The sequence below is a fragment of the Bombina bombina genome, chromosome 1 (assembly GCF_027579735.1).
Source record: "Bombina bombina isolate aBomBom1 chromosome 1, aBomBom1.pri, whole genome shotgun sequence".
Taxonomy (NCBI): domain Eukaryota; kingdom Metazoa; phylum Chordata; class Amphibia; order Anura; family Bombinatoridae; genus Bombina; species Bombina bombina.
In genome coordinates, this window is record NC_069499.1 from 1,119,841,129 (window position 1) to 1,119,984,652 (window position 143,524).

General features: G+C 39.0%; 3 protein-coding genes across 5 annotated transcripts; 2 read left to right on the forward strand and 1 right to left on the reverse strand.

The window, feature by feature from the left end:
- Nucleotides 1-19,596: 19,596 nt before the first annotated feature.
- Nucleotides 19,597-22,155, forward strand: TCAP (titin-cap). The gene is made up of 2 exons (XM_053698042.1): nucleotides 19,597-19,829; nucleotides 20,591-22,155. Exons 1-2 carry the CDS (start codon nucleotides 19,687-19,689, stop codon nucleotides 21,006-21,008), a joined length of 561 nt encoding a protein of 186 aa, XP_053554017.1. The 5' UTR covers nucleotides 19,597-19,686; the 3' UTR covers nucleotides 21,009-22,155.
- Nucleotides 22,156-34,059: 11,904 nt separating this feature from the next.
- PNMT (phenylethanolamine N-methyltransferase) lies at nucleotides 34,060-75,527 on the forward strand. Of its 2 annotated transcripts, XM_053693963.1 has the most exons (5): nucleotides 34,060-34,226; nucleotides 35,447-35,671; nucleotides 64,629-64,827; nucleotides 66,283-66,490; nucleotides 74,902-75,527. In XM_053693963.1, exons 3-5 carry the CDS (start codon nucleotides 64,674-64,676, stop codon nucleotides 75,332-75,334), a joined length of 795 nt encoding a protein of 264 aa, XP_053549938.1. In that variant the 5' UTR covers nucleotides 34,060-34,226; nucleotides 35,447-35,671; nucleotides 64,629-64,673; the 3' UTR covers nucleotides 75,335-75,527. The 2 variants fall into 2 exon arrangements, with proteins under 2 accessions (XP_053549938.1, XP_053549947.1); XM_053693972.1 differs by lacking the exon at nucleotides 34,060-34,226 and having other exon boundaries at nucleotides 35,435-35,671.
- A 2,903-nt stretch (nucleotides 75,528-78,430) lies between these two features.
- Nucleotides 78,431-112,101, reverse strand: PGAP3 (post-GPI attachment to proteins phospholipase 3). Of its 2 annotated transcripts, XM_053698054.1 has the most exons (9): nucleotides 111,840-112,101; nucleotides 110,484-110,581; nucleotides 109,763-109,915; nucleotides 109,611-109,673; nucleotides 109,434-109,495; nucleotides 109,287-109,313; nucleotides 100,828-100,964; nucleotides 100,542-100,746; nucleotides 78,431-79,527 (listed from the first exon to the last, which is right to left on the reverse strand). In XM_053698054.1, the coding sequence occupies exons 1-9, from the start codon at nucleotides 112,003-112,005 to the stop codon at nucleotides 79,464-79,466; spliced, it is 975 nt and encodes a 324-aa protein (XP_053554029.1). In that variant the 5' UTR covers nucleotides 112,006-112,101; the 3' UTR covers nucleotides 78,431-79,463. The 2 variants fall into 2 exon arrangements, with proteins under 2 accessions (XP_053554029.1, XP_053554038.1); XM_053698063.1 differs by lacking the exon at nucleotides 109,287-109,313 and having other exon boundaries at nucleotides 111,840-112,078.
- Between the last annotated feature and the right edge of the window lie 31,423 nt (nucleotides 112,102-143,524).

Below are 143,524 nucleotides of genomic sequence, written 5' to 3' on the forward strand. Positions count from 1 at the left end.
GTTGGTGGCGGATAAGTCACGCAAGTCATCCGGCATTTGAAGATAAAATACAGCAGCGTGTGGACCATTTTTAGCCCAAGGCAGCTCATGTCATCAGGCCTTTTTTACTCAAATGTATCGCCCAATGTCAGTCCCTTCGGGATCCATCCCTCATTCATCTTAATAAAGGTGAGGTAATCTAGACTTTTTTGACCTAGGCGACTTCTCTTCTGAGTGACAATACCTCCTGCTGCACTGAAGGTCCTTTCTGACAGGACACTTGAAGCAGGGCAGGCCAGAAGTTCTATTGCAAATTGGGATAGCTCAGGCCACAGGTCAAGCCTGCACACTCAGTAGTCAAGGGGTTCATCGCTCCTCAGAGTGTCGAGATCTGCAGTTAAGGCGAGGTAGTCTGCTACCTGTCGGTCGAGTCGTTCTCTGAGGGTGGACCCCGAAGGGCTGTGGCGATGCATAGGAGTTAAAAAGCTCCGCATGTCCTCCATCAACAACACGTTTGTAAAGCGTCCTGTCCTTGCCGGCGTGGTCGTGGGAGTCGGAGGATTACTTTCAGCTCTTCCCCTGTTAGATTTATGTTGTGCTGTGACATCACCCTTATACGCTGTGTAAAGCATACTTTTTAATTTATTTTGGAAATGCTGCATCCTTTCCAATTTGTTGTAATTCGGTAACATTTCTGGCACTTTCTGCTTATACCGGGGGACTAGTAGCATGGACACCCAGTACAGGTCGTTCTCCTTCAGCTTTTTTATACGAGGGTCCCTCAACAGGCACTACAGCATGAAAGACCCCATTTGCACAAGGTTGGATGCCGAGCTAGTCATGTCCCGTTCCTCATCCTCAGTGATGTCACTGAAGGTATCTTCTTCCCTCCAGCCACGTACAACACCACGGGTACCAGATAGGTGACAACGAGCACCCTGGGATGCCTGTTGTGGTTGGTCTTCCTCCTCAAAGCCACATTCCTCCTCTGACTCCTCTTCCTCACAATCCTCTTCCAGCGTTGCCGCAGGTCCAGCAAGTGATGCTGATAAGGCTGTTTCTGGTGGTGATGGTGACCACAACTCTTCCTCTTCACGCTCATCTACGGCTTGATCCAGCACTCTTCGCAGGGCACGCTCCAGGAAGAAAACAAATGGTATGATGTCATTGATGGTGCCTTCGGTGCGACTGACTAGGTTTGTCACCTCCTCAAAAGGACGCATGAGCCTACAGGCATTGCGCATGAGCTCCCAGTAACGTGGCAAAAAAAATCCCAGCTCCGCAGAGGCTGTCCTAGCACCCCGGTCATACAAATACTCATTAACGGCTTTTTCTTGTTGGAGCAGGCGGTCGAACATTAGGAGTGTTGAATTCCAACGTGTCAGGCTGTCGCAAATCAAGCGCCTCACTGGCATGTTGTTTCGCTGCTGGATATCGGAAAAGTGCGCCGTGGCCGTGTAGGAACGCCTCAAATGGCCACACACCTTCCTGGCCTGCTTCAGGACATCCTGTAAGCCTGGGTACTTATGCACAAAGCGTTGTACGATCAGATTACACACATGTGCCATGCACGGCACATGTGTCAACTTGCCCAATTTCAATGCCGCCACCAAATTACTTCCATTGTCAGAAACCACTTTGCCGATCTCCAGTTGGTGCGGAGTGAGCCACTGATCCACCTGTGCATTCAGGGCGGACAGGAGTGCTGGTCCGGTGTGACTCTCTGCTTTCAGGCAAGTCAACCCCAAGATGGCGTGACACTGCCGTATCCAGGATGTGGAATAGTACCTGCGGAGCTGGGGGGGTGCCGTTGATGTGGAGCAAGACGCAGCAGCAGAAGAGGACTCAGCCGAGGAGGTTATGGAAGCGGATGGAGTAGGAGGCCTGCCTACAAGTCGTGGCGGTGTCACCAACTCCTCCTCTGCAGAGCCACGCATTCCATGCTTGGCAGCCGTCAACAGGTTTAACCAATGCGCAGTGTAGGTGATATACTTGCCCTGACCATGCTTTGCAGACCAGCTATCAGTGGTTATATGGACCATTGCCCCAACACTGTGTGCCAGACATGCCATTACTTCCTTTCGCACAATCGAGTACAGGTTGGGGATTGCCTTTTGTGAAAAGAAATTTCGGCCGGGTACCTTCCACTGCGGTGTCCCAATAGATACAAATTTTTTGAACGCCTCAGACTCCACCAGCTTGTATGGTAAAAGTTGGCGGGCTAACAGTTCAAACAAGCCAGCTGTCAGACGCCGGGCAAGGGGGTGACTTTGTGACATTGGCTTCTTACGCTCAAACATGTCATTGACAGACACCTGACTGTGGGCAGATGAGCAGGAACTGCTCCGGAAGAGAGACGGAGTGGCGGATGGTTGAGAGGGGGCAAGGAGGACAGCAGTGGTTGACGTGGCTGAAGATGCTGGACCAGGAGGAGGATGGCGGCTTTGAGTTTGTGTGCTGCTTCTACTCATGTGTTGATCCCATAGGCGTTTGTGATGTGCGATCATGTGCCTTCGCAAAGCAGTTGTACCTAGGTGGGTGTTGCACTTCCCACGACTCAGTTTCTTTTGGCACAGGTTGCAAATGGCATCGCTGTTGTCAGAGGCAGACACATAAAAAAATGCCACACTGCTGAGCTCTGCGATGACGGCATTCTGGTGGTGGCAACAGCAAGCCTTGATTGGCGTGCTGTCTGGCTGACCCCGGGTGCCGATGCATGCTGTCTGACTGTGCCCCTACCTCCTTGCGACGACCCCTGCTTCCAACTCGTCTCCTCCTCCTCCTCTCTGTCTCCCCATCTGAACTTTCCCCCTGTTCTTCTTCTCTTCTAGTGGGCACCCACGTGACATCCACGGACGCATCGTCATCATCAACCTCTTCACTTGTATCTGACAAATCAACAAAGGAAGCAGCAGCGGGTACAACATCATCATCATCACACCGTACGTCCATGTCTGTAATGCTGCCTGACTGAGACATATCACTGTTATCTACATCAGTGTTTCTCAACAGCCGGGCCGTGGCCCACTACTGGGCTGCCACAGCCCTGCTGGTGCGCCGCGACCCGACATAGCCTCCATACACTCACTCTGACAGGCCCGCCTTTACACATCTCCGAAATTTTGGATGGGCCTGTCAGAGTGCCACTGCGCATGTCAGTTTGCGCACTGTGAGCGGGTAGCGGCGGGCGCACTGTGACCGGGTAGAAGCAGCGGGTGGTATGCAGAGCATGAAGCATCGGCTCACAGGTATGTAAGCCCACTGACACCAATGACATAATAACGGCATCTGACACCAATGTATATATTTAGGGCGGCCACTGGACACCAATGTGTATGTATACACTGTATATATATATATATATGGATCCCACTGACACCAATGAATTATCATATAATTAACCCACTGTAATATATGATAATTCAGTGGTGTCAGTGGCATCCATATATATATATATATATATATATATATATATATATATATATATATATGGTTTATAGTGGGTTAATTTTATAATTTATTGGTGTCAGTGGGATATTAATATGGATCCCACTGACACCAATTAATTATTACATACTTAAACCACTGTAAAAGAGGGAGGAGAGGGAGAGAGAGAGAGGGAGGGAGAGAGAGAAAGAGAGGGAGGAGAGAGAGAGAGAGTGGGATGAGAGAGAGAAAGAGAGGGGAGGAGAGAGAGAGAGAAAGAGAGGGGTATGAGAGAGAAAGAGAGGGGAGGAGAGAGAGAGAGAAAGAGAGGGGGAGGAGAGAGAGAGGGGAGGAGAGAGAGAGAGAAAGAGAGGGGAGGAGAGAGAGAGAGAGAGAGAGAGAGAAAGAGAGGGGGAGGAGAGAGAGAGAGAAAGAGAGGGGAGGAGAGAGAGAGAGAAAGAGAGGGGGAGGAGAGAGAAAGAGAGGGGAGGAGAGAGAGAGAGAGAGATAGAAAGAGAGAGGGGAAGAGAGAAAGAGACTGTGTGTGTGTGTGTATGTATATATATATATATATATATATATCTCTTCCAAACCTACTGCAACCCACTCCCGATGCTTACCGGGCCCTGGACCGGTCCAGCTAAAACTTACCGGGCCTTGAGGTCACTTAGGTTGAGAACCACTGATCTACATCCTCTGTCAATGATGGTTGCGCATCACTCATTTCTTCCAACTGACATCAAGTGAAGCGGCTGTGGTGCTAGTGTTGGCGGCAGGCGGTCGAGTGGTGGTAACTTGAGAGGTGCCCGAAGATAAGCTGGAGGAGGATGGTGCGTCAAGGTTCGGAGCGGAAGCTATAGAAGATTGGGTGTCCTGTGTTAAAAAGTCAACTATGTCCTCCTCAGAACTTTTCGAGTTCATGGGACGTGGCCTCTGAATACTGGGCATTATTCTACGGCCAAAGGGAATCACAGCACCATGACGGCACCTGCGGGGTGGCCTGCCTCTGCATGTCTTTTTTTTTTTTTAAATGTACACTTACACTACTATTAAACAAGATATAAGTGGTGGCACTGGGCAAGTGGGCACAGTATACGCTGTGAGCCTGACACAAAAAAGCAGACTGATGTTTCACAGTCCAAAAAGTTTTTATTTTTTTAAATGTACACTTACACTACTATTAAACAAGATATGAGTGGTGCCACTGGGCAAGTGGGCACAGTATACGCTGTGAGCCTGGCACACACGCTGGCAGTCAGCCAACTGCAATTAGATTACACTAGCAGACTGATGTTTCACAGTCAACACTACTGTTACACCAGATATGAGTGGTGGCACTGGGCAAGTGGGCACAGTATACGCTGTGAGCCTGGCACACACGCTGGCAGTCAGCCAACTGCAATTAGATTACACTAGCAGGCTGATGTTTCACAGTCAAAAAAATTTACACTACTGTTACAACAGATATGAGTGGTGGCACTAGTTGGAAAGTGGGCCTGGCACACACGCTGGCAGGCAGGCAACTGCTATTAGATTACACTAGCAGACTGATGTTTCACAGTCAAAAAGTGTTTTTTTTAATTTACACTACTGTTACAACAGATATGAGTGGTGGCACTAGTTGGCAAGTGGGCTTGGCACACACGCTGGCAGGCAGGCAACTGCTATTAGATTACACTAGCAGACTGATGTTTCACAGTCAAAAAAGTTTTTTTTTTAAATTTACACTACTGTTACAACAGATATGAGTGGTGGCACTAGTTGGAAAGTGGGCCTGGCACACACGCTGGCAGGCAGGCAACTGCTATTAGATTACACTAGCAGACTGATGTTTCACAGTCAAAAAGTGTTTTTTTTAATTTACACTACTGTTACAACAGATATGAGTGGTGGCACTAGTTGGCAAGTGGGCTTGGCACACACGCTGGCAGGCAGGCAACTGCTATTAGATTACACTAGCAGACTGATGTTTCACAGTCAAAAAAGTTTTTTTTTTAAATTTACACTACTGTTACAACAGATATGAGTGGTGGCACTAGTTGGCAAGTGGGCCTGGCACACACGCTGGCAGGCAGGCAACTGCAATTAGATTACACTAGCAGACTAATGTTTCCAGTCAAAAAAGTTTAGTTTTTTTTAATTATTTACACTACTGTTACACCAGATATGAGTGGTGGCACTGGGCAAGTGGGCACAGTATATGCTGTGAGCCTGGCACACACGCTGGCAGTCAGCCAACTGCAATTAGATTACACTAGCAGACTGATGTTTCACAGTCTAAAAAATTTACACTACTGTTACAACAGATATGAGTGGTGGCACTAGTTGGAAAGTGGGCCTGGCACACACGCTGGCAGGCAGGCAACTGCTATTAGATTACACTAGCAGACTGATGTTTCACAGTCAAAAAGTGTTTTTTTTTTAATTTACACTACTGTTACAACAGATATGAGTGGTGGCAATAGTTGGCAAGTGGGCTTGGCACACACGCTGGCAGGCAGGCAACTGCTATTAGATTACACTAGCAGACTGATGTTTCACAGTCAAAAAAGTTTTTTTTTTAAATTTACACTACTGTTACAACAGATATGAGTGGTAGCACTAGTTGGCAAGTGGGCCTGGCACACACGCTGGCAGGCAGGCAACTGCAATTAGATTACACTAGCAGACTAATGTTTCACAGTCAAAAAAGTTTTTTTTTTTTAAATTTACACTACTGTTACAACAGATATGAGTGGTGGCGCTAGTTGGCAAGTGGGACTGACATACACGCTGGCAGGCAGGCAACTGCAATTCGATTACACTAGCAGACTGATGTTTCACAGTCAAAAAAGTTTTTTTTTTTTAAATTTACACTACTGTTACAACAGATATGAGTGGTGGCACTTAGCAAATGGGCCTGGCACACACGCTGGCAGGCAGGCAACTGCAATTAGATTACACTAGCAGACTGATGTTTCACAGTCAAAAAAGTTTTTTTTTACAAAATTTACACTACTGTTACAACAGATGTGAGTGGTGGCACTAGTTGGCAAGTGGGACTGGCACACACGGTGGCAGGCAGGTAACTGCAATTAGATTAAACTAGCAGACTGATGTTTCACAGTCAAAAAAGTGTTTTTTTTTTAATTTACACTACTGTTACAACAGATATGAGTGGTGGCACTAGTTGGCAAGTGGGCTTGGCACACACGCTGGCAGGCAGGCAACTGCTATTAGATTACACTAGCAGACTGATGTTTCACAGTCAAAAAAGTTTTTTTTTTTAAATTTACACTACTGTTACAACAGATATGAGTGGTGGCACTAGTTGGCAAGTGGGCCTGGCACACACGCTGGCAGGCAGGCAACTGCAATTAGATTACACTAGCAGACTAATGTTTCACAGTCAAAAAAGTGTTTTTTTTTTAAATTTACACTACTGTTACAACAGATATGAGTGGTGGCACTAGTTGGCAAGTGGGACTGACATACACGCTGGCAGGCAGGCAACTGCAATTCGATTACACTAGCAGACTGATGTTTCACAGTCAAAAAAGTTTTTTTTTTTTAAATTTACACTACTGTTACAACAGATATGAGTGGTGGCACTTAGCAAGTGGGCCTGGCACACACGCTGGCAGGCAGGCAACTGCAATTAGATTACACTAGCAGACTGATGTTTCACAGTCAAAAAAGTTTTTTTTTACAAAATTTACACTACCGTTACAACAGATGTGAGTGGTGGCACTAGTTGGCAAGTGGGACTGGCACACACGGTGGCAGGCAGGTAACTGCAATTAGATTACACTAGCAAACTGATGTTTCACAGTCAAAAAAGTTTTTTTTTACAAAATTTACACTACTGTTACAACAGATATGAGTGGTGGCACTAGTTGGCAAGTGGGCCTGGGACACACGCTGGAAGGCAGGCAACTGCAATTAGATTACACTAGCAGACTGATGTTTCACAGTCAAAAAAGTTTTTTTTTTAAATTTACACTACTGTTACAACAGATATGAGTGGTGGCACTAGTTGGCAAGTGGGCCTGGCACACACGCTGGTAGGCAGGCAACTGCTATTAGATTACACTAGCAGACTGATGTTTCACAGTCAAAAAAGTTTTTTTTTTAAATTTACACTACTGTTACAACAGATATGAGTGGTGGCACTAGTTGGCAAGTGGGCCTGGCACACACGCTGGCAGGCAGGCAACTGCAATTAGATTACACTAGCAGACTGATGTTTCACAGTCAAAAAAGTTTTTTTTTTTTAAATTTACACTACTGTTACAACAGATATGAGTGGTGGCACTAGTTGGCAAGTAGGCCTGGCACACACGCTGGCAGGCAACTGCAATTAGATTACACTAGCAGACTGATGTTTCACAGTCAAAAAGTGTTTTTTTTTTAATTTACACTACTGTTACAACAGATATGAGTGGTGGCAATAGTTGGCAAGTGGGCTTGGCACACACGCTGGCAGGCAGGCAACTGCTATTAGATTACACTAGCAGACTGATGTTTCACAGTCAAAAAAGTTTTTTTTTTTAAATTTACACTACTGTTACAACAGATATGAGTGGTAGCACTAGTTGGCAAGTGGGCCTGGCACACACGCTGGCAGGCAGGCAACTGCAATTAGATTACACTAGCAGACTAATGTTTCACAGTCAAAAAAGTTTTTTTTTTTTAAATTTACACTACTGTTACAACAGATATGAGTGGTGGCGCTAGTTGGCAAGTGGGACTGACATACACGCTGGCAGGCAGGCAACTGCAATTCGATTACACTAGCAGACTGATGTTTCACAGTCAAAAAAGTTGTTTTTTTTTAAATTTACACTACTGTTACAACAGATATGAGTGGTGGCACTTAGCAAATGGGCCTGGCACACACGCTGGCAGGCAGGCAACTGCAATTAGATTACACTAGCAGACTGATGTTTCACAGTCAAAAAAGTTTTTTTTTACAAAATTTACACTACTGTTACAACAGATGTGAGTGGTGGCACTAGTTGGCAAGTGGGACTGGCACACACGGTGGCAGGCAGGTAACTGCAATTAGATTAAACTAGCAGACTGATGTTTCACAGTCAAAAAAGTGTTTTTTTTTTAATTTACACTACTGTTACAACAGATATGAGTGGTGGCACTAGTTGGCAAGTGGGCTTGGCACACACGCTGGCAGGCAGGCAACTGCTATTAGATTACACTAGCAGACTGATGTTTCACAGTCAAAAAAGTTTTTTTTTTTAAATTTACACTACTGTTACAACAGATATGAGTGGTGGCACTAGTTGGCAAGTGGGCCTGGCACACACGCTGGCAGGCAGGCAACTGCAATTAGATTACACTAGCAGACTAATGTTTCACAGTCAAAAAAGTTTTTTTTTTTTAAATTTACACTACTGTTACAACAGATATGAGTGGTGGCACTAGTTGGCAAGTGGGACTGACATACACGCTGGCAGGCAGGCAACTGCAATTCGATTACACTAGCAGACTGATGTTTCACAGTCAAAAAAGGTTTTTTTTTTTAAATTTACACTACTGTTACAACAGATATGAGTGGTGGCACTTAGCAAGTGGGCCTGGCACACACGCTGGCAGGCAGGCAACTGCAATTAGATTACACTAGCAGACTGATGTTTCACAGTCAAAAAAGTTTTTTTTTACAAAATTTACACTACCGTTACAACAGATGTGAGTGGTGGCACTAGTTGGCAAGTGGGACTGGCACACACGGTGGCAGGCAGGTAACTGCAATTAGATTACACTAGCAAACTGATGTTTCACAGTCAAAAAAGTTTTTTTTTACAAAATTTACACTACTGTTACAACAGATATGAGTGGTGGCACTAGTTGGCAAGTGGGCCTGGGACACACGCTGGAAGGCAGGCAACTGCAATTAGATTACACTAGCAGACTGATGTTTCACAGTCAAAAAAGTTTTTTTTTTAAATTTACACTACTGTTACAACAGATATGAGTGGTGGCACTAGTTGGCAAGTGGGCCTGGCACACACGCTGGTAGGCAGGCAACTGCTATTAGATTACACTAGCAGACTGATGTTTCACAGTCAAAAAAGTTTTTTTTTTAAATTTACACTACTGTTACAACAGATATGAGTGGTGGCACTAGTTGGCAAGTGGGTCTGGCACACACGCTGGCAGGCAGGCAACTGCAATTAGATTACACTAGCAGACTGATGTTTCACAGTCAAAAAAGTTTTTTTTTTTAAATTTACACTACTGTTACAACAGATATGAGTGGTGGCACTAGTTGGCAAGTGGGCCTGGCACACACGCTGGCAGGCAACTGCAATTAGATTACACTAGCAGACTGATGTTTCACAGTCAAAAAAGTTTTTTTTTTAAATTTACACTACTGTTACAACAGATATGAGTGGTGGCACTAGTTGGCAAGTGGGCCTGGCACACACGCTGGCAGGCAGGCAACTGCAATTAGATTACACTAGCAGACTGATGTTTCACAGTCAAAAAAGTTTTTTTTTTTTAATTTACACTACTGTTACAACAGATATGAGTGGTGGCACTAGTTGGCAAGTGGGCCTGGCACACACGCTGGTAGGCAGGCAACTGCTATTAGATTACACTAGCAGACTGATGTTTCACAGTCAAAAAAGTTTTTTTTTTTTTAAATTTACACTACTGTTACAACAGATATGCGTAGTGGCACTTAGCAAGTGGGCCTGGCACACACGCTGGCAGGCAGGCAACTGCAATTAGATTACACTAGCAGACTGATGTTTCACAGTCAAAAAAGTTTTTTTTTACAAAATGTACACTACTGTTACAAAAGATGTGAGTGGTGGCACTAGTTGGCAAGTGGGCCTGGCACACACACTGGCAGGCAGGCAACTGCAATTAGATTACACTAGCAGACTGATGTTTCACAGTCAAAAAAGTTTCTTTTTTTTAAATTTACACTACTGTTACAACAGATGTGAGTGGTGGCACTAGTTGGCAAGTGGGCCTGGCACACACACTGGCAGGCAGGCAACTGCAATTAGATTACACTAGCAGACTGATGTTTCACAGTGAAAAAAGTTTTTTTTTTACAAAATTTACACTACTGTTACAACAGATATGAGTGTTGGCACTAGTTGGCAAGTGGGCCTGGCACACACGCTGGCAGGCAACTGCAATTAGATTACACTAGCAGACTGATGTTTCACAGTCAAAAAAGTTTTTTTTACAAAATTTACACTACTGTTACAACAGATGTGAGTGGTCGCACTAGTTGGCAAGTGGGACTGGCACACACGGTCGCAGGCAGGTAACTGCAATTAGATTACACTAGCAGACTGATGTTTCACAGTCAAAAAAGTTTTTTTTTTTTTAAATTTACACTACTGTTACAACAGATATGAGTGGTGGCACTTAGCAAGTGGGCCTGGCACACACGCTGGCAGGCAGGCAACTGCAATTAGATTACACTAGCAGACTGATGTTTCACAGTCAAAAAAGTTTTTTTTTACAAAATTTACACTACTGTTACAACAGATGTGAGTGGTGGCACTAGTTGGCAAGTGGGACTGGCACACACGGTGGCAGGCAGGTAACTGCAATTAGATTACACTAGCAGACTGATGTTTCACAGTCAAAAAAGTGTTTTTTTTTTAATTTACACTACTGTTACAACAGATATGAGTGGTGGCACTAGTTGGCAAGTGGGCTTGGCACACACGCTGGCAGGCAGGCAGGCAACTGCTATTAGATTACACTAGCAGACTGATGTTTCACAGTCAAAAAAGTTTTTTTTTTAAATTTACACTACTGTTACAACAGATATGAGTGGTGGCACTAGTTGGCAAGTGGGCCTGGCACACACGCTGGCAGGCAGGCAACTGCAATTAGATTACACTAGCAGACTAATGTTTCACAGTCAAAAAAGTTTTTTTTTTTTAAATTTACACTATTGTTACAACAGATATGAGTGGTGGCACTAGTTGGCAAGTGGGACTGACATACACGCTGGCAGGCAGGCAACTGCAATTCGATTACACTAGCAGACTGATGTTTCACAGTCAAAAAAGTTTTTTTTTTTTTAAATTTACACTACTGTTACAACAGATATGAGTGGTGGCACTTAGCAAGTTGGCCTGGCACACACGCTGGCAGGCAGGCAACTGCAATTAGATTACACTAGCAGACTGATGTTTCACAGTCAAAAATGTTTTTTTTTACAAAATTTACACTACTGTTACAACAGATGTGAGTGGTGGCACTAGTTGGCAAGTGGGACTGGCACACACGGTGGCAGGCAGGTAACTGCAATTAGATTACACTAGCAGACTGATGTTTCACAGTCAAAAAAGTGTTTTTTTTTTAATTTACACTACTGTTACAACAGATATGAGTGGTGGCACTAGTTGGCAAGTGGGCTTGGCACACACGCTGGCAGGCAGGCAACTGCTATTAGATTACACTAGCAGACTGATGTTTCACAGTCAAAAAAGTTATTTTTTTAAATTTACACTACTGTTACAACAGATATGAGTGGTGGCACTAGTTGGCAAGTGGGACTGACATACACGCTGGCAGGCAGGCAACTGCAATTCGATTACACTAGCAGACTGATGTTTCACAGTCAAAAAAGTTTTTTTTTTTTAAATTTACACTACTGTTACAACAGATATGAGTGGTGGCACTTAGCAAGTGGGCCTGGCACACACGCTGGCAGGCAGGCAGGCAACTGCAATTAGATTACACTAGCAGACTGATGTTTCACAGTCAAAAAAGTTTTTTTTTACAAAATTTACACTACTGTTACAACAGATGTGAGTGGTGGCACTAGTTGGCAAGTGGGACTGGCACACACGGTGGCAGGCAGGTAACTGCAATTAGATTACACTAGCAGACTGATGTTTCACAGTCAAAAAAGTTTGTTTTTTTTAAATTTACACTACTGTTACAACAGATATGAGTGGTGGCACTAGTTGGCAAGTGGGCCTGGGACACACGCTGGAAGGCAGGCAACTGCAATTAGATTACACTAGCAGACTGATGTTTCACAGTCAAAAAAGTTTTTTTTTTTAAATTTACACTACTGTTACAACAGATATGAGTGGTGGCACTAGTTGGCAAGTGGGCCTGGCACACACGCTGGTAGGCAGGCAACAGCTATTAGATTACACTAGCAGACTGATGTTTCACAGTCAAAAAAGTTTTTTTTTACAAAATTTACACTACTGTTACAACAGATGTGAGTGGTGGCACTAGTTGGCAAGTGGGCCTGGCACACACGCTGGCAGGCAACTGCAATTAGATTACACTAGCAGACTGATGTTTCACAGTCAAAAAAGTTTTCTTTTAAATTTACACTACTGTTACAACAGATATGAGTGGTGGCACTAGTTGGCAAGTGGGCCTGGCACACACGGTGGCAGGCAGGTAACTGCAATTAGATTACACTAGCAGACTGATGTTTCACAGTCAAAAAAGTGTTTTTTTTTTAAATTTACACTACTGTTACAACAGATGTGAGTGGTGGCACTAGTTGGCAAGTGGGACTGGCACACACGGTGGCAGGCAGGTAACTGCAATTAGATTACACTAGCAGACTGATGTTTCACAGTCAAAAAAGTGTTTTTTTTTTAATTTACACTACTGTTACAACAGATATGAGTGGTGGCACTAGTTGGCAAGTGGGCTTGGCACACACGCTGGCAGGCAGGCAACTGCTATTAGATTACACTAGCAGACTGATGTTTCACAGTCAAAAAAGTTATTTTTTTAAATTTACACTACTGTTACAACAGATATGAGTGGTGGCACTAGTTGGCAAGTGGGACTGACATACACGCTGGCAGGCAGGCAACTGCAATTCGATTACACTAGCAGACTGATGTTTCACAGTCAAAAAAGTTTTTTTTTTTTAAATTTACACTACTGTTACAACAGATATGAGTGGTGGCACTTAGCAAGTGGGCCTGGCACACACGCTGGCAGGCAGGCAGGCAACTGCAATTAGATTACACTAGCAGACTGATGTTTCACAGTCAAAAAAGTTTTTTTTTACAAAATTTACACTACTGTTACAACAGATGTGAGTGGTGGCACTAGTTGGCAAGTGGGACTGGCACACACGGTGGCAGGCAGGTAACTGCAATTAGATTACACTAGCAGACTGATGTTTCACAGTCAAAAAAGTTTGTTTTTTTTAAATTTACACTACTGTTACAACAGATATGAGTGGTGGCACTAGTTGGCAAGTGGGCCTGGGACACACGCTGGAAGGCAGGCAACTGCAATTAGATTACACTAGCAGACTGATGTTTCACAGTCAAAAAAGTTTTTTTTTTTAAATTTACACTACTGTTACAACAGATATGAGTGGTGGCACTAGTTGGCAAGTGGGCCTGGCACACACGCTGGTAGGCAGGCAACAGCTATTAGATTACACTAGCAGACTGATGTTTCACAGTCAAAAAAGTTTTTTTTTACAAAATTTACACTACTGTTACAACAGATGTGAGTGGTGGCACTAGTTGGCAAGTGGGCCTGGCACACACGCTGGCAGGCAACTGCAATTAGATTACACTAGCAGACTGATGTTTCACAGTCAAAAAAGTTTTCTTTTAAATTTACACTACTGTTACAACAGATATGAGTGGTGGCACTAGTTGGCAAGTGGGCCTGGCACACACGCTGGCAGGCAGGCAACTGCAATTAGATTACACTAGCAGACTGATGTTTCACAGTCAAAAAAAATTTTTTTTTTAAATTTACACTACTGTTACAACAGATATGAGTGGTGGCACTAGTTGGCAAGTGGGCCTGGCACACACGCTGGTAGGCAGGCAACTGCTATTAGATTACACTAGCAGACTGATGTTTCACAGTCAAAAAAGTTTTTTTTTTTTTAAATTTACACTACTGTTACAACAGATATGCGTAGTGGCACTTAGCAAGTGGGCCTGGCACACACGCTGGCAGGCAGGCAACTGCAATTAGATTACACTAGCAGACTGATGTTTCACAGTCAAAAAAGTTTTTTTTTACAAAATTTACACTACTGTTACAAAAGATGTGAGTGGTGGCACTAGTTGGCAAGTGGGCCTGGCACACACACTGGCAGGCAAGCAACTGCAATTAGATTACACTAGCAGACTGATGTTTCACAGTCAAAAAAGTTTCTTTTTTTAAAATTTACACTACTGTTACAACAGATGTGAGTGGTGGCACTAGTTGGCAAGTGGGCCTGGCACACACACTGGCAGGCAGGCAACTGCAATTAGATTACACTAGCAGACTGATGTTTCACAGTCAAAAAAGTTTTTTTTTACAAAATTTACACTACTGTTACAACAGATATGAGTGTTGGCACTAGTTGGCAAGTGGGCCTGGCACACACGCTGGCAGGCAACTGCAATTAGATTACACTAGCAGACTGATGTTTCACAGTCAAAAAATTTTTTTTTACAAAATTTACACTACTGTTACAACAGATGTGAGTGGTCGCACTAGTTGGCAAGTGGGACTGGCACACACGGTCGCAGGCAGGTAACTGCAAATAGATTACACTAGCAGACTGATGTTTCACAGTCAAAAAAGTTTTTTTTTTTTAAATTTACACTACTGTTACAACAGATATGAGTGGTGGCACTAGTTGGCAAGTGGGCCTGGGACACACGCTGGCAGGCAGGCAACTGCAATTAGATTACACTAGCAGACTGATGTTTCACAGTCAAAAAAGTTTTTTTTTTTTAAATTTACACTACTGTTACAACAGATATGAGTGGTGGCACTAGTTGGCAAGTGGGCCTGGCACACACGCTGGCAGGCAGGCAACTGCAATTAGATTACACTAGCAGACTGATGTTTCACAGTCAAAAAAGTTTTTTTTTACAAAATTTACACTACTGTTACAACAGATGTGAGTGGTGGCACTAGTTGGCAAGTGGGCCTGGCACACACGCTGGCAGGCAGGCAACTGCAATTAGATTACACTAGCAGACTGATGTTTCACAGTCAAAAAAGTTTTTTTTTTAAATTTACACTACTGTTACAACAGATATGAGTGGTGGCACTAGTTGGCAAGTGGGCCTGGAACACACGCTGGCAGGCAGGCAACTGCAATTAGATTACACTAGCAGACTGATGTTTCACAGTCAAAAAAGTTGTTTTTTTTAAATTTACACGACTGTTACAACAGATATGAGTGGTGGCTCTAGTTGGCAAGTGGGCCTGGCACACACGCTGGCAGGCAGGCAACTGCAATTAGATTACACTAGCAGACTGATGTTTCACAGTCAAAAAAGTTTTTTTTTACAAAATTTACACTACTGTTACAACAGATGTGAGTGGTGGCACTAGTTGGCAAGTGGGCCTGGCACACATGCTGGAAGGCAGGCATGCAACTGCAATTAGATTACACTAGCAGACTGATGTTTCACAGTCAAAAAAGTTTTTTTTAAAAACATTTACACTACTGTTACAACAGATATGAGTGGTGGCACTAGTTGGCAAGTGGGCCTGGCACACACGCTGGCAGGCAGGCAGGCAACTGCAATTAGATTACACTAGCAGACTGATGTTTCACAGTCAAAAATTATTTTTTAAAAAAAATTTACACTACTGTTACAACAGATATGAGTGGTGGCACTAGTTGGCAAGTGGGCCTGGCACACACACTGGTAGGCAGGCAACTGCTATTAGATTACACTAGCAAACTGATGTTTCACAGTCAAAAAAGTTTTTTTTTTAAATTTACACTACTGTTACAACAGATATGAGTGGTGGCACTAGTTGGCAAGTGGGCCTGGCACACACGCTGGCAGGCAGGCAGGCAACTGCAATTAGATTACACTAGCAGACTGATGTTTCACATTCAAAAACATTTTTTTTTTAAATTTACACTACTGTTACAACAGATATGAGTGGTGGCACTAGTTGGCAAGTGGGCCTGGCACACACGCTGGCAGGCAGGCAACTGCAATTAGATTACACTAGCAGACTGATGTTTCACAGTCAAAAATTATTTTTTTTTTAAAATTTACACTACTGTTACAACAGATATGAGTGGTGGCACTAGTTGGCAAGTGGGCCTGGCACACACGCTGGTAGGCAGGCAACTGTTATTAGATTACACTAGCAAACTGATGTTTCACAGTCAAAAAAGTTTTTTTTTTAAATTTACACTACTGTTACAACAGATATGAGTGGTGGCACTAGTTGGCAAGTGGGCCTGGCACACACGCTGGCAGGCAGGCAACTGCAATTAGATTACACTAGCAGACTGATGTTTCACAGTCAAAAACACTTTTTTTTTAAATTTACACTACTGTTACAACAGATATGAGTGGTGGCACTAGTTGGCAAGTGGGCCTGGCACACACGCTGGCAGGCAGGCAACTGCAATTAGATTACACTAGCAGACTGATGTTTCACAGTCAAAAAAGTTTTTTTTTTTTTAAAATTTACACTACTGTTACAACAGATGTGAGTGGTGGCACTAGTTGGCAAGTGGGCCTGGCACACACGGTGGCAGGCAGGTAACTGCAATTAGATTACACTAGCAGACTGATGTTTCACAGTCAAAAAAGTTTTTTTTTTTTTAAATTTACACTACTGTTACAACAGATATGAGTGGTGGCACTAGTTGGCAAGTGGGCCTGGCACACACGCTGGCAGGCAGGCAACTGCAATTAGATTACACTAGCAGACTGATGTTCCACAGTCAAAAAAGTTTTTTTTTTAAAACATTTACACTACTGTTACAACAGATATGAGTGGTGGCACTAGTTGGCAAGTGGGCCTGGCACACACGCTGGCAGGCAGGCAGGCAACTGCAATTAGATTACACTAGCAGACTGATGTTTCACAGTCAAAAAAGATTTTTTTTTTTAAATTTACACTACTGTTACAACAGATATGAGTGGTGGCACTAGTTGGCAAGTGGGCCTGGCACACACGCTGGTAGGCAGGCAACTGCTATTAGATTACACTAGCAAACTGATGTTTCACAGTCAAAAAAGTTTTTTTTTTTAAATTTACACTACTGTTACAACAGATATGAGTGGTGGCACTAGTTGGCAAGTGGGCCTGGCACACACGCTGGCAGGCAGGCAGGCAACTGCAATTAGATTACACTAGCAGACTGATGTTTCACAGTCAAATTTTTTTTTTTTTAATTTACACTACTGTTACAACAGATATGAGTGGTGGCACTAGTTGGCAAGTGGGCCTGGCACACACGCTGGTAGGCAGGCAACTGCTATTAGATTACACTAGCAAACTGATGTTTCACAGTCAAAAAAGTTTTTTTTTTTTAAATTTACACTACTGTTACAACAGATATGAGTGGTGGCACTAGTTGGCAAGTGGGCCTGGCACACACGCTGGCAGGCAGGCAGGCAACTGCAATTAGATTACACTAGCAGACTGATGTTTCACAGTCAAAATTTTTTTTTTTTTTAATTTACACTACTGTTACAACAGATATGAGTGGTGGCACTAGTTGGCAAGTGGGCCTGGCACACACGCTGGCAGGCAGTCAACTGCAATTAGATTACACTAGCAGACTGATGTTTCACAGTCAAAAATTTTTTTTTTTTTTAAATTTACACTACTGTTACAACAGATATGAGTGGTGGCACTTAGCAAGTGGGCCTGGCACACACGCTGGCAGGCAGGCAGGCAACTGCAATTAGATTACACTAGCAGACTGATGATTCACAGTCAAAAAAGTTTTTTTTTACAAAATTTACACTACTGTTACAACAGATATGAGTGGTGGCACTAGTTGGCAAGTAGGCCTGGCACACACGCTGGCAGGCAGGCAGGCAGGCAACTGCAATTAGATTACACTAACAGACTGATGTTTCACAGTCAAAAAAGTTTTATTTTTTTAATTTACACTACTGTTACAACAGATATGAGTGGTGGCACTAGTTGGCAAGTGGGCCTGGCACACACGCTGGCAGGCAGGCAACTGCAATTAGATTACACTAGCAGACTGATGTTTCACAGTCAAAAAAGTTTTTTTTTAAAACATTTACACTACTGTTACAACAGATATGAGTGGTGGCACTAGTTGGCAAGTGGGCCTGGCACACACGCTGGCAGGCAGGCAACTGCAATTAGATTACACTAGCACACTGATGTTTCACAGTCAAAATTACACAGGCAAAAAAAAAAAAAAAGATGTTCTAGCCCTAAAAAGGGCTTTTTGGGGTGCTGTCCTTACAGCAGAGATCAGATGAGTCCTTCAGGACTGTAGTGGACACTGAATACACTAGCCTAGCTAACGCCTAGCTATCAATTTCCCTATAAAATCAACAGCAGCTACTCTATCCCTCCTCTCACTAAGAATGCAGGATCAGAATGAATCTAAAATGGCTGCTGCCCAGGAGCTGGGAGGGTCTGGGAGGGAGTGTCTGCTGCTGATTTGCTGAAATGTGTCTGCAGACTGTGAGATACAGGGTCAAAGTTTACTCAATGATAACGAATAGGGGGCGGATCGAACATCGCATATGTTCGCCCGCCGCGGCGAATGCGAACAAGCTATGTTTGCCGGGAACTATTCGCCGGCGAACTATTCGCGACATCACTAGTACACACCCCCAATTTGTACAATGTAAACGTATAGATGTATCAATAAACTGTTCAACAAGAACAAGTCATAAACTTCTGAAAATATGAAACCACAGCACTACTTCAACATATGGTTGTAATCTGTTGTCACAAGGCACTATCACATTAGATAGAAAGCTGCCTGAGGTTGTCTTAAAACTGCAGTCAAAATACTATTTTATTTTTCAAAACCAAGCATAATCCCAGCATTTCATAACACAAAATCATTTTTAGTTAGGGGGTCACTATACGTTAGATAGGAACCCGAGCCTGCCCTTATTCCCTGCATTCACAAAGTCACACTACATTACACAGAAACATAGCCATGTATTACCATTCAGTTACTGTAACAGACATGAGCATGAACTAGAATATTTTGCTGAGAACTGTGTAACCCAAATCGTGATGACAATGACCACTTGCCATCTCCTTAGTCTTCCTGTAAGCATCTATCTAGAGAGAGAGAAGACTTCAGTCGCATAGCTCTCGCATGTCACTTAGTTGTCACTGTGTGGGTGTGAGGGAAAGGGGGGATGATGACACTATGAACAGATATAGAGTGTTACAAAGCAAATTGGAAATAGACACAGGGAGACTATATATACTTTGGGCGAGTAACTGTACGGGAGAGCCAGACTAAGAGCTAGAGAACTCAGATCAAGAAGCACTGACTATATCTACTGAGATATATAGCTCAGTATGTTGGGAAAGCAGGAGACACGTGAAGGGCTGGGAGCTGTGGCTGAGTTGAGTTGCCAAGTGAAAGAAGACAACACAGCTCGGAGGGAGCACTTCTCTGCAGAATGGACAGATACATCCGTCTTCAGCAGACCAGAGGAAAGGTACAGCTGGGAATCTGAGGCAGGAGGGAAAATATGACAATTTTAAATGAAATGGAACTTACAACAGACTATAGATCAGATCAGATACAGTATGTGTTTACTAAATGCTTTAAAACCTTAAAGGGACAGTAATGCAAAATTAAACTTTCATGATTCATACAGAGCATGTGATTTTCAAGTTTCCAATTTACTTTTATTTTTCAAATTTGCTTTTCTCCCATGATATCCTTTGTTTAGAGTAAAGCTAGGTAAAATGACAGGAGCTCGGGAGCGTGCACATGTGTTTAGCAGTCTATGGCAGCAGTGTTTGTATCTATGTTTTTGTGTTGCTATAAACACTGCAAACAATGCTGTCAGATGGCTAAAGACAGTGCACACTATTGTGCTTACCTAGGATACCAAAAGAACTAAGCTGAAGTGATAACACAAGTAAATTGGAAAGTTGTTTAAAATTTCATGCTCTATCCAGTCTATTTAAGTTAATTTATTTCTTTATGTAACAACTGGATTCATGCAACCATTATATGTCTATGTGTGCTTTATTTTGCCATTTTTTAAATGAGGTTATTAATATTACACTGATTTGTATCCATCATCAAAGTCCCATAAGAAATAATATAAAATCATTTTCCAAGTGTCACAGTGTTTTTAGAATTTTAGCCAGCTGGTAGATGACCTGACAAATCTATAGAGAGGGGTATAAGTACAGAGAATAGGAACAATTACTTATTTATAATTTGCCTTTTGTTTCCCCATTGTAGATGCAGTGCAGGTGATGCCAACCTGTGGAAGAGGGAGACTTTCCGCCAACAGGGAAAGACACGGTTCCTGGTTCAGTGCTCCCCAGCACAAGTCATGAAGATGGGTCGCCTGGGCCAACGCCTCACCCAGTACCAGTTACCTTACCAGAGGGCACTGCCTCTTCCAATCTTCAAGCCAGCAGACCTCACCACCAAAATGGAGCGTATTTCCACACCACCTACGCTGCGTGGCTTGATGGAGTTCGAGAGAGCACTGAGCCATCCTGGCAATGATGGGATGTGCCAGGACAAGACACCAGTTTCACATATTACCAAGGAGTTGCCACCAGTCATGCAACCAGCACGCATGGACTTTGCCAAACCTGGGCTTATGCACTCTTTCTCCAGGTCTATGTCTCAAGAGGTTCAAAGGGGTTAGAGAATTGGGGTGAGCTTGCTAGTCCCAAAAGAATCAGATAGGAATGTAATTTGTGTCAACAATGTGCATGCACTAGAATGTCTACTACTGTTTTATTTCTTACACCAAGGCCAGTTTACGCCCAGTAGCAGCATTTTTAATTAGGACAATTTCATTTGTAAACTGCACTTAATTATTTGCTTTAAATAGGAGCAATGCAGAAAAAGTACCAATGCATCTCCTACAGAACTGCTTTAACATACAACTTTACAGCAATTTTATAGGTACATTAAACTCAAAGTGCAGGAACTAACCATAACAGTTAATTGGTAGTTATAATAATGAAGACAATGCAGAACAATCTATTTAATTTGCACATAGACCATAGAAGGTTGAGCTGAGTGAAATACATAGAAAGAGCAGGACACAATAATGTTCTTAAACACCATTCTCCTCTTTAATGGTGTACAGTGGGTAAAGCTGATAGCTCTGGTCAATACAGTAGAATACACATGGTCTTCCCGCTAAATTATGTCTATGGTGACCAAATGTCCAACCACAGACTAGACAGAGTATAGAAGGAAAATAGTATGTGAAAAAAGAAAGAATTACAAGAATTGTGTGTAAAGAGATGAAAAAAGAAGGACTCGTAGGTGTAGGATCCCTGGTGACCCTAACAAGCAAAGTTGGCCTACCTTGAATTGCTACTTTGAGAAACCAGGGTTTAAGAATGCACTTTAGGAGCTGAATGCAATCTCTGTGATAGGTGTTTAATTATTTAATCTCTTAGCTGCCAGAGAGTGCTGCAACATATTCAATAGCAATGCATAGCTGCCCTCTCTTTATCTATTCCATATCAAAGAAATAAGCACTTGTAAAAGGATTTATAATGAAGGTGATTGAATGCACTAGACTAGAAACAAGCTAAGCTACTTATTGCAGACCATTGCTGACTTCCAACAAAATGCATGATTTGTGCGCATGATTTGTATAATATGTGAATGTAGATAGATGTATATTTATATTTGTATATTTATTTTTGTGTGTCTAATGTAAATATACCTGTCAACTTTTTTGCTGTAACCAATCTGATGTCTATGAGAGGTTGTAAGTTTTTTGTTAAGTCTGTATACAGATCACAAATATAAATGTCATTTTCTTTCGTCTATGCCTACTGTTTGATGTCTTTATTTCACCAGATAACACTGTAAACTATAAATGGTCTAGAGAATAAAAATAATTAATCAATGGTTAGCTGATTTAACCCATGTAAATCAGAATATGTTTTTTCTTTCCAAAAGAGATAAGGAGCTTTCAGGATCTCATAACATTATATATGAAGGCAGGGGGGGGGGGTTCTTAACCATAACATTTTGGGGTGCAAAATGTCAAGCCCAAAGCCAAATATTAAGTGCACTGGTGTTCGTGGTAGGGAGTCGGGACGTCCCCTTTCATTACATGTTGCCTCTATTACTTATTCATTTTTTAACACCCCCCCTCTTCTTTGCCTATCTCCTTGCTCTTAAAAATGAACTGGGCACGTACATAAAAGAACTACTTTGCAAGTTTCACCTGTGATGTTTGCGGGTGCTACAGTAACCACTTAGAACAACCACTGTACAAAAAGTTATTAAAGGGACACTCAAGTCAAAAATAAACTTTCATTATTCAGATAGAGCATCAATTTTAAAAAACTTTCCAATTTACTTAAATGAAAGAAAGTGCACAGTCTTTTTATATTTAAACTTTTTGAGTCACCAGCTCCTACTGAGCATGTGCAAGAATTCCCAGAATAAGCGTATATGCATTTGTAATTGGCCTATGGCTGTCACATGGTACGTGTATGCATTTGTGATTGGCTGCTGGCTGTCACATGGTACAGGGGGGAGTGGAAATAGACATAACTTTTAAAATTGGCAGAAAAAAAATCTTCTATTCATATAAAGTTCAGACTAAGTGCTATTGCATTTTCTTGTTATCTTGCATTTGTTGATTATGCAAATCTACTGTGTTGACTGGTCCTTTAAGGGTTGAGTTTACAGGGGTCAATCAAAGCAGAACAGGAAAAAAAAAACAATTCACCTAAAGTAAAATGTACAAACACAAAAATGACTACAGTATGTCAATAATGTAACAAAAAAATATGACAGATCTTGTGGTAGGGAAGGTAATGAGATTAAACTGGAAAATATTTAAAAGAGGTTTTCTTCGCCTGTATCAATAAAATCAAAACGTGAAGATATATAAGAGCTGGATTTGACAATGTATGCTTTTTTTCCACCTTGACTAATGAGTTATATTATACAATTCACTGGTGCGTTTTCTGTTAATATTAAAAAAATATATATAATTCTAACCCTATACATACTGTATATATATTATAGCCTTTTATGCATGAATATATAACAGTATTCATTTATCTATATAAGTCACGTCAGAGTACATGTACAGTGTATATATTTATATCTGTTTACTTGTGTGCTTCTGGTCTTGCTGGAAAGTTGGCTGTGTGTTAGGAATTTGCGCCTGATGGAATGTGGGTTTTCAAGAGGGGATTTAAAACACTTTTTTTATAGAAGCCATGCGCCGGAGTTAGAAAGGACAAATGGGGGAGATTAAAGGACATTAACTCTTTCACCACAAAAAAAGATATGGATTATGTGATCATGTACTCTTTCTGGCAATATTAATAACATAATTATAAACAAGATGCACGACACTGTAAGGAATTACACACAAGAAAATATGTGGAGTATCATGAAGTGAAAGTCTGTGGTCTAGATTTACTGACAGAAAGTTCTGCATATCTTATGGAGCCTACATAGTAAAATATGTGATCTGGATCTCAACTTACTTTAGTGAATAGGCTTTATGTACAAATATAAAGTATTGGGAAACAAAAGATGATGTCTCCTCAACTATGACGCAGACAGTTCACTAAAATCCTAAAGCAACCAAGCCACCCAGAGAATTTATAGCGGAGATACACTCCGTCATTTAGATACATAGAAAGTAAGTGTGACAGAGACTGTACTTACTGTAGGAGAGTTCAGAGCTAAGACTCACACAGAACTCACAACACAAAATGACACAGACACGTAAGTGGGGGGTGCAATGCTATTGGTTCTGCAGCTCAAGTCACTATCTTTATATAAACTGGTATAATGTAACCTTATTAAAGTAGCTTTGGTATTATGTTACAGTGCTGTAAATCCACTCTGTATAAGAGATCCCTTATATGTCATTTAAAAAGTGTTGGTGCTAGAAAAGCATGGTGCACTGCCTCCAATTTTACCCTCAGACACAATGGTTTCCAGTTACATCAGCACAGAATACACAGCTGCTACTAACGCAGAACACACAGCTGAGAAAAATACAGATATTACAACTGAGGCGCATAGCAGTCTCCAAACCTGAGACACAAATAAACTGTATATATATATATGTGTGTGTGTGTGTGTATAATTATAAACAAATTAACATTTGAGGGGTAAAACAAAGTACTTAATTTATTTCGTAAGATGAGGAGTCCATAACATATGGGACATATTTCCTGCCTCTAGGGGGAGGTCAAGAACCCTCACAAGAGCTTTAATCCCTCCCACCTTCTCTCCTCACTCAGGCCTAGATTACGAGTTGTGTGTTAGCCTTAAAAAGCAGCGTTAAGAGGTCCTAACGCTGCTTTTTAATGCCCGCTGGTATTACGAGTCTTGAAGGTACAGGTGTACCACTCACTTTTTCGGCCAAACTCGGAAATACCGCAAGTCCACTTACGTCAATTGCGTATCCTATATTTTCAATGGGACTTGCATAGCGCCGGTATTACGAGTCTGACAAAAAGTGAGCGGTAGACCCTCTCCTGTCAAGCCTGGTACCGCATTTAAAAGTCAGTAGTTAAGAGTTTTACACTACAACGCCGTAGCATAAAACTCTTAACTAAAGTGCTAAAAAGTACACTAACACCCATAAACTACCTATTAACCCCTAAACCGAGGCCCCCCCACATCGCAAACACTAAAATAAATATTTTAACCCCTAATCTGCTGAACCGGACATCGCCGCCACTTTAATAAATATATTAACCCCTAAACCGCCGCACTCCCGCATCGCAAACATTATTTAAATATTATTAACCCCTAATCTGCGGGCCCTAACATCGCCGCCACCTACCTACATTTATTAACCCCTAATCTGCCGCCCCCAACGTCGCCGCCACTATAATAAAGTTATTAACCCTATCACCCCCTAACTTAAATATAATTTTAATAAATCTAAATAAAATTACTACAATTAACTAAATTATTCCTATTTAAAACTAAATACTTACCTATAAAATAAACCATAAGCTAGCTACAATATAACTAATAGTTACATTGTAGCTAGCTTAGGGTTTATTTTTATTTTACAGGCAACTTTGTATTTATTTTAACTAGGTACAATAGTTATTAACTATTTAATAACTACCTAGTTAAAATAAAGACAAATTTACCTGTAAAATAAAACCTAACCTAAGTTACAATTACATCTAACTCTACACTACAATTAAATTAATTACCTAAATTAAATACAATTAAATAATAGTATCTAAAGTACAACCCCCCCCCCACTAAATTACAGAAAATAATAAAGAAATTACAAGATTTTTAAACTAATTACACCTAATCTAATCTCCCTAACAAAATAAAAAAGCCCCCTAAAATAAAAAAAGCCCTACCCTACACTAAATTACAAATAGCCCTTAAAAGTGCCTTTTGCGGGGCATTGCCCCAAAGTAATCAGTTCTTTTACCTGAAAAAAAAATTACAATTCCCCCCCCCCAACATTAAAACCCACCACCCACACAACCAACCCTACTCTAAAACCCACAGACGTCTTCACCCAACCGGGCAAAAGTGGTCCTCCAGACGGGCAGAAGTCTTCATCCAGAGTCGGCACCTTCTGTCTTCATCCATCCGGCGGGGAGCGAGTCCATCTTCAAGACATCCAACGTGGAGCATCCTCTTTTTTCCACGGCCGACGACTGAATGAAGGTTCCTTTAAATGATGTCATCCAAGATGGAGTCCCTTCAATTCCGATTGGCTGATAGAATTCTATCAGCCAATCGGAATTAAGGTAGAAAAAATCCTATTGGCTGATGCAATAACTAATTATTTAGTTAATTGTAGTAATTTTATTTAGATTTATTTTAATTATATTTAAGTTAGGGGGTGTTAGGGTTAGACTTAGGTTTAGGGGTTAATAACTTTATTATAGTGGCGGCGACGTTGGGGGCGGCAGATTAGGGGTTAATAAATGTAAGTAGGTTGCGGCAACATTGGGGGCGGCAGAGTAGGGGTTAATAAATAAAATGTAGGTGTCGGCGATGTTGGGGGCAGCAGATTAGGGGGTTCATAAATATAATGTAGGTTGCGGCTGTGTCCGGAGCGGCAGATTAGGAGTTAATAATATAATGCAGGTGTCAGCGATGTCGGGGGTGGCAGATTAGGGGTTAATAAGTGTAAGATTAGGGGTGTTTAGACTCGGGGTTCATGTTAGGGTGTTAGGTGTAGACATAAATGTATTTTCCCCATAGGAATCAATGGGGCTGAGTTAGGAGCTTTACGCTGCTTTTTTGCAGGTGTTAGGTTTTTTTCAGCCGGCTCTCCCCCATTGATTCCTATGGGGAAATTGTGCACGAGCACGTTTAGCCAGCTCACCGCTAACGTAAGCAGCGCTGGTATTGAGGTGAGATGTGGAGCAAAATTTTGCTCTACGCTCACTTTTTTGCATCTAACGCCGGGTTTGTAAAAACCCGTAATACCAGTGCTGTCTGTAAGTGAGTGGTGAGCATAAACTGCTCATTAGCACCGCACAGCCTCTAGCGCAAAACTCGTAATCTAGGCGTCAGTTTGCTCTTGGCCTCTGAGGAGAGAGGTTGAGAGAAGTGCACTGCAAGAAAGATTTTATAATTTTCTATCTAATGATTTATTGGGAGCTCAGACCTGACTTGAGACCCAGTAACCCTCTTCCATCTTCACTCCGCTCCTTTTCTGCCCATAATTTTTTTTTTTTAAAAACCCTAATCTTAAAAAAAATCCCATCCCAAAAAACAAACAAAAAAAAACTAACTCTAACCCCAAAATTGGTGCTCACCAATTATAATGGGCGGCGCTCCATCTTTATCCATCACTGGTCCATCTTCTTCCCGGCGGTGGTCCATCTTCTATCTTCATCCTGCTGGCGATAGTGGTGACGTCGGTCCTCATCTTTAGCCCAACGACACAGAGCTCCCTCTTCATGCAGTCACCAGCCGTACACTGAAGCTTGACTGCAAGGTACCCCTATTTATATAGGGGTGCCCTTGTAATCCTATTGGCTGATTTGATTTTTCAAATTTAAATCAGCCTTCCTTTCATCATATTGCCAATAGGAATGCAAGAGAAGGCCTATATAAAAAGGGTACCTTGCAGTCAATTTTCAGTGTGCAGTTGGAGACCTCATGAAGAGGGAGCTCTGTGTCGCTAGGCTGAAGATGAGGACATATGTCACCGCCACCATCGCGATGACCTCTCCGCCGCTGGGATGAAGATAGAAGATGAACCGCGGCAGGGAAGAAGATGGACCCGCGACGGATGAAGATGGAAAGTCGCCGGGATGAAGATGAAGTGCTGCCCATCATCATTGGTGAGTACCAATTTTGGGATTAGGGTAACGATTTTTTCTTATTTTTTTGGGGGTGGGATTTTTTTTTAAGATTAGTTTCTTGTTTTTTCTTATGGTCAGAATGCCCATCCAAATTGCCTTTTTTTGGGGTAATGGGTAGTTTAAGTTTATTTTTAGTTCGTTTTTTTATTTATTTTGGGAGGTTGTAATGTTAGGGGTTGCTTATTTTGTTTTATGCAAAAGAGCTGTTAGCTTTAGGGCAATGCCCTACAAAAGGCCCTTTTAAGGGCTATTGGCAGTTTTTTTGTAGAATAAGGTTTTTTATTTTGGGGCGTTTTTTTGGGGGGGTTATAGAATAAGAATATTTTTTTTATTTTTGGTAATTTAGTTTATTTTTTGTAAGGGTAGGTTTTGTTATTTTTGTAATGGTAGTTGTGTGTGTAAATATTAGGGTTTTTTATTTTTTGTAAAGGCTAGGTTATTTTATTTGGTAATACTAGTTTTTTCTTTTGTTGTAATATTTTTTTCTTTTTTTTAAGTAATGTTAGATTTTTTTAGGTTTCCTTTTTTCTTTTCATTTTTTGAAAATATTTTTGAGGTTAAAACAAAACAGTACATAGTTGCTCCATATAACGGCCCTTAGGCAGTGAAAAAACAGAATACAGCAGTAAAAAAATTGTTGTTATACATAGCATTGAACAATTTGATTTCAGAGAGCATGAATTATAATATACAGTCTGACATCAAGATATAATACTGGTACAATGGGCTACACAATATTCTCATCTTCTAAAGCTGTATATGTGGTAAAGTAGAGCATAAAACAAACCTCAATTTTCCTATATGTGTCAGAGTATTAGTGCCCTATGAGATATATAACAGAGTACAAATATACGCCACTGATCGTAAACCGTGGCCTCTCTTGGACCACCAGGAATGTAAGTAAAACTGAAATGGGGAAGCTTTGGGGAAAGAACAAAAGGGGTCACTCTTCGACCCTAGTAGGTATCTTAGCTAGAGAATAACGATGTAGTCTGGACCCAATATATATTGCAAAGAAGAGGTCTATAGACAATAGGCTATTTTATGTCAGTTGAGTGATAAGCAGGTATGTATATAGAGACCTTATATAAAAACAAACTAGTAATGAACTCTCCAGTTAAATTAACTCTCCAGTTAAGTGTATAGAGCTGCTTTATGGTGGGTTAGAACTATAGAGCATGGAAATTTATGTGATATAGAGTCAGCCAGTTGCTATGCATCAACTAATCTTACAGTCATTTGATAATACAGCGAAGACTAGTATTGAACAACGTAAATTATAGCCATATAATAAGGAATTGTTATTAAGGGGTAGAAAATATCACAGACCCCTCTTAGATCTATATGGTCACTTCTTTAAATAACTACATACTTCTGGGGTAGTAAATATATCAAGGTAACTTTTGAGAATAGCTAAATAGGACCTCTTTGAGACTATAAGAACATAAAGAGATGAGGGAAAACATAACGTAACGCACAGTGAAGTATATCGTGGACGCTTAAACTATAGCCTAATATGTAACTGGATAATGCCTGAAGAGCTCTATGTACATAAGGACAGTTCCTAAATGCAAAAAAAGGATTGTACTGATCTCCATAAAAATAACATACCATACTGTAATAAACTCTAAAATTAGAATATAGTTATAACTTCAATATAAATCTAGAACTCAATTATGTAAATCTGATAGTAAGGCTGTGTTCTATCTTATGTTAGACAACCCTACCATGTGGTCATGGGCCCTATACCCCACGGCAAGATAGAATATGTGTTTAGGCATATACGGTACATACAGCATACTATCGGCTAGATTACGAGTTTTTCGTTATGAGGGGTGTGGTGCTAACTTGCACGTTATTGTCACCGCTCACTTTCCTACAGCGCTGGTATTACAGATTTTTACAAACCTGGTGTTAAAAGGCAAGAAGTGAGCGTAGAGCAAAATTGTGCTCCATACCGCACTCCAATACCAGCGCTGCTTAAGTCAGCGGTGAGCTGGTTGTACGTGCTCGTGCACGATTTCCCCATAGACATCAATGACATCAGCAAAAAAGCTGCGTAAAGCTCCGTAACGCAGCCCCATTTATTCCTATGGGGAAACTAAATTTATGTTTACACCTAACACCCTAACATGAACCCCGAGTCTAAACACCCCAAATCTTACACTTATTAACCCCTAATCTGCCGCTCTGGACATTGCCGCCACTATAACAAACATATCTGCTAAACCGCCGGCAAGTTTGTATTTATTTTTAACTAGGTAGAATAGTTACTAAATAGTTATTAACTATTTAATAACTAACTAGCTAAATAAATACAAATTGACCTGTAAAATAAAACCTAACCTGTCTTACACTAACACCTAACCTAACCCTACAATTAAATTCCCTAAATTAAATACAATTAACTAAATTCAATACAATTAGCTAAATTACAAAAAAAAAACACTAAATTACAGAAAATAAAAAACAAATTACAAGATCTTTAAACTTATTACACCTAATCTAATAGCCCTATAAAAATAAAAAAAGCCTACCCAAAATAAAAGAAAACCCTAGCCTAAACTAAACTACGAATAGCCCTTAAAAGGGCCTTTTGTGGGGCATTGCCCCAAAGAAATCAGCTCTTTTACCTGTCAAAAAAAATACAACCACCCCAACAGTAAAACCCACCACCCACACAACCAACCCCCCAAATAAAACCCTAACTAAAAAACCTAAGCTCCCCATTGCCCTGAAAAGGGCATTTGGATGGACATTGCCCTTAAAAGGGCATGTAGCTCTATTGCAGCCCAAACCCCTAATCTAAAAATAAAACCCACCCAATACACCCTTAAAAAATCCTAACACTAACCCCCGAAGATCCACTTACAGTTTTGAAGACCGGACATCCATCCTCAACGAAGCCGGGAGAAGTCTTCATCTAAGCGGCAAGAGTCCTCAACGAAGCCGGGAGAAGTAAAAATCCAAGCCGGCAGAAGTGGTCCTCCAGACGAGCAGAAGTCTTCAGTATTTCTAGCCTAAAACATGTCTTTTAGTATATACCAGTCATTATAGAAATGTACATTTTGGGTAGAAATATCTCTATATTTTGAACTGTCTACTTTAGCAGGTAGGGTTATGCAATATTGATATCTAGAGATACTTTACATTTGAATGAAATATAGTCCCTAGGATGTATTGAAACAGAGATTAAATATTAACAACATATATCTCAATAAGTTTATAACATTGGATTAGCATTAAACATTTTCCACCACTATTTTCCTGGAATCTATGCAGAAAAGAGAACAGAAACAAAGCCACATGAAAATACCTGCTTAGGGACATTATCATTCAATTAAGATATCAGGGATATAAGAAGGGGAAAATGCACAACTAAGGACTTATACAGAGTGCGCTACAAAACATGTGGTACGATCACTTTTCTTTACCCTTGAGTATTATTAGTGCAGTAACATAATGCAGTTAAGGCCAGTATTGCATATATGCTTGGGAGCTAAAATACCTTTACGTAAACAGATTTATGGCATATACATTTTTGTTTGAGATTTTAACCAAGCAGTGAAGAGTATCAAGCCTATGTTAAAGCAGATTGTGGAATGGTCGCAGGAATTAGGATGCCTTTTTACAGTCTCTGATATATCTCAAAAGTATATGGAGAAGCCGCAAACCAAAAGCAGAGTTCTACCAACTTAATGACTAAGGTCATAGAGTTTGTGAGTCCTGTAGTATTTATGCAGTCTGTTACACTAAGATAAAGACAAGAACTGCACCAAGTGGAATCCTCAAATTCCCCAAGCAGCGCATCGTAGCTGAGGAGGTGAACTGCCAGTTAACATTAGCCTATTCCAAGTCGCCAGTCAAGTATATTGCTTACCAACACCCACATCAGCAAGATTCTGCTAAGTTGAAGGGTCACACCACCACACTCCTGCGATTCCATGTATGTGCTAGCTGCATAGAGCGGGTCGTTCATTAACAGTCCTGAGAGGCTTCCCGGGTCAAAGGGTCGGTATAGGACATCATCAAGGCATCCCAGGACAGATGACCCAAGATGGTATGAGATATAGGGTCATCGGGGCACAAGAACTTCTCTGTTGCTTCTGGGTGGGCATCGTCACGCTGCCAATTGATTTAGAAGTAGCCTGGCCTTAGATCTGCAAATATAGATGTGTGGAGTCGACCCCTTTTCCCAGTAATATATGAGGAGTGACGCTAGGAAAGATTTTTACTGTAGTAATCTTGTTTGTCCTGAAGATTTGGCATTCTGTAGATTTTCTTCTGAAGCTGGCTGCGTAGCTCTTTGTTCCGGATCAGGGTGTATTATTAGTTTCATACCCCCAGTCACCTTCTCAAAGGCTTCATGGAGGCTTTTTTCAAGAGCTGTAAAATATTCCTTGAAGAGGTATATTATCTCCTGTTTCCAGGTGTCTAATGCCATCTTAGTTTTCACAGCAAAGATATCAAAATAAAAAAAAGTTATCAGTGTCTACGCACTGTGTACCCGGCTTGCAAATTTACCGGGGGGGTGTTGAGAGCCTCTCGATGAAGAGTCTGCCTTAGGCCTCAACGCTCCAGATTTGTTAGCAGCGGTGGGAATCCCAGAAAAAACATATTCATATCTGCTTGATCTGTAGAGTTTAGATATCAGGGTGAAGTAGTTGGATGGACTTCAAATTCACTGATAATAGGCAGATTATCAGAGATCCACTCAGAGTAAACAATATTGCTACCATTCAAGGTGCTGCCCAGAGACATGCCCCCTATTTTAACATTTTAATCAAACCCAGGCATGACCAAGTTTGTTCAAAATGTGGCCAAAAACAATAAAATAAAAAATTGAATTAAATAATTAGACATTAAAATAAATCATGGATGATGGACTGAAAGTGTCTAACAAGTAAAGTTATTAAAAAACAGGTTTTCACTAAATTTAAAAGGCTTCAAATTTGGAAATGGCTTATCACACTATAAACAACTTTACATGGGTTATTTTAACAATTTGAAGTAGTGTCCATTTTGTGTAATGTCCTTTTAAATACCAGTGCGGTTAAACCAGTGTCTGCTGGCTTGTGTACCATGATAAGAATATCTCCAAAGACAGGACAGTCTGTCCCATCAAAGTGACCCTGTGACAGCTGCCACAACAAACACAATCATTAATGAGATGTACAATAATGTAATGTATAATGGGACAAGCAATAATGTTATACCTTCATCATGCAATAGAGAAAAAACTACAAGTAGACAGTAAGGAATGCCATAATCTGTGTTCTGAAGCCTTTGCCCTTTATGTTGTAAGGTGGGTTGTGGTGCCCTCTGGTCTACGAGATAATAAGGTTCTTAGCTGTAAGTTTTTATAAGTATCTAACAGGGACAATAAATTCTAAACACTATTATCATGTATATGAAAGAGCACTATCTGAACATATTAAAATTATTTTTTGCATAATAGGAAGATAACGTTAAAACAGTTGATTTTCATTTTGAAATTAACATTAATGGCTAGATACTACTGGTGGACAGGGGCATAAATTCTCTCCTTTGTCTGCATGGCATCACGCACGGGCAGGGGCTGTCAAAGTGTCAATCTCACCAGTCGGAAAAGTCCAGGGAAATTGATATTGTGGAGAACAGGTGGAGAATAGGGTCGAGAAGCAGCGGTCTGATGACCATTGCTTCTTAAATCTCGACTGCAAACCTGCAGCTGATGGGGCTCACACCCCTTGATAAATCTTGGCCTAAGTGTATGACTGTTCCTTAAGGACTGATTGCTCACTGGTTGAAAGGAGAACACTACTATATTGGGAATCAGAGACTCGCCTCACAAGTAAAATATGTTTGTTTTGTTTCTCAGTACAATATCATTTAATAAAAAGAAAGAAAAAAAATAGTTACACTTCAAAATGCCTCCTTTTAGATACAACAATAAAACAATATATTTGTGTCCCTTTAATACTCCGGATGCCCTGACGACACAACTGCACATGACAATACAAAGTACTGTTAGACTACTATTGATCACTCACCTACTACCATAAGTGAGAGTCCAGTTCCCTACACAAAGATGAGACACTCATAACTAAAAAACTGGTCACCTAAGATCTAACAGGCACCAGTACTGCTCTGTACAGTTAGATGATGTCCAATTTTCCACTTATTGGGGGGGGGGGGGGGGATAAGGCTGATGACTTGTGTACCTCAAAGAGAATATTTATAACGGAACAAATCTGAAATACAGGGACAGTCTGTCCCTTTACACAGAGTGACGCTGTGACAGCTGTCCGCCTGGTATGAAGGGATTACCAGAACATGTAATATTATATCACGAACAGTATTGTCATAACTTCACTTACACAGTGACTAAGAGGGAGAAAGGAAATGGAATGTGAAAAGGTAGCATTACACAAGGGGAAAAGGGCAGCAAAAGAAGGGGAGGGGGTAGTGTGTACATGAGAGGCAATGTGAAGATTGGAGGGGGGGATTGAGAGAGCTGATTTGGATAAGAAGAACGTAGCAATTTGCATTATTATGAAGCAAGAATCTTTATGGTAATCTGATTTTATGTATCCTATTACTAGCAATATTCTCTAAATCCATAGAAAACCGAACAGTAAGATCCCATCTAACTCCAAAAATGACACAGTCATATCTTACAGATATGTTGTAGTAACAAATGTAGCACACACACACACACACACACATTACATATATATATATATATATATATACACACACACACACACATATATATATATATATATATACACACACACACACACATATATATATATATATATATACACACACACACACACATATATATATATATATATATACACACACACACACACATATATATATATATATATATACACACACACACACACATATATATATATATATATATACACACACACACACACATATATATATATATATATATACACACACACACACACATATATATATATATATATATACACACACACACACACATATATATATATATATATATTTATAGGAACAAAATACTAATGAATTCCAAATTAAAGTTTACTTATAATGTGAGAATTGTGTATATTTTCCAGATTCCATAGGAAAGAAAATATAAATCCCACATTTTCCTTTATTGTTTAGAGACAGCTTTATAAGTTCAGCTAATAAAAAGGACATTCTAATGCAAATAGTAACATGCTAATTTCACTATTAAAGTTTGTGGAGATTTTTGCAGATAAATCATCTAATGAGCCTTTCTAAATGATTGTGGTTGCCCCAATGTGTTTAACCCTGCAAAGAGGTTAAAGACATAGGTAAAGGCCCGCTAAGCTACACGTTTTGCACCTCCCAAGCAGGACACAGCTAGTTAGCCAATCAGCAACAGCCGTCACATAAATCTAACATTCAGTGGTCATTTTCTGCATGTTGTGAAATATATATTTTCTTGCATTTCTGATGAGAACAAGTAAAATATCCCTTTAAAATTATATTCTAAATAAGGCAAATGTTTACATCACACTTACAGATAGCAATATCCTGCTGTAAGGATAATAAGACATGTAAGACAATAGCACATTTAGGAATTATTGGTCATATCTCAACACCTAAATACTGAATATGGGTTGAAGGGACATTAAACACAAATTGTAAACTACATGATTAGGAAACGTTATATCAGATAATAATTTTGCAATGTGAACGGCAGCTTTATTTTATCAAATGAGAATGTTGTTTTATGTTTTTTCTTTTTACGGATTTCCCTGTCACCCAGAAAGAACCCCTGCTAACCAACAAGGCCGGATTGGTCTACCAGGACACCAGGAGATTTCCCGGTGACGTTTCCACCTCTAAACCAAAAGCCGTGCGTGCCAACTGACATCCTAGACAAGCTTTTGGTTTAGAGGTGGCAACATCACATCATTGGAGAAGAGCGCTGTGCAGTGGGCAGCTGGAGGCGATGAGTTAGCTATAAACTTGTGGCACACACATATATAGGGTGAGTTTCAAGTTATGACTGAAACTAATGTTTATTTTTATTGATGGTAAATCCTAGTGCTTGTTATATGCTTGGATTTACAATCACTTCAAGGTCACAAAGTATTTCCTTTTAAGTTTTACTTCCTAGACCATGTCACAGTCCTCCTTTGAATGTTTTCTAGTGTCCAGTCAAATTAGAATGTGAGACAGAGTGACACAGTGTTTTGAGTGCTTTCTCCAGATCACACTATGGATTATTATTTGCACACTGTGAAATGGAATCATGGATAAACTGGCTACCTGTATAACAACAATCTGTTTGTTTTATTCATTTCTATAATTTAATTCTGAAAAAAATATATTGGAGAAATGAGTCTCCCAGTAATCCCCTTGAGAAAAATGGGGCATGTACATTCTAAGGACTCAATGGAAAATGGGGCCGGTCTTCAGAAGTTTCCAGGGCTGCTTTTTATTCCCAGTCTGGCCCTGCTAACCAATCACAAACTAATACACAGATATAGCATGAACTCTGTTTGCACAGGTATAGTTAAAGAAAGAGACTGGGGTAGCCTGCTCTCTTCTCTTCCCTTAAATGGACACTGAACCCAGATTTTTTTTCTTTTGTGATTCAGATAGGGCATGACATTTTAAGCAACTTTCTAATTTACTTCTATTATCAATTTTTATTCATTCTCTTGGTATCTTTATTTGAAATGCAACAATGTAAGTTTAGATGCCGGCCCATTTTTGGTGAACAACCTGGGTTGTTCTTGCTGATTGGTGGATAAATCAATCCACATATAAATACGTGCTGTCTAGAGTTCTCAACAAAAAAAAGCTTAGATGCCTTCTTTTTTCAAATAAAGATAGCAAGAGAACAAAGAAAATTGATAATAGGAGTAAATTAGAAAGTTGCTTAAAATCACATGCCCTATCTGTATCATGAAAGTTACATTTTGACTAGACTGTCCCTTTAAGGTGGTTTAGCACTTATTCAACTTAGTAATAATTTATTTAAAAGGTATTTAAACAGACATATATTCCTTTCTATTCTCTATCTAATAGCTAGATACAACTATATATTCATGTATTTCAAATAATATTCACACCTAAACTACCTAGTATGCCCACTGCTATTGCAAAGAATGATTTTCCTATCATGATTCTTGATGCAAACCTGATAATCCACCTTTAAATAGCAAGTGAGTGCAGAGAAGTTTAGGGGGGAGGTAAACAAATGCTCGCATAAATTACATAAAAGGATTAATCCAAGCCTCCCTGGGAGAAAGTGTATATTACAGCAAAAGCCATCAAAATACTTCCAAACCACCCCCCTCCACTCTGCCCACAACCTACTTCTCTCCTCATCACTTATTACTTCCTCACACTCTCATCTGCATGACATTTCTAGAACTGCACCTGTCATATGAAACTCCTTGCCTCACTCAGTCAGTCTTGCCTCTAGTCTCAAAAACTTAAAATGTTTCTTAAAAACCTATCTGTTCAGGGATGCGTATAACTTACATAAAGATGGCTCTACTACTTATGTTCCCCTCTCCCTCAACTTCCCTATGTACTTCCTTTAGATTGTAAGCTCACAAGTCCACCTGTCCTGCTGATCATTTTTTTTTTCTTTTTAAAAAAGTGAATGCAAAAAATAAAAATGCAATCGTAAATAGTACATACATGAAACCTTATAAAGGATTACATGTTCTTATAAATAGGAGGAACCTACAAAAAGTTATGTATTCTAATTATACCGTGAAACCTTACTACTCTTGTAGTGCCCTTTAATCTAACAAGCCTATATATATGGTGTGACACATTAAACAAACCTGGAAGACACAAGGAGAAAAAAAAAAAAACCCTCTTCCGCCACAGCTAATAGTTCTGCCAATCTGCCCCTGACCCTTTTTAGGTATTACTATGTAGAAACTCTTCCCAGAAGAAAAGTATCGACTGGAATACAGATTCTCTTTCAGATTTTAAGTAGGAGTAATCTTCCAGTATCAAGAGCTCACTAATTTTTGAAAAAAATTAAATCTTTGTCCGGGACTAATGTTTTCTTCCAATTCCTCACTAGCATGGATTTCATGCCATATAATATATACATTATAAGTTTGGCTCTAAGTTTACATATACCTTTTATGGGCTTATTTAGTATTGCGGTAGATAGGTCTAGTTGTAGATCTTTTTTACCACTGATCTCTTGAATGCACTTAGAGATTGTTCCCCATGAGTCTTTGATCATGGGACAATCCCACCAAACATGTTTCATATTACCTACCATTCCACACCCTCTCCAACACTGAGGCATTGGGGTAAATGCTATGTAACCTGGCCGGAGTGGGGTATCATCTGGTGAGAATTTTATAATTTATTTGAAAATTAGAGGAAGATGATGAACTAGCTATCCTGGACACTATCTGTTGCCAGTCTATATCTTCTAATTGTACCCCTATCCCCTTTTCCCATTTTTGTATATAAATGTGATTTTTAATATCTTCTGATGTAATTAAAAGCTTATAGCTAAACGAGATATTATCTTTCATGGGATTTTCCGCCTGGCAAGCTTTTTCAAAGGTTGTAAGTTGTCTTACCTGCTGATTATTTTATGTAAAGATGGTTTACAGCTTACAGTGACTCAGGGGCAAGGTCCTCTACCCTGTCTTCTGATTATTGTACTCCATAACTGTATACTTAAAGGGACACTGAACCCAAATTTTTTTTATTTCATGATTCAGATAGAGCATGCAATTTTAAGCAACTTTATAATTTACTTCTATTATCAATTTTTCTTCGTTCTTTTGCTATCTTTATTTGAAAAAGAAGGCATCTAAGCTAAGGAGCCAGCAAATTTTTGGTTTAGAACCATGGACAGCAATTTTTTATTGGTGCTGTCCAATCAGCAAGGACAACTCAGGTTGTTCACCAAAAATGGGCCGGCATCTAAACTTACATTCTTGCTTTTCAAATAAACATACCAAGAGAATTAATAAAATTTGATAATAGGAGTAAATTAGAAAGTTGCTTAAAATTGCATGCTCTATCTAAATCACGAAAGAAAAAATTTGGGTTCAGTGTCCCTTTAATGATACAGCGCTGCATAGTATGTTGGCTCTTTATAAATAAATGATAATAATAATAATGAATGTATATTGCAATAATTAAACATTTTATGCGTTGTTGAAATTTCAAGTTCAATGCAAGAATTACCTGCAGCACCATGCGTAGCAATCAATGTGTTAAAGGGACATAACACTCAATAACATTTCAGTTTTGAATAGAAGCACTTTTGCCATACACATGTATAAGCAAAAATGCTTCCAGCAAAGGAAGAAATTAGACATTTTCCTATTCGGAGTGGACTTGTAAGATTTTTACCTCACTAATAAACTATGGTTATGTGTTTCCATCCCTGAAAACTCTTTAACAACTGGATCAGCATATGACCCGATTATTTTCATAAATTTAATGTCACCTCTGCCAGTCAGTCATGACCAGGATGATTTTACTCCGCTATCTCAAGGTCTTAAAGGGCCAGTAAACCTAAAAAATAATGTTATATAATTCTGCACATAGTGCAGAATTATATAACATTATATTAGTGCTAGTTTTTTATTACAAATATATCCGGTGATTTTTTATAAAAAGAAGAGGGTTTTCCAGACCCGCCCTCTGTGCTCTACTGAGCGGGTCTGGTTTTCCCTCAGAGCGCATCGGGCCAAAAACCCGAGGGCGGGTCTGGAAAACCCTCTTCTTTTTATAAAAAATCACCGGATATATTTGTAATAAAAAACTAGCGCTAATATAATGTTATATAATTCTGCACTATGTGCAGAATTATATAACATTATTTTTTAGGTTTACTGGCACTTTAAGACCACAGCTACTTAAAGGGACAGTATACTGTAAAATTGTTTTTCCCATTACTTTTTTACCAGCTGCAGAGTATAACATTTATGAGGATTGCTTTTTAAGTCTTGTTTGTGTATATGAAATAGCTTGTTTTGTGTTTTGAAGCCACAACCTAATAAATTGGAAATTAACATTTTATTACCTTATCTCTTTTATACACCACTGGGAGTGTAATTTCTTCTGCGGTCTGTCTTAACAAAGTTTATCTATAGCTTGAAACTCACCCTACAGAATACTCAACCATAAAGAACCAAAAATACATGACAGAAGAAAACCTAACTTAAACCTGAACTTTCCCTGGGCCTACTTGAGTTATCCCACATGTCCGGATAGCAACTGATCAGAATACACAAAATTTTTGCTTTTCCCTGCACCCTGTCACAACATAAAAATGAGGGTGGTTACATAACTTTCTATTTTGGGGCGCGATCCGATATAGATCGCAGTTTGCGGCGCAAGCGAGGGAACCGGCGTCGCCCGCAGTTTCCGCTCGCAACTCGAGCTATCCCATATAAGTCGCCGTCAGATGCTAACGTGGCGCAAGTCTCACAAACCAGCGATGTCCAGAAATCTGCGCAAGTACAAATTTCTGGCGTCGCCAGTGACTTGCGGCACGTTAGAAACTGCCGGCGCCTATAAAACCTGACTAAAGTCTAAAACACCCGCACTGTCTAACACGCCTCCTTAACATAGCCCGCACTGTCTAACACGCCTCCCTAACATAGCCCGCACTGTCTAACACGCCTCCCTAACATAGCCCGACACGTCTAACCCTCTATCCGCTATCCCCCCTCACTAGCCTAACCATAAAAAAGCTATTAACCCCTAAACCGCCGCTCCCGTACCCCGCTGCAACCTAATAAAGTTATTAACCCCTAAACCGCCGCTCCCGTACCCCGCCGCCAGCTATATTATATCTATAACCCCCTAAAGTGAGCCCCTAACACCGCCGCCATCTATATTAAAATTATTAACCCCTAATGTAAGCCCCATACACCGCCGCCATCTCTATTAAAATGATTAACCCCTAATTTAATCTACCTACCCCGCCGCCAGCTATATTATCTATATTAACCCTATGTATATTATAGTTAATATAGGTATTACATTATATATATTAACTATATTAACCCTAATTATATTAGGGTTAATATAGTTACTATAGTATTTATATTAACTATATTAACTCTATCTAACCCTAACACCCCTAACTAAATTTATATTAAATTAATCTAATTCATTTATAAACTAAAATATTCCTATTTAAATCTAAATACTTACCTATAAAATAAACACTAAGATAGCTACAATATAATTAATAATTACATTGTAGCTATGTTAGGGTTAATATTTATTTTACAGGTAAATTGTTAATTATTTTAACTAGGTATAATAGATATTAAATAGTTATTAACTATTTAATATCTACCTAGTTAAAATAATTACCCAATTACCTGTAAAATAAATCCTAACCTAAGTTACAAATACACCTACACTATCAATAAATTTAATAAACTACAAACATCTATCTAAAAATACAATTAAATTAACTAAACTAAATTACAAAAAAAAACAAACACTAAATTACAAAAAATAAAAAAAAGATTACAAGATTTTTAAGCTAATTACACCTATTCTAAGCCCCCTAATAAAATAATAAACCCCCAAAATAAAAAAAATTCCCTGCCCTATTCTAAATTAAACAAATTTCAAAGCTCTTTACCTTACCAGCCCTTAAAAGGGCCTTTTGTGGGGCATGCCCCAAAGAATTCAGCTCTTTTGCATACAACAAATACAATCCCCCCCCCCCATTACAACCCACCACCCACATACCCCTATTCTAAAACCACCCAAACCCCCCTTAAAAAAGCCTAACACTACCCCCCTGAAGATCTCCCTACCTTGTCTTCACCACACCGGGCCGAACTCCTGATCCGATCCAGGCGATGTCTTCCTCCAAGCGGCAAAGAAGAATTCTTCCTCCGGCGATGTCTTCCTCCAAGCGGCAAAGAAGAATTCTTCCTCCGGCGACGTCTTCCTCCAAGCGGCAGCAAAGTCTTCATTCTTCCGGCGGCATCTTCAATCTTCTTTCTTCGCTCCGCCGCCGCGGAGCATCCATCCCGGCCGACTGCTGTACTACGAATGAGGTACCTTTAAATGACGTCATCCAAGATGGCGTCCGCCGAATTCCGATTGGCTGATAGGATTCTATCAGCCAATCGGAATTAAGTTAGAAAAATCTGATTGGCTGATTGAATCAGCCAATCAGATTCAAGTTCAATCCGATTGGCTGATCCGAACAGCCAATCAGATTGAGCTCGCATTCTATTGGCTGATCGGAACAGCCAATAGAATGCGAGCTCAATCTGATTGGCTGTTCGGATCAGCCAATCGGATTGAACTTGAATCTGATTGGCTGATTCAATCAGCCAATCAGATTTTTCTAACTTAATTCCGATTGGCTGATAGAATCCTATCAGCCAATCGGAATTCGGCGGACGCCATCTTGGATGACGTCATTTAAAGGTACCTCATTCGTAGTACAGCAGTCGGCCGGGATGGATGCTCCGCGGCGGCGGAGCGAAGAAAGAAGATTGAAGATGCCGCCGGAAGAATGAAGACTTTGCTGCCGCTTGGAGGAAGACGTCGCCGGAGGAAGAATTCTTCTTTGCCGCTTGGAGGAAGACATCGCCGGAGGAAGAATTCTTCTTTGCCGCTTGGAGGAAGACATCGCCTGGATCGGATCAGGAGTTCGGCCCGGTGTGGTGAAGACAAGGTAGGGAGATCTTCAGGGGGGTAGTGTTAGGCTTTTTTAAGGGGGGTTTGGGTGGTTTTAGAATAGGGGTATGTGGGTGGTGGGTTGTAATGGGGGGGGGATTGTATTTGTTGTATGCAAAAGAGCTGAATTCTTTGGGGCATGCCCCACAAAAGGCCCTTTTAAGGGCTGGTAAGGTAAAGAGCTTTGAAATTTGTTTAATTTAGAATAGGGCAGGGAATTTTTTTTATTTTGGGGGTTTATTATTTTATTAGGGGGCTTAGAATAGGTGTAATTAGCTTAAAAATCTTGTAATCTTTTTTTTATTTTTTGTAATTTAGTGTTTGTTTTTTTTTGTAATTTAGTTTAGTTAATTTAATTGTATTTTTAGATAGATGTTTGTAGTTTATTAAATTTATTGATAGTGTAGGTGTATTTGTAACTTAGGTTAGGATTTATTTATTTTAACTAGGTAGATATTAAATAGTTAATAACTATTTAATATCTATTATACCTAGTTAAAATAATTAACAATTTACCTGTAAAATAAATATTAACCCTAACATAGCTACAATGTAATTATTAATTATATTGTAGCTATCTTAGTGTTTATTTTATAGGTAAGTATTTAGATTTAAATAGGAATATTTTAGTTTATAAATGAATTAGATTAATTTAATATAAATTTAGTTAGGGGTGTTAGGGTTAGATAGAGTTAATATAGTTAATATAAATACTATAGTAACTATATTAACCCTAATATAATTAGGGTTAATATAGTTAATATATATAATGTAATACCTATATTAACTATAATATACTTAGGGTTAATATAGATAATATAGCTAGGGGGTAGGTAGATTAAATAAGGGATTAATCATTTTAATAGAGATGGCGGTGGTGTAAGTGGCTTACATTAGGGGTTAATAATATTAATATAGCTGGCGGCGGTATAGGGGGATTAGATTAGGGGTTAATAATTTTTATATAGGTGGCGGCGGTGTAAGGGGTCAGATTAGGGGATAGATAAGGTAGATGGCGGTGGTTTTAGGGGCTCACAGTAGGGGGTTAGTTTATGTAGATGGCGGCGGGGTCCGGGAGCGGCGGTTTAGGGGTTAATAACTTTATTAGGGATTTCGGGGGGGGGGATCGCGGTTGACAGGTAGATAGACATTGCGCATGCGTTAGGTGTTAGGTTTATTTTAGAAGATCGCGGTTGACAGGGAGATAGACATTGCGCATGCGTTAGGTGTTAGGTTTATTTTAGCAGCCAGTTTAGGAAGTTACGGGGCTCCAATAGTCAGCGTAAGGCTTCTTACGGCTGCTTTTTGTGGCGAGGTGAAAATGGAGTAAGTTTTCTCCATTTTCGCCACGTAAGTCCTTACGCTGCATATTGGATACCAAACTGCGCGGGTTTGGTATACCTGCCTATGGCCCAAAAAACTACGGGCGACGGCAGAAATATACGGGCGTAACTTCTAGGTTACGCCGTATATGTGATACCAAACCCGCGCAAATATTGGCGTCGCCGGATTTTGCGGGCACCGATTTATATCGGATCGACCCCCTGATTTATAAGATTACACTTTTTTTTTTTTTTTACAGTTTTAACCCTATCTGAAGCTCTTTTAGTTATATGATAAATGTAAGTTTTGAGATGAACTGAAAACAAACAAGTAGTTAAACTGGGTTGCGGCTATAAGATATTATGGGATGTTAACTGGAGTTTAAAAAATGACACTGTACTGTAGTTTTCTTTAATGTGTTCCCAGTGACTTTATAGCTTAGCTGCATAGTATTAAATTGCTAAAAATTGTCCCTTTAGGTTTATTCTTGCAATTGAAATATTTGCTTTTTTCCATATAATGAAAAATATTTAAAAGGTATTTGGCCTTTGTGTAGAGAGTGGGATAAGATAACCAAGTCTGCTCTTCCTGCAGACACAGTCTATTTGAATGGGCATGTTCTTGAGAACAATAGATGGTGATTTCAACAAGCAAAAACAGATATTTTAAATACATACACAAGTAAACAAACAAGTAATATGATGTAATGTTTAAAGTGATGGTAAATGCTTTAAAAATGTTTTACATGTTTGTAAAGTTTAAGAATCAGAGGTAACCCTTACACTATGTCTCCCGATTTTACTGTAACTGCACACTTACGGTGAAATGCTGGAGTCTAGCAGCAGAGCGAGAGGAATGTGATTTATATACTTATAATGCAGTAACATTAAACCGTAGTCTATACACATTAAAAATTAAGCCCAATTGGATATTATTAAAAAGGTACATGAGCAGAGAGAAATAGATATTAATAGATTGATTGGTAGCAGTAAAAAGAAAACAATTAGAAATGGAGGGGGAGAGAGATATGATAGGTGAAGAGAAAAGAAGAAAGAAAATAAAGACTGGAACCAGGATACAAACGAGAAAAAGAAAAAAGAATGCTGAAGGAAAAAAATAGATGGGGAAAAAAAGTAGAGTGAGCCAGTTGAAAATGGGAAAGAATGGCATACAAATGTGATCATAGTTCAATGAATGGGTTAAGAATGAGGCAGAGGAGGGAGTGATAAGGGATGAGGGAGGAGAGGAAGGAGACAGATAAATGAAGGGACACTCAGAGAGCATATTTCTTGTGTAATGAGGTTTCCTGACATAATGTCTTTGCAGGACCGTGCTGTCAGGATGCCTCAGGCTTCGGCCTGTGATCTGTCTGCCTGTGACAGGTCACTAATCACTGCTCACATACTGTCACCTACAAAGCCCCAATACCATCTAACAAGCAAAAGAGTCTATTGTCTCCCACAAGATAACACAATAACAGAAACAGCAATGTCTTATCAGGTAATAGAGAGATCACATCCCAATCATATATATTATGTGACAAATTAGGGTTTAAACTTTTTGTGAATACCCTAAAGTGCACTAGCTTGGTATTTATATTGCATACGTGGAGGTACAGGACTCCTGAATCATTATAGATTGTTAAATTAATTATTGGTATCATATTTTATTGCAACCCTTTTAACACTATGGTTCTATAAAACAATAAAGCTTCCAGTACATATAAAAATTTTCAAGGGACTTTAAACTGCTGTGCACAACTGCAAAAGAATAGTAACTAATAACTATAGTATTGCATTTTATCTTGTTCTTGCAAGCTCTTTTCAAATCAGTGCTCTTTTTTTTTTTTTTAAAGGGACATTAAAGGAACAGTTTACTCAAAAAATGTCTCCCCTTTAATTTGTTCCCAATGATCCACTTTACCTGCTGGAGTGTATTACATTGTTTACAAGTATTTCCATTACCCTTATATTGGCATTTGAAATAGTTTATTTAGCCTGTGGTATCCCCACCAATCCTGAAAGTTTTTGGCCTCAAGGCCATGCTGTGTTAACACAGCCAGTAGAAGAAATTACACTCCCAGTGGGTTATAGAAGAGATAAGGTAATACATTTTTAATTTCCCATTGTTCTCTCCAAGTATTGGTGATTGGTTTATGGACAGATATAACATAATAACGCCGGTATATGTACACAATGTGATATAGTAATGAGATGTGATTATATCTACAAGCTCAACTTATTTCATTAGGTTGTGGCCTCAAAACACAAAATCAGCTAATTCATATACACAAATAAGCCTTAAAAAACAAATCTCATACACTTTATGGTTAAAAAAAGTAATTGGAAACACATTAAAGGACCAGTCAACACAGTAGATTTGCATAAGCAACAAATGCAAGATAACAAGACAATACAATAGCATTTACTCTGAATTTCAAATGAGTAGTAGATTTTTTTCTAACACATTTCAAAGTTATGTCTATTTCCACTCCCCCTGTACCATGTGACAGCCATCAGCCAATCACAAATGCATATACGTATAGTCTGTGATTTCTTGCACATGCTCAGTAGGAGCTGGTGACTCAAAAAGTGTAAATATAAAAGACTGTGCACATTTATTTTAATGGAAGTAAATTGGAAAGTTGTTTACAATAACATGCTGTATCTAAATCATGAAAAGGTAATTTGACCTGAGTGTCCCTTTAAGGGAAAAACAATTTTATAGTATATTGTCCCTTTAAATACTGTGAGATGGTAATATAAAATGATAAACCTTATATATATATATATATATATATATATAAAAGCACACTATAGTGACCTATTTATATTTGTCCACAACAGAGAATGTAACCTAAGTTACAACATGGCAGCACCCATTGCTTTATAGACACTAAAACACTACACTTATTTTGTTGATATTTAAACAGCTACATGTTATTCTCAGACCAATGAATGCATTATTCTATCTAGTATTTGTTTAAGCTATTAAAGGGACATTAAACACTAAAGGTGCCAGATACTGAAGTTCCTCCTTTTCACACTGGGCTCAGCCATCTTGTAGCTCAAGTATTATCACAGTTTGTGACAGAAGCAGTGCACATTCACAGATCAATAATACTAGTAGCCACTTTTGCTACAGCTGTATCAGTTGCTTGGAGTTGGTGTGCATGATGTTAGCTTTTTTGCAATTTTTACACAGTTTTACAATTACACAAAGTATATTTTTAAAAGCACTCAATAATAATACCGTATATAGCAATATATATTATATATGAAGAGGCAGAGCTTCAGCATCTGGCACCTTTAAGCTGTTAAAACAGGAAAACTGGTTTGAAAAGAGCTTCAGGAACAAGATGAAATGCAGTATTGCACTAACTTACGGCTAGATTTAGAGTTTTGTTGGTAACGACCCGCGTAGCTAACGCTGGCTTTTTTCTGTCCGCACCATAAAAATAACTCTGGTATTGAGAGTCCACATAAAGGCTGCGTTAGGCTCCAAAAAAGGAGCGTAGAGCATATTTAACGCAACTGCAACTCTCGATACCAGAGTTGCTTACGGACGCGGCCAGCCTCAAAAACGTGCTTGTGCACGATTCCCCCATAGGAAACAATGGGGCTGTTTGAGCTGAAAAAAAACCTAACACCTGCAAAAAAGCCACAATCAGCTCCTAACGCAGCCCCATTGTTTGCTATGGGGAAACACTTCCTACGTCTGCACCTAACACTCTAACATGTACCCCGAGTCTAAACACCCCTAACCTTACACTTATTAACCCCTATTCTGCCGCCCCCGCTATTGCTGACCCCTGCATATTATTATTAACTCCTAATCTGCCGCTCCGTAAACCGCCGCTACTTACATTATCCCTATGTACCCCTAATCTGCTGCCCCTAACACCGCCGACCCCTATATTATATTTATTAACCCCTAATCTGCCCCCCTCAACGTCGCCTCCACCTGCCTACACTTATTAACCCCTAATCTGCCGAGCGGACCGCACCGCTACTATAATAAAGTTATTAACCCCTAATCCGCCTCACTAACCTTATAATAAATAGTATTAACCCCTAATCTGCCCTCCCTAACATCGCCGACACCTAACTTCAATTATTAACCCCTAATCTGCCGACTGGAGCTCACCGCTATTCTAATAAATGTATTAACCCCTAAAGCTAAGTCTAACCCTAACACTAACACCCCCCTAAATTAAAAATAATTTTAATCTAACGAAATTAATTATCTCTTATTAAATAAATTATTCCTATTTAAAGCTAAATACTTACCTGTAAAATAAATCCTAATATAGCTACAATATAAATTATAATTATATTATAGCTATTTTAGGATTAATATTTATTTTACAGGTAACTTTGTAATTATTTTAACCAGGTAAAGGCTGCGTTAGGCTACAAAAAAGGAGCGTAGAGCATATTTAACGCAACTGCAACTCTCGATACCAGAGTTGCTTACGGACGCGGCCAGCCTCAAAAACGTGCTTGTGCACGATTCCCCCGTAGGAAACAATGGGGCTGTTTGAGCTGAAAAAACCCCTAACACCTGCAAAAAAGCCGCGTTCAGCTCCTAACGCAGCCCCATTGTTTGCTATGGGGAAACACTTCCTACGTCTGCACCTAACACTCTAACATGTACCCCGAGTCTAAACACCCCTAACCTTACACTTATTAACCCCTATTCTGCCGCCCCCGCTATTGCTGACCCCTGCATATTATTATTAACTCCTAATCTGCTGCTCCGTAAACCGCCGCTACTTACATTATCCCTATGTACCCCTAATCTGCTGCCCCTAACACCGCCGACCCCTATATTATATTTATTAACCCCTAATCTGCCCCCCTCAACGTCGCCTCCACCTGCCTACACTTATTAACCCCTAATCTGCCGAGCGGACCGCACCGCTACTATAATAAAGTTATTAACCCCTAATCCGCCTCACTAACCCTATAATAAATAGTATTAACCCCTAATCTGCCCTCCCTAACATCGCCGACACCTAACTTCAATTATTAACCCCTAATCTGCCGACTGGAGATCACCGCTATTCTAATAAATGTATTAACCCGTAAAGCTAAGTCTAACCCTAACACTAACACCCCCCTAAGTTAAATATAATTTTAATCTAACAAAATTAATTATCTCTTATTAAATAAATTATTCCTATTTAAAGCTAAATACTTACCTGTAAAATAAATCCTAATATAGCTACAATATAAATTATAATTATATTATAGCTATTTTAGGATTAATATTTATTTTACAGGTAACTTTGTAATTATTTTAACCAGGTACAATAGCTATTAAATAGTTAATAACTATTTAATAGTTACCTAGTTAAAATAATTACAAAATTACCTGTAAAATAAATCCTAACCTAAGTTACAATTAAACCTAACACTATACTATCATTAAATTAATTAAATAAAATACCTACAATTACCTACAATTAAACCTAACACTACACTATCAATACATTAATTAAATACAATACCTAAAAATAACTACAATGAAATAAACTAACTAAAGTACAAAAAATAAAAAAGAACTAAGTTACAAAAAATAAAAAAATATTTACAAACATAAGAAAAATCTTACAACAATTTTAAACTAATTACACCTACTCTAAGCCCCCTAATAAAATAACAAAGCCCCCCAAAATAAAAAATGCCCTACCCTATTCTAAATTACTAAAGTTCAAAGCTCTTTTACCTTACCAGCCCTGAACAGGGCCCTTTGCGGGGCATGCCCCAAAGAATTCAGCTCTTTTGCCTGTAAAAAAAAACATACAATACCCCCCCCAACATTACAACCCACCACCCACATACCCCTAATCTAACCCAAACCCCCCTTAAATAAACCTAACACTAAGCCCCTGAAGATCTTCCTACCTTGTCTTCACCTCACCGGGTATCACACCGATCCGTCCTGGCTCCGATATCTTCATCCAACCCAAGAGGGGGCTAGACATCCATCATCCGATGGCTGAAGAAGTCCAGAAGAGGGTCCAAAGTCTTCATCCTATCCGGGAAGAAGAGTAGATCCGGACCGGCAACCATCTTCTTCCAAGCGGCATCTTCTATCTTCATCCGATGAGGACCGGCTCCATCCTGAAGACATCCACCGCGGACCCATCTTCATCCGGCGACGTCCAACTGAAGAATGACGGTTCCTTTAAGGGACGTCATCCAAGATGGCGTCCCTCGAATTCCGATTGGCTGATAGGATTCTATCAGCCAATCGGAATTAAGGTAGGAATATTCTGATTGGCTGATGGAATCAGCCAATCAGAATCAAGTTCAATCCGATTGGCTGATCCAATCAGCCAATCAGATTGAGCTTGCATTCTATTGGCTGTTCCGATCAGCCAATAGAATGCAAGCTCAATCTGATTGGCTGATTGGATCAGTCAATCGGATTGATCTTGATTCTGATTGGCTGATTCCATCAGCCAATCAGAATATTCCTACCTTAATTAACCCCTCTTGGGTTGGATGAAGATATCGGACCCAGGACGGATCGGTGTGATACCCGGTGAGGTGAAGACAAGGTAGGAAGATCTTCAGGGGCTTAGGTGTTAGGTTTATTTAAGGGGGGTTTGGGTTAGATTAGGGGTATGTGGGTGGTGGGTTGTAATGTTGGGGGGGGGGGGTATTGTATGTTTTTTTTTACAGGTAAAAGAGCTGAATTCTTTGGGGCATGCCCCGCAAAGGGCCCTGTTCAGGGCTGGTAAGGTAAAAGAGCTTTGAACTTTAGTAATTTAGAATAGGGTAGGGCATTTTTTATTTTGGGGGGCTTTGTTATTTTATTAGGGGGCTTAGAGTAGGTGTAATTAGTTTAAAATTGTTGTAAGATTTTTCTTATGTTTGTAAATATTTTTTTATTTTTTGTAACTTAGTTCTTTTTTATTTTTTGTACTTTAGTTAGTTTATTTCATTGTAGTTATTTTTAGGTATTGTATTTAATTAATGTATTGATAGTGTAGTGTTAGGTTTAATTGTAGGTAATTGTAGGTATTTTATTTAATTAATTTAATGATAGTATAGTGTTAGGTTTAATTGTAACTTAGGTTAGGATTTATTTTACAGGTAATTTTGTAATTATTTTAACTATTTTAGCTATTAAATAGTTCTTAAAGGGACAGTCTAGTCCAAAAAAAACTTTTATTTTTCAAATAGGGCATGTGATTTTAAAGAACTTTCCAATTTACTTTTATCAACAATTTTGCTGTGTTCTCTTGGTATTCTAGTTGAGAGCAAACCTAGGAAGGCTCATATGATAATTTCTAAGCCCTTGAAGGCCGCCTCTAATCACATGCTTTTGTATTTGCTTTTCACAACAGGGGAGAGTAGTTCAAGTAAACCATATAGATTACATTGTGAGCACGCCCGTGGATTGTGGCAGACACTGCACTAATTGGCTAAAATGCAACTATATGCAAAATAACTAAAAGTCATGTGATTAGGGGTGGTCAGAAGATGCTTAGATACAAGATAGTCGCAGCAGTAAAAAGTGTATTAATATAACAGTGTTGGTTATGCAAAACTGGGGAATGGGTAATAAAGGGATTATCTATCTTTTTAAACAACAAAAATTCTGGTGTTGACTGTCCCTTTAACTATTTAATAGCTATTGTACCTGGTTAAAATAAATACAAAGTTACCTGTAAAATAAATATCCTAAAATAGCTATAATATAATTATAATTTATATTGTAGCTATATTAGGATTTATTTTACAGGTAAGTATTTAGCTTTAAATAGGAATAATTTATTTAATAAGAGTTAATTTATTTCGTTAGATTTAAATTATATTTAAGTTAGGGCGGTGTTAGTGTTAGGGTTAGACTTAGCTTTAGGGGTTAATACATTTATTAGAATAGCGGTGAGCTCCAGTCGGCAGATTAGGGGTTAATGTTTGAAGTTAGGTGTCGGCGATGTTAGGGAGGGCAGATTAGGGGTTAATACTATTTATTATAGGGTTAGTGAGGCGGATTAGGGGTTAATAACTTTATTATGATAGCGGTGCGGTCCGCTCGGCAGATTAGGGGTTAATAAGTGTAGGCAGGTGGAGGCGACGTTGTGGGGGACAGATTAGGGGTTAATAAATATAATACAGGGGTCGGCGGTGTTAGGGGCAGCAGATTAGGGGTACATAGCTATAATGTAGGTGGCGGCTCTTTGCGGTCGGCAGATTAGGGGTTAATTATTGTAGGTAGCTGGCTGCGACATTGTGGGGGGCAGGTTAGGGGTTAATAAATATAATATAGGGGTCGGCGGTGTTAGGGGCAGCAGATTAGGGGTACATAAGTATAACGTAGGTGGCGGTCGGCAGATTAGGGGTTAAAAAAATTAAATCGAGTTGCGGCGATGTGGGGGGGCCTCGGTTTAGGGGTACATAGGTAGTTTATGGGTGTTAGTGTACTTTAGAGTACAGTAGTCAAGAGTTTTATGAACCGGCGTTAGCCCAGAAAACTCTTAACTACTGACTTTTTTCTGCGGCTGGAGTTTTGTCGTTAGAATTCTAACGCTCACTTCAGACACGACTCTAAATACCGGAGTTAGAAAGATCCCATTGAAAAGATAGGATACGCAATTGACGTAAGGGGATCTGCGGTATGGAAAAGTCGCGGCTGAAAAGTGAGCGTTAGACCCTTTTTTGAGTGACTCCAAATACCGGAGGTAGCCTAAAACCAGCGTTAGGAGCCTCTAACGCTGGTTTTCACGGCTAACGCCAAACTCCAAATCTAGGCCATAGTGAGTAGTTACTATCCATTTCTAGCTGCGCACAGCAGTTTAATGCCCCTTTCATAAGAACAAGAGGTCACTGTGTGTAAAAAAAGTCGAAAATATCTGTGTAAATGTGGGTGTATGTGTGCGCACATATAAAGTTTGCCCACATATATTACAAATTAAATTAAAGGGACATGAAACCCTTAGAAATTACAATATACAATCATTTATTTTGCTTGCTCTTTTAAAATACTTTAAATACTTTCATTTTTTGTGTTTAACACCTCTTCTACATTAGTATTATTATCGGTTATTTGTAGAGTGCCAACAGAGTCCGCAGCGCTATACACATCCCTAGAGAGCCAAAAAACAATTATTTAACTTCAGTTTCCTTCAAAATACGGCAAATTAGTTAAACCAGCTTCATGCCGCACAGTGTTTGGTTAGAGCAATGAACTCATTTCATTTACAGCTAACCCTAATTGGCCACAATTAAAGGGAAATGAAACCCCAATTTTTTTCTTTTATGATTCAGATAGAAAATACAATTTTAAACAAAATTCCAAATTAATTCTATTATCTAATTTGTTTCATTCTTTAGCTATCCTTTGTTGAAGAATTAACAATGCACATGGGTGAGCCAATCACACGAGGCATTTATGTGCAGCCACCAATCAGCAGTTACTGAGCATTTTTAGATATGATTTTAAACAAAGGATATCAAGAGAATTAAGCAAATTAGATAATAGAAGTAAATTGCAAAGTTGTTTTAAGATCGCATCCTCTTTCTAAATCATGAAAGAAAAAATGTGGGTTTTATGTCCCTTTAAAGGGACATAAAACAAGTTGGGATAGAGACAAAATATAATAATATGTACTTTAATTACTTTACCTGCAAATGTATACTGCAGTGCCTCATCATTAACCCTTTCTTTTTAGTTTCTGAATTGTAAAGCTCTAACTCCCCCACACATTTCCTTCTATGGCTGCATCTATATCTATTGTTGTTTTGGTAGAATGCAAAAGTGCATAGGGATTATCTGCTGGAGCATGCCTAGAAGCTGGGAACTCTGTTGAAATACAATGCCTGTGTCTAAACACTGATAAGGGTGGTGGAGTTGGTTGCTCCAGGCAGCTTAGCTATGTAATTCATGCTGAAAGATACCTTATTTGTTTTAAGCGTTCACCGCCCTGAGCTCCTCAGGCAGCCCACGGCAGAACACTATTTTGCTGTGAGGTGACGTTTCTTCCTCTTAGCCAATAGTTGTGTGGGCAAGCTGGCGCAAGCAACCTCCTAAATTATTAGTATATGCGTAAACACAGTTCCCAAGGGGGGGGGGGGGGGGGTTCTGGACAATCACAGAGTCACTAAAGTTGAAATGAACCCTTTATTTTTTATACCCAATGTAAACAGTTACATGAAATTACCACCTAAATTACGAGAAAACAGACACCCTAGTGCCCACTAGGAAAAACAGGTCTAAAAAGGACAAAAGCAAGGGGACTATAATAGTCAGTAAACAAGTCCCAGCAGCAGTGTACACTCAATCTTTATTAGTGGGATTTAAAGAAATAGTATCTTGTGGCAAATGTCCAACAATTACTAAGCTGACATATATTGCTCCTTCAAAATACAAATAGTTGACAGAATCCATCTGTCTTTCCTACCTTTCTTATCTTGTACTCCTCCTCTTTCTTGGCCTATTTCTTCATTCTTTTTTCATAATCTTAAAAAAACATTTGTTGTACCTCTGTGCACCCCTGGACCACATAAATTTTAGCATCCAGGGTTCCGTTTTTGAAATTATGTGGAGTTCAGCTGTAGAACCGACATCTAATATATATATATATATATATATATATATATATATATATATATATATATATATATATATATATATATATATATATATATATATATATATATATATATATATATATACATACACAGTCGTATGCAAAAGTTTAGGCACCCCTGACAATTTCCATGTTTTTCATTTATAAATAATTGGGTGTTTGGATCAGCAATTTCATTTTGATCTATCAAATAACTGAAGGACACAGTAATATTTCAGTAGTGAAATAAGGTTTATTGGATTAACAGAAAATGTTCAATATACATCAAAACGAAATTAGACAGGTGCATACATTTGGGCACCCCAACAGATAGATTGCATCAATATTTAGTAGAGCCTCCTTTAGCAGAAATAACAGCCTCTAGATGCTTCCTATAGCCTGTAATGAGTGTCTGGATTCTGGATGAAAGTATTTTGGACCATTCCTCCTTGCAAAACATCTCCAGTTCAGTTAGGTTTGATGGTTGCCGAGTATGGACAGCCCGCTTCAAATCACCCCACAGATTTTCAATGATATTCAGGTATGGTGACTGGGATGGCCATTCCAGAACATTGTACTAGTTCCTCTGCATAAATGCCAGAGTAGATTTTGAGCAGTGTTTTGGGTCGTTGTCTTGTTGAAATAACCAGCTCCGGCGTAACTTCAACTTTGTGACTGATTTCTCAACATTATTCTCAAGTATCTGCTGATACTGAGTGGAATCCATGCAACCCTCAACTTTAACAAGACTACCAGTACCAGCACTGGCCACACAGCCCCCCACCAAATTTTACTGTGGCTAGCAAGTGTTTGTCTTGGAACGCTGTGTTCTTTTGCCGCCATGCATAATGCTCTTTGTTATGACCAAATTACTCAATCTTTGTTTCATCAGTCCACAGCACCTTCTTCCAAAATGAAGCTGGCTTGTCCAAATATGCGTTTGCATACCTCAAGCGACTCTGTTTGTGGCGTGTGTGCAGAAAAGTCTTCTTCCACTTCACTCTCCCATACGCTGAATTGTTGAACGATGCACAGTGACACCATCTGCAGCAAGATGATGTAGGTCTTTGGAGGTGGTCTGTGGGCTGTTTTTAACCGTTCTCACCATCCTTTGCCTCTCCAATATTTTACTTCTGGCCTTAACAAGAACTGTGCATGTGGTCATCCATTTCCTCACTATGTTCCTCACAGTGGACACCGACAGCTTAAATCTCTGAGATTTTTGTAGCCTTCCCCTAAACCATAATGTTGAACAATCTTTGTTTTCAGGTCATTTGAGAGTTGTTTTGAGGCACCCATGTTGCCACTCTTCAGAGGAGAGTCAAAGAGAAGAACTTGCAATTGGCCACCTTAAATACCTTTTCTCGTGATTGGATGCACCTGTCTATGAAGTTCAAGGCTTAATGGGCTCACCAAACCAATTGTGTGTTCCAATTAATCAGTGCTAGGTAGTTACAGGTATTCAAATCAACAAAATGACAAGGGTGCCCAAATTTATGCACCTGTCTAATTTCGTTTTGATGCATATTGCACATTTTCTGTTAATCCAATATATACATATACATATATATATATATATATATATATATATATATATATATATATATATATATATATATATATATATACACACATACATACACACACACTTTTGAGCCCTTCCCAGTCAAACACCTTGAAAACACAATTTATGCTTACCTGATAAATTTATTTCTCTTGTGGTGTATCCAGTCCACGGATCATCCATTACTTGTGGGATATTCTCATTCCCAACAGGAAGTTGCAAGAGGACACCCACAGCAGAGCTGCTATATAGCTCCTCCCCTAACTGCCATATCCAGTCATTCAACCGAAAACACGCAGAGAAAGGAGAAACCATAGGGTGCAGTGGTGACTGTAGTTTAAATGAAAAAAATTACCTGCCTTAAAATGACAGGGCGGGCCGTGGACTGGATACACCACAAGAGAAATAAATTTATCAGGTAAGCATAAATTGTGTTTTCTCTTGTAAGGTGTATCCAGTCCACGGATCATCCATTACTTGTGGGATACCAATACCAAAGCTAAAGTACACGGATGAAGGGAGGGACAAGGCAGGTACTTAAAAGGAAGGTACCACTGCCTGTAAAACCTTTCTCCGAAAAATAGCCTCCGAAGAAGCAAAAGTATCAAATTTGTAGAATTTTGAAAAAGTATGAAGCGAAGACCAAGTCGCCGCCTTGCAAATCTGTTCAACAGAAGCCTCATTTTTAAAGGCCCAAGTGGAAGCTACAGCTCTAGTAGAATGAGCTGTAATCCTTTCTGGAGGCTGCTGGCCAGCAGTCTCATAGGCTAAGCGGATTATGCTTCTTAGCCAAAAAGAAAGAGGTTGCCGAAGCCTTTTGACCTCTCCTCTATCCAGAGTAGACAACAAACAAAGCAGATGTTTGTCGAAAATCTTTAGTAGCTTGTAAGTAAAACTTGAAAGCACGAACCACATGCAGATTGTGTAATAGACGTTCCTTCTTTGAAGAAGGATTAGGACACAAGGATGGAACAACAATCTCTTGATTGATATTCTTGTTAGATACCACCTTAGGTAAAAACCCAGGTTTGGTACGCAGGACTACCTTATCCGTATGGAAAATCAGATAAGGAGAATCACATTGTAAGGCAGATAACTCGGAGACTCTGCGAGCCGAGGAAATAGCTACCAAAAAAAGAACTTTCCAAGATAAAAGTTTGATATCTATGGAATGAAGAGGTTCAAATGGAACTCCTTGAAGAACCTTAAGAACCAAATTTAAGCTCCATGGCATAGCAACAGGTTTAAACACAGGCTTGATTCTAACTAAAGCCTGACAAAAAGCCTGAACGTCTGGAACATCTGCCAGACGCTTGTGCAAAAGAATAGACAGAGCAGAAATCTGTCCCTTTAAGGAACTAGCTGACAATCCTTTTTCCAAACCTTCTTGGAGAAAGGATAATATCCTGGGAATCCTGACTTTAATCCATGAGTAACCCTTGGATTCACACCAATAAAGATATTTATGCCATATCTTATGATAAATTTTCCTGGTGACAGGCTTTCATGCCTGTATTAAGGTATCAATGACTGACTCGGAGAAGCCACGCTTTGATAAAATCAAGCGTTCAATCTCCATGCAGTCAGTCTCAGAGAAATTAGATTTGGATGGTGGAAAGGACCCTGAAGTAGAAGGTCCTGTCTCAGAGGCAGAGTCCATGGTGGAAAGGATGACATGTCCACTAGATCTGCATACCAGGTCCTGCGTGGCCACGCAGGCGCTATTAAAATCACAGATGCTCTCTCCTGCTTGATCTTGGCAATCAGTCGAGGGAGCAGAGGAAACGGTGGAAACACATAAGCCAGGTTGAAAGACCAGGGCGCTGCTAGAGCATCTATCAGCGTCGCCTTGGGATCCCTGGACCTGGATCCGTAACAAGGATGCTTGGCGTTCTGTCGAGACGCCATGAGATCCAGTTCCGGTTTGCCCCAATGATTAATCAATTGTGCAAACACCTCCGGATGGAGTTCCCACTCCCCCGGATGAAAAGTCTGACGACTTAGAAAATCCGCCTCCCAGTTCTCTACACCTGGGATATGGATAGCTGATAGGTGGCAAGAGTGAATCTCTGCCCAGCGAATTATTTTTGAGACTTCTAACATCGCTAGGGAACTTCTTGTTCCCCCTTGATGGTTGATGTAAGCCACAGTCGTGATGTTGTCCGACTGAAATCTGATGTACCTCAGAGTTGCTAACTGAGGCCAAGCCTGAAGAGCATTGAATATCGCTCTCAGTTCCAGAATATTTATTGGAAGGAGTGTCTCCTCCTGAGTCCACGATCCCTGAGCCTTCAGGGAGTTCCAGACTGCACCCCAACCTAGAAGGCTGGCATCTGTTACAATTGTCCAATATGGCCTGCGAAAGGTCATACCTTTGGACAGATGGACCCGAGATAGCCACCAGAGAAGAGAATCCCTGGTCTCTTGATCCAGATTTAGTAGAGGGGACAAATCTGTGTAATCCCCGTTCCACTGACTGAGCATGCATAGTTGCAGCGGTCTGAGATGTAAGCGTGCAAACGGCACTATGTCCATTGCCGCTACCATTAAGCCGATTACTTCCATGCACACCGAAGGGCGCGGAATGGAATGAAGAACACAGCAGGAATTTAGAAGCTTTGATAACCTGGACTCCGTCAGGTAAATTTTCATTTCTACAGAATCTATTCTATAATCCCTAGAAAGGAAACTCTTGTGAGTGGGGATAGAGAACTCTTTTCCTCGTTCACTTTCCACCCATGCGACCTCAGAAATGCCAGTACTATGTCCGTATGAGACTTGGCAATTTGGAAGTTTGATGCCTGTATCAGGATGTCGTCTAAATAAGGGGCCACTGATATGCCCCGCGGCATTATGACCGCCAGAAGCGACCCTAGAACCTTTGTGAAGATTCTTGGGGCTGTAGCTAATCCAAAGGGAAGAGCTACAAACTGTTAATGCTTGTCCAGAAAGGCAAACCTGAGAAACCGATGATGATCGGAATGTGAAGATAAGCATCCTTTAGATCCACTGTAGTCATATATTGACCCTCCTGGATCTTAGGTAGGATGGTACGAATAGTCTCCATCTTGAATGATGGAACTCTGAGGAATTTGTTTAAGATCTTTAGATCCAAAATTGGTCTGAAGGTTACCTCTTTTTTGGGAACCACAAACAGATTTGAGTAAAAACCCTGTCCCTGTTCCTCCTTTGGAACTGGATGGATCACTCACATAACTAGGAGGTCTCGTACACAGTCTAAGAATGCCTCTCTATTTATCTGGTTTGCCGATAATTGTGAAAGGTGAAATCTCCCTTTTGGGGGGGAAGCTTTGAAGTCCAGAAGATATCCCTGGGATATAATTTCCAACGCCCAGGGATCCTGAACATCTCTTGCCCACGCCTGGGCGAAGAGTGAGAGTCTGCCCCCTACTAGATCCGTTACCGGATAGGGGGCCGTTCCTTCATGCTGTCTTAGAGGCAGCAGCAGGTTTTTGGCCTGCTTACCTTTGTTCCAGGTCTGGTTTGGCCTCCAGACCGTCTTGGACTGAGCAAAAGTTCCCTCTTGTTTTGCATTAGAGGAAGTTGATGCTGCACTTGCCTTGAAGTTTCGAAAGGCATGAAAATTAGACTGTTTGGCCCTTGATTTGGACCTGTCCTGAGGAAGGGCCTGACCTTTTCCTCCAGTGATATCAGCAATAATCTCCTTCAAACTAGGCCCGAATAGGGTCTGCCCCTTGAAGGGAATTTTAAGCAGCTTAGATTTTGAAGTCACGTCAGCTGACCATGATTTAAGCCATAGCGCCCTACGCGCCTGTATAGCAAAACTAGAATTCTTAGCCGTTAGTTTAGTCAAATGAACAATGGCATCAGAAACAAAAGAATTGGCTAGCTTAAGTGCTCTAAGTTTGCCAAGTATGTCATCCAATGGAGTCGCTACCTGTAAAGCCTCTTCCAGAGACGCAAACCAGAACGCCGCAGCAGCAGTGACAGGAGCAATGCATGCAAGGAGCTGTAGGATAAAACCTTGTTGAATAAACATTTTCTTAAGGTAACCTTCTAATTTTTTTATCCATTGGATCTGAAAAAGCACAACTGTCCTCGACAGGGATAGTAGTACGCTTTGCTAGAGTAGAAACTGCTCCCTCCACCTTAGGGACTGTCTGCCATAAGTCCCGTGTGGTGGCGTCTATAGGAAACATTTTTCTAAAAATAGGAGGTGGAGAGAACGGCACACCTGGTCTATCCCATTCCTTAGTAATAATTTCTGTAAACCTTTTAGGTATTGGAAAAACATCAGTACACACTGGCACTGCAAATTATTTATCCAGTCTACACAATTTCTCTGGCACTGCAATTGTGTCACAGTCATTCAGAGCAGCTAAAACCTCCCTGAGCAATACGCGGAGGTGTTCAAGCTTAAATTTAAATCTAGAAATATCAGAATCAGGTATCTTTCCTGAGTCAGAAATATCACCCACAGATTGAAGCTCTCCTTCCTCAGCTTCTGCATATTGTGAGGCAGTATCAGACATGGTTCTTAAAGCGTCAGTATGCTCTGCATTTCGTCTAACCCCAGAGCTATCTCGCTTACCTCTAAATTCAGGTAGTCTGGCTAATACCGCTGACAGTGTATTATCCATGACTGCCGCCATGTCTTGTAAAGTAATCGCTATGGGCGCCCTAGATGTACTTGGCGCCATTTGAGCATGAGTCCCTTGAGCGGGAGTCAAAGGATCTAACAGGTGGGGAGAGTTAGTCGGCATAACTTCCCCCTCGTCCGATTCCTCTGGTGATAAATGTTTTAAAGACAGAATATGATCTTTATTGTTTAAAGTAAAATCAGTACATTTGGTACACATTCTAAGAGGGGGTTTCCATCATGGCTTTTAAACATAATGAACAAGGAGTTTCCTCTATGTCAGACATATTTATACAGACTAGCAATGAGACTAGCAAGCTTGGAAAACACTTTAAATCAAGTTAACAAGCAAATATAAAAAACGGTACTGTGGCTTTAAGAGAAACAAATTTTGTCAAAATTTGAAAAACAGTGAAAAAAGGCAGTAAATCAAACGAAATTTTTACAATGTATATAATAAGCTAACAGAGCATTGCACCCACTTGCAAATGGATGATTAACCCCTTAGTTCAAAAAACGGATCAAAAAAACGACAGACGTTTTTTAACAGTCACAATCAACTGCCACAGCTCTGCTGTGGCCCTACCTTCCCCAATAAACGACTTTAGGACCTTTTGATATGTCCTGTAGCATTCAGGGGACTTCTGAGGAAAACTGGATGTCTCAGTCTGTAATTTTAACTGCGCAAAAAAGAGCTAAAATAGGTCCCTCCCACTCATACTACAACAGTGGAAAGCCTCAGGAAACTGTTACTAGGCAAAAATAAAGCCAGCCATGTGGAAAAAACTAGGCCCCAATAAGTTTTATCACCAAAGCATATATAAAAACGATTAAACATGCGGCAAACGTTTTATATTGCATTTATATAAGGGTATTACCTATGAGAGTAAGCATGATACCAGTCGTTATTAAATCACTGTATTCAGGCTTAACTTACATTAATCCGGTATCAGCAGCATTTTCTAGCATTTCCAATTCTAGAAAAATTTGTAACTGCACATACCTCATAGCAGAATAAACTGCACGCCATTCTCCCACTGAAGTTACCTCACTCCTCAGACATATGTGAGAACAGCAATGGATCTTAGTTACAACCTGCTAAGATCATAGAAAACTCAGGCAGATTCTTCTTCTATTTCTTCCTGAGATAAAATAGTACAACTCCGGTACTATTTAAAAAGAACAAACTTTTGATTGAAGAAAATAAACTAACTATTTTTCACCACTCTCTCTTACTACCTCCATGCGTATTGAGAGTTGCAAGAGAATGACTGGATATGGCAGTTAGGGGAGGAGCTATATAGCAGCTCTGCTGTGGGTGTCCTCTTGCAACTTCCTGTTGGGAATGAGAATATCCCACAAGTAATGGATGATCCGTGGACTGGATACACCTTACAAGAGAAATATAAATAATAAAAAAAGTTACATTTTAAACTAATACCTTTGTTCTTCACTTAGAAGAAATGTTCTATTTAATTTTAAACATATATATATATATATATTAGGGTTGCACCGATATAATTTTTTTATGACTGAGTACAAGTACCAATACTTGTTTTCAAATACTCGCCGATACCAATTACCGATACTTTTTTTTTAATGTCATGTGACAGTTTACCAAGCACAATACAGACTAATTATTTAAGATTCCTTATTTATAATTATAAAGGGCTATAATTCAGAAACATTATCAAATAATAAAAAAGTTCACTGAACATGTTTATAAATAAAAAATATTACAATAAAATATTACATTTAAAGGGGTGATGCAATTGGGTTGTAGGGCTGTTATATAACATCAATCTGACATTTGTATGGAGGTTCGACTCTAAGTTGAACAGTCTTTCACTTTCCACACTACTGCATGGGGCAGAAAGATATTTTTGGGCCATTTTAGCCAGAGCTGGAAATCTGTTTATTAACTGCCCAGTACTTCAGGGGTTTGTCTGAACGAGGTACAGTGATCTCTCCTACAATAATACAAATAACAGCAATTTGTATTGGCACAACAGTAGTAAACAATTTTTAGTTTATGGGAACATGCAGTTTGAAAAAACGCCACAAGATAGCATATGGGTAGGAAGTGGAGGTATCAGTTTAAGTATCGGTGCATTTGCAGAAGTACAAGTACTCATGCAAATACTTGGTATCGGTATCGGTGCATCCCTAATATATATATATATATATATATATATATATATATATACACATATATATATACATATAGCACACAGATGAAGTATAGCACTCACTTGCAAGCATTCAGCTAAGATTAAAAGCAAAACTGGAAGAGTTAGTTACCGCATCTGGCCAAAGGGGACAAGCCCAGGTACCACGTCAGGGTCTCTCCCAAAACCTGGGTCCCTAATACAGCCATACAATGCAAGCTCTCAATCAAACAAACTGGGAACAAGTCATGGGTGCACAGACTTATGTAATCCCCCTAGACATATACAAAACACAAAAGGGAGTGCACTCTCAGACTGGACTGGGTACACATCCTATGACCCCTGAAACATGCACAGCTCTGGGTGCTTAATAGCACTCACAGGTAGCAGGTACCATCCCCAGACAAGTCTGGGTGCAAGGCCCATAGGGAAAATTACAAAACAAATTAATACACACAGAGGACGTCTAGCACTCACTTGCAAGCATTTTTGCAAGTTCCCAGATTGTTCGATTAAGAGCTTGCATTGTAGGGATGCATTAGGGACCCAGGTTTTCGGAGAGACCTTGACGTGGTACCTGGGCTTGTCCCATTTATTTATTTATAAAATATTTTACCAGGAAGGATACATTGAGATTTCTCTAGTTTTCAAGTATGTCCTGGGAAGATGCGGTAACTAACTCTTCCAGTTTTGCTTTAAATCTTAGCTGAGTGCTTGCAAGTGAGTGCTGGACTTCCTCATTGTGTTGTATTTTTTTTATTTTTTTTTGTAATTTTCCCTATGGGCCTTGTACCCAGACTTATCTGGGGTTAACTGCCTGGGACTCTGGGAACGGTACAGCTACCTGTGAATGCTATTGAGCACCCAGGGCTGTGCATGTTGCAGGGTCATAAGATGTGTACCCAGTTCAGTCTGAGAGTGCAGTCCGCTTCCGTGTTTTGTATATACATACATACATACAATCTGCTAAGTGAAGAACATAGGTATTTGAAGTATTTCTTAAAGCACCTTCAGCTTTAGCAGTTGTCCTAGCACACCTTTTGTAGCCCCATAGAAGTTTATGGGAAAAGGGAGTTAGTACGACTGTGCTATCCAAACTCCAGAATATTTGTGCGCTCCACTTGTAATCTAGGCCTTAGTTTGCTTGTAGGACTTTAGGGATACATTACTAATTTTCTATACTATATGTTAGTGAATATCAATATTCAGTTACTGTAATTGAAGATGCAGCGCTTCACAGCATTTTACTAACATACTACACATTCATTAGGGAACGTTAAACACTATATACATTGTATACACCTCCCTCTAATCATGTGTGCCACAATGTATAAACAAACATTTCACTGCAGGTATCGAAATGAGAGTTGATGAAAAAGTGCAAAAATGACAGGTCTGTAAAGCAGTAGTAAATGTCTAGTTCATTCTCTCACAAACAAATTCATCTTTTTCTTGTTATAACAAATCGATCACTGAGATGTCAGTCTCTATCAACTAACTGTAAGGTTTGCACAATCTTTCCTGCAGAATAAGTAGAAAGCACAATTAATAGAAACTGAACTCTTTATGAAGCGCAACATCACGGTAAAGAAGAGCATAATTAAGCAAATAAAACAGTAAGCAATTTGCACAATTTGTCTCTAAAAAACATATATACACAGAAACAGTTAACAAGAAATACACATTCATTTACCGTTATCTCTTGCAAACATCGCTGGATGCATCTGTACATAAAATACATATAAATGAGTTGCAGTGAGACTGGTATCCGGAAGATAAAGTAATAACTTATCAGGAGATGCCTCTGTGCTGGTCAGTAACCCCTGGGGCAGACAGGACAAAAAAACGACTCAGTCTGAGAGATACTATCGTGAAATAATAAGGGCAGAGGACGGCTGTAATGCAGAGTAATGAAGGTGGTGGGGTGTAATTTTAATGCAGAGTAATGGAGAGTGATGGGCTGTATTCCTTTAATGCAGACTGATGATAGGCTGTGCTCTTTCCTTCCACCCTATAAAGGTGCACACAGGAGCTGCATAATTCTCCAGGATCCTCACAGCAAACATGAACAGCATCCAGTCCATTGCAGACAACTACCAGAAGTTCAATCCCAGAGCTTACCTGCAGAACAATTATGTCCCACCGCGGGCAGACTTCTCATGTGAGGACAGTGTTGTACCCTGGAAGCTGCGCTGCCTAGCAGAGGCATGCTCCAAAGGTAAACTGCTAATGCTTAAGTCTGCAGGGATCGAATAGACAATATACTGCAGCTTCTGTTGCTCCTGTATACATGTTTTAAGTCTTTAATATATTAACAGGTCATAGAAGTCAAAACTACCTCTTTCTCTTAGTATTTTTTTTTAATGAAACTTAGTTTGCACAAAGGCATACTGGGGTGAGCTCAGGAGCATGCATGTCTATTGACCAGATCAGGTGGTTCAGGCAGCAGTAAGAACATTGTGGAAGGTTTGTGTTTCACTAAGATGGTGCACAAAGGAAGAAGCAGGCCTAGGCATGAGGGATACATACAGATATCTAATGAGAACATACAGTCCTAAGCATTTTGATTATTCCAGCATTTATGTTTAGGCGTCAGCTGTGCTGGTTTATACTTTATACACCCCTCAACACCAGGTTACCAGACCTATCAGGTCACACCTAGAACAAATGCATTTCAGAGCAGTACTACACAAAATTGCTTTGAGAATATACAGTCAGGTAGGTAGTTGAGGCCTGTGGCTTCTTGCTATAATTCCAACAGAAAAATGTGGAAGTGTGAAGACTAAACACAAGATAAGACTCTAGAGTGGACTCTAAGAGTGGTACTCGTGCGAGAAAATAGCTTAAAATATAACTTTTATTGTTAGTTGATTAGTGCAGTGATTTTTAACCTTTTTTTTGCCGTGGCACACTTTTTTACATTAAAAAATCCTGTGGCACACCACCATCCCAAAATTTAAAAAAAATCACACATTGTAGCCTAATACAGCATATATATATACACATACACACAAACACACAGATACTGTATGCATTGTGCTGCTATGCCATGCCTCCTACAAACTACCCCTGCACTGGGAGTAAAAAACAAGCAAAGTTTAAAAAATATGTCACACTGTTGTCAGTCTGCCGTGGCACACCTGAGGATCTCTCAAGGCACACTAGTGTGCCACGGCACACTGGTTGAAAAACACTGGATTAGTGTGTCTACACTTTTTAATCAACTAACAATAAAAGTTATATTTTAAGCTGTTTTCTTGCACAAGTACCACTCTAGAGCCTGGGCTTAGAGTGCTAAAGGTGCATACTATCTTGTGGTTAGTCTTCACACTTCCACATTTTTCTGTTGAAATTTCAATTTATGCACAAGCACCAACCCACATATATTATTATTCATTCCAGAAGTGTGATAAACTGTTGATCGCACTCAGTAATTAACAATAGTGGGGATTGCCTAAATAGTGCCATTGTTTCAATTCTCTCTTTTGATTGCTACAATTTCAGCCTGAAATAGTCTAACCTCATGTTATCAGTGCTGTATGTATAGTATAACGATGCCACATCAGGGAAGTACAGACTCCTTACATGTAGCTAGGCCTCTACTTGCAAATCCATGTCTCCTAAACTGCCTCGCCTCTTAGTAGCTCTCATTGCTTGCTCTCCTCACATTCAGGTGAGATTCGTGGGCGCACACTGGTAGATATTGGCTCTGGGCCCACTATTTACCAGCTGCTGAGTGCATTTGAGCTGTTCCAGGAAGTGGTGATGACTGATTATCTTGAGGTGAACCGGGAGGAAGTCAAGAGGTGGATAGATGATGAGCCGGGTGCATTTGACTGGAGTCCATACATCAAGCATGTCTGCAGCCTGGAGAGCAAGGGGTGAGTGCCAGCAAAAGGTTAGAATTCCTACACATCCCATACTATGCTTTTGTAGCTCTAGTCATTAATAATCTGTCACCTTACATGGAAAGCAAACATAAATAAAGCTGTGTTAAAGGTGCTGCTGGACTCCATTCAAAAAATGTTATCAGACAAGTGCCTTATGATATTGTGTTAGGGTTATCAAATTTGGATAATGTAAACCTATATGGTACTGGAAATCACTAAAGCACAAACAAAGCACTAAAGCAAATACTTCGGACAAAATTGTGTAGTCATTTAATTGGCTGATCATATCGGTTACAAAGTTTAAAAAGTAATTAGTACTTAAGTAATTTAAAAAGTACTGACTTATTTATACTAACAATAAATCCACAAGTATTCTTATAATTTTGGTTAAATCTAACACCAACAAAGACAATGGGAATTGTGTAGTGTACAGTTACTGAGGCTTAGGGAATTATAAACATATAAAGCAATGTTTTACCTACTCCTAGAATATAATAATATTTAAAACACTAATTTTGCAACTTATTCTAAATCCTGTTATAGTGACACAAAGATTTAACATATGACTTGGGGGGGGGGGTCCGCCCTTCAGGTTAATGCATTTTCCTAAATGTACTTTTTTTAATTTATTTTTTTATATGCAACTTAGGTATTGCTGAAACGGACATTAAAGGGACATGAAACTCAAAATGGTTATTTCACGATTCAGATAACGCATACAATTTTCCAATTTGCTTCTTTTATCTGATTTGCTTCATTATTTTGGTATTCTTTTCTGAAAAGCTGATTGGTGTCTGCACATATATGCCTCTCATTATTAGCATTCCAATGTGTTCAGCTAGCTCCCAGTAGTGTACCGCTGCTACTTCAAGAAAGGATACCAGGGGAATGAAGTAAAATGGAAAACAGACGTAAATTGGAAAGTTGTTGACATATGTATGCTCTATCTGAATCAAGAAAGAAAATGTTGGGTTTCATGTCCCTTTAAACACAAATGGATTGGAGACACATGTAAAACAACTTTACAACTTTCTTCTATTATCAAATTTGCTTCATTTTATTGGTATCCTTTGTTAAAGTCATCTTTACTTTATTGAAAAAATATTGTTATTTTATTTGGCAGCATGCACGTGTATTTAGCCATATGGCAGTAGTGTTTGCAACAATGTTCGTAGCATTGAAATACAAAGTAGTAAACACTGCTGCCATAGAATGCTAAATACACATGCACGTGCCTAAGTTTCAGCCTACCTAGATGTACTCTTTAACAAATGATACTAAAAGAACCAAGCAAAGTTGATAATATAAATAATTTGGAAAGTTGTTTAACCTTTTAACGCCGTCATAATTACACTGGGCTTTAGAGCCGAGTGCGCTTCCTGGATTTGATCGCGGTCTGGAGGGCGTTCCTAGGGTTATTGGGACGCCCCCCAGACCCGATCCAATAATTGAAATCTCGCGATCGTGATTTCAATTTGTCTACATCGGAACAGTTGTTCCGATGTAGACACTTTAACCTTGGCAGGAAAGGGTTAAAATGGCCTGCTCTATTTGAATCATAAATGTTTAAAGGGACAGAGCACTGTTTCCAATGACTTGTTATACTAACTGAAGAGTATAAAATGAATGAGAAATTGTTCCTTGAGGTTTATTTTTGAATATGAACTAGCTGATTTTGCTTTTTGAAACCACAACCCATTAAAATGGGTTGAGCTTACAAGGCTACACATTCTCCTTACATTATCACTCTTTATACACACATATACTTGTATACTTAGAGAGAACTGAAAATGAACATTTGAGAACTTATCTTTATGACCCTCTCCCCCCTTTATTCTCCTGGTAACGTTTATACAGCCTTCCATAGTAAATACTTAAAGGGACATTAAACCCAATTTTTCTTCAATGATTCGGATAGAGCAGCAATTTTTTAGCAACTTTCTAGTTTACTCCTATTATCAATTTTTCTTCGTTCTCTTGCTATGTTTATTTAAAAAGCAGGAATGTAAAGCCCATTTTTGTTTCAGAACCTGGGTTATGCTTGCTTATTGGTTTGCTAAATGTAGCCACCAATAAGCAATCGCTATCCAGGGTGCTGAACCTAAAATGGGCCGGCTCAGAAGCTTTAAATTCCTGCTTTTTAAATAAAGATAGCAAGAGAATGAAGAAAAATTGATAGGAGTAAATTAGAAAGTTGCTTACATTTGCATGCTCTATCTGAATCACAAAAGAAAACATTTGAGCTTAGTATCCCTTTAAGTATTGAAATGTTCAGTATAGGTGGGGATACAACAGTCAATTTCAAATAACAAAATAAAGCTAAATAGATGTTTATGTAATTAATTTAATAAATAGATGGATTGATAATTACAGTAAACACCTCTTGCTTTTGTGTAAAAACTGTACTTTATCCCACGCTCCCTATAGAGATCAAAAAGCTAAATCTGTATCCTAGGATGTTCTAATTCCACTATTTGACTCGCAGCATGTGCAGGTAGTATTTGCTTTTAGTTTCTCTACGCAATGTTGGACAGCACAATTTTACACAAACCAAGATGTGTTTAGTATCATTTAAAAGGGATGTTAAAGTCAGAATTTAAAGGTGCAAAATGTTTAATGCAAATAAAACAACATTTATATTTCCTTTGGCTGGTTTTAATGTGAAATAGCTCTGAAAATTGTGCTTTTCCAACTCTCTCCAAAGACTCTGAACTGTCTTCATTAGAGGTAATCCCTTATGTGCTGAGCCATTTCACACATCCTTGTTGTAGCTGCTTTCAGCCTTTTGTACTCATTTCACTCAAAAAAAGAAGTCCTACAGAAATGCCTAATTATGGTAAAAAAAAATCCATTATAAATATGTAGTGTACACAGTAAATAGAACCACAGAGTAATTATTTTCAAGCTATTTTTAAGTGATAGTAAAGTCCAAATTAAACTTTCATGATTCAGATAGGACTAGTCAGTTTAAACAGCTTTCTAATTTACTTTTACCATTAAATTTGCTTTGTTCTCTTGTTATTCTTAGTTGAAGGCCAATACTAGGTAGGTTCATATGCTAATTTCTAAACCATTAAAGGCCGCCTCTAATTTGAATGCATTTGAGAGTTTTTTCACAGCTAGAGGGCGTTAGTTCATGTGTTTCATAAAGATAACATTGTGCTCATGAACGTGAAGTTATTTAACCCCTTAACGACCAAGGACGTACGCCACACGTCCTCAAAAAAAATGCAGTTAATGACCGAGGACGTGTGGCGTACGTCCTTGGTCTGGAAAGCAGCTGGAAGCGATCCTGCTCGCTTCCAGCTGCTTTCCGGTTATTGCAGTGATGCCTCGATATGGAGGCATCCTGCAATAACCCCCCTTGGCCATCCGATGCAGAGAGAGACACTCTGTGGCCCTCTCTGCACCGGACATCGATGGCCGGTATCGTTGGTGGGTGGGAGCCGACTTGGGAGGCGGGTGGGCGGCCATCGGTGAGATCTGGAAGGTGGAGGGGGGCGGGATCGGGGGCGCGCACGGGGGGTGGCGGGCGCGTGCACGGGACGGGAGCGGGTGGGAACCGCTACACTACAGAAAAAAATTTAAAAGTAAAATGTCAAATAAAATTAAATACTTATTTTTTCCAAAGCATCTAAGGGATCTGGAAGGGGTGGGGGGTTGGTCTTGGGGGGGGGGGGGGGGAAGCTACACTACAGAAAAGGGACATTTTTTAATAAAAAAAAGCATATTATTCACTAAAATGGGTACTGGCAGACAGCTGCCAGTACCCAAGATGGCGCACATTAAGTCAGAGGGGGAGGGTTAGAAAGTTGTTTGGTGGGGGATCAGTGAGGTTGGGGGCTAAGGGGGATCCTACACAGAAGCATATGTAAATATGCAAAAAAAAAATGCAGAAAAAAGCCCAAATTTTCCTTTTATTTTAGTACTGGCAGAGCTTCTGCCAGTACTTAAGATGGCGGGGACATTTGTGGGGTAGGGGAGGGAAGAGAGATGTTTCGGAGGGATCAGGGGGTCTGATGTTTCAGGTGGGAGGCTGATCTTTACACTAAAGCTAAAATTAACCCTGCAAGCTCCCTACAAGCTACCTAATTAACCCCTTCACTGCTAGCCATAATACACGTGTGATGCGCAGCGCCATTTAGCAGCATTCTAATTACCAAAAAGCAACGCCAAAGTCATATATGTCTGCTATTTCTGAACAAAGGGGATCCCAGAGAAGCATTTACAACCATTTGTGCCATAATTGCACAAGCTGTTTGTAAATGATTTCAGTGAGAAACCTAAAATTGTGAAAAATTTAACGTTTTTTTTAATTTGATCGCATTTGGCGGTGAAATGGTGGCATGAAATATACCAAAATGGGCCTAGATCAATACTTGGGGTTGTCTACTACACTACAGCTAAAATTAACCCTAGAAGCTCCCTACATGCTCCCTAATTAACCCCTTCACTGCTGGGCATAATACACGTGTGGTGCGCAGTGGCATTTAGCGGCCTTCTAATTACCAAAAAGCAATGCCAAAGCCATATATGTCTAATATTTCTGAACAAAGGGGATCCCAGAGAAGAATTTACAACCATTTATGCCATAATTGCACAAGCAGTTTGTAAATAATTTCAGTGAGAAAAATTGTGAAAAAGTGAACGATTTTTTTGTATTTGATCGCATTTGGCGGTGAAATGGTGGCATGAAATATACCAAAATGGGCCTAGATTAATACTTTGGGATGTCTTCTAAAAAGAAATATAGACATGTCAAGGGATATTCAGGGATTCCTGAAAGATATCAGTGTCCCAATGTAACTAGCGCTAATTTTGAAAAAAAAAATGGTTTGAAAATAGCAAAGTGCTACTTGTATTTATGGCCCTATAAGTTACAAAAAAAGCAAAGAACATGTTAACATTTGGTATTTCTAAACTCAGGACAAAATTTAGAAACTATTTAGCATGGGTGTTTTTTGGTGGTTGTAGATATGTAAAAGATTTTGGGGTTCAAAGTTAGAAAAAGTGTGTTTTTTTCCATTTTTCCTCATATTTTATATTTTTTTTTATAGTAAATGATAAGATATGATGAAAATAATGGTATTTTTAGAAAGTCCATTTAATGGCGAGAAAAACGGTATATAATATGTGTGGGTACAGTAAATGAGCAAGAGGAAAATTTCAGCTAAACACAAACACCGCAGAAATGTAAAAATAGCCTTGGTCCCAAACGGACAGAAAATGGAAAAGTGCTCTGGTCACTAAGGGGTTAAGAGAGTCAGCACTAATTGCCTGAATTGTAAGTCTGTCAAAAGATAAGGAGGCAGTCTGCAGAGGCTTAGATACAAGATAATTAGAGGTAAAACGCATATTTCTTTAACTGTGTTGGTTATGCAAAACTGGGGAATGGTAACTAAGGGGATTATCTATCTTTTTAAACAACAAACATTTTTGATGTTTACTATCCCTTTAACACACACAATTCATAGTTCAAAATGTAGTTTTATTCCCCCCCCCCCCCCAATCAATATTTTGGATTTTATACTTATGTTTTTTTAATATAAAAAAATACTAGAGATACAGTTGCAGAGGTTTTAACTCATGTTTACAGTATATGTATATTCCTACACATGACTAAATTAATTAAAGGGACATGAAACTCAAATTGTTTCTCTCATGATTTAGAAAGAGCATGCAATTTTAAACAACTTTCTAATTTACTTCTATTATCTAATTAGCTTCATTCTCTTGATATACTGTGCTGAAAAGCATATCTAGATATGCTCAGTAGCTGCTGATTGGTTGCTGTAAATAGATGCTTCGTATGATTGGCTCACCCATGTGCATTGCTATTTCTTCAACAAAGGATAGCTAAATAATGAAGCAAACTAGATAATATAAGTAAATTTGAATGTTGTTTAAAATTGTATTCTCTACTTGAATCATGAAAGAAAATATTTGGGTTTAGTGTCCCTTTAAATACCAGGCTTAAAATACTTGCACCAAAATCTTTATAAATTTCATAAAATGATCTATAATTGTTACACTTACCGAGGTTCTCCCTTTTATATAGATACCTGCAAAGAATTAGTTTGTTTAGCGCATATAAGAAAGGCTCTATGAGCGCTGACATTACCAAAATGAGGCTACAGCTTACTGTCAGGGTAGTACATGACAGCTAGGAGGACATACAACTGGTGGGGTCTTCTATATTTCTATAGTGAGGGGAGACTAAAGGTTTCAAAATAGGACCAATGATGTGAGGTATTTGTCATTGTTATGGAAATTACTAGGGATGTGCATTTGGGCTATTTGCTATGAAACAAATGACGAATATGGCCGCCTGCAGCATTCGTCTGTTTTCAGAAACGGATTTCTTTTTGTGAAAGTGCAAAAGACTAAGATCTGGATTTGCTCTGAAAATACCCAATGGCGGGGGCCCATTTTTCGGCATTTGTTTCATGACAAATAGTCCAAATGCACATCCCTAAAATTCACCTAGTAGCTGAACAGACACTCAGATAAAAGAGTTGGATTGCTGCTTTAAAATAAGGTGTATATTCCACTTTGTAGTGTGAGGGGCAACCACACACCCCTATCTTAAAGTTCCAAAATAAAGGCAAAATTAAACTTTAATGCAATTTTATAACAACTTTCCAATTTACTTCTGTTATCAAAATTGCTTTGTTCTCTTGGAATCTTTTATTGAAGAGTAAAACTAGGTAGGTTTATAAGAGCTCAGGAGTGTGCACGTGTATTTAATACTCTATGGCAGCAGTGTTTTGCAACATTATTTGTAGCTTTGTTACACAATGTGGTAAAACACTGCTGCTATAGAGCACTAGACACGTGCACACTCCTGAGCCTACCAAGTTTTACTCTTCAAAAAAAATATATAACAAGAGAATGACGCGAATTTAATAACAGAAGCAAATTGGAAAGTTGTTTAAAATTGCATGCGCTATCCGAATCATGAAAGTTTAATTTTGACTTTACTGTCCCTTTCACTTAGAAGTATTAAGTTGAAGATTCAATTACTAAAGAAAGTCTAAAAACAACAAATAATTTGTGTGTTGTGCATAATATCGTTACCATAAAATATAACTGATTTATATACATTGAAACAAAGGTGTAATGAAAAAAATATTTTCCAAAATGATTGCTGTGCTACCACTTTAAAAATACTTAAACTGAATCGTTCTAAATTTCTATTATATAGAATATTATATTAAAGGGACATTCCAGCCAAAAATGGGAGTACACATGGATACATTTCAGATTAGAATAGAAGTATTTTTGTAATATACATGTAGTAGCAAAAATGCTTATAACAAAAGATATAGCTGTTTCAAATGTGTATTTAAGTATGCAGCGTGCACCAGCATTTTAAATACAGCACTTGCTCAAAGAGCCTAAGGTGCTTTCACCATCTGGTAATGACTCAATTTGTTAATTGCTGACATGATACAAAACCCACTGGCGTTCTGAGCAGCTGCAGCACTTAAAATGCTGGTGCACTGAGAATATCTAGTTATGCTTCACATGCACGTGCATAGAAAAATGTTAACACAAACAGTTATAATGTTTAATAGAAGCATTTTTGCAAATACATGAATATTGGAAATATGTTTCTATTCAAAGATGTCATTCATCTATCTGCATTTATATTTTCACCGGAATGTCCCTTTAATCCAGGGAACATAATAATTAACTTGTGCTTTACTTGGGGTGACTACCCAGTAAAAAATATTCATTAACTACGATCAGTATATTACTACATGGTTACTGTAGATACATTTTTACTTGCTTCCCAATTTTCTAACAAACAGACTAATAACTATGTTATAGTATCTGATATGTTATTTACCCTCCACTTATTATTAAATCCCTTTTAAATTCATAACAATGATCAGTAAGTGGAAATTAAAATAAAATGTAAAAGATTAAACACATTGCTTCAAATAATCCCCTGACACACATTTCATAAATGCTACTTCAGAGTGGGGGGCACAGCTCAATTTTCCATATAAAATTAAAGCCATCTAAATCACTCCTCTGAGAACTCATCGGATAAGACCATTGTTGTCATGGCATCCTATTGGTTAATTTTTCCTTCTATCATTAAGAATCTATAATCCTATAATTAGCAAATAGAAGAGGTTGTTAAAATTATTAATGCAAACTAGTATATATAGAAAATGATCTTGCATTAGCTAATGTTATAGGTAATAAAGTAGCTATAGGATATAAAAGACAACAAAATCTAAAAGATCAATTGGTAAAAAGCCGCTACTTTCATGTGTTGAAACAATTAGCTATGAATACATACATAAAGAAAAGGGTTTTACATTCCTTTCATGATTTTGTTATATATATTTACAATAATTTTATTTTACTCTTCCATTCTGCCTAATCAGGGAACTCTGGCAAGAAAAGCAGAATCGCTTGAGGAAGCGGATTACCAGAGTGGTTCCAGTGGACATCCACCAACCCTGCCCACTGGGTAAAGAGTTCACCAGTGGGTCAGTAGATGCGCTTGTCTCTTCATTCTGCTTGGAGGCCTGCAGTCCAAACAGAGAGAGTTTTGAGCAAGCACTCAAGAATATCACTGGGCTTCTAAGAGCAGGTGGCCACCTCCTGTTGATAGGAGCTCTGGAGGAGTCTTACTATCTGGCAGGGGAAGCCAGACTAAGTGTGGTTCCTGTCACTGAGGAAGATGTGAGGACAGCCCTTTGTAATGCTGGCTACAGAATAAGGGATTTCCGAACCTACTCAATGCCTCCAAGCATGAAAGTTGGGGTGGATGATGTCAGTGGGATTTTCTTTGCCTGGGCCCAGAAAATGCCCTAAAAATAAGCATTTTGTCTGATCTGTGTATAAATGGTCAGAATTTACTAATTTTACACAATCTCTCTATGAAGTTATGCAATTCAACTACTTTCTGTATATAGTCTGTCTACATATATTAATTTTATTCTATGTTCCAGCTAGAATTTTATAGATGGACTTAAAACTATCACCAATAAAGATGGTCACTATCTAATGAGTTACTAAATGTTATTTAAATTCCTAATTAAATAAATGCATAAAAGTGTACAAGGACAAACCATTCTAGGACTTTATCCATTCTCCCAGCTATACTAATTTCATGTCATATCCATCACTCTCATTGGGACTGTCTACATTCCTAGAACTTGCCGAACCTTCAACAACTGGTTCCTACACAAGTACCTGTCCTCCAACAGCATTTGTGCTAACATGTGATAATGCCTGTTCCTCTAGATTATCTACCCTAAATACCCTCCAAACTGTTTTACATTGACAAATGAGAGTATGCATTCCTAGTTTCATCCCCACATGAGACTGAACTCACTGTAAGAGTTCCTACTCTGTCCACATAGATATTACATCTTCTCCTTGATATTCTACCCCACACAAGCTTTACTATGCCATTCTAGAATTCATGTGGTGTCCTCCTAGTCCAGCAGTAGTAAAGAGTTGGCAGCCCAGGGGCTACATTCAGACCCGAGGCTTACCCTGCAGCCCTTATTTCTCCACAACAACCTAGAATTTCCTAATTTCATACTATAAAACCAAGGTGCCCTCCCTCTCCTTTCATCTCTTTATTCCTGGGTTTTTTTTCTTCAAAAAATTAACAACATATGTAAAAATATACATTGATGAATGGCACTGAAATCACAACACAGGAATAAAGGGTCCAACACAAGTGATTAATGAACAGTGCACACTTTTGAGGATTTAGGGCTTCATATGGACTTTAAAGGGAGAGTCAAGTCCAAAATAAACGTTCATGATTCAGATAGGGCATGTAATTTTAAACAACTTTCCAGTTTACTTTTATCACCAATTTTGCTTTGTTCTCTTAGAATTCTTAGTTGAAAGCTAAACCTAGGAGATTCATATGCTAATTTCTTAGACCTTGAAGGCCGCTTCTAATCTGAATGCATTTCGACAGTTTTTCATCACTAGAGGGCGTGAGTTCATGTGTGTCATATAGATAACATTGAGCTCACGCACGTGAAGTTACCTAGGAGTCAGCACTGATTGGCTAAAATGCAAGTCTGTCAAAAGAACTGAAATAAGGGGGCAGTTTGCAGAGGCTTAGACACAAGGTAATCACAGAGGTAAAACGTGTATTATTATAACTGTGTTGGTTGTGCAAAACTGGGGAATGGGTAATAAAGGGATTATCTACCTTTTTTAAACAAAAATTCTGGTGTTGACTGTCCCTTTAAATATTACTGGCTGCCCCTTATTATAGGACAAAGTGTCTTGGCAATTGTAGCATTATATAATTGACAAGTATAGGTTTGCAAGTCTCTCATGCATGCCTCCAGCCATACACAAGACACTTGTGAGTCAATACTGAACTCTTGTAAATTATGCTATGAAACCACTTCTTTTTTAATAGGCCTGGATGGCAGCGGTACAAGTTATTTTGCCAAACAAAAATGCACATAAAAACATACATTTTAGAAAATGAATTTTTATTCTAACTTTTTATATGTTTTTTTTGTGGCTGCAATTTTTAATATTCATATGGTAGAATGGGAGTTCTAAAAAAAAGTTTAGCGTCCCTTTAAAGGGCCAGTCTAATTAAAAAAAAAATGACATGGTTCTCTGCTTAGGACCTGCAGCAATTCTAACAATTTAAAGCATGTAGTCCCCCCCCCCCCATTATAATAGCCCTGTAAATGGATATTTAACTAAATACAGACAAACCAAAGATTGGCTAGATAATTTTGTTTCCCCCTTTATATTAGTTGTTTAAATAGAGAAGATATCAATATGTTAAAAAGCCTGTTCTCTCCTCTGCCCCTTTAAATCACCCATATATGTTTTCTTTCTTTTTTTAATCTCTATATTACATACACAGTACAAAGAGAAGTAGAGGTCACCATTTTAAAAACTGGGTTTTTTTTTTCCACATCAAGTACTAAAAAAGTAAAAGACTTTAAATTATAGATACAAATACAAGTACCCTGCCAAAACACTGATCTTGCTCATTACTCTTGTTCATGCATTACATTCTAACAATTTATTTTCTCAATCTCCTTTCATGCTTATTACTTAGAGACATGAAACCCAAAACTTTTCATTCATGATTAAGATAGAACATGTGCTTTTGAACACATTTCCAATGTACTTCTACTGTCAAATTTGCTTCATCCTCATTGTATCTTTTGCTAAAGGAACAGCTTTGCATTACTGTGAGCTAGCTGAACACATCTGGTGAACCAATAACAAGAGGCATTTGTGTGCAGTCACCAATCAGCAGCTAGCTCCCAGTAAGGCATCGCTGCTCCTGAGCCTACTTCGGTAGGCTTTTCAACTAAGGATATCCAAAAAGAATGAAGTAAATTAGATAAGAGAAGTAAATTGAAAAGTTTTTTAAAATCATATGTTCTGTCTGAATCATAAAATAACATAACATGTCTCTTTAACCAAATTTCTATGCCACATCCTTCCAACTAAAATTTTCACTCAACTCCTACCAGGTATTGGCAGCACATATTAAACAAAATAAAAATCTTACGGGTCACAGTCAAGTAATACTAGGGACGAGACTATATATGTGCTTTGGTTCTGTATTTTAGGCTAATTACTGTTATGCCTGATGAGGTTTCTTATTGATTATACATGTATTCTCTAAGAATACAAGGGAGAGTGATGTCAGAACATTAATAAAAGCTAGTAAGTGCAGAATAATGCATCGAGCCTATAGGTTGTTCATTGCTCTCCTACAGCCCTAGCTTGTGTCATATTCTTTATTGCATTGTTTCCTGTATATATGTGCCTTATATCCACCATCCACACATTTCCATGTATACATTCCATGAGTGAGAAAGCCCCAACACAAACCCCTAGTTTTCCAATAGTGAGGCTTCAAAAAGCTCCTCTTCTCTTAATAAAACAGGCTGTGCGTAATCAAGAAATGAATTTATTGTGTTTAAGACAAATACATAATATTGTACAGCAGCAGGAACACCACATCTTCCTTGACTCCCTCCCCTATACACAGACAATAAGGCACCAACATGCAACCCCTCCCCGGCCCTTGGCACAGCAATGACACAGTGCCTGAAAAGAAACAGACCACTGCACAAGCAGATAATAAAGACAAAATATGGCATAATACATTTTCCACAAAAAAAAAAAAAAAAAAAGCTCATACTGTTACAAAAGCAAATAAATCTCTCTCAGCCAAATGAGTCACCAAAACATTGTGGGCTCCATCTGGTGGAAAGGGGTGCAAATACAATACATTTATGGTATACCCATCTCCATTACTGGTTTCCCACTTCATTGGCTTCTTCTATGTAAAATGCCACAAAAATGTATTTATATAGTGTGTATTGAGTGCATACAGTAATATGTCTGCTACCAGTTTGTATGACCAGTGAGAGACAGAATAATATAAATATTGTGAATGTACAGAGTATGAATTATGTGTGTTCCACAATATGCAAAAGATGATGCAGAGGAGCGTGCATGTGCAGGTGGACACTTGGTCCTATAAATGTACAAGAATGTTACAAGCAGTGAGTATGGGCCTAGCAGTATGCAGAGGGTGAGCAGCACACAGAGTTTATATACAGCACATGCAGCAATGTGGATCAGTGTGTATCTGAATGACATGATGAGCCTTGCGCATTGTAAAGAATAATGTGCGCTTCATGCAGAGCAGCGTGTGTATGAGAAGCAGTGTGTACTCCCTGTACTGTAGGCCTTACACACATTCTTTTTACTTCTCTCAGAAGTCTAACGATTTAATTAAGGCACTTTAAAAACCATCTTTCAAACAGGCCATCAAGTTTATGAGGCTTCATGTGTGGTACCATCTCTCAAAGAAGCGGCCCTAAAAGTAGATGCCGCAGGGCCTGAACCAGCGTGACTGCCCACAAGGCAGAGACCATCCCTGGGAGGTAGAACACAAATCTTTCCTCTTCTTGTTATTTTAGTCCAATTTTAGGACATCTGAATTAACCTTCAGTAAGTAGAGGCTGTCGTCCTTCAGAAAGCTGCAGGGGAGAAAATGTGGGATTTATTAATAAGAGAACCATGACATTTACTTTTTCCTCTCCCTGGTAACTAATGATGAATTCTTCTTTGTCTAATGTTAAAATACCCCTGAGCTTCTTCAACACATAACATAGCTGAAATAGAAGGCACACAAACTTACTATAATCAGATGCAGACATTGCTTGTAAATGATCTAGTTTACTTTTCAGAAGTGGTAGATTTGAAGAAGGCGTTGGGTGTGACAAAGATTGATACGATATAACACAAGTAAATACAAGCAATTTAGCTCTATACAAGGCAACACTACTATTTGAAATACATTTTATCCAAGTACAGGGATTGCTTTAAAACATCTGAGCAATGAGTCTACATTTTCAAAATCAACAGAGATTGTCAGGTAAAAGTGATTAAAGGGACATAAGTTTAAATTGACTGTTCTATAATTACCAACTAATAGCACTTACACTGTTTGCTCACCTACTTGTATTGATTCAGAAAAAGGTCTTACAGAAGATTACCTGGCAGGCTCCCGGTGCCACTCCCACAAATGGATACAGGAGAGACTGGGCAGAAACTGAGAAAAAATAGGTCCTTGGCACACTGCTTTTAAATGTTTCTGTCTTTTAATTAAAGTAACTCTAAAGTCAAATTAAACTTTCATGATTCAGATAGAGCATGCAGTTTTAAGAGACTTTCAAATGTACTTCCATTATCACATTTTGCACAGACTTTTTATATACACACTTTATGAGGCACCAGCTACGTCTGAGCATGTGCAAGAGTTCACAGTGTTGATGAGTCTGTGATTGACTGATGATACAGGGGGCTGGCAAATTAAAGGATTTTTTTAAATTCATTGCACTGCATTTTTTTTTGGCAATTCTATTGTGTTTAACGGTCCTTTGAAGAAATATTTAACCAAGTGAGATTGTTACTGTATCAGTTTATATATAATATAAAGAGAACTTTATTTTAAACCTAAAGAATAATTTTTTTTTAAAAACGCTCTGAATATTATTCTCAGGCTGACCTTTGTTTTGGGGGAACCCCCCCATAATATTAAGCATATGCATTACATTTAAAGGGACAGTCAACACCTTGTAATTCTAAGACATTTTTGTTGTCTTACTATAGAACAATATCTTTCATGTCACAGTCTAAATGTTTTTAAAAAAAGATTAACATCCTAGTTTTTCCAATAAGCAAACTTCACCCACCAATATGGGGAGCCAAACTGGGCTTAAGTCCGCAGACATCAATGGTAGCCAAGGTTAGTATAAAATACATTGTTTTGTAGTTGTTATAAGCTAACGAAAATTAGGGACAGATATGTAGCAGGGTTAGACTTGAGAAGTCAGCAGGGTGCATTTCAAGTTCAGAGAATTACAAAAATCCTCAGTTTTCACACATAAATTGTATATAAAGTGGCAAAATAAATAATAAAAGTATATAGCAGAAACAACTGGCCAGCAGGAGGAGGCAAAGAGCACCCCAGCAAAGCCATTAAGTGTAACTTCCCTTACCCATAATCCCCAGTTATTCAGCCTTAGTAAAATGGAAAAAGAAGAAACACAAGGGTGAAAAGGTGCCTGAGGTTTATAAAAAAAAAACTGCCGAATGATAATTAAAAAGAGTGCTGGGTCGTGGACTCTCCATGTCCGGAAAAAAAAGACATTTATTAGGTAAACATTAATTCCAATTCCAATTACTAGTGGGAATCGATATCCAAGCTAGAGGACACGGAATGAACAGGGAGGGAGAAAAAGGCAGGAGGATCTAAACAGAAGGCACCACCGCTTAAAGAACCTTTCTCCCAAAAGAAGCCTTGGCTGAGGCAAAAGTATCAAATTTGTAGAATATGGAAAAAGTATGCAGAGAGGACCATGTTGCCACCTTGCAAATCTGTTCCACAGAAGCTTAATTTTTGAAAGCCCAAGAAGAGGAGACAGCCCTAGTGGAATAAGCCATAAGTCTCTCAGGAGGCTGCTGTAAAGCAGTCTCACAAGCCAAATGAATCAAACTTCTCAACCAGAGAGACAGAGTGGTAGAAGTGGCCTTCTGACCTTTACGCTTTCCAGAGAAAACAACAAACAGGGCAGAAGATAGCTGAAAATCTTTAGTAGCTTGTAAGTAAATTTTAGAGCCTGCAAAATATCCAAGTTGTGCAAAAGATGTTCCTTTTGAGAAGGAGGATTAGGACAAAAAGAAGGAACAACAATTTCCTGATTAATGTTTCGATCCGACACCACCTTAGGGAGAAACCCCAATTTAGTACGAAGGACCACCTTATCAGCATGAAAAATAAGGTACGGGGAATCACACTGCAGAGCAGAAAGCTGAGACATTCTTCAAGTGGAAGAAATAGCAACAAGAAACAAAGCCTTCCAGGATAACAATTTTATATCAACAACATGCATCGGCTCAAACTGAGCCTGCTGCAAAACTTGATCTAAATTAAAAGGGACACTGAACCCAAATTTTTTCTTTCTTGATTCAGATAGAGCATGCAATTTTAAGCAACTTTCTAATGTACTCGTATTATCAATTTGGATAACACTTTTTTATTGGTGGATGAATTTATCCACCAATCAGCAAGAACAACCCAGGTTGTTCACCAAAAATGGGCCGGCATCTAAACTTACATTCTTGCATTTCAAATAAAGATACCAAGAGAATGAAGAAAATTTGATAATAGGAGTAAATTAGAAAGTTGCTTAAAATGTCATGCTCTATCTGAATCACGAAAGAAAAAAATTGGGTTTGGTGTCCCTTTAAGGCTCCACGGGGGAGCAACAGGCTTAAATACAGGCTTGATTCTAACCAGGGCCTGTACGAAGGCTTGAACATCTGGTAAGTCTGCCAGACGTTTGTGCAAAAGGATAGATAATGCAAAAATCTGACCCTTTTAGGGTACTGACCGATAAACCCTTCTCCAAGCCATCCCGAAGAAAAGACAAAATCTGGGGAATCCCCACCCGGCTCCAGGAAAATCCCTTAGATTCGCACCAATAAAGATATTTATGACATATCTTATAGTAAATCTTGCGAGTAACAGGTTTTCGAGCTTGAATCATAGTTTCAATGACTGCTTCAGAAAAACCACGTCTAGACAGAATTAGGCAGTCAGCTTCAGAGAATCTAGGTTTGGATGAAGGAAAGGACCCTTAAGTAGAAGGTCCATCCTCCGAGGTAATCTCCAAGGAGGTAGAGATGACATCCTTACCAGATCTGCAAACTAGATCCTGCGAGGCCATGCAGGGGCTATTAGGATCACCAATGCTCTCTCCTGCTTGATATGAGCAATGACTGGTGGAAGGAGAGCAAACAGAGGAAACGGATATGCCAGAGAAAATCTCCAAGAAACCGCTAGAACATTTATCAGAACGGCCTGAGGATCTCTTGATCTTGAGCCGCACTTTGGAACTTTGGCGTTTTGGCGGGACGCCATCAGATCCAACTCTGGAACCCCCCACTGGAGGGTTATCTGACATAACACTTCCGGATGGAGAGCCCACTCCCTGGGATGAAAAGACTGCCTGCTCAGAAAATCCGCCTCCAAGTTCTCCACTCCTGGAATGTGGATGGCGGATAGGAGACAATTGTGGGCTTCTGCCCACTGCAGAATGCGAGTCACTCCTTCATGGCTAAGGAACTCTGAGTCCCTCCCTGGTGGTTGATGTAAGCACTTAAGTGGTGATGTCCGACTGGAATCTGATAAAACGGACCAAAGACAGTTGAGGCCACGTTTATATGGCATTGAAGATAGCTCTCAACACCAAGATGTTTAGGGGAAGAGAGGACTCTTCCAGAGACCACAGGCCCTGAGCCTTTAAAGGACCCCAAACAGCTGCCCAGCCTAACAGGCTGGCATCTGTAGTCACAATTTCCCAGGAAGGTCTCAGGAAGTAAGTGCCCCGAGACAGATGTTCCTGTGACACCCACCACAAGAGAGTCTCTTGTTAGAGGGTCCAGATTTATCCTCTGTGATAAATCCGAATGGTCTCAGTTCCATTGACGGAGCATACAAAGTTGCAGCAGTGGTAGATGGAACCGAGCAAAAGGAACGATGTCCATGGATGCCACCATCAGACCAATCGCTTCCATGCATTGAGGCACAGATGGATTGTAGTCAAACTAGAGAGAAAGACAGGAAGCAAGAATTTAGTTTTTTCTGACCTTCGTCAGGAAAATCTTCATGGACAGGGAATCTATTATAGTATATATAAAAACCTGGGAACGAACAATAGCATAATAGCTTGTTCTTTGGCTAGTTACCACCCAAGAAGCAGCCCCTTTTTGCTCAACATGTGCCTTTCACAGAGAAGATCATTCCTGTAGCATATCAGTCTGTTTTTTTTTTTTTTAGTTAAAAAGTTAAATTTATTGAATACATCATATAAAAACAAAAAAAGGCACAGAAGACAGGTACTGCACCTGACTTGTTTCCTGCCTCAAGGGCACTTCATCAGTGCTGAAAAATAAGTGTTTTTTTTTTTTTTTTAATTTTTTTTATTGAGGTAATGGTTTGGCATACACCTAAGGGATTGCAGCAATCTACAACATAATTTGAACTTGCTCATAACAAGATACATCGTATGGGTTACATATTATAGTTGTTTCTGTAATAACACTGATTGCGATCTACATGGGGGGAGACAAGTAATACATACAATTGCTGCAAGAAAAGCATATCAGTCTGGTCCTGACTTAACAGTACAGTCCAGCCCTGAAATACCAGGGCAATCCCTCTCTGAACAAGAGAAACAGCAAAACCCCAGATGTACGTTTCGGCCTATTGTGGGCCTCGTCAGGGAGGTGCAGCCATATCCCTCTACGCACACTGAGCAACGGGTCCACGTCTGGATTGGGAATCTATGATAGTCCCTAGAAAACACACTTTGGTAGATGGAACTAGCAAACTCTTTTCCAAATTCACCTTCCACCCGTGGGAACTGCCAATAGCGCCCCCAGAACCTTTATAAATATTCTGGGAGCTAAGGCCAGGCCAAATGGAAGTGCAACAAATTGAAAGTGCTTGTCCAGAAAGGCAAACCTGAGATAATAAACACTGTGAATAAGGCGCGCTAAAAAGCTGCTAAGAGAGGTCTAGTACACGTATGTAAATATATACTTGAATTTTATTAAAACAATGCAGAGAAATATAAAATAAGAAACCACTGGTTGTTCACTAACATAATTCTAAATGGCCATAAAATGATAAAAGAAAAAAAAATATACATGTTGAAAAATATATATTGGATAAAAACAAAGATGCTCAGAGTAAAATACTGTCCATTGTTTGTTTGCATGCAAAGAAAAAATTATATCTAATGTCCAGTAGATTGCTGTAGAAGTAATGCTATGAGGTAAACAGTGGTTTGCAGTAAAAAATGCAACAGTAAAAACTTTCCAAAGGTTCGTCAATCAATGACCACTCACCCAGAATACGAAACCCCCTGATATAGGTTTCTCCACTTCTCATGTGGCTCCTAGTATCTGCACGTACCGACCCTCTGTTTGGCACTTGTACGTCAAGCAAAGTAGCGTGTACCTTGGAATGTGCAGTGGTGATTTCCGGGTCACGTGACAAGTCTTTGACCAATCGGGAAGCTGGATTGCCGGGTGTTGTGGAAGTAAGTCTCTTGGTTTTCTGGATACAATGTGACGAATTAAAACGATGCAATGTTGCAAAGCAGCATTAAGTTGCAAAACCACTTGTGTGAACTCCAAAATAATGTGACAGAGCGCTCTGTAATATGGGGTTCAATTTTGGAATATACTGAAACTTAAACACAGTCCATCAACGCGTTTCAGATGACACAGCCTTTCTCAAGATGAGTTTAAGTCCCTCCTAACATCATCTTTTATCTCGAATTACTTGATTTTTTTTCTCCTCTCATTTTTTTTAAAAAAATGTGGGGTGAACTTGCTTTTCTTTTTTATAAAAGAGACAGGTGTCATTCGTCAAAAAACATTGAATAAAAATCTAAGCATCAAACACAAAAAAAAAGAGCATAAGAGCATAGAGAACATCCCTAACCCAGACCATAAAAAAAAAAAAAAAAAAAAAATTATATATATATATATATATATATATATATAAAAACCAGGGATTTTTATGTAAAAAAAAGTTTGTTTTTTTAAAATTAATGGCATAAAAAAAAGAAAAAACATTCTTCCTACTGTGTAAATTTATAACTATTTAGTGAGAAGAACATAATAAAAGGTGTGCTTATAATGAATAATCTAATATTTGGTGATTGATATAGATGTTTGTCACAGTGAAGTGAAAGCAAGAAAGAAGAACTCGTCTTATGCGTGTGTGAAAAAAATGTGTTACACTGAAATGAGTGATACTATCATGAATGCGTGTCTATAGTTTGTGTTATTACTGTATTTACAAAAATATTTGAACACATATATAAGAGTGGGCATATAAATGTGTTAATTTACATCATTTTTGGAAGGAAAACATTTTCTTTTACAAGATATGACGAGTTCACGGATTTCATCCTTACTTATGAGATATCGCCTCCTGGTCAGCAGGAGGAGGCAAAGAGCTCCACAGCAGAGCTGCATAAATAGCTCCTCCCTTCCCCCCCAACCCAGTCATTCTCTTTGCCTGTGTTAGTGATAGGAGTGAGGTAAAGTGAGGTGTTAGTTTAGATTCCTCAATCAAGAGTTTTTTTTTATTTTTAAATGGTGCCAAAGTGTACTATTTTACTTTAAGAGCAGCTTCTGCAGTTATAGCCTTTTTACTATGGGAACTGGTGGGCTTTTAGGCTCACTGCGCCTCCCATTATTGTACTGCTCTACTGTAATGGTCTTAGAGAAAATTATCTAAGACCCTTCTGTCTTCACAGGACCTCAGGAGGAAGAGTGGACCTCTTGACACTGTGAATTTTCATGCTGTTCCTCAGCATGGAGGTAAGTGCAGTTTTTTACTCTGGGGCTCTGCAGCATATCCCGGATCTGACTGTACTTACTCCTCTATCAGGTTTTCCCTGCTTTATCCCCAAACATTCTGAGACAGTAATTTCTATAGAAGCGTTGGGGCTTATGCTGGTAAAGACAATATGTTAATTCTCATGTAGGAACAATATAGTGAGATTTGACATATATTATTCCGGAGGTTAGGTTTACGCCCACAAAGGGGTGGGGTTAGGTTTACGCCCACAAAGGGGAGGGACTTGTTGTAGTATCTCCTCCATTAGGTTCCGGCTAGCAGCGTTCTTCACGACACATAAGTTGACTGTGTTTTTTTCTAGCAAGTAGTGAAACAGCCAGTAAGTTAATTTGTAGCTGATATCTACTCAGGTAGTGTGCTTAACTTTTATAGGGGTTCTCTCTGTCTTTTTTGCCTGTAAGGGGTTAGCGCAGAGGGAGCTTTTTAAAGACACAGTAATATATTTTTATTAGTGTTACGTTTTCCTGTGTCTCGACCAAGTTGTTTTTTGTATTCTTGTTATCATGGATGACCTTGAACAGCATACATGCCCCATGTGCTTAGATGCCATTGTGGAACCCCCAGTTACTCTTTGTGACGCTTGTCTTGAGAGAGCCTTACAATGTAAAGAGATTTTTTTTTAATGAAGATATGTCTAAAGAATGTTCTCTGACTAATGAGATTAAGGGTATGCCGCAATTTTCTCACCAAGCGTCACAGCCTTTAACGCCCGCTCAAACAACGCCATGTTCCTCAAAGGCGTCTGCTTCTTTCACTTTGCACGATATGTCATCCACTCTCACAGAAGTTTTGTCTAAATTGTCAGTGTTACATGGCAAACGCAGCAGGTCAGAGACCCATGTGGTGCCTGCGACTTCTGATGCTTTGATGACTATCTCCGATGTACCCTCCCAGGGATCTGATTTGGGGGGTAGGGAGGCTCTCTCTGAGGGGGAACTGTCTGACTCAGGAAGTGCATTACCTCAGACATATTCAGAAGTAATGTCCTTCATATTTAAATTGGAGCACCTCCCTCTGTTGCTGCGGGAGGTTTTGATGACTCTGGATGACTGTGACTATTGTGGTACCTCCAGAAAAGTTGTGTAAGATGGACAAATACTTAGAGGTACCTTCTTACTCTGATGTCTTTCCGGTTCCTAAGAGAATTTCAAGGGAGTCCCTTCTTCCTCTTCCGCTAAGCAGGAAGGGAACTTTGCACAAGCCAAGCCCATCTAGAGACCCAACCAGGCTTGGAACAAGGGTAAACAACCCAAGAAGCCCGCTGCTGCCCCCAAGACAGCATGAAGGAGCGGCCCCCAATCTGGGAACGGATCTAGTAGGGGGCAGACTGTCTCTCTTTGTCCAGGCTTGGATAAGAGATGTTCAGGATCCCTGGACACTAGAAATAGTGTCCCAGGGGTATCAACTGGAGTTCAAGAATTCCCTCCCAAGGGGAAGGTTTCTTCTTTCACGATTGTCTGTAGACCAGATAAAAAGAGAGGCGTTCTTACGTTGTGTAAAAGACCTCTCCACTATGGGAGTAATTTGTCCCGTTCCAATACAGGAACAGGGGCAGGGGTTTTACTCCAATCTTTTCTTGGTTCCCAAAAAAAAGAGGGAACTTTCAGACCCATTTTAGATCTCAAGAGTCTAAACAAGTTTCTCAGAGTCCCATCCTTCAAGATTGAGACGATTCGGACAATTCTTCCATTGATCCAGGAGGGTCAATATATGACTACCGTGGACTTAAAGGATGCATATCTTCACATTCCTATCCACAGAGATCATCACCAGTTTCTAAGGTTTGCCTTCCTGGACAAACATTTTCAGTTCGTGGCTCTTATCTTCGGGTTGGCCACGGCACCCAGGATCTTCACGAAGGTTCTAGGGTCTTTGCTAGCGGTTCTCAGACCGCAGGGCATTGCAGTGGCGCCTTATCTGGACGATATTCTAATCCAGACGTTGTCTTACCAACTGACAAAGTCTCATACCGACATGGTTCTGTCCTTAATAAGGACTCATGGGTGGAAGGTGAATCTAGAAAAGAGTTCACTAATTCCACAGACAAGGGTTCCTTTCCTGTGAACTCTAATAGATTCTGTATCCATGAAAATCTTCTTGACGGAAGTCAGAAAGTTAAAGATTCTGAATACATGCCAAACCATTCAGTCCAATCCTCAGCCATCAGTGGCTCAGTGCAGGGAGGTAATTGGATTGATGGTGGCGGCAATGGACATCATTCCGTTTGCTCGTTTTCATCTGGATCATCTGCCCCAAGGGACGTGCTTCCGCAGACCTTCATGGGTGATAGTGACAACAGACGCCAGTCTACTAGGATGGGGTGCAGTCTGGAATTCCCTGAAGGCTCAGGGTGTGTGGACTCGGTCAGAGACTCTACTTCCCATCAATATTCTGGAGTTGAGAGCAATATTCAATGCGCTTCAAGCTGGGCCTCAGTTGGCTTCGGCCAAATTCATCCAATTTCAGTCGGACAACATCACGACTGTAGCTTACATCAATCATCAGGGAGGAACAAGAAGTTCCTTAGCGATGACAGAAGTATCCAAGATAATTCGGTGGGCGGAGGCTCACTCTTGTTATCTGTCAGCAATCTACATCCCAGGAGTGGAAAACTGGGAGGCGGATTTTTTGAGCAGACAGACGTTTCATCCGGGAGAATGGGAACTCCATCCAGAGGTCTTTGCCACCCTGATTCTCAGGTGGGGCAGACCGGAATTGGATCTGATGGCGTCTCATCAGAATGCCAAGCTCCAGAGATACGGATCCAGGTCCAGGGATCCTCAGACCGAACTGATAGATGCCTTGGCAGTGCCTTGGTCGTTCAACCTAGCTTATGTGTTTCCACCGTTTGCTCTCCTTCCCCGGGTGATTGCACGGATCAAACAGGAGAGGGCTTCAGTGATTCTAATCGCTCCTGCGTGGCCTTGCAGGACTTGGTATGCTGATCTGGTGGGCATGTCTTCTTTGCCGTTGTGGAAGCTTCCATTAAGGCAGGACCACCTCATTCAGGGACCCTTCCATCATCTGAATCTAATTTCTCTGCAGCTGACTGCTTGGAGATTGAACGCTTGATTTTATCTAAGCGGGGGTTCTCCGATGCGGTCATTGATACCTTGATTCAGGCACGCAAGCCTGTTACTAGAAAGATTTACCATAAGATATGGCGTAAATATCTTTATTGGTGCGAATCCAAGGGCTACTCATGGAGTAGGGTTAGGATTCCCAGGATTTTATCTCTTTTCCAAGAAGGATTGGAGAAAGGGTTGTCAGCAAGTTCCGTGGACTCGTCATATCTTGTAAAAGAAAAGGAAATTTATGCTTACCTGATAAATTTATTTCTTTTACGATATGACGAGTCCACGCCCACCCTGTTATTTTTCTAAAGACAGGTTTTTATTTTTGCTAAACTTCAGTCACCTCTGCTCCTTGGCTTTTCCTTTCTCTTCCTAACTTCAGTCGAATGACTGGGTTGGGGGGGGAAGGGAGAGGCTATTTATGCAGCTCTGCTGTGGAGCTCTTTGCCTCCTCCTGCTGACCAGGAGGCGATATCCCATAAGTAATGATGAAATCTGTGGACTCGTCATATCGTAAAAGAAATAAATTTCAGGTAAGCATAAATTTCCTTTTTTATGTGTAATGTGCTCTCAGAATAAAAATAAATTTACATAAAGAATACTTAAAATATTTATAAGACATTTAGAACATATAGAATAGAAAAAACAAATGACTTATGTCCCTATGTGTTTTGCATAATTTAAAATTGGTTATTATGTTATAAATATATTATTAACTGTTGTCTATAATAAAAATCCCTTTCACTAAGTTTTTATTCCATGATAGAATTAAGATCTAATTCAGCATTTAAACTTAATGGCTCCAATGTTTTAAAGTAAAAAATAAATTCTGCCACTGTTTTTTTTTATTTAGATCTCCACCTCTCCAGTCACCCATTTTCTTAGGCCCCAATACTTAAAGGGACATGAAACCCAATTTTTTTTTGATGATTCAGATAGAGAATACAATTTTAAACAACTTTCCAATTTACTTCTATCATTTAATTTGCTTCATTCTCTTCATTCTCTTGTTATCCTTTGCTAAAAAGTTTATCTATGTAAGCTCAGGAGCAGAGGAGAACCTATATATTGTGATTGGCTCACTCATGTGTTCAGTTAGAAAACAGTAGTGCATTGCAATTAGAAAGTTGTTTAAAATTGTATTCTCTATTTGAATCATGAAAGAAAAAAATTGGGTTTCATGTCCCTTTAAGGCCTTTTGTGTCCTGATTGTGGCTTTCTTTAAAATGTCTTGACAAAAGATGTCCCATGAAACTATGTTCGATGTTTAGCAGGTGTTCACGGATTCTCTCTCTGAGGGCACGGGTGGTCTCCCCCAAATATTGCTTATTACATGGGCATTGTATCAAGTACACCACATTTCTATCGATGCATCTGATACAGTCCCTTATTTTAAATTCCTTTTTTGTAATATTAGATGTTACAATTTTTGTTTTATTGCTAAAACTGCAGGCTTTACAGCTAATACATGGGTAGAATCCTGTAAGTTTATGTTTAAAAAGATCTCTCTGTAGAATTGTTTACTGTTTCTCTAAAGGTACTTGGGGCTAGGATGTTTTTTAGGTTTTTTGAAGACCAGAGCTGGTTTTTCTGGAAGAAGTTCACCAATGATTGGATCTATTTGTAAGATGTACCAGTATTTATTTAGAACAGACCGAATTTGGTTATGATTATTGTTGTAATCTGTAATAAATGGTACCCATAATGAATCTATATTGGATGGTGTTTTTATTTTACGTTGTAATAAATCTGTTCTATTTTTTGCTCTTGCTGTTTGTTTGGCTTTCTCTATTAAATTTCTATCATAGCCCTTTTGATTGGAACTTTCTCTCTAAATGTATAGCTTTTTCATCATAATCCTCTAGCCTTGTGCAATTTTTTCTGATTCTAGTGAATTGATTAACGGAAATATTTTCTACCCATTTCTTATTGGCAACTTTCACTATGTACATAATTATTAGATTCTACTGTTTTAAAGTGGCTTTTAGTATGAATTTATTGATTGACAATCTTAATTTTTATATCAAGATAGCTGAGGGTTTGCTTACTCTGTTCATAGGTGAAACTCAAACCAAAATTACTATTACTCAAAACCTCAATAAATAATTCAAACAGTTCAAGGTCCCATTCTCAAATAATGAAGATATCTATGTCTATGAATCTGCGATAGAGCACCAAGTTCGCCTCCCAAGCTCCACCAATAAATGATCTTATCCTCAAGATGTCCCATGAATACATTTGCATAACTTGGGGCGAATTTGGTGTCCATCGCTGTACCTTGGATTTGAAAGATGAATTGGTTGTCAAAGACAGAGGAGTTCTTTTCAAGGATAAACTTAAAGGGACAGTCAAGTCCAAAAAAAACTTTCATGTTTCAAATAGGGCATGTCATTTTATACAACTTTCCAATTTACTTTTATCACCAATTTTGCTTTGTTCTTTTAGTATTCTTAGTTGAAAGCTAGACCTAGGAAGGCTCATATGATAATTGCTAAGCCCTTGAAGGCCGCCTCTAATCACATGCTTTTGAAATTTGTTTTTCACAGCAGGGGAGAGCTAGTTCAGGTAAACCCTATAGATAACACTGTGAGCACGCCCGTGAATTGTGGCAGACACTGCACTAATTGGCTAAAATAAAAGTCAATAGATAATAAATAAAATGTCATGTGATCAGGGGGCTGTCAGAAGATGTTTAGATACAAGTTAATCACAGAGGTAAAACGTGTATTATTATAACTGTGTTGGTTATGAAAAACCGGGAAATGGGTAATAAAGGGATTATCTATCTTTTAAAACAACAAAAATTCTGGTGTTGACTGTCCCTTTAATACAATCTATTTGTTCAATGCGTAATTCTCCTTCTTTGGTTATATGATAATCTATAGCTTGGAGGCCCAATTTATGTTGTATGCTAGTATAAAGAGAGCATACATCACAGGTTTGTGATGTAATCCTCTTTCCAGTTTATAGTTTGCAGGGTATTTAGAAAATCTGCTGAGTCTTTTAGGTATGATGGGAGTTTTATTACGTATTGTTGCAAGAAATGATTTATGTATTCTGATATATTAGCAGTTACTGAATCGATTCCCGAAATGATGGGCCTCCCTGGTGGGTTAAATAAACACATGGATTTTTGGTAAGTAATAAAAAGTGGGTGTTCTTGGATGTTTTACTAGAAGGAATTCGTATCCTTTACCATTTATTATACCTGTGTTATGGTTTATTTGTTTTTTAAGTTTTTCTAGTTCTTTTTTTCTGGGAATTAATGGGTTTGCAGGGAATTTTAAGGTATGTGGTGGAATCCTCTAACAATCTCATAGCTTCTTTTTTATAATCTTTTGCCTGTTTTATTATTATGTTCTTATTTGATTTAGGATTTTTAATGTTTCCCATTCTTTTTTATTTAGGTTCATCTTTTGTTGTTTATCTGCGTTTATTTTTTCAATGTCTTGTTATACCAACCTTTCAAATAATTCAAGGTTTGTCCCTTTTTTAGTAGTAGGATAAAAGTTAGATTTTACTCTAAAGTTTGTTTGTTGGAAATTGCTTTTATTTTCAAGTTCCCTTGTAATGGGATTTTTTAAGAAAAATCTTTTTTGAGCGACACTCCTGATGAATTTGTTAACATTGAATAGAGTACTAAATTTGTCAAGTTTTGCTGTTGGCGCAAAGTATAATCCTCTTTTTAGTATGTTACATTCATCATCCTTTAGTTCAATTGCCTTTATTATCTTATTCCTTTTTGAGGGTCCCCAGATCTTCCCCCTCTACATCCTTTCTTATTTTTTTTTTTTTTTTAATTTTTAATCTCTCTATCTTTTTTGGGTCTTCCTCTAAAAAAGACTTAGATGTCCCTTGTTCATTTTGCATTGTCCTTTGTCTCCAGGATTGATGTGGTGTCGCACTATAACTCTGATGATAACTATACTCATCGGTTAAAGGAGCGTATTGATTTTGAGTTGGTATTTTCCATTTATTTGGCTAATTATGTCTTGACTTGCACCATTTTTTGGGGGTTGTCCAATTATTATATTCAGACCTATCTTCCCTAACTGAATGTCTATCTTGTCTATATACAAAGGATGTTTTTCTATTTTGCCAGTTATAATCTTCACTAGGGTACCAATTATTTTGATTATCTTTACATTTATGATAATTATCCCTGTAATTTTGTCTCTCGGTATATTGTGGTCTCCAATTGCAATAATGTGGTCTCCAATTTCTCTGATTCTGTGTCCCTGTGTGTTGTGGTTTCCAATTACTGGTGTTTGGGGTGTTGTATAATTTGGTATTCATTTTATTATTGTAATTTTTATTGGACCTTGAATCTCTCAAATTATTATTATTTATGATTTTATGATTTATTTTTTTAGAAAACAATTTCCATTTTTTATCTTTAATGGGATATTTTTTAAACTTTTAAGGAACATTCAGTTGGGATATTTAAACTAGTATCTTTCTCTATTGAATTTGAAGTGTTATAATCAGATGAGTCTCTATTCATTTTTTTTGCTCAACTTCTAATACGTCCTTTTCAATAACTTTTAAACGTGTAATTATTTCATTTTGTAAAAATGTAAAAGTTTCATCCTCACTGAAAGGGGATAGTCCATTGCTTGAATAGTTCAATTTATCTTCAAATTCTCTAAGGGTAATATTTCTTGATTTGATTATGATTCTCATTAAGTTAAGGGAAGCATCCCTTAAGGTGTTGTACCATTAATTTTGTAAGGGTTCTTGTAATTCAAAGGTGCAACCTTTAATCAGTCTTAATCCTCTGGGGACCATATTTAGATTAAGGTATCTCTGTAGATAGCCAATTTCAAGTTTTTGATTTAATTCTTTTGTCATGATATTTTCGAAATCTTCACAGATGTGTTTAATATCTAGACTTTCAGATGGAATATTTGTGATCTCAATATTTTCTATTTGTTCAATGTCAGATAACATGTTTTTCTAGTATTAAAAATATCCATGACAAAAGGGAAAAAAAGGAATATTGCAAAGAGTGAAAAGGCAGACAAATGTGGTGAAACCTCTATACAGGGGAGGGATTAAATATACAAAGTCAAAAACACACTCCCTATAAACACTTAGCTAGGCAGCCCTGAAAAAGTACAATCCCTGATAATTCTTTAAAGCAATAAATCTAAACACAGTGAATAAGGCGCGCTAAAAAGCTGCTAAGAGAGGTCTAGTACACTTATGTAAATATATACTTGAATATTAAAACAATGCAGAGAAATATAAAATAAGAAACCACTGGTGGTTCACCAACATATAATTCTAAATGGCCAGAAAATGCTAAAAGAAAAAAAAATAAATAAATATATATATATATATATATATATATATATATCCAGAAGCAGGGAACCAGCACACTCTTTTTATATCCAACTGCCGGGGTGCCTTGCAAGCAATCAAATATCAGCAAAATAAAGCAGGCACTCTCCGTTTAACTGGTCTGAGGACGGGGGAGACCCCGAAAACGTTTACCATTAAACGATAAAGTTAAACGGAGAGTGCCTGCTTTATTTTGCTGATATATATATATATATATATATATATATATAAAATATATAAATATAAATATTGGATAAAAACAAAGATACTCAGAGTAAAATAGTGTTCATGGTTTGTTTGCGTGCAAAGAAAAAATTATATCTAATGTCCAGTAGATTGCTGTCGAAGTATTGCGTTGATGTGAGGTAAACAGTGGTTTGCGGTAGAAAGTGCAACAGTAAAAACTTTCCAAAGGTTCGTCAATCTCAATCAATGACCACTCACCTGGAATACGAAACCCCTTAATATAGGTTTCTCCACTTCTCATGCGGCTCCTAGAATCTGCACATACTGACCCAGTGTGTTTTGCACTTTTACGTCTCGAACAATTACAGAATTGTAGCGTGTACCTTGGAATGTGCAGTGGCAATTTCCGGGTCACGTGACAAGTCTTTGACCAATCGGGAAGCTTGTTTGCCGGGTATTGCGAGTGGAAGTAAGTCTCTTGGTTTTCTGGATACAATGTGACGAATAAAAACGATGCAATGTTGCAAAGCAGCACTAAATAGCAAAACCACTTGTGTGAACTCCAAAATAATGTGACAGAGTGCTCTGTAATATGGGGTTCAATTTTGGAATATACTGAAACTTAAACACAGTTCATCAACGCGTTTCAGATGACACAGCCTTTCTCAAGATGAGTTCAAGTCCCTCCTAACATCATCTTTTATCTTGAATTACTTGATTTTTTTCTCCTCCCATTTTAAAAAAAATAAATAAAATAAAAAAGTAGGGTGAACTTGCTTTTCTTTTTTATAAAAGATAGGTGTCGTTCGTCAAAAAATCATTGAATAAAAATCTGAGCATTAAACACAAAAAACACAAGAGCATAGAGAACATCCCTAACCCAGACCATAAAAACTAGATTCATATGTTGTGGTATTCATCCCTCTCAAATAAATCTCAGATACTGATGGTGTTCCTTGTTAATGGGAACATGAAGGTATGCGTCCTTTTGGTCTATGATAGTCATAAACTGGCCTTCCTGTACCAAAGGAAGAATGGAACAAATAGTTTCCATCTTGAAGGATGAAACCCTGAGGAATTTGTTGAGACACTTGCGGTCTAGAATCGGCCGAAAATGCCCCTCCTTTTTGGGAACCACAAATAGATTTGAATAGAATCATAGACCCTGTTTTCCTAGGGGGACTGGAACAATAACTCCCAGAGAGTATAGGTCCTTTACACAGCTTAAGAAGGCCTCCTTCTTTATGTGGTTTGGAGTATAGTCTTGACAGAAGAAATCTGCCCCTTGGAGGGCAAGACTTGAATCCCATTCTGTAGCCCTGGGATACTAGGTCCACCACCCAAGGATCTGGTACATCGCGTATCCAGGCTTGACAAAAAAGAGAAAGTCTGCCCCCACTGGAACTGGGGGTGGAACCTTCATGCTGATTTAGAGTCAGCAGAAGGCTTCTTGTTCCAGGGCTGGTTGAATTTCCAAGAGGATCTGGATTGGTCAGGTTTGGAAGAGGAGGATGAAGACTTTTGTCCCTTAAAATTAAGAAAGGAACAAAAATTAGAAGTCTGGGGACCTCTAGTTCTATATTCTTCTTGTCCTGAGGTAGGAAAGATCCCTTTCCACCCGTAATCTCTGAAATTATCCCCGCCAGACTAGGTCCGAACAAAGTATTTCCCTTATAAGGTAAAGCCAAAAGCTTGGCCTTAGAATAGACGTCGGTCGACCAAGATTTTAACCACAGAGCTCTGCGTGCTAGTACAGTGAAACTAGACATCTTAGCCCCCAGTCAAATTATATGCATGTTGGAATCTCAGATAAAGGTATTGGCCAGTTTGAGAGCCTTGATCCTATCTTGGATCTCCTCTACAGTAGTTTCCTCAGTAATAAGATCAGACAAGGCATCACACTAATAGGATGCAGCACCCGCAACCGTGGCAATACTCTCTGCAGGTTGACACTGTAATCCTTGATGGGTGTACATCTTTTTTAAGTAAGCTTCTAGCTTCTTATCCATTGGATCCGTAAAAGAGTAACTATCCTCTATAGGAATAGTAGTTCTCTTGGCAAGAGTAGAAATAGCTCCTTCAACTTACCTGATGAAGGGAAAGCTGACAAAGCTGCAGTTATTGCAGAAGAAATCTTTGCGGCAAAATCTCCAGGTAAATAAACACCCCCAGGTGGATGAAAGGGCACAGTATGAGAAACCATTAAAGCTTGGGATGTTTGAGGAGAAAGCTAGAGGCATGTCACGCACAGCATTATCCTGAGAGACACTAGGCTCAGAAGGGAGAAATGTCTTTAAATGTTTTTGCTAAGCAGAAGGAACAAAACTGCATTGGTAAGACAATTTGAGCCTCTAAATATAGTAGGCATTTATCCACAGACATAGACTGTTCTAATTCTGGGTCCATGATAACAGAATAAACTCCAAGCAAATCAGAAAAAATATAAAAAGTTATTAAAAATAAAACGTTTTTAACTTTGCGCTGTTATAACAGAGTAAAAAATAAAATAAGACTACCTGACCTCCTACCGGACAGATTGAATCCCCACTAGTAGTTGGGAGCAATACTCTCCAGTAGCAGAAGAATCAACCTCTTTAAAGACCATCTGTAAAGCCGACACAGACCCGCTACGCAGATTGCTTCATAAGCTTTGTTCCGATAAACCGGAAGTACGAAGCGTCACGTGAGCGTTTTTGAAATAACTGCGCAATTCAAAAAAATGAGCTAACAAGAAGAAAACGGCTATGAATGAACGGCTGAAGAAAGCCGATATCTCAAAAAACTCTGAACCAGTTATCCGTAAACCGTTAGGAGATGTCTACCTCATCCGTAACTGCTGTCTTTTAAAAGTCAAATGTTGATAGCCCCAATGAGAATTGCCTGCATTAAATAAAGGAAATCCCTTAGCCCAGTCTCTCTTCTCATACTATGTCCCACATAAACAACTGCTGTTTTTGCCTTCCCCGATGTCATTATTTAGGAACACATAAAATATCCAAACACATCTGTCCACAATATGAATCCTTAAGTAGAAAGGATTACTATGTCCCCAAAGGATCCACATGAGGATTAACCTCTTAAGTGCACTGTCCTCCAGTACCTAGAAGGCAAAGGCACTTACCTTAGATCCTGCAGGACAGATGCTGCTTCTTAGGTGTGGCAGGTACTTTACTCCCTGTCATGGACCTGTAGGAAAATAAATAACAACTCTGGCTTTTTTCAAAGGGGAAGCAGAGTGTTAAAATAAAAGCAAGGACTACCTCGCAGCCTTTAAAACTGCTTAAAAGCCACCACTACTCTTACTGAAGAGATTGACGTGGACACAGCTAAAACCCCAATCCTTGCTTGCAGGGAAAAGTATCCATAAAAGGATTGAAATCTTCAGACACCAACTTTGCACAACCTCCATTGACAGAGGCAAAGAGAATGACTGGGGATTATAGGTAAGGGAAGTTACACTTAACAGCTTTGCTGGGGTGCTCTTTGCCTCCTCCTGCTGGCCAGGAGTTGAATATCCCACTAGTAATAGGAATGATGTTGTGGACTCTCCATGTCATAGGAAAGAAATTGTTTTATTATGCATAACTAAACATTTTATATACAAATCTCAATAGGTATACTGTTTCTTTAACTACAAGTAAGTGAGCAAAAAGGCCAGGAACAATAATAAAAAATAGAAACTTTATGTCCTTTTAGCTAACTGTCTCTGTGTAGGTCCACATTGTTCACACCTAATTGAAAATGTAGGGAGATGGGCTATGGGCGGAGCTGAAAGGTAATATTTAAAGAGATAGGAAACCCACATTTTTTCTTTCATAATTCAGATAGAGAATACAATTGTAAACAACTTTCCAATGTATTTCTATTATCTAATTTGCTTCATTCTTTTAGTATCCTTTGTTTAAGAAACAGCAATGCACAAGAGTTAGCCAATAACATGAGGCATATATGTACAGCCACCAATCAGCAGCTCCAGAGCCTACCTTGGTAAGCTTTCCAACAAAGGATAAAAAGAGAATGAAACAAACTGCATAATAAAAGTAAATTGGAAAGTTGATTAAAATGTCACACTATCTGAATTATGAAATAAAAACTTTGGGTTTCATGTCCCTTTAAAGAGAAGGAATATTAAATTGTAATAACACCTGCAGAAGTGTCAGGGGAAGTGAGAATTAAAGGGACAGTCTACACTAAAATTGTTATTGTTTAAAAAGATAGATAATGCCTTTACTACCCATTCCCCAGCTTTGCACAACCAACATTGTTAGATTAATATACTTTATAACATTTAAACGTCTAGATTTCTGCCTGTTTCAAAGGCTCTATTGACAGCCTCTTTTCACAAGCTTTTGTATTTGCTTTTCACAACAGGAAAGTGCTAGTTCATGTGAGCCATATAGATAACATTGTGCTCACGCCAGATAAGTTATTTAAGATTTAGCACAACACAGTACTAACTGCAAGTCAATAGATAATAAATACAAAGTCATGTGATCAGGGGGCAGAAGATGCTTAAAGGGACATGCCACCCACATTTTTTTTTATGATTTAGAAAGAGAATGCAATTTTAAACATCATTCTAATTTACTTATATTATCTAATTTGTTTTATTCTCTTGATATTCTTTGATGAAAAGCATATCTAGATATGCTCACCAACTGCTGATTGGTTGCTGCACATAGAAGCCTTGTGTGATTGGCTCACCATGTGCATTGCATTTTCTTCAACTAAGGATATTTAAAAAATGAAGCAAAATAAATAATGAAAGTAAATTGTAATGTTGTTTAAATTTCTATTCTCTATCTGAATCATGAAAGAAAGATTTTGGGTTTAGTGGCCCTTTAAATACAAGGTAACCAAGAGACAAAAAGTATATTAATATAACTGTGTTGGTTATGCAAAACTGGGGAATAGTTAACAAAATGATTATATAGCTTTTAAAACAATAAAAATTATATTGTAGGCTGTCCCTTTAACAATTACATTTAAATAATTCCTGCTGAGCTTTCTATCATGAAATTATTTTTTTCGATTTCATCTGAATTAGTATTAATCAGTATATTATATGTCTCTTAACGAGACATAGAGCTCGCAAATGGTTCACAGTAATTTACTGCCCTTTTAAACTAAGATCAACCTGTACTTTCTTCTTAAAAACTCAAAAGCTTAATCCCTTTACAAAGATGCTTTCTCCAACCCTGCCATATGGACAATTCTAAAAAAATAAGTTAATTCATTAGATGTGCATACAAATTAATGTAACAAATGGGTAAAACTACATGATGGCTCAGTCATGCCATGTAGAATTGATAAAATATACCTACTAATAAAGATTTAACAGGAGCTGTTTTGAGAATCTATTACTACTAGCCGTTTGTAGGTTCTGGAGATCCTATGCTTGCGTACAAAACAACAGAGACCTTGGTTATGTTAACCTACTCACCTGTAGAAGAGGACATTCAATGGGATAGTGCTGAAGTGCCACAAAGCATGGGCATCCAGCACCCACAGGAAAGGGGGGAAATCAAGCAACTCAAGAAGCGCCAGACTCTGCAGTAGAACCACTACCAGCACGCACTTCCACAGATAAGGCTGACGAGAGTGACGCCGCACACACCATACCAACCACCATACTAGGTTCATCATTCCTGTGGAGCAAAAACACATCATAAGGCATAGAGAAACATTTACTGGTACAGCAGGATCAGAAATATCTTCATAGCACTCACCAAAGATGGCATTTGCTGCCATGTTGTAGCTGTAGTCAAAGCGCCCGAGGGTCAGGTAGGAAATATGGCAGGCAAACAGGACTATCAGCAGAGCACCAAAAGCATTGGCAAAAGAAGGGTAGCGCAGACCTAGGGTCCTATAGGGGACACATATAGGCTAAACATCTGATGCATAGTTACAGCCATTAAATGGGATAGGAACGTCCAAATTAAACTTGCATGATTCAAATGCATTTAATTGTGAGGCACTTTTAAATTCACTTCAACACAAGGTTAAAGGGACACTGAACCCATTTTTTTTCTTTTGTGATTCAGATAGAGCATGCAAATATAAGCAACTTTCTAATTTACTCCTATTATCAATTTTTTTTAGTTCTCTTGCTATCTTTATTTGAAAAAGAATGCATCTAAGCTTTTTTTTGGTTTAGAACTCTGGAAGGCACATTTTTTATTGGTGGATGAATGTATCCACCAATCAGCAAGAACAACCCAAGTTGTTCACCAAAAATGGGCCGGCATCTAAACTTACATTCTTGCATTTCAAACAAAGATATCAAGAGAATGAACCAAACTTGATAATAGGAGTAAATTAGAAAGTTGCTTAAAATTGCATGCTCTATCTGAACCATGAAAGAAAAAATTTGGGTTCAGTGTCCCTTTAAACACAGCAACAGTGCATGAATAAATTGCTCTAACATATTAGAACATTTTATTTTTGCACTTCTCTGTCCCTTTAAGAGCAAACATTCATTTAAATGTGTATAAAAGCAGTATACAATAGTTGCAAGTCACAAATGGAAAGCTTGGCCCTTTTGGTTACTTATGGGTATGTGTATACCTATTTTTCCAAGGCTAATATGGAGTGCAACTTGTTTTATCTATTCTATTAATGTTGGAATGTTAAGTTGTTTCCAGTATTTGGGGATAAAGAGTCAGGGAGCACTGTGGAAGAAGAAGAGGAAAGGTATTCACTTCTGCTCACTTCTCCAATAAATCTAATATTTCTTTGAGAAGCAGTAACAAAATGATCTAACTAACTAGAGCATTGTTATAACGTGAACATTCTTAGTAACCGAGTTTTAAAGGGACAGTCCTGTCAAAATTAAACTCATGATTCTGAAAGAGAATGTCATTTTAAACAACTTTCTAGCTTGCTTCCATGAACTAATTTGTGTTGTTTTTTTAGGTAGGCCCAGGAGCATCAATGCACTACGGGGAGCTAGCTGTTGAATAGTGAATACACACATATCACAATGAGGCTGGGTGCCTGGTGCAAAATGTGTTTAGTATTGGTTCCTATTGTCTTTGCAGATATATAGAAAATAAGGCTGCTAGGGAGATTTGTCTGAATTCTGTGACCTTAAACCCAAAATTTTTCATTCATGTTTCAGATAGAACATAACATGTTTTCAATTTACTTCTATTACAGATATAAATTCCCAAATCTAAACATTCTGAAATCCAAACTTTTAAATTAATATTAGAAAAAACTTACCTGGAATATAAACCTTTTCTGGTCCCAAGCAGTTTGGATAAAGGGTTTTCTACCTGTATCTGATTTGCTTTGTTCTCTGGGTATCCTTTGTTATAAAGAATACCTAGGTAGGCTCAAGAAGCAGCAATGCACTACTGGGAGCTAGTTGCTGATTGGTGGCTGCACATATGCCTTTTTTCTTTAGTTCACCCAATATGTTGAGCTAGCTCCCAGTAATGCATTGCTGCCCCTTCAAACAAAGAATACCAAAGGAATTAAGCACATTTCATAATATTAGAACATTGGAATGTTGTTTAAATAATATGCTCTGCCTGAAACATGAAAGAAAAATAAATTGGTTTCATGTCCCTTTAATATATATCTGTAAAAGTGTGTATCATTCCATGTATTATATGGATTTAGATATCTTGCACTAAGTTATTTTAGAATTATTTCCTTTAGGACAAAATAATCTAGGTAGGTGTTTTCTTTGATTGCAGTTACATGACTCCTAATCTAACAAATACATGGGTTAGGTACTAAAGATGAGCACTTTACCTTAAAGGGACACTCAGGTCAAATTACATTTTCATGATTCAGATACAGCATGTAATTTTAAACAACTTTCCAATTAACTTCCATTAAAAAAAATGTGCACAGTGTTTTATATTTACACTTTTTGAGTCACCAGCTCCCACTGAGCATGTGCAAGAATTCACAGGCTATACGTATATGCATTTGTGATTGGCTGATTGCTATCACATGGTACAGGGGGAGTGGAAATATACATAACTGAAATTTGTTAGTAAAAAATATATACTACTCATTTGAAATTCAGAGTAAATTCTATTATATTGTCTTGTTATCTTGCTTTTGTTGATTATGCAAATCTAATGTGTTTACTGGTCCTTTAAAAAAACAAAAAAAAACACTGATGTTGGAGCTTTAAATTCCCTGCAGTCTATATAAATAAGACTATTTTATATATGAACCTCAAGGACAAAAACAAACTGGGCATTGCCAGGGAACACATATGACCAACAAATGCTAACAAAACACAGCAAAACATAAGAAAAACATTACTAAGCACTGGCAAATAAACACACTGGATTAAAATCTCCTAAGTGAGTGTTGTCCGTGAATAATAAAAAGAAAAGCAATACAGAGGACTTGGTACTAATTTTCTGATTATTCTACATATAATTTATATACAAAGTAAAGGCCTGGGTACCAGAGAAATGCGTAGGCCGCTTGTCAGTTATCTATGTTTTACATAAAATGTGCCAAGTTCTGTTATAGGCTATTATTGGAGATACCCTAAATATATGAACCCAGTTTACAGCACAGCCAGGAACGTCATCCATGAAAATGTAACAGCTTTGCGAGATCCAATTAAACTATTTAAAGGGACAGTCTACACCAGAATTTTTATTGTTTTAAAAGATAGATAATCCCTTTATTACCCATTCCCCAGTTTTGCATAACCAACACAGTCATATTAATATACTTTTAACCTCTGTGATTATCTTGTATCTAAGCCTCTGCAAACTGCCCGTTTATTTCAGTTCTTTTGACAGACTTGCAGTTTAGCCAATCAGTGCCTGCTCCCAGATAACTTCACGTGCACGAGCACAGTGTTATCTATATGAAAAACATGAACTAACACCCTCTAGTGGTGAAAAACTGTTAAAATGCATTCTGAAAAGAGGTGGCCTTCAAGGTCTAAAAAATTAGCATATGAACCTCCTAGGTTAAGCTTTCAACTAAGAATACCAAGAGAACAAAGCAAAATTGGTGATAAAAGTAAATTGGAAAATTGTTTAAAATTACATGCCCTATCTGAATCTTAAAAGTTTATTTTGGCCTAGACTGTCCCTTTAAAGGGTCATTATAAAAGGAAAGTTATATGCTCTAATTTGTTACAGCATGTAATTTTATCAATAGTGACTTTGCCAATCAACTACCTCTGACAGCTGGGTCTGCATTTAAACCCATTGCACAAAACCACGCACACTGCTAGATTCACCTTACATTCCATCAGCTTAGACAAAGGTGTTTTTTTTTGGGGGGGGGGGGTTACACAAACATTTTTAACTGCTGTTCTTTGATCTACATGACAGAAAAAAGTAATATGTCCATTTAACTGGAGATTGTAAAAGTTTTGAATACCTACACTCTGTGTGTGTGTGTGTGTGTGTGTGTGTGTGTGTGTATGTGTATATATATATATATATATATATATATATATATATATATTTTTTTTTTTTTTATTTTTTTTTTTGACAGAGTGAGGGAGAGTTAACTTTCTTCAACATTATGCTTGAACAGATTATGCCCACTTATACATTTTTTAGTTTCTTTCACATCATTTTAAAAGTTACTGTCCTGATAGTACATTTACATTAAATAGGTTAACATAAAAGACAAATAATTGCAGGATTTCATATGGGTTCTGTACCTGACTTCAGCTACTGTCATAACCCAATTCATTAAATCCAAAAACTTCCAGGAATAATCCAAGGAAAACACATAAAAGTGATGATAAAGTTCCCCTCTTTATATAAACAGATCCAGAATGTTAGTGATATTTTAGATGGAGTTTAATTTATCGGTTATAATGAAGATGCATTATAATTTACTTTTTAAACTAGCAATGAAATTCAAATACCCAGCGCTCCAGCCACACACTTCAAAGGTAATTATTTTTGGTGACCTAATAGTTTGAACTGTTCTCCAATCAGAGCTGAATCCGTACGGCACTCACACAGTAGTGCTGATTGGAGAACAGTACAAACCGTAGCTCACCAAAAATAAATACTTTTGAAGTGAGCGTCCAGAGCACGGGGTATTTGAAGTTTAGTTCTACATTAAAAAGTAAGTTATAGCGCATCTTCATTACATCTGATGAATTAAACTATCTAAAATATCACTAACATTCCTAAACTGGCCTGTGCATTGCTATTACAACATATGTTCACATTTTCAAAGTGAACATTTTATAAGTGAGGCATTAACATTAGAATTATACAAGAATTGAACAAGGATTGGGCAAGGGGCAAGACACAAGGAAAGTACTTCTGTAATATTATGTTTCATATACCTTTTTTGTTTTCTTATGCAATTGCTGCTGTAATTCTGTGTCTTATGTATTTAACTGGTTCCAAATTTTTGTAAAAATGCTCAATATATTCATATTCCTTTTTGCTACCTCTTGTCTCTATAACAAACTACATTATTCAATTACTCCTTCTCCCTCTCCACCTGCACTGTTCATTAGCCCATCTCTCTTAAACTCGCCTTACTTTTGTACTCATGAACATTAGCTATTCCTAAACACTCTCTCTCCCCCCTGCAGCTCGTCGAAAAAGCAGTCTCACTACTGCAAATCTGTATCTCATCTCACGTCACTCTCCCTCTTGCTTTTACTTACTGCTGGTGACATCTCCCCTAATCCTGGTCCACAACCACTGCCAAGCCATGCACATCCATGTGCACCATCCCATAGACTCAGAAAACAAAACTCTGCAAACCTTACTCACATTAATCTTGCATCAAAAGTCAGTTTCACTTGCGCACACTGGAACTCTCGCTCTGCTTGCAACAAGCTCACTTCTATACATGACCTCTTTATCTCCAGCTCCCTCAACCTTCTGGTTCTAACAGAAACCTGGCTCTCTCCTCTAGACACAGAATCCACCGCTGCCCTGTCACATGGGGGTCTCCACTTCAGCCACACTCCTAGGTCCGGTAATAGACAAGGAGGTGGTGTAGGTATTTTACTTTCCTCTCGTTGCACCTTTCAACAAATACATCCCATCTCTTCCCTCATTCGAAAACCCACATGATTCGCTTATTCTCCCCTCTCTATACATGTTGCAGTCATATACCAACCCACTGGCTCCTCAACTAAATTTCTAGATCACTTGGCTGCATGGCTACCTTATTTCCTTTCCTGAGACACCCCTGCCCTCATTCTTGGCGACTTCATTTGACAATCCCATTGCCTCATCTGCAAAACAACTTCTGCAACTCACTTCCTCTTTCGGTCTGTCACAATGGACTGATTCTCCCACTCACAAAGACGGTCACTCTCTTGACCTGATCTTTAGCTATCGATGCACTCTCTCAAACTTCACAAACCCCCCCTTTCCTCTTTCTGACCACTATCACCTTACTTGCAACATATCATCCCTTCCTACAACTCTCCCTCCTGCTACTCCTCACACAAAACTTCACAGAAGCATTAAGTCTTTAGATCAGCAACAGCTTGCTAATTCCCTCAAACCGCTCCTCTCATCCTTCTCCTCCTTTTCTTGCCCTGAACAATCTGCCACTATAATTCCACCCTTATATCCGTCCTTGACAATCTCACCCCTCTTACCATTGCCCAGAAATCACACACTCATCCTCAGCCCTAGCATACTCCTCTGACACGGTACCTACGATATTCAGCCGATATTCTTCATTACAAATTCATCTTGTACTCCTACTATTCTGCCCTTAATCTCCATTTGCAACACTACTTCTCTACTCTCATCTCTAATCTTTCTTCAAACCCAAAACGTCTGTTCTCCACTTTCAATACTCTCCTCCACCCTCCCCACCTCCTAATACAACTTCTCTGTCAGCTCAAGACTTTGCCAGCCACTTCAATAACATAATTGACTCCATCAGAAATAAAATCAGCGCTCGACATAATTCCATTCTCCCCTCCCCTTCAAATGCTCTCACTCAACCACAACCCACATAACCTGAAACTTAGCTCATTCTCCCATGTTACTGAGGAAGAAGTTTCGGCACTTATACTGCGCTCTCACCTCACTACCTGTCCCCTTGACCCTATCCCCTCACAGCTACTCCCCTCCCTCTCTGCTACCCTTACCCCTATACTAACACACACTTTCAACCTCTACCTCAGCACCGGTATATTTCCCTCATCGCTGAAACACGCTCTGGTCACACCTATCCTCAAAAAGCCTTCCCTTGATCCTACCTCCCCATCCAACTACCGCCCTATTTCTCTCCTCCCTCAAAGCTTCTCGAAAAACTAGTATATGCACGCCTATACCATTTTCCTTACATTTCCTTCTTGACCCACTGCAATCTGGATTTCATCCCCATCACTCCACAAAGACAGCTATTGTTAAGGTTACCAATGTCCTACTTACAGCAAAATCAAAAGGCCACTTTTCTCTGCTTATCCTCCTTGATCTGTCCGCAGCCTTTGACACTGTTGACCACCCACTTTTTCTCCAAACCCTCCAATCCTTCGGCATCTGTGACACAGCCCTTTCGTGGCTCTCTTCCTACCTGTCAAACCATACCTTTAGTGTAGCCTTCTCTGGGGCCTCCTCTGCCCAATCACCACTTTCTGTCGGAGTACCGCAAGGCTCTGTCCTCGGTCCCCTTCTCTTCTCAATCTACACGTCATCACTAGGTTCCCTAATAAACTTTCCAATATCATTTGTATGCTGACGACACCCAAATCTACTTCTCTGCACCAGACCTATCTCCTTCCTTGCTAACCCGTGTCACTAACTGTCTCTCACATCTCTTCCTGGATGTCCTCTCACTACCTCAAGCTAAATCTCTCCAAAACTGAGCTCCTCATTTTCCCCCCTTTCAAAAATCTCCACCCCCAATCTCTCTATAACTGTCGACAACGCCATCATTACCCCTACCCCGCATGCCCGATGTCTCGGGGTCACATTTGACTCAGATCTTTCAATCACTCCTCACATTCAGTCCTTGGCTAAAGCCTGCCACTTCCACCTTAAAAATATCTCTAAAATTAGACACAACTAAGATTTGAATCCACTCTCTCATTCTTTCCCGCCTCGATTACTGCAACTCTGTCCTCTCTGGTCTCCCCACCTGCCGCCTAGCTCCTTTACAATCCATAATGAATGCCTCTGCCAGACTCATCTTCCTTACATGTCGCTCTTCATCTGCTGCTCCTCTCTGCCAATCCCTTCACTGGCTTCCTCTTGCCTCTAGGATCAAACACAAAATTCTCACTCTGACATACAAAGCCCTTAACTGCATTGCTCCCCCCTATATCTCAGACCTTGTCTCCAGATACTCTCCCTCCCGTCCCCTTCTCTCTGCTCATGACCTCCTACTCTCCTCCCTCTCTGGTTACCTCATCGCACTCCCGTTTACAGGACTTCTCCAGACTGGCTCCCATCTTGTGGAACTCTGTCTCGCTCCACAAGACTCTCCCCTAGTTTTGAAAGCTTCAAGTGTTCCCTAAAGACTCTACTGTTCAGGGATGCATACAACCTATGCTAACCTTACTTTATACCAGTTCCACTCCTCCATTGCTATCCCCTGAACCCCCTTAGCACGTAAGCCTAAGAGTCCAGCTGTTTGTAGATCACCTTCTTAAGAGCCGACTACAACAGTGCAACTCTTGGCAGGGCCCTCTACCCATTTGATTCCTATAATTGTTTTGTTGTACTCCCCCTTTGTTTATAGCGCTGCGGAATCTGTTGGCGCTCTACAAATAGCCGATAATAATAATCTGTTTATTTAAAGGGGTGTTACCATCACCTTAAGTATCAAACACACATTTGGGATTTCATCAATTTTAGATGTTACAAAGAAATTTAATTAATTGAGTATGCTCAGAGTCCTCTTTAAACATTTCAAAATAATTAGTGTTCTCCCCAGGTTTTAAGTTGGTGTACCAGGCAGATGATTCTACTGGCCACCTGGCTAAACTTTAAGCCAATATTAAGCTACAATTGGCCAATATTAAAAATGTTAAATTTTTATTGCACAAATTATCATGAAATACATTTATCTTAAATTATGCAATTAAATTTGTGCTTTGGATAGAAGAAAATGGTATATTAGAAAATATTACACTGCCTCCACCTGGCAACTACATAATGCCATCCGGCTGGCAAACTTTTCTGTGCAGAACACTGAATTATGTCCTAACCAAATAACACCCAGTGAACACAAGTGCTAATAAACTTACCACCAACATGGAAGAAATGGCAATATGCTGAAGTGTTTGCAGTTGAAAGTGGGATGGGAAAGGGAAAAGTAAGAAAATGAGTGGACTCAGAGGGGAACTGGAAAGTATGACAAGAAACAGATGACGTTCTCCTTACACTTGACTCACCTCATGCAGCACAGGTAAACTGAGTGTAATATCACTGCTGTGGCACAGAAATAATCCATTTTCTGCAGAAACAACAAATTTACATTATAAAAGAGCAGTACATATGTTGAAGAGGTCTACAATATGCAACATGTGGGCACCACCATTATCATACAAATTATTTGAGTGGATCCTCACCTCAGTTAATGCTGTATCTCTGGTGTGAAAAACCATGGACCAAAGCCAGGCATTTATGGAGACCTACAAAGATAGGCAACATAAAATATAATTGTTCCCAATAAACCAGTTTTTGTTTGTTTTCTTACAGTTGAGAGAAAAGTTGTACCTACCAGAGAGAAGGCCAGACAGGTGTTATACATGGGGCATGATGGAGGAACTGATGAGCGGTAACGTCGTAGCATCAGGAGATTGGCCAGGCCATTAAGGAAGGAGGCCAAGGCAGATGCAGGCTCCTGAAAGAACAGGAACCTGGAAAAGGGCCACTAAAGAGGGATAAAAAGTGAAGTAGAACTAAAATAAGTAAAAGAGAGGAATACAAAAGAAATACATAAAAAAATAAATGAAAATAATAAAAAAAATTTAATACAAATATGGGAGAGAAGTACGGTAATAGTTTTTTTTCCCCTTTTTCTTCTTAAATCATACATTTTCCTACTATGTACATCACTGGTCCATTCAGCATACATCCAATTATGGGTTATTCAAATTTACTCAGTATTAATAATTATAGCATAAAGACATATTTACATTTATGCCTTTTTTATTTACTGCAATACTCCATCTTGCAGATCAGTGAGGTTAAACAGTTTATCTAGCTTTCATACATGTTTTCTGCATGTAAATGTCAGGTAATCACAATCCAGTATTAAGCAAAATAATAATAATAATTTGGTGGTAATCTGCATAGTTTACCATCACAAATTTAGAATACAGGAAGATTTGTCCTTAAATAAGGAACCCCATACATTGGAAAAAAAATTATACACAAATTAACTCAATAACGTCTTTAAATATATTTCAACAATAACACTCACCGATGGGCAGACTCACCTTGCCATGGAACTGAGGGACAGCATATCCTTCCGTCAAATATAAGGACACTGTGTGCCACATGCACTGGTAGCGACAATCATCAAGGCACACCCAGCCTGAGAGAGGGGGCAACTCAGAGGAGGCATCACACAAATCATAAATAAATGCTCATAAAATAAGTATCTAGCTCACCTACTGTATGTTACAATATCACAAATGTTAGCTCCTCCCACCTTACCTGTCAATAATCCCCAACAGACAATAAAGCAAAAGTGGCAAAAGCTGTACCTTTATTGCAAACAACAACACCACACATTTTCACAGCAAAAAGTAGCTACACCACCTTATTCAAAAAACAATCACATTGTCTCCCCACGTCTCCTTGCTTAACTGCTAACTACTTTTTAAAGGGACATATAGTACATATAAAAATTGAACTTTTCCCGATTCAAATATAAAAACAATTGCAAACAACTCTCCAATGACTTGGTAATTATCAAATCTACTTCATTTATTTAATATCCTTTGCTGGAGAGTATGCCTATGTGTAGGCTCTGGAGTGTGCACATGTCTTGAAAACTATAGTGAATGCCCTATCACTTGCAGGCTCATTAATATTTATGAAGCAGCGGCTTAAAACCTCCTAAAGTGGTCGTTTAAAATCACCCCAGACTAATCTGACTGGGGAGATTGCTAAACTGTCCCTGCTCTCACACAATTAGTTACACAAGATCAGAGGGGAGGTGATGCATGGATGAGCATTAACTCATGCAATGATAAATATGTGCAATGAGTGCTGCCTGTAAGCGGTGTTCCCAAGTGAACAGGTTCTTAAAACAATAATTGTAAATTCTTCTCTCATATAGTGATAGTGTTCAAGACATGCCCACTCATAAACCTACCTAGGTATGCTCTTCCATAAATCATTGCAAGTTTGATAATAAAAGTAAATTGGGTTATTATTATTTTTAAACTGAATGCTCTATCTGAAAAATTGAACTTTTAATTTTGACTTTCATTATGTCACTTTAAAAAACGCCCAGTTACTTGATTTTAGTACCAGTATCAAAGTAGACATTAACTGGGTCACATGCTATGACTTATCACTACACACATTTTATATTGCGTAAAGCGTTACTAAATGTTTGGAGTTTTTCTCCTACTTCTAAACCTGTTACCGCCATGTTTGCACAAACAGCTGTCACTAACTGGTCCCCTTGCTCATAATACAGCTGTCACTATCTGCATCTGTTCTCCTTGCAGATATCACTAAAATCAGCTGTCACTTACCGTCCTTTGTCCTTCCAGCTGTTGCTTACTGTCCTCTCTATCATTACATCTACCAGCCTGCAAATCTGTCCTTAGTCCTCTCACCTGTAAGCCGCATGTAAATGGGCTGCTCCGCCCAAAAATCCTGTAGCTTGGTCCCCGTACAATTAGTCTCCTCACATCTAGTAACACAATCTCTGTACACTGGTTCCCGATCCCCGCGGGAGGCGACAGCTACTCCGGCTAGGAGCAGCAAGAGAAGCTGAGCCATCACCGGGGATACCGGTACTTCCGGCTCCGAAGAAACACTACTTCCGCATGACGTGCACTTACCGGAACATTAGAGACCAGCAGAAAGGTTCCGGGCTATCTAACTGCTAGAGGGCAGCAGAACATCTTCCTATAGCTGTTGTTTAAACATACCGTGTCAAAGTAATTACAAAATATAGTAGTTAGTAGGTACTAAGAAGTCTTTAAAGCCACAGTTTTAGAGGATGAAGAGCAATGGGTCAAAGTATCTCAGTTGTATACTCCAGATGAATTCATAAAGCAACATAGAACTACGACTATAGAAACCAGACATTAGCAATTAAAATTTCCAGAGACTAAATACCAAAACTTTCTAATAATATATGAATGTGCTAAATCTATATAGTCTACGCAAAGAACATCGGCAGAGTAAAGAGAGAGAGCATTCGGAAGGAGGAACAAATTGCCCCCTTATTTATAGATATAAAGCATATATTTCCCTTTTATAAGAAAACTGAAGGTTTTTTAGCCATTGGGGAGAAATAGAAAAAAATATGAGAGAAAGCTCAAAATTAAAAAAGTGTTAAAAAGAGTTATTTGGGAAATCCACAGCTGAAAGCAACTTCTGGAGAATGCAACCCACTCAGAGTGAGGGCCAAAAGAAACACAAAACCCTAATGTAGAGGATCGGACGCAGAAATATGAGGTCTGACAAAGGAAATTAGCAAATCGTAAACTGGAATTTCTTTCATGTAATTAACAAGAGTCCATGAGCTAGTGACGTATGGGATATACATTCCTACCAGGAGGGGCAAAGTTTCCCAAACCTCAAAATGCCTATAAATACACCCCTCACCACACCCACAAATCAGTTTTTACAAACTTTGCCTCCAAGGGAGGTGGTGAAGTAAGTTTGTGCTAGATTCTACGTTGATATGCGCTCCGCAGCAAGTTGGAGCCCGGTTTTCCTCTCAGCGTGCAGTGAATGTCAGAGGGATGTGAAGAGAGTATTGCCTATTGAATGCAGTGATCTCCTTCTACGGGGTCTATTTCATAAGGTTCTCTGTTATCGGTCGTAGAGATTCATCTCTTACCTCCCTTTTCAGATCGACGATATACTCTTATATTTACCATTACCTCTACTGATTCTCGTTTCAGTACTGGTTTGGCTTTCTACAAACATGTAGATGAGTGTCCTGGGGTAAGTAAGTCTTATTTTCTGTGACACTCTAAGCTATGGTTGGGCACTTTATTTATAAAGTTCTAAATATATGTATTCAAACATTTATTTGCCTTGACTCAGAATGTTCAACTTTCCTTATTTTCAGACAGTCAGTTTCATATTTGGGATTATGCATTGAATTATCATATTTTTCTTACCTCAAAAATTTGACTTTTTTCCCTGTGGGCTGTTAGGCTCGCGGGGGCTGAAAATGCTTCATTTTATTGCGTCATTCTTGGCGCGGACTTTTTTGGCGCAAAAATTCTTTTCCGTTTCCGGCGTCATACGTGTCGCCGGAAGTTGCGTCATTTTTTGACGTTATTTTGCGCCAAAAATGTCGGCGTTCCGGATGTGGCGTCATTTTTGGCGCCAAAAGCATTTAGGCGCCAAATAATGTGGGCGTCTTATTTGGCGCTAAAAAATATGGGCGTCGCTTTTGTCTCCACATTATTTCAGTCTCATTTTTCATTTGCTTCTGGTTGCTAGAAGCTTGATATTTGGCATTCTTTCCCATTCCTGAAACTGTCTTATAAGGAATTTGATCTATTTTGCTTTATATGTTGTTTTTTCTCTTACATATTGCAAGATGTCTCACGTTGCATCTGAGCCAGAAGATACTACAGGAAAATCACTGCCTGCTGGATCTACCAAAGCTAAGTGTATCTGCTGTAAACTTTTGGTAGCTATTCCTCCAGCTGTTGTTTGTAATAATTGTCATGACAAACTTGTTAAAGCAGATAATATTTCCTTTAGTAATGTACCATTGCCTGTTGCAGTTCCCTCAACATCTAAGGTGCAGAATGTTCCTGATAACATAAGAGATTTTGTTTCTGAATCCATAAAGAAGGCTTTGTCTGTTATTTCTCCTTCTAGTAAACGTAAAAAGTCTTTTAAATCTTCTCTCTCTACAGATGAATTTTTAAATGAACACCATCATTCTGATTCTTTGGACTCTTCTGGTTCAGAGGATTCTATCTCAGAGATTGATGCTGATAAATCTTCATATTTATTTAAGATGGAATTTATTCGCACTTTAATTAAAGAAGTACTAATTGCTTTAGAAATAGAGGATTCTAGTCCTCTTGATACTAATTCTATACGTTTGGATAAGGTTTTTAAAGCTCCTGCGGTTATTCCAGAAGTTTTTCCTGTTCCTAATGCTATTTCTGCAGTAATTTCCAAAGAATGGGATAATTGGGTAATTCATTTACTCCTTCTAAACGTTTTAAGCAATTATATCCTGTTCCGCCTGACAGGTTAGAATTTTGGGACAAAATCCCTAAAGTTGATGGGGCTATTTCTACCCTTGCTAAACGTACTACCATTCCTACGTCAGATGGTACCTCGTTTAAGGATCCTTTAGATAGAAAAATTGAATCTTTTCTAAGAAAAGCTTATCTGTGTTCAGGTAATCTTCTTAGACCTGCTATATCATTGGCTGATGTTGCTGCAGCTTCAACTTTTTGGTTGGAAACTCTAGCGCAACAAGTAACAAATCGTGATTCTCATGATATTATTATTCTTCTCCAGCATGCTAATAATTTTATCTGTGATGCCATTTTTGATATTATTAGAGTTGATGTTAGGTTTATGTCTCTGGCTATCTTAGCCAGAAGAGCTTTATGGCTTAAGACTTGGAATGCTGATATGGCTTCTAAATCAACTCTACTTTCCATTTCTTTCCAGGGAAACAAATTATTTGGTTCTCAGTTGGATTCTATTATTTCAACTGTTACTGGTGGGAAAGGAACTTTTTTACCACAGGATAAAAAATCTAAAGGTAAAAACAGGGCTAACAATCGTTTTCGTTCCTTTCGTTTCAACAAAGAACAAAAGCCTGATCCTTCGTCCTCAGGAGCAGTTTCAGTTTGGAAACCATCTCCAGTCTGGAATAAATCCAAGCCTGCTAGAAAGGCAAAGCCTGCTTCTAAGTTCACATGAAGGTACGGCCCTCATTCCAGTTCAGCTGGTAGGGGGCAGGTTACGTTTTTTCAAAGAAATTTGGATCAATTCTGTTCACAATCTTTGGATTCAGAACATTGTTTCAGAAGGGTACAGAATTGGTTTCAAGATGAGACCTCCTGCAAAGAGATTTTTTCTTTCCCGTGTCTCAGTAAATCCAGTGAAAGCTCAAGCATTTCTGAATTGTGTTTCAGATCTAGAGTTGGCTGGAGTAATTATGCCAGTTCCAGTTCCGGAACAGGGGATGGGGTTTTATTCAAATCTCTTCATTGTACCAAAGAAGGAGAATTCCTTCAGACCAGTTCTGGATCTAAAATTATTGAATCGTTATGTAAGGATACCAACGTTCAAGATGGTAACTGTAAGGACTATATTGCCTTTTGTTCAGCAAGGGAATTATATGTCCACAATAGATTTACAGGATGCATATCTGCATATTCCGATTCATCCAGATCATTATCAGTTCCTGAGATTCTCTTTTCTAGACAAGCATTACCAATTTGTGGCTCTACCGTTTGGCCTTGCTACAGCTCCAAGAATTTTCACAAAGATTCTCGGTGCCCTTCTGTCTGTAATCAGAGAACAGGGTATTGTGGTATTTCCTTATTTGGACGATATCTTGGTACTTGCTCAGTCTTTACATTTAGCAGAGTCTCATACGAATCGACTTGTGTTGTTTCTTCAAGATCATGGTTGGAGGATCAATTTACCAAAAAGTTCTTTGATTCCTCAAACAAGGGTAACCTTTCTGGGTTTCCAGATAGATTCAGTGTCCATGACTCTGTCTTTAACAGACAAGAGACGTCTAAAATTGATTACAGCTTGTCGAAACCTTCAGTCTCAATCATTCCCTTCGGTAGCCTTATGCATGGAAATTCTAGGTCTTATGACTGCTGCATCGGACGCGATCCCCTTTGCTCGTTTTCACATGCTACCTCTTCAGCTCTGTATGCTGAACCAATGGTGCAGGGATTACACGAAGATATATCAATTAATATCTTTAAAACCGATTGTTCGACACTCTCTAACGTGGTGGACAGATCACCATCGTTTAATTCAGGGGGCTTCTTTTGTTCTTCCGACCTGGACTGTAATTTCAACAGATGCAAGTCTCACAGGTTGGGGAGCTGTGTGGGGATCTCTGACGGCACAAGGAGTTTGGGAATCTCAGGAGGTGAGATTACCGATCAATATTTTGGAACTCCGTGCAATTTTCAGAGCTCTTCAGTTTTGGCCTCTTCTGAAGAGAGAATCGTTCATTTGTTTTCAGACAGACAATGTCACAACTGTGGCATACATCAATCATCAAGGAGGGACTCACAGTCCTCTGGTTATGAAAGAAGTATCTCGAATTTTGGTTTGGGCGGAATCCAGCTCCTGTCTAATCTCTGCGGTTCATATCCCAGGTGTAGACAATTGGGAAGCGGATTATCTCAGTCGCCAAACGTTGCATCCGGGCGAATGGTCTCTTCACCCAGAGGTATTTCTTCAGATTGTTCAAATGTGGGGGCTCCCAGAGATAGATCTGATGGCCTCTCATCTAAACAAGAAACTTCCCAGGTATCTGTCCAGATCCCGGGATCCTCAGGCGGAGGCAGTGGATGCATTATCACTTCCTTGGAAGTATCATCCTGCCTATATCTTTCCGCCTCTAGTTCTTCTTCCAAGAGTAATCTCCAAGATTCTGAGGGAATGCTCGTTTGTTCTGCTAATAGCTCCGGCATGGCCTCACAGGTTTTGGTATGCGGATCTTGTCCGGATGGCATCTTGCCAACCATGGACTCTTCCGTTAAGACCAGACCTTCTGTCGCAAGGTCCTTTTTTCCATCCGGATCTGAAATCCTTAAATTTAAAGGTATGGAGATTGAACGCTTGATTCTTGGTCAAAGAGGTTTCTCTGACTCCGTGATTAATACTATGTTACAGGCTCGTAAATCTGTATCTCGAGAGATATATTATAGAGTCTGGAAGACTTATATTTCTTGGTGTCTTTCTCATCATTTTTCTTGGCATTCTTTTAGAATACCGAGAATTTTACAGTTTCTTCAGGATGGTTTAGATAAGGGTTTGTCCGCAAGTTCTTTGAAAGGACAAATCTCCGCTCTTTCTGTTCTTTTTCACAGAAAGATTGCTATTCTTCCTGATATTCATTGTTTTGTACAAGCTTTGGTTCGTATAAAACCTGTCATTAAGTCAATTTCTCCTCCTTGGAGTTTGAATTTGGTTCTGGGAGCTCTTCAAGCTCCTCCGTTTGAACCTATGCATTCATTGGACATTAAATTACTTTCTTGGAAAGTTTTGTTCCTTTTGGCCATCTCTTCTGCTAGAAGAGTTTCTGAATTATCTGCTCTTTCTTGTGAGTCTCCTTTTCTGATTTTTCATCAGGATAAGGCGGTGTTGCGAACTTCTTTTGAATTTTTACCTAAGGTTGTGAATTCCAACAACATTAGTAAAGAAATTGTGGTTCCTTCATTATGTCCTAATCCTAAGAATTCTAAGGAGAAATCGTTGCATTCTTTGGATGTTGTTAGAGCTTTGAAATATTATGTTGAAGCTACGAAATCTTTCCGTAAGACTTCTAGTCTATTTGTTATCTTTTCCGGTTCTAGGAAAGGCCAGAAAGCTTCTGCCATTTCTTTGGCATCTTGGTTGAAATCTTTAATTCATCTTGCCTATGTTGAGTCGGGTAAAATTCCGCCTCAGAGAATTACAGCTCATTCTACTAGGTCAGTATCTACTTCCTGGGCGTTTAGGAATGAAGCTTCGGTTGACCAGATCTGCAAAGCAGCAACTTGGTCCTCTTTGCATACTTTTACTAAATTCTACCATTTTGATGTATTTTCTTCTTCTGAAGCAGTTTTTGGTAGAAAAGTTCTTCAGGCAGCGTTTTCAGTTTGAATCTTCTGCTTATGTTTTTCGTTAAACTTTATTTTGGGTGTGGATTATTTTCAGCAGGAATTGGCTGTCTTTATTTTATCCCTCCCTCTCTAGTGACTCTTGTGTGGAAAGATCCACATCTTGGGTAGTCATTATCCCATACGTCACTAGCTCATGGACTCTTGTTAATTACATGAAAGAAAACATAATTTATGTAAGAACTTACCTGATAAATTCATTTCTTTCATATTAACAAGAGTCCATGAGGCCCACCCTTTTTTGTGGTGGTTATGATTTTTTTGTATAAAGCACAATTATTCCAATTCCTTATTTTATATGCTTCGCACTTTTTTTCTTATCACCCCACTTCTTGGCTATTCGTTAAACTGATTTGTGGGTGTGGTGAGGGGTGTATTTATAGGCATTTTAAGGTTTGGGAAACTTTGCCCCTCCTGGTAGGAATGTATATCCCATACGTCACTAGCTCATGGACTCTTGTTAATATGAAAGAAATGAATTTATCAGGTAAGTTCTTACATAAATTATGTTATACATAAAGGTGTTGCTTGTATCAGCTGTACTATAAGACAACGAGCAACACGAATAAAAAACAATAGATAACAAAATTAGTGAAAACACCAAGCTGGTACAATGAAAAACTTAAAAGGGAGACAACATCTGGAGATATGAAAATGGTGTTCACATCCAATGCCTCAATGTCAGAAATGCTTCTATGTGAAACCAAACAAAAAATATTATCAGTTATTTGTAGAGTGCCAACAGACTCTGCAGCGCTATAAACAGAGGTATGATATGCATTGTAACATTTATAGGGAACAAGTGGGTAGAGGGCCCTGCCAAGAGTTGTACTGTTGTAAATCAGCTGTCATGAAGGTGATCTACTAACAGTTGGGCTCGTAGGCTTACATGGTAAGGGGTTTACAGGGATTACAAAGGGGAGGACTGAAGTTAGAAAAGGTTGTATATTGTATGAATCACTGAAGTGTAGAGTCTTTAAAGAGCACTTGAAACTTTTAAAACTAGGGGCTCAATCAAATACTTGGCGACGTGCGCACAAACCATCTTCGCCAATTTTTAGTCTAATTGAGCGATCACATACCCAGCGCAGCAGACAACTTATACACAGAGATTTTTGACGGCGTGTGCATTTTTTACTCCCATAGACTAACATAGAACTGGTGTCGCGAGTCAGTATCACAAATACAGCGCAAGGACTTACGCGCACAGAATTGAGATATTTTACTCCATTTTCAGCTCGCCACACATAGGCAGGCGCAGCAACCCTTACCCACCATGTTTCCCTTGCAGTTTTTGAGACTTCAGTGGGACCGTTTTGAGAGACGCCGTTGTGAGGCACAAGGGATGCCGGATAGACCACCAGCCCCAGCTGCTGTCCCTGCTGCAGCCCCAGCTGCTGTCCCTATTGCTGCCCCTGGTGCTGCCCCCGCTGCTGCTGTTGCTGCTGCTGGTCTCGGCATGCTTGTCCTGCACAACCAGAGGCCTGAAGGGCCACTAAGACATCAACAGAGGGGTAGCGTAAGGGCATCCAGGATTTACAGGGTTAGAGTCACCCTGTTTGCAATGACCGAGAAAGAGGTCAGGGACAGGTATCGATTGACATCTGCAAGCCTCATTGCCCTGTATGAGGTAGTGAAGGATGATATTGACCCTAAAGTGTATAGGAACCAAGCATTGACTTGTATGCAGAAGCTGTTGTGTGTTGTACACTTCCTGGCATCTGGCTCATTCCAGTCAACAAAGGGCTATGTGTCTGGCCTAGCACAATCCACCATCTACAGGGTCCTGTGAGAGGTTTTGAGTGCTCTGGGCAAACAGACACAGTGCTACATACATTTCCCCTGTACCCTCCAGGAGTGGAACAGACTAAAACAAGGCTTCTATCGCCTGGGGGTATACCCAATGTCATGGGGGCAGTTGACTGCACACATGTGCGTATTGTAGCCCCACATGAGGAGGCGTTCCTCTATTTTAACAGGAAACGGTACTACTCCTTGAATTGCCAGATGGTTTGCGATGCATATCTGAATTATACTCACATGTATGCAGGTTTTCCAGGGAGTGGACATGACTCCTACATACGGAGACAGACCTCCTTGTTCCAGCTATTTGAGGATAGTACATTCTCAGGAGGTTGGCTGCTATGTGAGTATCCACTACATTAAGATTATCTGTGTTATTCACTAAACTGAGAATTAACCTTTTACCGCCGTTATGATGTTCTATTCCGACCTAGCCGCTCTGGGCTTTAGAGCTGTTAAGACGGAATAGAACGTCGTAGCCGTTTGGCTGTCCTGAAGCCAACAGCACTTCCAGGATGCGATCGCATAGGGACAGCCCCCTGACCTGATCCAATCATTGAAATCTCGCGATCGTGTGCACGATCACAGGATTTCAATTTTAACGCCATCATAACAGCGTTAAAAGCTTAATTCTCAGTTTAGTGAATAACACAGACAAATTAACCCTGTCATCAAAGGGTTAAAGGGAAGTATAAATTATCTTCAAATATAAGGCCAAAACATCAGGAATGGAAACTGAATTGGCTTTTTGAAAATATTTTTTTTTATTTACTTTGCATAAATGTTTTCAATTATTTTGATTTACTACAAATTTACAATATAATGACTAACCATATAAGTTATATAAGGCCTATTAGAACTCACTATACTACTTAAGCACATGATGAACCTGTATTAATCATAATATCTATGTCACATAACAGGTGACGCAGGGTATGGCTGCAGACCATGGCTTCTAACCCCATTGGCCTGCCCCCTTACAGAGCCACAGCTCAGGTCCCCTAGTGACTTTAGAAATTAATATAAGAGAGAGAGCCCTCATTTAAATATATGCAGGTTTCTGATACAATGTAAGAGGTAGAATTCTAACATTAAATAAGACAAGTTTCCTAGACATGGTTGGTTATATATGTAATATACACATGGTAAATGGTCATCCCTTCATCTATTATTGGAGATTATTATTATTCTTTTCAGGAATTTATTTTTTGTTGTATAAGATTGTTATATTTGAATGTTGAATATCAAATAGTAACCAAAAAAAATAAAATAGTGTGTATTTGTTATAATCCTGGTTATATCAAAGTATCGCATGTCACAGGTTAACTACATATTATAATAATAATCATGTAATTGTAATAGCTACATGGCCGGTTACTTCCACCAATGGACTGAGTCCTAAAGCTTTTCCCAAATTCTTTGTGCCAAACATGATTCTTTAACAGTGGGGTTTGCACTGTACATGCGAGCAGGAGCCATAGTGCAGTGCTATTATTATCTGACCTTTCCCAGAATATAGTATTTAGGTGTTGTGTCCCCTATTGTGTGTTCCCTTCGTAAATTCATGGTTAGGGATTTTATTTGTAAATGTGCAACTAGAGTTTATTAATCTCCTAAAGTGATTGCATTTTTAGCATGATCTCATAGTATTATGCAGGGTAAAATTTACAAAACCCTAGCAAAAAAAGTTGTTATAGGAATTTAATTATTTGTAGTGTTTTGCAAGAATGTGGTATTTCTAAGTGCTGTATTTTAATGAGTGTAATTATAGGTAATTGCTTTCAGGTTGATTGTGTTTGTTAAAGGTTTGTGCTGGCTGTTAATGTTTTGTTTTGCGTAGTCGGCAGTTGTTTTAAGTGTTTTCTAAGAGAATGTTTTTATTTATTTTTTAGGGAATGTGTGTTGAAGGGTGCTGTATGTATGGAATAGATATTGAAATGTATATGAGTTTGCCTGATTTGAAGGATACTACTTCTTTTAAGAGTGTATGGATTGTCTTTTAGCTTGCTGTCATATTGTGTTTGCATGACATACAGTGTGTTCCACGTGAACAAAAAGTATTTGATGAGTATCTTTTATTTATGTGATTTAAAGGGACACTGAACCCAAATTTTTTCTTTCGTGATTCAGATAGAGCATGAAATTTTAAGCAACTTTCTAATTTACTCTTATTATCAAATTTTCTTAATTCTCTTGGTATCTTTATTTGAAATGCAAGAATGTAAGTTTAGATGCCGGCCCATTTTTGGTGAACAACCTGGGTTGTCCTTGCTGATTGGTGGATAAATTCATCCACAAATAAAAAAAAAAAAGTGCTGTCCAGAGTACTAAACCAAGAAAAAAAGCTTAGATGTCTTCTTTTTCAAATAAAGATAGCAAGAGAACGAAGAAAAAAAATGATAATAGGAGTAAATCAGAAAGTTGCTTAAAATTGCATGCTCTATCTGAATCATGAAAGAAAAAAATTGGGTTCAGTGTCCATTTAAGTGAGTGTTTTTAAGTAAGAAAATGAACCTAAAATGATCAGACAAGTTATTAACAAAATATTTGTATTTGCAGGATGAGATCATGGAGCTGTATCCATAAAAACACTAACTAAATGGTTTTTTGAGTTTTTCATACTTAGGTTAAGCTGTACAGATAAAATTCCATAGTGCACTCTCCAAAAGATTGAAGGTTGAATGAAAGTAAAACTTTTAAATAAAGATATGCCTAGCACCTAGGTGAAGAACCCCCCCCCCCCCACCCACCATACTGCAGTAAAAGTTGCTGAACCATCTTTCTGGATCCATTCTTCGCATTGCAAGCTGGTACCAGCCCCAGAAGTGGACTCTGGGTAATCTATGACTGTTTTTTATGATGTGTGTCTCCAGAACATAAAGACTATCCTTCTCTTGACTGTGCCTTGACTGTTGGAGTTGTGTATCTGTTACGGTAGTACAGAGTCATCTCCAGCTTAATAAGGGGAGTATTGTTTTAACTTATTGACTCATATTGCTTGTTTTGTATTCTTTTGTAATTGTGTTATTTTTTATTGATCATATTAGTTATAAGAAGCCATATATCTTTGTCTGCTGAAAAGAATGCCTTTTTTGTATTAGAACACACTGTAGTTCTTATTGTTGCATGGCCATTTGATTATGAGGAATATTTTATGTATCACTGTGTTTTGGAAATAATATGCACATAAACAAAGTAACCTTCCAGGGGTGTAACTGTAAACCTTGCAGTATTGTACCATATTGTATAGTCCACTCAGTATAGAGAATATGTTTGCACCCTTATAGTTGAAAGAAAATGCTGCAATATCTCAGGATATGCCAAACCCTTCACCATTAAAGAATACAGAAGGTTCTCCTGTGTTTCTTTACCGCCCCTTAATATTTGAGCAAAGAGGGAATATATGTGTCTTACAATGGATAAGAGTATGAGAACAGCAAGTTTTTGTAGGGATTTCCCATTGCAATCATTCCTTAGTGTATTTTCAAACTACTCAAAATAAAGCACAGCCTCAGCTACAAATTTCTAACAACTATACAGAAAAATATAAGTTTTGGAAGTGGTGTAATTATGATGGTACTAATGGTATATTATCCACTTACAATGGCTCTTATTGGATCTGTGTTACTAATGCATATGTATTTTCCCTTTATTAACTGTTATGGTATCTGCTATTTGGATTTTGAAATGCCAGGTGTTTTACAGTGAAGGAAATTATCTTACCATAAGGATGTGTTTACCTTTAAAGAGATTTTGTAGTTTTAATAATGTTATGATTATATTCTTTCCTCATACAGGAGCGTGAGAGAATTCTGGTTGCATAATATAATTAGGGATTTTATAGTGTTTATATCAGATGAGACAGCTGATTCTACCAAGGTCGTATTTGGGGATTATAAACATTACATGTAGTAGTTTTGCAGAATAAAGTAGCACTAGGTTATTTTTTAGTAGCTCAATGAGGAGAGTGTGAAGAAATTAATTTCAAAGAAAATGTTTTTATTGACTGTTTTATTTTTCATTGTTGTTGCAAGTCTTAGCAGAAGTAACTTAGCATAGACACACAGCCTCTTGCCGAAGTATAGCAGTTTTTTCCTGGCTTAGTGGTCATGTTTAAGGCGTCATTTAAATTGTATAGAGTTATTCTCTGTAAAAATGCAATAAATGTATTAAGCTTGTATTATATACCCACAATGTTTTCCTGGATTTAAATGACATGGGATAAGTTAAGGTATTAAAGAAAATTGTAATGCTTACAAAAGAGAAACATTCTGTTGGGCAAAATTGTGATTGTATCAGGGTGCGTGCTCATCTTGTGCTGTTTTGTTTCCTTCTTAGATTCCTTCTGACTCAAGTGTCTGCTTGCTATGGGATCTGGCTGCTCCCCTTGTCTACCTCTGAACAAACCATCGTACATCCAGCATGTACCTGCAAATGGATATTTCCTCATGTGCAAAGCACCCTAAGTGCAAATGGACTATGATATTGAAGCAGAGTGTCTGAGGGAGGTGGAGCTCTAAGAGGACAAAGACTGTTCTTAAAGTGATAAGAGGCCACCCAGAGATGCTTGTGCTGTTCCCATGGTATAATTCACTGTGGAGAGTGTATAAGAGCAGGGAACTATCGATGCTATTTGGGGGTGCTAGCTATGCAGTTTGAGAAATAAAGATGCAGCGTTGTTTGGGGGTAGATTGGGGGTTGACTGGGTCTTTGTGCAGATAGACCAGGAGTTTGGGGATTCTGGGATGTAGACAGAGAGTATTGGAGAGACTGTACCAATATGAAGTGACAAACTGTGGCCTATTCAGCTTTTTATTATAGTTAGCTATTAAAGCAACAAGTGTGTCTGAATTTCTCTGCAGTATTCTCACATAGATTCATGTTATAACTTAGTATTATGCTTACATTATTATTCATAGATTTACTAATTTTCTGTGCAATTTATAGCTGTTACCTGTTTAAATATTGTTCAGTGAGTCACCTACTACTTTGATGGCTACCCGGCCGTAACCTGATGACCATTTTCCCTTTCCTTTTTATAGTATGTTATTTTGTTAGAATAAAAGGGGGTAATGTAAGAATATATACCCATACTGACTCCATGTTGTATCTATTCAGCCAGTCTGAACTAATACTGACCTGATATTATGCTAAAACTAAGTCTCCTGATTTTATGCTGTTACAGGGAACATCTTTATCTCATAACTTTGTGTAGCTCAGCATTTGCTTTGTTAAACATGCTCCCACCAAATATCTTTTCTCAGGCAGATGTGCTTATCTCTGTTTCAAGGTTGAGCCTCACAGCTTCTTCTCTTATTAAACACAAAGGATCTGTATGTCTGAAGTTCTGTAATTTCCACTGATGATGTTGCAATAAGGGAGCGTGTATGAAGCCCATCTGTGTCAATTTACAATGTATGTGATGTATACTATATTATTATAATAAACAGAGCAGACTAAGACTATATAGTGTGTGCGTGTCTGATTTTGCTCTCCAAGGCCTTGTATGTGAAATACTCAATTCTAGGTGATAAGTCTAGAATACTAAAAGGATTATTATGCAGTGGTACCCAGGCTCTAAGAGAACTACTAACAATTTGGGAGCTGAGGTGTCTGTGGTGGATAACTTTGTCCTTGTTCCTGCAGATGCAGGTGTTTTGGCTGGTGTGCTGTTGGCAGATGATACGCTTGAGGATGTGTCTTGCTGGTGTGCAAATTGTTCAACCAACCCACACAAAAGCTGATTTAGTTCTCTTAATCTATTGTCCACCTGCAGCTGAATATCAACCTGCCATCTCAACATATGTAACTGATTGGCCGCAGTTGCACTGAACAATGATGCCATGTTTCTCTGCAGCTCTAGGCTCCATCTGTAGAACCTCTCTGTGCTTCTGAAGAGCCTCCTCTGAATCCTAATGTATTAGGAATCCAGGGGAGGCTCCTATGAGCAAAAGGGCTGACAATTGGTGGAGGGCCAGGAGGTCGGAGACCAGGTTATGCTGGTGGACGTGCTGCTGCAGATGAAAATGTTGTGGTGCTGGAGGTGGCATTTCTGCTGCTGGAGGTGGAATATCTCCAGCAGCTCATCCTAATGCTGCAGATGGTGGAGGTCAGACAGATGCTTCAAAGTCCCACTGTGGACAAGTGTGCGAACACCCGGATTATTCAATAGCCACATCATCTGACAGTGTCCCAGGATAATTGATGTTACTGCCTTGAGCCTGTGATTGCATTTGTGGGGTGGTCTATCCATGGGCCCTTTGTGCCCATGTTGGCTACCCATCAAAACCAAATGGAGGATAATCCTCAGGCCATGAATGTTGCCACTGGTCATAGGGCAATGTTGGTGGCATCACTCCAGGGTCCTGCATTGAACCCAGCCAACCATGCTCCTGCCGGGGAGCCCACTGTTCCTGTGGCACATGTGGTTGCCAGAACAATGATGGTGGAAGGCCCTAACAGCTGCACAGAGGGTGGTGTTTGTAGCCTTGTCACAGGTGTTTTAAGAGGTGGTTCTATGGAGGAATTAAAGTATGAGTGGGATTATGTACATATGTGGATCCTATTTACATTGATACATGGTAGGGCCTATACTGAATCACATGTCAACCTCTTTTACGTGAATAGTAAAAGAAAAAGGGTGGGATAAGCGCTCTATATGGGAGCTCACCAGATATAAATAGTATGATATAATATATTCTATTAATTTAAAGAGAATGAAGTCAAGTGATATATAAAAGGTTTTAATGAAAAATGTATATTGGTCATGTGTGGATATCGTAGTAATGAATACTTTAATATACACTATACACAAATAGTTAAAAATACATATATGATGCCGGCATCAACTTGGTTAAAATATAGCTGAGAATTAAGCCATATACATTAGATATAAAAATTAGATTTTGAATATTTAAAAAACAATTAGTACTATAATGTTGCGTAGATATCTAAAACACAAGTACAACCTTGATTAGGCAGAGATATATATATAATAGCAGTATATCGATTGACAAAGAAACAGTATGGCTGCAGAGAGCTAATAATTACAAACTGCTCTTATATCTGGAGCAAATATCAAGTGAGTCCAATCTGTTAGCCATTAGAAGCAGCTATGAGAAAACAAGCCGTGAGCTGTGTGCGTCACGTCACCTGACTAATCAGAGTCCTCCAATCCTGTGAGCCGAAAGTGGATAAAAATTTGAAGCAAGAGAGTCTCAATGCAAAATAGACACTTTATGTCACTAGTAATACTTGCAAATGTCCAATGATTTTCTTTAAAGTCAGTGATGATGAATTTTCAGCTGTTCAAAACAGCGCAATGTTGATCCGTCTTTATTCCTTTTCTTTTAGAGGATTCTTTGTCCAAAGTAGGTTCCGGCTTGTATAGTATCCGCTATATTTTGTGAGTGATTTTTTATATACAGCAGGGAATTCTTACTATAGTGCAAATACAATGCAGTAGATGGGCACACAGGAATTACTCATACATCTACCTCAATGCTTTTGTGCCGTGAGAGGAAAAAGTTGTAAGTTAGCACTGAGAAAAGGTTACACACAGGAATTATTCATATATCTCTCTCTATATTTATCATAGAGGTCGAAATGAACCTGTGAGTTGTAACATATGACGATTAGTGTGAATCAGTTTGTAGTAAAAGTAAGCAAATCTACGCGTTTCGGCAGTGTTAGCTGCCTTTATCAAGATCTCTTTTACGTGCATGTGCACATTGTAAGGTAGTCTGAGTGATTTGAATAGGATCAGTATACAGGGATGTTTTTCCTACAATTGTTATGTGTACATGTCAATGATGAACTAATGGGTACTTTAAGTGTATAGTCACCAAAATTACTTTAGCTTGATCTAGGCACCCAAACTGCTTTATTAAGCTAAATTTGTTTGGATGCCTATAGTGTCCATTTAAGGCTTACTCTCAATGTTGCTTGAGACATGTTAGTATTACAATATTCAAGACCTCACCAAGAATGGCATTGTGTTATGTAGCATGTAAGAAAGAACGGGCAGACACTCACGTAGTTCAGAGCAAATCCACTTTTACTAACAAGGGCAGCAGTACAACAGAGCAAGGTTTCGGGGCTTGCACCTCCTCCTCAGGCTCCAGTTATGTCCAGTAAAATTGTATATAGTTTTAGTAGTACTCCAACTCCCATGTTCCTCATCATGTACATGAATGTGTGAGATTGAAGGGTTTTGTATTGCAATTACGTATAATACAGGTGTGTGGGATGTTACTCACCAGAATGATGTGCAGTGGTTGCAACCCCTGAGTCACGAACCCCTGGAAGGCCACTGACTGCTGTTGTGCTCACTGTTCAGGGACCTGCTGATCATCTTCTGCCAGGTGTTGTACTGCACTTCTAGGGCTGAGCCACCACCTGTTCCCCTCTGGTGGACTGCTTCCTGCCTCATCTTCTCCTTCACCCGCCTCTTGCAGTCATTCCAACTCTTCAGCCCCTCAACAGTCCTCCTCTGCTGGGCCACGCTATTCACAGCATTTTCCACCTCTTGCCATGCAGTCTCCTGGCACTGCCCATCTCCTGGCTGAAGAGGTCAGCATAATTGTCCATGATGGCCTGGACAAGGGCAACGTTTTCTTCAAAAGAGAAGTTGGGACACCTCATCTCCTCATCCATGGCCACTTGGCTTCCTCCCTGAGATGGCCCTGGCAGTGTGTGTTCCTGCATATCCTCCTCCTCCAAACCCCTTCTGTACCCATGTGCTCCCACTGTCCCTCTCCTACATGTTCCTCACCTCTGGGGCTCTCCGGCATCTCTCCTCCCATGTCCCCTTATGGCTCCCCCTCTCCCCACTCCTCCTCCTCTACTCTCCTCCTTTCCCTGTGACTCTTCTCCACTCCTCCCTACCTCTCCCTGCCATCCTAACACTTCTCACACCACACACACTCCCCAGTCACTCTCACGCAGTTCCAGTCACACACAATTACAACCAAGCACTCAGCCTATCACACTGTATAAAAATAAAATAGAAAATGTGTGAGGTGTTTGAAAATAAAAGTGTGGTGTATGTGTATATGTATGTGTGCAATATGTACAAATATGTGTGTGTCCAGATACTCATCAATCAAATCCAACCTAACTAACTTTTGTGTTTGCTCCTCTCTCACTCTCTAAATCTTTCGCTCCTGGGCTGTGTGTTGTAGCTCAAAGAACAATCCAAACACATGCAAAATATGGGGTTTTGACTTGTCGGTTTATTAATTTCTTTCGGTTTCGATTTTTTTACGTATGAATTCAACATTTCAATAAAACTCTTTATTTTCAACTTACGCGTGCAATATACTAGCGTAAGTTACTGGAAACCTCAGAAATGTGTAGTTGCACACATTTCTGAACCTCACCTGTTTGTCCAACTTACCCCAGTATATCATCTGGCAGCGTGTGTTATGTGATTCACTCGATGTGCAAGGTGAACTTACGGGCGACGTCGGTTTCAGCAGTTGCGCTGAAAAATACGCCACATATGTAATCTCACCCTTGAGCAGAGTCTTGTGGAGCAAAGCAGAGAGTTCCACTAGTCTTTCTGGAGAAGTCCTGTAGACATGAATTTGAGGTAACAAGAGAGGAGGAGGCCATTAGTAGAGCAAAGGAGACGGGAGGAAGAATATCTGGAGACAAGGTCTGAGATACAGAGGGGAACAATGACATTGAGGGTCGTAAATGTCAGAGTCAGAATTTTGTGTTTAATCCTGGAGGCTATAGGAAGCCAGTGAAGGGATTGGCAGAGAGGTCTAGTAAAAGAAGAGCAACATGTAAGGAAGATCAGCCTGGCAGAGGCATTCATTATGGATTGTAAATTAGATAGACGTCAGCTGTGGAGACTAGAGAGGTGGAGTTGCAATTGTCAAGTTGGTAAATAATGAGAGTGTGGATTATTATGTTTGATGTGTCTTGTGTAAGGAAGAGGTGGATTTTAGAGATGGTTTTTAAGGTGGAAACAGCAGAAGTTAGCCTAAGACTGGATGTAAGGAGTGAATAAGAGATCATGTCAAGTGTGACCCAAAGACATCAGTCATGTGGGGTTGTGGTAATTATGCTATTATCAACAGTTAAAGAAAGATGGTGGGTGGAGATTTTGGAAGAAGGGGGCAAAATAACGAGCTCAGTTTTGGAAAGATTTAGCTTAAGGTAGTGAGAGGACATCCAAGATTAAATATTAGAAAGATATTGACACGATTTAGCAAGGAAGAGGTTAGGTCTGGTGCAGAATGGTAGATTTGGGTGTCATCAGCATACAAATAATATTGAAACCCGTAGTACTTTATTAAGGAACATAATGGTGATGTATAGATTGAGAAGAGAAGGGGACCAAGGACAGAGCCTTGTGGTACTCCAACAGAAAGTGGTAGAGTGGCAGAGGATGCACCAGAAAGGGCTACACTATATATATATGGTTAGACAGGTAGGAGAAGAACTATGAGAGGACTGTGTTGCAAATGCCGCATCATTGGAGAGTTTGGAGCAAAAGAGTGTGGTCAACAGTATCAAAGGCCACAGGCAGATCAAGAAGAATTAAAAGAGAGAATACTAAAAAAAAAAAAAAGGCTTTTCAACAAAAAGCAATAAGAGGAGCTTAAATAATGTCCAACGGGTACAATACCAAATGCCAGGCAGGATTAAAAGTTTATAATTTTGTCCACAGTATGTGATTTGGCAGCACTTCTCCTTAAGTAAAGTATGGATGATGTACAAACAGATGGATCCTATAAGGCGCTGCATCGTGTGAACTATATACAATCCAATGATAAACATCAGCAAAATGAATATTCACAGGAGCACACGTGCTGGTGGAAGCAGTCTGAACAATTAGAAGTGGTTCAGAACACTATCTCTCCAGCAACTCCAAAATCCCCTGTGCTGTGTGAGTCAGCAGCAATCAGGAACACAATCCAATAGTAAAGTCATTTATTAAAAAGTATAAAAAATGAGAACAATGAACACTGGGATCTTACAAGATGACAGCAGAGAAATGCAACATGTTTCTTGGCGTGCAATGCCATTTCATCAGGCAAAGTGACTCCAAGATGGTGTGTGCTAAATCACCAATGTTCACAATTCCCTACGCAGGTGGATGGCACAAAGGCATATAATAAAAGGTACAGCGACAAATGTGCAGATAGCACTTGCCATGAAAGTTCAATACATTCCGTCAGCCTCAAACTTAATAATGTAGCGTGTACTCTAGCAGAATAATCAATGAAACATCGACTCACAGTATATGGTCATAGGAGATAGATCTGGAAACAATTCACCTCGACGAGGTAATCAGCACATTAGAGCTTACCAGTCTGTTGTAATCCCCCTCTGCTTGTACCAGCCGCATGAATCCTCTGTGCAAAATTTGCAGGCACTTCCGGGTTGAAGGTGGGGGATGAACGTGGGCATACAGCATACAAAAAAGATTAAAACATTAGAAAAGGAAAAATACAACACACATCCCAGCAAAGGTCGCATTTCGGGATAGCCCCGTATTCACATAAAGCTAGGTTAGTACTGATCCATCTATTTAAAGGCTCATGTTACTTGGCCAGCTGATCATCATCGACATTTAAATAGTATACTAATATATTTAATTAGAGTTTATATGTATAGACAATCTCTGAATGAATAGTTGACATGATCCTATTCCCATTCACAATAATACAGATTAAGCAATATACAGCAAGTAGAAATAGCTTACATAATTATGAGCTATATAATATATTGTATGATAAAAGGATATAGATCTATTGTCTTATAAATATGTGTACAACTTTAACACATATCAACCAGATATTATTATTGTGGCAACAAAAAAGAAAAAAGAGAATTGTCAATACATTGCAACAACTCAACAATCCTTAAGGGAACAAATTGTAGAACAAAATCTGTGACTACATAATACATATAACAAATTCTGAAAAATCTATTGTAACTCCCCCCATGACTGCCAAGCGTCTAGGATGCAGTTGAATGAAAATAATAAATGAATGTACTTTATAAATCAACATAATCTATATCCCAATATTCCACCCAAACTCCTCACGGAATCAACTGAAATATTATAGATAATAATTTGTTTTATTTTATTTGACAAGGCAATTTGATAACAGATATTTAGAATCGGAGGATGCTGTTCTATTTGGGCAAATCAGAAAAATCAGAACAGACTATAGAATTGTAAGTGATTATAATAGTTAGTAGTTTTATATTTAGCACTCCCAATGATTCATTATATCATAATCAGAATTGAAACCCTTAGGATATCTAGTGCCCAATTTAAAAATCTAAAAAGTTTCTCTGCAATTTATTTCTTTAACTCTGTCTCCACCCCTTTTTGGACTATATACTAATTCAATGGCCTGCCATCTCAGAGAGTCTACTGACTGATTGTGTTGATGGATAAAATGGGTTGCCAATACAGAGCACTCTTTATTGCAGTTTATGTTACTCAAGTGTTCACGTATTCGTGACCTCACTTCTCTGGTGGTGAGGCCCAAATATTGTAATTTGCAGGTTACACATGAGATAAGATAAAATATGTAGCCCATGCTACAATTAATACATTCCGAAGTCTCATATCTGTCTCCTGTAACTTTATTAGGAGTTTTGTCTGTCATTAAAGTTACATCTAAGTAGTTAACTTTGCTCTTATGCCACTCCATAGTAAACTTTAAGCCTATTTCATTGGAGTTTAGATATTCAAGAAAGAACAATGCTTCCTTGTGAGATCCTTTCCAGACCAAAATAAGGTTGTCAATAAATCTTCGATAGAAAACCACAGAGGGCCTACAGGGGTTTCTATCTCCAAAAATGTGGGACACCTCCCACCAACCTAAAAATAGGTTGGCATAGGATGGCGCAAATTTTGCACCCATGGCTGTCCCACACTTCTGTAGATAGAAACCCCCCTCGAACTCAAAGAAGTTGTGTTCTAACAAATATTGGACAATATTGACAAAGAAATCAATCTGTGCTGGTTCATAGCTGGCAGTGCTAAGAAAGTATTGAATGGCACATAGACCCCAGCAGTGGGGTATAGAGGAATAGAGGGAGACAACATCTATGGTTACCCAGCTGTAGTCATCGTCCCAATAAAAATAATTGAATAAATTCAAAAGATGGGTGGTATCCCTTAGATAGCTCCACAGCTAGGCAACCATAGGCTGTAAGATACTGTCTGCCCATTCAGATAGAGGTTCAAGCACAGACCCAATGGCCGACACAATCGGTCTACCCTGTATATTATTTAGGGTCTTATGCACTTTGGGAAAAAGGTGAAACGCAGGTGTTTCGGGGTATTGTGCACACAAAAAATCCGCAGTCTTTGCATCAATATAACCTTTTTCTTTCCCCTCATCAACCAAAGATTTGATCTGATCTTGTATAGATTGAGTGGGATTTCTAGGTATAGTGGAATAAGTATTTGGATCATTTAATTAGCAGAGTGCTTTTGTTATATAGTCAGCCCTCAACAAGACTACTGTACTTCCGCCTTTGCTAGATTTCCTAATGACAATGTTGTTATTGTTTTTAAGCTCATCCACAGCTTCTCTTTGAGTTTTAGTCAAGTTGTGTCTATGTGTAACATCTGCTTTGTGTAATTTGGTTAATTCACACTCTACGCTTCTGTGAAACATTTCCAGTACATTGCCTCTACTCTGCACCGGATAAAACCGGGATTTATTAGCCATAGTCTGTGTTAGAGACCGTGTATTTGAAACAGGGTCAGTATGAGTTGCATTGTCACTATCAGTTAAAAGTTCATCCAGATCTCGTACATTGCAAATATCCTCAAAATGTAATGGAGTATGTATATTCATTTTTATTTTCGTAATCACATGAACTTTCTTCTTGAGAATCAAAGAAATGCCTTTTTAAAGTGAGGTTTCTCACAAGGCCATTGACATCGATTAATGTTTTAAATAAATTAAACTTACAAGATGGCGCAAAACCTAGTCCTAAGTTAAGGACATAATATTGCAGGTCAGAAAGAGAAATGCCTGATGCATTTATAAAATTCCCCACTATCTCAGTGATCCTTCCATTAGTCTCAGTATATAATTATTTACTTATACCTTGTTTGTTCGTAATTGGTAGGGATTTCTGCCTTGCTGACCTCTTCCTGATCCCCCCCTTTCTGGTTTTTCCTGGGGTATGTAAAAAACCTGTTCCATACTATTAATATTCTCACTCTCCTCCCTAATTCTACCTCTGGCAATTGTACCCTCAGTGCTGCCTTGTCTATTGCCAATATCCAAATATTTTCTAGCCAGATCTATAAAAACTTTATTTTTATGACCACCCTGGTTATTTGAATTTGATCTCTGATCTGGCGCTGGGTCCCTGCTATTCAATTTCCCATCTTTATGGGTTGTGGATTTCTCATTTGGCTAGATTACAAGTTTTGCAGTATGAGTGAAAAAGCAGCGTTAAGGCTCTTTTTCACTACCGTTGATATTACGAATCTTGCAGGTATTGCTGCACCGCACACTTTTTTGGCCGTAACGCAGCGTAACTACCGCAGCTTTCAAAAAGTCCTTTGTCAATGGGACTTCCATAGCGCCGGTATTATGAGTCTGCCTGGGAGGCCAAAAAGTGAGCGGTACAGCCAATACCGTCAAGATCCATACCGTAAACTGAAAGTCAGTAGTTATGGGGTTTACGCTACAAATCTGTAACATAAAACCCATAACTAAAGTGCTAAAAAGTAAACTAACACCCATAAACTACCTATTAACCCCTAAACCAAGGCCCTCCCATATCGCAAACACTAAAATAAAATTATTAACCCCTAATCTGCCGCTCCGGACATCGCCGCCACTATAATAAACATATTTACCCCTAAACCGCCGCACTCCCACATTGCAAACACTAGTTAAATATTATTAACCCCTAATCTACTGTCCCTAACATCGCCGCAACCTACAGTACTGTTATTAACCCCTAATCTGCCGCCCCCAAAGTCGCTGTCACTATACTAAAGTTATTAACCCCTAACCCTAAGTCTAACCCTAACACCCCCTACTTTAATATAATTAAAATAAATCTAATTAAAAATTCCTATCATTAACTAAATAATTCCTATTTAAAACTAAATACTTACCTATAAAATAAACCCTAAGCTAGCTACAATATAACTAATAGTTACATTGTAGCTAGCTTAGGTTTTATTTCACAAGCAAGTTTGTATTTATTTTTTTTTTTTTTTTTTTTTTTAAATAGTTTTTTATTGAAGTCATAAACAAATATAACAATAATGAAACGTCCAACAATAGTAACAAAGGAGAATAGTACATTACTAATACCATGATCTTGCCAGGTAAACAACACAAGTTATGCCAACATTGTATACATTCAAAGATTTAAAGAGTAGTACTCTAAGGTGGGTGGTAAAAGAATGGAGAAGCTATAGCTGGTTAATGTTATGAAGGAGCATGGATGTGTACTAGGCAATAAATCTAAATAGAAGGGGCATATAAATCCCGTTTATTAAAGGTATTAGTAAAGAGTTTGGACTATCCAGATTGAGACCTCAGTTTTTATTTTTTATATGATATGTAAACTAGAAGTGACCCCACCTTGTGATGGATAAATACACCATAAAATATTAATTTAGAAAATATAAAAGCAAGGAAGGGTTGGTTTTATGGGGGGTAGAGGGAGGGGGAAGATAGCGTATATTCTCCACATTATCATGAGAAGCATTTATAGCGTTATATAAACTAGTAAAAGTAAGATAAACATGGATTGGCTTGTGTTTGGCCACTTATGGACCAAATTAGCGGGGAGAGGGATAAGGGGGCGCAGCGGGCAAGAGCCGCTCAAAGGGGAGTGGGGAGGGGAATGGGGGGGGCGGAGCCAAATAGGACATAAGAGCAGGTATGGAAAGACTTATTGGATGGATATAAGGGTGGGCTTCACAGGGGGGACCTGTTATTTACATGACTACTGGGATGGGCATGGCTTCATCAGAGCGAAGTAATTATCTAAATATAGTGTTATGCTTATATAATGAGAAAATAATGACAAAATGCGTAGAATATACGACCAGGGTAAAACTAGAGCTCAATTATGGGAAGTAAGGAGCCCTACTAGTCACTCTGCAGTATTATGTGGAGAAGGGGGCTGTAGAATGTTCGGGATATAGAGAATCTCCGGATGAGCCCCTCTCCTAGGGGAGTGTCATCTATCTTTTGTAATCCTATAGAGGGGGCCTGGAAGTATATAATATATTATCAAGTGGAGGGGGGACGTTAGAATAGTTGGGGACTGGGGGGCCTGGGGGACCTCTGGATGAGCCCCTCTCCTAGGGGAGTGCCACCTATAGGCGATGTGGGAAAAAGGAGAAGGGATATGACCCGCAGGCATAAGTACCGGCGGGAAAGGGAGGAGAGAGGCTCAATCAAAACAACTATTATGTACTAGTAATATGAGCAGGAGATAAATTAGGAATGAATAAAGTCATCTTACTAGCTGCTAATATGAAATATAGGTATCTTAAATACTTTGAGCTTTCACCTACTACAAATAATCTAGTCTAGTAAGCATAGACAGTAGGAGTATTATTGGGAAATTTCCCTGCATACATGAAATATATAGGAATAAATGGCTCAAGCCTAAAAAAAATTTATGCAAAAAATACAACCATAAATAAGTTAAATTGGAGAATATTTCACCCATACATATCCATGAACCCCTCATGTCTAGCCTGAGTGAAATATATAAATCAGCTTATAAGACTTATATAATAACAGTAAACAGGCTTACCTAGAACATGTTGCCAGCCCAAATGTAAAGGATGAATACACTGCACCTGGGAGTTATAAGAATCTTATAAGTTAGGGCGTGAAATACTGCAGTAATTGTAGACGTCCTTAATGATTGAGTGTACCTTAGGGTCAGTTTACAATAATATATGAAGTAACAATTCAGCTAGTTGAGCTGACTTTGAACAATAAGCCCACTGTAGATGCTGTGAAATTAGGTATTAGATACCGCAGGGATGTTACGCTGTGGACACTAACTAAGGAGAAGGAATAAATCGAGAGCTATACTAGAGCTATACTAGACATGTAGAAAACACACTCTGAAAAACCCTACATTAACTGTGCATGTAAACAATCTGTACATAGTAACCTAATACATAACATGCATCGAAGAACAATAATATGCAACACAGTTCCAATCTGGATGTTATCAGAGTCCGGCATCTCACAGTAGTCTCAGTCACTCACTTGGGAATCTTATGTCAATCCTGTGAGACCCTTGTGGAGGGTTGTAAATCTAATGTTATGTATGCAAAGCATGAGTGGTTGCTATTAGAAAACAACTACTACTGAAATACTACATTATACTGCTCTGTCTGTAAGCAACCCATTCCAAATTTTAATATTGTAGAGTAAACCTTACCTAGCATAGGAACCCCGGTTTGCTGGTTACTAGTAATAAGGCTACAATACAACCCAAAACCAAGTAATAACTTGTAAACCAAATGATGTCTAACATTACTTGTCATAAGAAGCAGTAGGAAACTCCAATAGTTTTCCAAAATTATTTATATGTAAGTAGAGTTTAGATTCAGTGATACTATGAGAGATCAAGCTTCTTTATCCCTGGGGAGTTACCTCTTACTCCACTATATTATGCAGCAATCGGTTAAGTTTTTATCTTTCTAATGCGTGGTTTTAAACTTGACTATAGTAGGAAGTTTTCAGGCTAGTACAAATTTGTGTAGATATAGGAGACAAAGACTAAATAAAATGAACTGTACAGCCAGATATAGTGGGTGTAGCGTGGTAGCCTAACATGTTTTAACATATGAAACAGAGCTAAAGCCGGACACCGCTAAGCTATAGAATAAATTATTTTAACCTAGTTATCAGGCCGCCAGCCTTCATTTAAAGTACTAATAATTCACAAATGCGGCATATATATAAACGTCTAAAGCAAGCAGAGTCCAAAGTCTGAAAACATATATAGAATAGTGAGGCTTCACAGGGCATCCAACTAACCGTTAGCCCATCGCCAAACTAAAGTCTAATCTGAGTCATCCCACTCCCGTTCTCATGGTATGCATTCTAATAGAACTAGCAACGAGAGACAGCTTGCAGATTGTGTTCCGTAGCTTTGCAGATGCGTGGTTCTGGGGACCGGTATCTTTCAAAATCCATGAAGGCACCGGCAGGACAGGAGAGGGCCCCGGCCAACCCAGACCAGAATCTCCTTCAATTTGCGTGACATAGATATCGTTGGCACAGGGTAGTGTAGCCAGTCTAGGTAGTTGGTCCGGTTGCCGAGTGTCCCCAAGGACCAGAGCTGTCTCTGTGTTCATTAGCGGTTCCGTACCGCTAGTAGCAGGTGAGATCTCAAAAAATACTACCACTTCCTCTTTGTAAGCTAAGGTAGGATCAGAAAGGTTATGGTCAGGCTCTCTCCATCGTGTGCGCTGGGGATTCAGAGTGTCCGCCTCCCGAGAATAGCCCCAGGACCGCACTCCGTCACTCCGAGTAGCAAGGGCTTCAATGGTGGGATCTTGTGTAGTTGGAGAAGCAGCTTCTGACGCTGAGTAGTCTCTGTCATGTAGCGCTTCGATGCAGGCCATGTAGTGCCCATCTAGACGGAGAGATAACTCTTCTAAAAGTAAAGCAATGAGCTTCATCTTGATTGCGCTGGATAGGCCTCCGTCTTCCACAGAGCTAGTGACGTCACTTGTAGCAATGGCGGTTTTCACGCCGTAAGTTCCTTTAACTTGCTAGCCAGTTGTGGATCCTGAGCAGACACCGCTCTACTCCCATATGTCACTCCTTTTGTGCAGAATTATTTTCCGGCCTGTAGCATTCTTGGGGTGTATGGAGGTCCAATATATCTTTGGTACTCGTTGTTCACCGTCTTTGGTCTGCTCACCTAGCAGGATGCGATCTAATGTTAGGAAGGTGGCAAAAGGGTCGAGATTCATAAAGACCTTACTCGTCTTGGATCTGCCACTGTCCCAGTTACATTTGTCTAGTAACTTGCACCTGTAATAGCTATGTTTTTGGCTCCTATATATTATTATATGTGGGAGCTCAACAGAGATGCGTCCATTCTCTTTGCTAGCCGGCTCCGCCCCCCGTTTGTATTTATTTTAACTAGGTAGAATAGTTAGTAAATAGTTATTAACTATTTACTAAATACCTAGCTAAAATAAATACAAATTTACCTGTAAAATAAAACCTAACCTGAGTTACACTAACACCTAACCTTACACTACAATTAAATAAATTACATAAAATAAATACAATTAACTAAATTACAAAAAACAAACACTAAATTACACAAAATAAATTATCAGATATTTAAACTAATTACACCTAATCTAATAGCCCTATCAAAATAAAAAAAAACTCTTGCCTAAACTAAACTACCAATAGCCCTTAAAAGGGCCTTTTGCAGGGCATTGCCCCAAAGAAATCAGCTCTTTTACCTGTAAAAAAAAAAATACAAACAACCCCCCACAGTAAAACCCACCACCCACACAACCAACCCCCCAAATAAAATCCTAACTAAAAAACCTAAGCTCCCCATTGCCCTGAAAAGGGCATTTGGATGGGCATTGCCCTTAAAAGGGCATTTAGCTCTTTTTCCACCCAAACCCTAATCTAAAAATAAAACCCACCCAATAAACCCTTTAAAAAAACCTAACATTAACCCCCCGAAGATCCACTTACAGTTTTTGAAGACCGAACATCCGTCCTCAACGAAGCCGGGAGAAGTCCTCATCGAAGCCGGCAGAAGTCTTCATCCAAGCAGACCGAAGTCTTCATCAAAGCCCTCAGATGTCTTCATCCAGATGGCATCTTCTATCTTCATCCATCCGGCACGGAGCGGCTCCATCTTCAAGACATCCGGCGTGGAGCATCCTCTTCAATCAACGCTGTTCCAATCAGCCAATAGAATGCAAGCTCAATCCTATTGGCTGATTGGATCAACGGATAGGATTGAAGCTCAATCCTATTGGCTGATTGCATCAGCCAATAGGATTTTTTCACCTTTAATTCCAATTGGCTGATAGAATTCTATCAGCCAATCGGAATTCAAGGGACGCCATCTTGGATGACATCATTTAAAGGAACCTTCATTCTTCAAGAAGATGTTGATTGAAGAGGATGCTCCGCGCCGGATGTCTTGAAGATGGAGCCGCTCCGCACTGCAATATTGCCTGCTAACGCTGTTTTTTTTCAATCCTGTAATACCAGCGCTGTAGGTAAGTGAGTGGTGACAATAACTTGGAAGTTATCACTGCGTCGCTAATAACGCAAAACTCGTAATATAGCCGATTGTTAATAGTACCACTACAATATTCCTGGTGGCTTGATTTGAGAATGGATGTTGTGTAATGTCCAGTATTTAGGTTAGAAGGATTTGTATTGAAAGTTCCCTGAGACGTTGCTTGTGCCCTCTCTTGTTCTCTCTGAGATGCACTTTCTTCTTCACATGATTCAGCCTCTGTATCTGAGAACTGAACCTTCTTAGTATTAATATGTTGATTCAGAATATCTTGTTCCTTATTTTCCCAACAAATGTGCAGGTGGATGGCAGAGTTCATAGATGTTTTTTTTATTTTGGGATCTGGATGGGAAGATAGCATCCCTCATCCAATTCAAAACAGTAGATAGTAACAGATTTTTGGACTATAATAGTAACCATCTCCCCAGTTGGATGTCCAATATTACATATAGTCAGTTTAAAAGGATACTATAGTAGTGATCTAAGGACGTATGATAAGCAAAGTAGTATTCTTAAATCTAGATTCACAGAAAAAAAAGTTATCCTGGGAATCTTATTGAAGGGAGTTACATAGTTACAGTCGAGATTCTCTCCAATAGTAATAATATAAATACAAATGATGAGAATGCTAATATGGTCTATCCTCAATCCTTGTTTATTACTAAATTAAATTTTAATTATAAGAAAATCAAAAGTCTTATCCAAACATTGGTCCATATTAAGGAGAGAAAAGAAGTAATAGAACCAAAACCTAAATGTACTTTTAGGAGAGCTCAAGCTTTGAAAAATAAGCTGGCTGCTAGTAAAGTAGTGATGAGTAAAATAAAAAACTATTAGTAAGTCTAAGAAAATGTTAGACTGGGTAGGGGTATTTAAATGTGCTAAACAGATATGTGGTCTATGTGAACATATTACACATAAATTCACTTTTTTGCAATCACGTACTACAAAGGAGAAATTTAAAATTAAACAAACTCTCTCGTCACTCCACCTTTGTTAATTATTTATTAAAATGCAAACGTGGGAAACAATATGTAGGACTCACGTCGCCCCTTGAGGAAGAGATGGAGTGAACTCTGGAGAAACATAAAAATGAGGTATCTTAGTATCTTAAACATAGTGTCTCTCAGCACTCTATATTTTCTTGTATACATAATCATAAACCCTTTTCTGTTACTCCTCTGGAATCTGTAGTTGACTTCAATTTACCAAATAGATGGACTAAGCTAAGACAGAGAGATACAAATTGGATTTACAAACTGTACACTGTCTCCCTCTGGACTTAATGAAGTTCTTGATTTGGCAGCTTTTTAGTAAACATTGCACTTAGTTATATTCTCTTGAGCACGTTTATATACCCTTATAAATTCTAGTCAATATCACTATAGTAATATACGCATATGTTTTACATATGTATTTATTTTCGATTATTTTCACTCACACACCATTACTTAATTATGGGCTAGATTACAAGTGAAGCGCTAAATTATCACCCTCGTTTGCAGGAGCGCAATAATTAACCAGGCATTACAAGAGGCTCGAGGTAGCATTTAGTGCTCAGAATATTCACCAGAGATCCAATGGGAACTGCGTTTTCCGAGTAAATATATATGTATATGAATATATACATATATATTTATGTGTTAATGCATTCGCATTGCACCAAAATGGTATTACAAAGTGGAGTGCAAATATCGCTTTCTAGAAAGCGATATTTAGTGCTCCACTTGTAATCTGGCCCTATATATTTAATAATTTTATATAATTATTCTTTCTACTCACACTAATATTACATTATTATATTCATTATCAACCATTTTTACCTTTATGGGTACGGACATACCCACACACACATACACACTTCTTACGATATTTACAATACATTTGTATATGCATAGGGCTTTGTTACACATTTATAGTATAGCAGCAAATGTTTCTAAATTGCAATGTATCTTTCACTTTTTTATCTGTTTATCACACACACTCACCTTTCACATATATTAGACCAGGGCTCGACAAATATGTTTAAAATCTAGGAGCCAGCTCAAAAATCTCGGAGCCAGAATTTTTAGGTGCCTAAAATTCAATTTTAAACATTTAAGGGGATTACATTCTGAGTCTGAGACCCGTTAAGAGATACATTTGATTTGACCATTTTTCTTTGAATTAATGAATTTAACTAAATTAAATGTATTATGTGTTTAAAGACACTGTAATTTTTAGGGGGGGAGAAAACTCACTCCCTGCATTACAATAACTCCTGGTAAACATTTAACCCTATAGCACGCAAGGTAAATGTGCTGTACGGGTTTTTAAAGGCAGGGTTTAATTTAGCTTTTGAATTCTGCTCATCTGGCCCTACTCCTACTTTTTCACCTACAGTTACAGCCACTTAGATGCCAAAATGCTGGTCCATCTATCACTCACAATGGATGGCTGGCATTATAACAACTAATTTTTTTATGGGATCTAATGACGGACCGTCCCCAACAGATTGCATTTCAGGATTGGCGGAGCCTGTCCTACCCACTACACGCCCACAGCTTGGCAGTACAGTGAGCGGTTGTTTGAATACCCGGCTCGCCTGAGGTTTAGGAGGCAGATCCATCTGAAAGAGGTACGCTGCAGGAGGGAGACGCATCGGTGAAACTATCCGCTTTTCCCAGAGGACCCGGTACGAGCCGGTTGTGTCCTTAGGCGGAAAGGAAATCTTCAAGTGTTCAGGGACTCTGATTAAGCACAAGTGGCCGACGGCAGCATATCGCTTCAACGCCCATGTCTGGGCAGCATCTAGCGTCAAGATTTGAATGGCTATAGGGTAAGCCCTTTGATATATGTCTGCTGTCTACATTACTTACATATTTTCCACTTGTATGTTGGCTAGAGGCTTAAATTCACTTTTTTGCAATCCTGAAATACTGGTTACATCTTAAATTATACCAGCCGACTCAGACGGCTTGTGAGTTATCCTTGTTTCCTCTTCTCTTTGTTTGTTCACTTCCATAAGAGACTCAGTTTAAAATAAGATTATCTGAGGAACACAGGGTAATCACTTGGGTGGAAAAATAATATGTGGTCTATGTGAACATATTACACATATTACACATAAATTCACTTTTTTGCAATCACGTACTACAAAGGAGAAATTTAAAATTAAACAAACTCTCTCGTCACTCCACCTTTGTTAATTATTTATTAAAATGCAAACGTGGGAAACAATATGCAGGACTCACAAGTCGCCCCTTGAGGAAGAGATGGAGTGAACTCTGGAGAAACATAAAAATGAGGTATCTTAGTATCTTAAACATAGTGTCTCTCAGCACTCTATATTTTCTTGTATACATAATCATAAA

Coding starts and splice junctions, on each gene's coding strand:
- PNMT (XM_053693963.1), top strand. CDS start 64,674: ATGAACAGCATCCAGTCCATTGCAGACAACTACCAGAAGTTCAATCCC. Junction 64,828..66,282: donor AGCAGAGGCATGCTCCAAAG/GTAAACTGCTAA, acceptor CCTCACATTCAG/GTGAGATTCGTGGGCGCACA. Junction 66,491..74,901: donor TGCAGCCTGGAGAGCAAGGG/GTGAGTGCCAGC, acceptor CTGCCTAATCAG/GGAACTCTGGCAAGAAAAGC.
- TCAP (XM_053698042.1), top strand. CDS start 19,687: ATGTTGGGAAAGCAGGAGACACGTGAAGGGCTGGGAGCTGTGGCTGAG. Junction 19,830..20,590: donor TTCAGCAGACCAGAGGAAAG/GTACAGCTGGGA, acceptor TCCCCATTGTAG/ATGCAGTGCAGGTGATGCCA.
- PGAP3 (XM_053698054.1), bottom strand. CDS start 112,005: ATGGCTCAGCTTCTCTTGCTGCTCCTAGCCGGAGTAGCTGTCGCCTCC. Junction 109,496..109,610: donor GAGATACAGCATTAACTGAG/GTGAGGATCCAC, acceptor TTGTTTCTGCAG/AAAATGGATTATTTCTGTGC. Junction 100,747..100,827: donor GGCAGCAAATGCCATCTTTG/GTGAGTGCTATG, acceptor TTTGCTCCACAG/GAATGATGAACCTAGTATGG.